The sequence below is a fragment of the Mauremys mutica genome, chromosome 10 (assembly GCF_020497125.1).
Source record: "Mauremys mutica isolate MM-2020 ecotype Southern chromosome 10, ASM2049712v1, whole genome shotgun sequence".
NCBI classification, from domain to species: domain Eukaryota; kingdom Metazoa; phylum Chordata; order Testudines; family Geoemydidae; genus Mauremys; species Mauremys mutica.
In genome coordinates, this window is record NC_059081.1 from 30360485 (window position 1) to 30482380 (window position 121896).

At 42.1% G+C, this 121896-nt stretch overlaps 1 protein-coding gene across 4 annotated transcripts; it reads right to left on the reverse strand.

Moving 5' to 3' along the window:
• Window positions 1-16803: 16803 nt before the first annotated feature.
• ACVR1 (activin A receptor type 1) lies at window positions 16804-121447 on the reverse strand. Of its 4 annotated transcripts, none has more exons than XM_045032436.1 (10): window positions 121256-121447; window positions 78492-78568; window positions 62955-63218; window positions 62224-62441; window positions 54563-54662; window positions 49907-50053; window positions 45779-46054; window positions 40387-40584; window positions 25049-25179; window positions 16804-23911 (listed from the first exon to the last, which is right to left on the reverse strand). In XM_045032436.1, the coding sequence occupies exons 2-10, from the start codon at window positions 78559-78561 to the stop codon at window positions 23777-23779; spliced, it is 1539 nt and encodes a 512-aa protein (XP_044888371.1). In that variant the 5' UTR covers window positions 78562-78568; window positions 121256-121447; the 3' UTR covers window positions 16804-23776. The 4 variants fall into 4 exon arrangements, with proteins under 4 accessions (XP_044888371.1, XP_044888370.1, XP_044888368.1 ...); XM_045032435.1 differs by having other exon boundaries at window positions 121162-121437; XM_045032433.1 differs by lacking the exon at window positions 121256-121447 and adding an exon at window positions 107725-107821.
• Between the last annotated feature and the right edge of the window lie 449 nt (window positions 121448-121896).

Sequence of the window (121896 nt, forward strand, 5' to 3'; positions counted from 1 at the left end):
TGAAAAACTAGTATGCAAGTATTTTAATGTATAAAGCCGGGGGCATCTCCAGGCACCAGCACACCAAGCATGTGCCTGGGGAGGCAGTCAGGCTGCCTTTGGCAGGGTTTCTGCAGGAGCTCCACCCGTCCTGCGGCTTCGGTGGCAGGTATGCCTAAGGCACGGGACCAGCGGACCTCCCACAGGCATGCCGCCGAAAGCCGCCTGACTGCCATGATCGAGGTGGCAAAATACATAGTCACCACTGTATAAAGCAGGGGACTAGCCCAGACCTTTCATACTTCAGGTATGGCTACACTGGCGAGTTGCAGCGCTGGAAAGCCTCCACCAGTGCTGCAATTAGTAAGTGGCCACACTTGCAGGGCACTTCCAGCGCTGCAACTCCCTGGCTGCAGCGCTGGCCGTACACCTCACTCAGCATGGGGAATAAGGATTCCAGCGCTGGTGCTGCAGCGCTGGTCAAGTGTGGCCACACACCAGCGCTGTGATTGGCCTCCAGGGTATAAGGATGTATCCCAGAATGCTTTTATAAATTACTCTCTGTGTTTTGTTATGCAGCCTCTCTTTGTTTTGTTGTGAACTCCGAGCTCCGTCCCGGAGCTGTTTATCTACAAACACAACTCCTGTTTGCTGTGATCAATCTGTGAACAATCAAATGAGATAATGAGGCAGGCAGGGAGTGAGTGTTTGCTTGACAGAAACAGCGGGGGCAGAGGGGAGAAAGGGAGTCGTGTTGGCTGCAGGCTGTTTGCAGTTAAGAGTTAAGGGTAAGGGATCGGGAACATGTTCTGATTTTTCAAGTCAGCTAACACACAGTGTTGGCTCCAAAAATCCACTCTCTCTCTCTCCCCCCGCTCCCTGTCACACTACGCCCCACCCCACCCCCCTCTTTTGAAAAGCACCGTTGCTGCCACTTGAATGCTGGGATAGCTGCCCATAATGCATCACTCCCAACAGCGCTGCAAATACTGCAAATGTGGCCACACACCAGCGCTGGCCCTGCACAGCTGGACGACCAGCGCTGCAACTACCAGCGCTGCAGATTTGTAAGTGTAGCCATACCTTTCAGCTGCCAATGGCTACACTTGCACTTCAAAGCGCTGCCGCAGTGCTTTGAAGCGCTAAGTGTATTCAAAGCGCCAGCGCTGGGAGAGAGCTCTCCCAGCGCTGTCCGTATTCCACCTCCCTTTGGGGAATAACGTACAGCGCTGGGAGCCGCGCTCCCAGCGCTGGGGCTTTGACCACACTGGCGCTTTGCAGCGCCGCAATTTGCAGCGCTGGAGAGGGGGTGTTTTCACACCCTGCTGCAGCGCTGCAAATTTGCAAGTGTAACCAGAAGTGTTTTTCCATCCATCATGATATCCATCCCTAAAATTTCCTGATTATTTTTTGGAACTGGTCATGTCAACCTGAGACTTGTGATGAGATGCAGTGATACTCTTGTGTTATCACCCTATAACTAACGATTTCAAATAAAAAAAATCTTGACATGCACACAGTAGCAAATATAGACATGATAGGCCTGTGCGCGTCAGGGTGGGGCTGGCCAAAACCCAAAGTCGAAATACTTTGATTCAAAATAGCATTGTGGTGTCTCATGGAAATTGTAGTTTGGGTGCCTTATGTTCCCGTTCTCCTCAATGGGCTGCAGTCTCTGGCTGTACTGTATCTCCCTATGATGCACCAAGGCCAGGAAGATCGATAATACACCCTCTTCCTTCCCCAAAAGGGGAGAATATGGTGCATCATGGGAGATTCAGATTGGAGAGCAGACTATGAAGAACTACAGGCAGGATAGAACCAGCTATCAGAAACAATTTATAGAAGAAGCCACTGAGATTTAACATGAGAAACCAGACAAAATATAGCAAGTGCAGAAATAAAAGTCCTCCTCTGTCCTCTCCACCATACTGTGGATTTATTAAAAAAAAAAATCCACAACACGCAATACCAGACTGCGTTAGTTCCTGCCAACTAACCACTTGTTCTTGCTTATTCTACACTCAATCATAAAGGTTTAACATTTCAAAGTCTGTGATAACTGCATCGTCCTGGTGCTATACAGTGAAATGTCACCCCTGTGGATTCAGGACTCAGCCTTCTTTTAGACTGTATTGGATGCTTACAAGAAAATTTCTTATTTTCTTTTGATCACAGGGTGACAATTATAAGAAGCATGAGTTGGTCTTCCTAGTAAAGCATTATGTAAACATTTAATACATCTATGATCATTAGTAGAAATGGTCAAAAACAGAATTCCCATTCCATAGCAAATTCCAAAATTTCACATTTTATTTTTGTTCTTTGAATCAATTAAAAGTTAAAATTTCATAACTTCCCACAAAATGAATATTCTGAAAAACTGATTCAGAACCATTACATTCTTTCATTTGCATAAATGTAAAAACACTGTTTTGATAACAACACAAAATATTACATCATAAAATTAATAAAATAATATATATTTAAATATATAAAAGTCAAAACAAAAAGTGATACAATAAAGTGGAAACAATTTAGTTAGTCTTCCCCCCCACTAAAAGTATCAAAATCAGTATATTCCCATAAAACTTTTCAATTTTGACAAAAGTATATTCTTTGATGGAAAACTAGTCCATTTAAAGAAGAAAAGGCCAGCTCTAATGGTTAGTTTGTTGTTTTGGATTACCTCCTTCCCCTTTGCCTACCTAAATCAAAGCCTGAAACAAAATAATCTGTTCAATTTTACTAGCACCCAAAAGTGTGTAAATCTGTGTTCCAGTAGAGTTAAGAGACCAGGTCTCTGTCCTGAGGAGGTCCCAAACTTATTTCAGACATGGCTCAATGACAGTGGCAATAAGACACAGGATACAGCAGGAAGAACTCTCTTGTACCTTCTCTTCTCCTCTAGCACACCCCCACAGAGGGGAACATAATTTAGCCCTATAAATATAATTCACTGTATCATCATCTCACGGCCACTGGAAGGCCCACAGCAGTGAACTAGCTTCAGCAGGGCATAGTGCCAAATTCATCTCATTCCTCATTGATAGATAGGGTCCTCAGGATTCCAGTAGGAATCTGAGGATGGGGGCTTAAAGGATTTTCCTATATTAAAAAAAATATACATATGCAAAGAGTGTCCAGATACTATGATGGGCACGATTTTATTTTTGAATAGCTGAATTTTCCTTGGCTAATGTATGAAATTGCTGCTAAATGTAACTCCATAATTTAGGAAATTGTCCTAGGGCTATACATTTTATTTGTAGACTGTCAAGCCTATTCCTGTCTCAACTTTTTAAAAAGTTAAACAATGAAATTCTCAGTCAATTTTTTATACATCAATATTCCCTGTAAGGAAGTTGCAAAGAGTCCTGTGGCACCTTATAGACTATCAGACGTATTGGAGCATGAGCTTTCGTGGGTGAATACCCACTTCGTCGGAAGCATCCAACGAAGTAAGGATTCACCCACGAAAGCTCATGCTCCAATACGTCTGTTAGTCTACAAGGTGCCACAGGACTCTTTGCTGCTTTTACAGATCCAGACTAACACGGCTACCCCTCTGATACTTGTAAGGAAGTTGTAATCCAGCTATTGAATTATTTTGCAGCAGTACTTTCTTTCAATTCTTGCTTTGAAAAAATCTTTTAATTTAATACCACTACTCTCCCTACTTCACACCTCTGTGTTCAACCTTTGCATTTCTTCTCAGAACTATATAAACATCTAAGCTGATTGAAATATTGAAATTCTCTCTCCCAAAGTAAGTCTTTCTTCGTATTTAGATAGTGGGGTAACCTTCATCCCATCCATCTTTTTCCCCTGCAGCCTATCACTTATGAACTTTAAATATGTTACCTCTAATTTGTAATACAGTGGAACCTCAGAGTTACCAAACACCTCCAGAATAGAGGTTGTTTGTAACTCTGAACAAAATGTTGTGGTTGTTTTCAAAAGTTTACAACTGAACATTGACTTAATACAGCTTTGAAACTTTTCTATGCAGAAGAAAAATGCTGCTTTTAACTATCTTAATTTAAATGAAACAAGAACAGAAACAGTTTCCTTACCTTGTAAAATCTTTTTTTAAAATGATCCCTTTTTTTAGTAGTTTAGGTTTAACACAGTACTGTACTATATTTGCCTTTTTTTTTAATCTCTGCTGCTGCCTGATTGCATACTTCCGGTTCCAAATGAAGTGTGTAGTTGACTGGTCAGTTTGTAACTCTGGTGTTTGTCACTGAGGTTCTATTGTACATAGGCGCCGACTCTGTGGGTGTTCCAGGGCTGCAGAACCCACAGAGAAAAATTAGCAGGTGCTTAGCACCCACTGGCAGCCAAGCTCCCCCCTCAGCACCTCTCATCTGCTGGCAGCCCCTTCAATCTACTCCTGCCTCTCCCTCCTAGCACCTCCTGCCGGCTGTGAACAGCTGTTTCGGAGCATGTAGGAAGATCTGGGAGGGAGAGGGAGGAGGCGGGATGGGGGCAAAGAGAGGGCAGGAAGAGGCTGGGGCAGAGCGGGGGTGGGGGGTTGAGCACCCCCGGCTAGGAGGGAAAGTCGGCACCTATGCTACTGTATCAACAATAATTAACACTTTACAGACAAGAAGATAAGACTGCATAAAGCTACATTTGAAAAAAACAGAGCACCTTTAAAAGCTCGTTATGAGATGGACAAATCCAGCCTTTTCAATGTATAAATTACTCCTTTAAACTAATTTTCATGGTAACTTATGCATGTACTCAAATACTACAATGATGAGCACCAAAGATATATATATAGCGAGAGGGGCCCATAAACATTTTTTGATCTAATTTGGTCAGCAAATATTTCAAATTCATCTGCTTCTTCCCTGTGTGTATGTACCATTGTGGTTCAATGGATTAAGATTAGAGATTCAATTTGCTTGTTAGCTGCATGGTACTATATTGCTTTTCCTATGAATTGTTGATGGTAACCTGATATCCTCAAAAGTATTTCTTTGTACACCAGCGCTAACTACAAATTGTTTTGGGTGTGCAAGGATTACAAAATTGAGCCCTAAATAATATTGGTAAGAGAATATTGCTTAATTACTGTAGAGGATAAAACTGCATCATTTGTGTGACATGCCATTTCTTTTCCACCAGATCAAAACAGTCTCATTCTACTGTCCAGTCATAAATCTGAAAATTCACAGTCTGATATTCACTGAAAACCTCTGAAAATGTAGAGGGCACAGAGTGTAGATCATCTTCACTGGCTTCCTATCCATCTGAGAAACATTCTAGGCTGAAGTTCTACTGCCAATTAGTTATTAAGAACAATACCTGTTTTCCTTCTTCTAATAAGATTTCTTTTTTAGTGTTGGAGGAAAGAAAGACTTTCCATGATTTTTTACTATTGTCAGGTGACAATCTCTAAATCCAATCCAATATTATGCTGGTTTTCAACAGTCTCCCTGGTATTTGCTCTGCCATAGATCTCTGACCTACCATCCAGAAAGCTTATTCTCCTGTCATACAATAAGATAATTCCAGTCAATTTCAAAGAGGGCTTATTTATATCCTGGGGTGGGACCATATGGTGCTGCAGGTGTTTCTCATCGAATGTATTATGTAAAGTGGTTTTTTGTTTTTATATATTTATGGCTGAAGCCTTGAACCCAAGGTTCCATCTGTTCTATGTGGACAATAGAAATCTCATACATGCAGTCCCTTAATTCTGATATTCCTCCTTAGTTTGTTTTCTATATCATCCAATTTAAGCTGCATCTCCGGGTACGTCTACACTACGGGACTATTCCGAATTTGCATAAACCGGTTTTGTAAAACAGATTTTATAAAATCGATTGCGCGCGGCCACACTAAGCACATTAATTCGGTGGTGTGCGTCCGCGGTCCGAGGCTACAAAGGCGATTCAGCAGCACTACACAGAAGCATGCTTTTGCTTTTGCATGACAGCAGAGATGGTTACTAGCCATATTGCACCATCCAACCCTTCCATAAATTGGAACTAAGATGATCATGGCTACCAGTCCTTTTGTACCATTTGCTGCTGTCATAAGTGCCCCTGGCTGCTCTTAGCCAGGGGCGCAAAAGCCAAAATTGGGAATGACTCCCTGAGTCAAGCCCTCCTTTTTGGTATCTAAAAATAGAATCAGTCCTGCCTAGAATATAGGCAAGTGTACTAGATAACCACTGTATCATAGAACCAGAGAGCACAGCTGCTCTGTGTCAGATCCTGCAGAAATTATGATCTGTATGCTATTCACAGGGGGTGCTCCTGTAACAACCCCACCTGTTGATTCCAGTCTTCCCCCAGCCTTTCTGGGCTACCGTAGCATTGTCCCCCCACTTGTGTGATGAAGTAATAAAGAATGCAGGAATAAGACATGGTGACTTGTTAGTGAGAAATGAGTGGAAGGCAGCCTCCAGCTGCTATGATAGTCCAGACAGGACATTAAGCAGTGTGTAGGAGAGAAGCCCACCATCCCTCTGCTAGTCCAGGGGCAACTGAATCTTTTCTTTACACATGAAGGGTGGGGGCTAATGGAGCTCAGCCCCCTGTTGCTATGATGACGATGGTTACCAGCCATATTGCACCATCCACCAGAAAAAATTAGGGCCAGGCGCCCTTGATCGACCTGACGGATGCTAGTCAGCATGGTTACTGCCCCATGTGCCAATAGGCTGATGACGAGGACGGTTACCAGTCCTTTTGTACCATCAGCCACCCATGGCAGGGGGGGGAGTGAGGATGTTGGTGTTGACGGGTGCAGCATCGTGTCTATCTGCAGCATTCAGTAAAGATAGGGTGACATGTAAAAGAGTCAGAGGATTGTTTTCCCTTTCGCTTCTGGGGGTGGGTGGGGGGGGGTGAGTAGATTGCCAAGCTATGCCCTGACCCACCGCGGACACTGTGTTTGACCCTAGAAGCATTTGGAGCTCAGCCAAGAATGCAAATACTTTTCGGAGGCTGCAGGAACTGTGGGATAGCTTCAGTCCTCCAGTCCATGAGCGTCCATTTGATTCTTTGGCTTTCCGTTACGCTTGTCACGCTGCAGTGCGCTGAGTCCCTGCTATGGCGTCTGTCTGGAGATTTTTAAAAAAGGATTCTGAATTTCATCTTCTGTAACGGAGCGCCGATAGAACGGATTTGCCTGCCCTTACAGCGATCACATCCACATGGTCCGTGCTGGAGCTCTTTTTTTATTTTGATTTCGGACTGCATCGCCACCCGTGCTGATCGGAGCTCCACGCTAGGCAAACAGGAAATATTCAAAAGTTCGCGGGGCTTTTCCTGTCTACCTGACCACTGCATCCGAGTTCAGATTGCGGTCCAGAGCGGTCACTGGTGCACTGTGGGATAGCTCCCGGAGGCCAATACCGTCGATCAGCGTCCACACTAACCCTAATCCGATATGTTAATACCGATACTAGCGTTACTCCTCTCGTTAGGGAGGAGTACAGAAACCGGTTTAAAGAGCCATTAAAATCGATATAAGGTGCCTCCTAGTGTGGACGGTTGTGGCGTTAAATCGGTTTTACGCTCCTAAAACCGGTTTAAACGCCTAGTGTAGACCAGGCTTCCCTCTCTCTCTTCTCCATCAATGCCATGTGGCTCTGTGGCTCTCTCTCTCTCTCTCTCTGTCACTTTCTTCTCTTAGGCCAGTCTCTAGCACAGTGACTCATTCTTCCAAGTTAGTAACTTCTTTTATTGGTAGAAGCCCGGTCATCAGATCATGTCTCATGGCCTTTAATTCAGTGATCAGCACCAAAATGTCTGCTTTGGTAGCTATTTGATTTTCTTCAGTCCTGGCCTTTCTGCCTGATTTGACTGCCACATGTTCACTTGGAGTCTGAGAGGTCTCTATGCTGCGAGCAGGAAACACTCTTCCTGGTATCTTTTTAAATTTCAGATTTTTAGAAGAGAATTCATCCTGTGAAACACTCTGCTCTGATTTTGGGGGGGAGGTTAGGGAAGGAGGTGGGGTCAATGGAGGCAGATTACTTTGCTATCACATCAGCGCTCAGGCTTCAGACAGCCACTTTATTCTACTAGTTCCCCAACATCAGAATTAAAGGAAATGCTGAAGAAGGAAACTCAGTCTGGCATGTAAAAAACTTAATTGTAGAGTTGTTACAGCTGAACTGTATGGAAGAGGTAAAAATTGACAGAATTTTAGCAAGGCCTGCCAATAGACCCAGAGACAAAATTGTGAAGTTTCATGATTATCAGCAGAAAGTTTAGTTATGATAAAAGCCAGAGAGCATTCGGCACTCATAGTGTAAGGCCACAAGCTGCAATTTTTCCATGATCTCTCTGCCCTAATTTTTTTTTTTAAAAAGAGAAGAGAGATGGGGGAAATTACAGCAGCACTCTGGAGGGCAGGTATCAGCTACAAATGGAGATCCTTTTTCAAACTCCTCTTCTGCTTTCAAAAATCAGTATTATCCCATAAGAGACATTAAATATGGCGGGGGTGGGGGAAGGGGAGTACACTCCAGTCAATTGGGATAGAAACCCAAATTTCAACCATACAAAAAGGATGTTCCAAAGGTAGTAACTAAAGCTAAGCTACTGTAAAAGTCTTGACAGACGGTGAAACCCAGGAAAAGGAGAACAGGAAAAAACTCTAGAGACCATACTGGCAATGGCAGAAGTGAAGCTGAATAAGAGAACTCAGATACCTGAGGAGAAACCTAAAAAGATTAACTAGAAGGGACTTCTTGGGGATGAATAGGTGCAGACTGAATCCCTACGGATTGCAAGAGAAGATGTCCAACTGTTCATAGAAAGTGTAGAGAGGATTAGGGTTCAGTAAAGCACAGTTGTTTGGAGACTGATTTACATGCAATATTGGGTATTTTATTTTTGGATTTAAACGAAGGAGAATGGAGAAGAGGGGAGGGAACCTGAAAGGTGGGTGGGGGGAGAAGTTTACATACAGAAAACCATATTCACATAATTCAAAATGAGAGACATTGTGATTCTTGAGCTGTTTGATGGAATGAACCCTTGTATGGACAATCATTTATTTTTTTTCCAATAAGAAATAGTTATTTTCAATGGCTCTTCCTTTGACATTCAAAGATCTTATTTTAAAAGGGTTAAATCATGTCATTAAAAGGAAAAGAGCCCTGACAGAACTTTGCTCAGTGTATGCTCCCAATCAAAAGCAAAAAATGATTTAAATACTGCAACACTTTGACAAAGGGGAAATTGTACTTGGAGACTTCGATTGCACGCCAATTCCTTACTGGGAAAGGTCTGATAAAAAGACAAGGGGGAAAAGGAAGCAGGTGCAGCATTAACTTCCTCTGTGCCAACAATTCAATCTCTCAGATTGCTGGAGAGAATTACACCGAGGGAAAAGATCACACCTTTTATTCACACCCTGATCAGCTCTATACTAGAATACATTTAATATTAATTTCTTAATCATGAATTGGCACCATTACATTGGTCAGAACACACACTATTGGAAGTAATATTTGATAGCTGGGATGGGACCCAAAGATCCCTCTTTTGGAAAATGAGCTGCTTGCTTCTCCAAGGTGACTAAAACAAACAGAAAATATCAAAAGAGGTCTTTTCTACAAGGCAGGTAAAACAGTATTTAGGGGGCAGCTGATAAGCAGAATCTCTCAACTGAAAAACCAAAGAGCTCAAGACAAAATAGAACTAAGAGATAAAAGGGTTACAAGACATTCATAAAAACAGGTTTAAAAAAGTATAATCAACAATTAACTAATGTTAGGGGAAAATTGAATATGTTGATGACAGATGCTGCTGAAAAAGCCCTTATGTATAAAAAGCAGATCTTTTATGAAAAGACATACAAGTGTAAGGTGTTGACTCAAAAGCTTAGAGAGATTCAAGAGCAATGTAATATTCCACCAATTAACAACAAGCAGCAAATGATAGTTACACACCCTAATAAAATGTGCTATGTTTGCATCTTATTTTAAAAATCTCTACAGCTCAGATACTCCAAGCTCAGAAGTTAAAATCTATCTGGAAGTAGCAGGCTTGCCAAAGAAACACAGCTTATAAAGAAACTTTAGAAAAAGAAATAACAGAAGAAGAAATCTTTTAGAGGCAATAGTAAGTATGAAAAGTAGTAAGGGGTTGGGGCACGTGCCTTATGAGGAGAGGCTGAGGGAACTGGGCTTATTTCGTCTGCAGAAAAGAGTGAGGGTGGGGATGGAGCTAGGCTGTTCTCAGTATTGGCAGATGACAGAACAAGGAGCAATGATCTCAAGTTGCAGTGGGGGAGGTCTATGTTGGCTATTAGGAAAAACTATTTCACTAGGAGGGTGGTGAAGCACTGGAATGGGTTACCTAGGGTGGTGGAGGAATCTCCATCCTTAGAGGTTTTTAAGGCCCAGCTTGACAAAGCCCTGGTTGGGATGATTTAGTTGGGGTTGGTCCTGCTTTGAGCAGGGGGTTGGACTAGAACCTCCTGAGGTCTCTTCCAACTCTAATTTTCTATGATTCTAAGAGTCCAGGGCATGATGGCTTTCCAGCTGAATTTTACAAGGTACTTAAGGAGGTATGAGGGGTCTCTTGAGAGCTACTTTCAATGTTTTTCTGTTATGGGAGGAACTTCCACAGCTTGGAAGAAGCTATTGTTGTTCTCTCTAAAGTTGGCAAAGATCTTACCTTATGCAGCTCTGATAGGTCCATATCACTGTTGAATCATGAGAGAGATTTTAGCAGACATACTAGCTAGTCTATTCTAGTGCATACTCTTAGCTTATATAAATGCAGATCAAGCTGTATTCACTGAGGGCAGACAAATGTCTGACAATATTCATAGAGTACGTGGAATCATCCATAATGCCAGGTCAAGAAAGATCCATTTCTTTTGTTGTCATTTGATGGTGAGAAAGCCTTTGATAGAATAGAATGGGACCTTCCTTTTCAAGTCCTGCCCCCCAGGGACATCAGCCTCCAGTTCTTTAAATGAATAACTGCTCTTTACACCACCAGCCCAAAAGCAGATATGCACATTAATGGGATTGAATTACTCAGAGTAGCTAGGCAGGGATGTCTATTGTCTTCTTTACTTCTTGCACTAGCCATGGATCCAGTCACACATAGATTCATTGTTCCTAACACAGGAATAAAATTTGCAGGACCAAATCAGAAAATAGCTTTATATGCAGATGAATATTATTCTTATCTAAACCAACTATTTCCCTAAAATTAGTCTCTAAAGACATCCATGACTTTGGGAAAGTATCCATATTTAAAGTAAGTTATGTCAAGTCTGAAATGCTAGCTATATATAATAAAATAAAATAATAGGAGATATACCTATCTCCTACAACTGGAAGGGACCTTGAAAGGTTGATTTAGATAATGATTTTGATAATAGCATAGAGAGTATGCTTAAAGTTTGCCAATAATACCAGGCGGGAACAGGTTGCAAGTGCTTTGGAGGACAGGATTAAAATTGAAAAAGTGATCAGACCATTTCTTCAGTTTGTCCAGAAGTAAAGATGATGAAATTCAATAAGGACAAATGCAAAGTACTCCACTTAGGAACAATCAGTTGTGCACATATAAAATGGGAAATGACAGCCTAGGAAGGGAATGGGATCTGGGAGTCATAGTGGATCACAAACCAGATATGAGTCAACAGTGTAACACTATTGCAAGAAAGAAAAGAAAGAAAGAAAAAAAAAAACATTCTGGGATTTATTAGCAGGAATGTTATAAGGAAGACAAGTAGTAATTCTTCTGCTCTATTCCTTGCTGATTAGGCCTCAGCTGGAGTATTGTGTCAAGTTCTGAGCGCCACATTTCAGGAAAGATGGACAAATTGGAGAAAGTCCAGAGAAGAGCAACAAAAATTATTAAAAGTCTAGAAAACATGACCTATCAGGGAAAAGTAGAAAAAATTGGGTTTGTTTAGTCTGGAGAAGAGAAGACTGAAGGGGGGGCATGATAACAGTTTTCAAGTACATAAAAGGTTGTTACAAGGAGGAGGGAGAAAAATTATTCTTCTCTTAGGATAGGACAAGAAGCAATTGGCTTAAATTGCAGCATGAGCTGTTTAGGTTAGGACATTAGAAAAAGCTTCCTGTCAGGGTAGAATAAATTGCCTAGGGAAGTTGTGGAATCTCTATCATTGGAGATTTTTAAGAGCAGGTGAGAAACACCCATCAGGGATGGTCTAGATAATCCTTGGCCATGAGTGCAGGGGACCGGACTAGATGACCTCTCTTAGGTCCCCTCCAGTCCTAAGATTCTATGACAGTGATTTACAAGGAATGGCCAACACCTTCAAAGGTGCTGAGACTTTTCTATTCATATCAAGGCGACTAAATAGCGATGGCACCCTTTTCAAGGACCTGGATCAAGACCTGGGTCTGAATGAAATCAATGACTAGCAACTTTGAAAATCCACTTTTGCAGCAAACCACAACTTTTGAAATGTTAGCCCCACTGTAGAAATGGCATTAAAGAATAGAATGCTGGAGAATCTCATACATCCCCATAACACACTGCAGCCTAAACAATACTGTAGTTCAATAATCTATTTGAATCCTGTCCTGTTGATTTGGATAAAAGATTTGTCAGTAAGATTTTAAAATAAATATTGATTAGTGAAATACCAACTTTGGTTTAATAACTATATTTTCAGATAAAAATCCCAGCATATAGATGGGTGAAAAAGCGCTTCCTTAGCATATGGTTTACAGAAGTACGTGTTCAACTTTTTTGCAATGCCATTAAGAGCATTAAGAATTTAAAAATCCAAACTATTATTAGTTTGCTTATAATAAGCACCGTTGTTTATTTAGATCCCAAACCTAAACTATTTTATCTAAGACCTGAAGATCTGAAAGCAGCAATATAAATCAATGTTGATACTGACCAACCCACACCACTTGAAATATATTGATGGGTAGCATACTCAACTATCTGCCAATGCTTTTCTGAATATTTGGACATATCCTGCCTAGAGCTAGATTTTATAACATCTTACTGCTATGATAAATGAAAACTGACATGTCAGCAAGTTATTTGTTAATCATACCTAATAGGGAGGCTCCCATATGCTTTTAACTTATTACAGCACATGCTGCCAAGTGTTATATATTTTTAATAAGGCTCCCATTTTGTGACTTAACATTGATGCTAGCAATCACCTGTCTTCAAGGTGCACCTTTCCATATTATGTTATTGCATTTGTACTGTATTCTAATGTATGATTTTTAACAAAAATTCAGAACTGAACCTATCTGAATTAAGAAATTGTTTGGTCAGGGTCTGTTTCCCCCCCGCCGCCCACTTCAGTGGGTTTCATTTCAGTAAGGCAAACAGGATTTAGGCATTAGAGTATCCATGAGTAATAAAAGGTGCCTGGTTTTAAGCACATTTAGGATGGTTTGATGCTCACCGACAAGGCTCCCACAAAGTATAACTTTTGAATAAATCTCTTCTGCTTTCTCTCACTTATCCCTTTAGTTCTATTTCATTACTGGTGTGTCTCCAGTCTAACCTAAGTAACTATTTAGAATGAGATCTAGGTTTGTTAGCCTGGGTAGTTGAGTCCCTTCCCAAAGCGGTTACAAGTTTCTTTACAAAGTTCATATAATGGACATTGTCCTTTTTCTTTTTTTCCCCAAAGAAGAGATTAGAACATAATTGCTTGCCAAATTGCATTTTAAACTCAAGCTGGTTTTGAGCTCCAACTAAAGCAGAAGCTATATAGAATTGAGAGAGTTTTTGATTGCACTGCTATCATTATGGGAACAGCAGGGCAGTTTCCTAAATTTTGCTTTTATTAAAGCAGAAGTATCAATTACAAATATAGATCACTCTTTTACCCCACATGCCCCAAATCCTGCATCAGGGTCCATTACCATGGACACTAGCAGCCACACAGAGTCCAATTGAAGTCAAGGGGATTCTGGATGGGAACAGAGGTTCACCTTAACAGACCTTATTGCAGGAACAGGGCCATGTGTCACACAGCAGGGCAAGAGAAAAGGATGCAAAATTAAAACAAACAACAAAAAACAAAAAACCCAACCTCCGTCACCAGGAACTACTCTGGCACATGATCATGTGGTGTAATGAGTACCCCTCATATGCCATTATCAGCACCTTGTAGTATTAGGTTCCTGAATGATCCTTAATCTTGCTTCTCCCATCTTCAGCAGGCCTTCAACATACCAAATGCCAGATTTCTTGTGTGTTTAAAAACAAACAAAAAAAAACCCGCCTCACACACACTTGGAGGCCTGTGATAAATGAAGGGGGAAGTGGGGGTAGCCCCCTTTTATGGACACCCAGCCAGCAAGCCAGCTAGCTACAAAATCCATGTTAGTAGCTGTTCTCTACTTGCTTTACCTGTAAAGGGTTAAAAAAAGCCCCTAGGTAAAAGGAAGGGAGCAGGCACCTGACCAGAAGAACCAATGGGAGGGCTAGAACTTTTTTCAATTGGGAAAACACTTTCCCTTTGTCTGTCCTCCAGAGAGAGGGGACAGAGCAGAGACAGGGCTGGAGCTATGCAGTAAAAAGTTGTGGACCAGGTATGAAAAAAATCACTAGATCATACCTAGAAACTACTCATTTGAAGCCCCCAGATAGCTAAGTAGATCAGGAAAGGTCTAGGAAGACATGATTAGGCTTATTTCTTTACAGCTTGTGGATTCCTCTTTGCTAACCCTCAATTGCTTTTGTTTTGCTTGTAACCATTAAACTGGACCTCAAGAAAACCATTCTTGATGCTTAATTATTATATTTCTCTTTTTAAATCTAGCAATAGCCTAAAGTTCCAGATTATTTCCTCTTTTGGTTTTTAATAAAATTTACCTTTTTTTAAGAACAGGGTTGGGTTTTTGTGTCCTAAGAAGTTTGTGCACATGTTGTTTAATTGGCTGGTGGCAAAAGCTGATTTCTTTTGTTTTCTTTCTCCACTTTTCCCTGGAGGGGGGTGTATGTGTGAAAGGGCTTGAGGGTATCCCACAGGGAGGAATTCCCAAATGAGCCTTCCTGGGTTCAAAGGGTTTTTTTGCATTTGGGTGGTGGCAGCATCTACCCATCCAAGGTCAGAGAGAAGCCGTAACCTTGGGAGTTTAATACAAGCCTGGAGTGGCCAGTATTAATTTTTAGAATCCTTGTGGCGCCCCCACCTTCTGCACTTGAACTGCCAGAGTGGGGAAATCAGCCTTGACACGCCATTAAAAGAAATTAGTTTCCAAGCTAAAAGTATGCATGGCATGATTCACATTAGGCCTAAAAACAGCACATCCTAGGGATCTGAGAGATTTTGGAAACAGGAGTAATGAGAGAAAAGCATTTGCCAACCTTCATTTTAGGTGTTTTTAATTGAACTCAGCAAATAAACATGATTAGTGAATAAAACTAAAATAGGAAAAACTATGAAAAACACATCACATCTGTTCCCGAGCAAAGTCAAAGAAGCCAGCAAAAGGCCAACTGCAAACTCAACTGAATCAAATATTCTTATCTTGGCACAATCTGGTTTCAGGCCAAGACATGGGATCGAAACAACTTTAGTTGCACTACAAAAAGTCTCATTCTCCTGGAGATCTCTGCAACACTGGATCCTGTTGATCATAGGATACTGCTGTCCCACCTGAGAAAGGTAGCAGGAGTAGAGGGAAATGTGCTTAAGTGCCCTTCCTGGAAGGACTCCGCTCCTCAGGCACAATGGCACTTTCTATCACAAGGTTAAAAGCTCATTTGTGTAGGAGACAGATTTCTCGGCAACCAATCCCAAATGGTGGCATGAACTCGGATGAACTGAGCAGTGTCACAAACTCACCACCTTCTGCTCCAAGTGTGAGGTACCCCTCTTTGATCTTGCCTTTTCCTACATAAAAACATAGCAGGATGTATACGTTAAAAACCCTACCAAAACGCAACATTATACTGTACACATAACACCTGCCCACGCCATGGGGAGAGGGTAAGTCAAGGAATGGCCCACAAGAGATATTAGCCATGTCGCTTAATGCACTACTGGAAGGTGCTCGGAGAATGGCATGAAAATCTACACAGAACAAAAATAGGTGTAAAATGTTAAGCAGCTGTAGGAAAAAAAAGGCAGTCCACATGGATAAAAAGTTACTGTCTGTGGTGTCTGCTGTAAAACCACTATTCAGGGCTTCTCATTTTTGTCAGAGCCATTTAGAGGCTCCCATCCAGCTTCACCTGAAAGTGCTGCTTTCAACATCTCTGTATCCTTTGCATGAATCCACTTAAAGTGTGCACTAACCTGATAGTCTAAATTGAAATCTCCCCTAACTATGGAGACTATATAGAAAGATTTGAAAATCCTTATTTCAGGGTTTGTCTTCACTACTGGGGAGACTGATGATGCTGAAATCGATGCAGCAGGTGTCGATTTAACAGGTCAAATAAAGACCTGCTAAATTGACAGCAGAGTGCTCTCCGGTCAACTCTGGTACTCCAGCTCCCAGAGAAGAGTAAGGTAAGTCTCCCATTGATGCAGCAAACTGAAGACACCACGGTAAGTCAATCTAAGCTATGTTGACTCCAGTTACGTCATGTAGCTGGAGTAGCGTAATTTAGGTCGACTTACCCCGGTAAGTGTAGACAAGACCTCAGACATAGAAGATATCATTCAAGAAGGGCAATTAATATAATCAGAAAAGGGAAAACTTCCATCTAAGGAGAAATTGTGAAGATATGGATTAAAAGGGGAAACAGAGGTATACAAAACAATAGCTGGCATATGAGTATGCCTGACTGAACTTCTCTAATTCAAGAAGACGACATTCAATGAAACTGAAAAAACAACAAAATTTAAAATGTCTAGAAAATATAAACTCAAACAGGATTAGATATTTATTAGATTTTTAAAAATTGATATAAATTCTTATTTCAAACAAACAAAGCATTTAGTACAGTGATTGGGATTAGAAAGAAGTCTCCCCTAGGCAGTTTCCCATAATTGTCCACGGCAAGGTTTCCTGTACATTCTTTTGAACCATCTAGTACTGGCCACCATCAGATGTAGCATATTGAACTAGACAGACCACTGCTCTGACACAACATGGCAGTTCATGTATAGCATAGAGATGTACTTGGAATGCTGTCTCCTAATCAGTCCTGTATATGCTTCTCTTTCTGTAAACGTATCACGTGATTTGCATCTGTTTAGTTTATGGGAATAACCTCGGATTTTGGAATATATGATAAATTAGTAGCAAAGAGTATAATGAATGTACAGACAAGAGTAATATATTGATTGCTGTTGCTATGAGACACGTTTATCAGTGTATTTATTTTGGAAAGCCCCTAGTGGCTATTTTAAATTTTTGTGAGCACCCTTTTCTGGAAGAAGATAATATTTGCCAGCAACAGTAGAAACAAAACTGAAACTGAAGAGGTAACAGGTAGAAATGTGCAAAGATGCAATGGGGAGGGAGCGAAGGGGAGGGCCTGAGCAACTTTGATTTTATTCCAAAAGCCTTATAAAAACACAGCAGAGTAGCAGAGAAACCCTTCAAAAAAAACTTTCAGAGGGCCTAGTATTTAAACAGTGCTCTATAAGAAAAGGGAATTTATTCAAACAATTCAAGATGATAGCATACCTTAGACCAATAACTTTAAAAGCAGGTCAATCTTCTAATTAATTTGGATAGTAATTACTAATTTAAAATTCATACAGAGTGTGAACACAAGAGACATGATACACCAGCTTCATCATAATTTCAGAGCCAGAAACCTTATTTGCAATAGGAACATCTGATCTTTAGCCAAAGTATTGATGAATTACTACATTGGGGATTAGATTGTTTAAAATTTATATACAGTGGCTACAGCAGTTGGCAAGAAGTATTTAGGGTTGCGCCTCCTGCTTTCCTATTTGAATGATAATCTCTAACAAGAGGACAAATATTAAACCATTTAACAATCTGTTTTGCAATATTAAAGATTGCAAGATCCATGTAGAGCAAATATTATAACAAGAAAAAACAAGCAGTCCCAGTCAAAAGGCAAATGTTTTTTTCCCTCTCCTCATTTTGCAACTTTGAACATTGTACTCTGGCAAGCTTTTGGTTGTTAATCTCTCCATTTCGGAGAGGCTGCCCATTACAGCTTTCGCTTTCTTCTTGTCTGACATTTTCTAATATAAGGGAAAAAAATTACCTAATGTAGGCAAATGAAGCTCTTAGTGAGGACTTTAATCAGAGAATGACTCCAGCTGTCCTGTTCCTGGTTCTGTACAGCATTCTATAAATGGTGTGTCTTGTGTTATCTGAGTGATGTGTCCACCACCAATAATGAGGTCCCATTTGACTAACAGGAGAATGCTCTTACATTAATATTCAGCCTCGCTGTTCTCCACGTGGCTTCTGGGGGCCTCTTGCATACATTTGTACATAAGTGCTCCTGCTCACTCAGATCCAGGAAGGGAAAACAGACTCATTAGATCACGAATGTGCAGGAAACATTGAGCAAACTCGGGGCAGGCCTGAGAGCTGTGTTTTCTCCCCACATTTGAGATAGGGCCAGGCAGGGAATTAAGGCCTGATTATGAACACACTGAAGACCATGCAGCGCTTCCCATGAGCAGTGGATTAACACACGGGCCAAAAGGGACCCATGCCCAGGGGCCCTGTCAATTTGGGGCCCCAGGTGTGGGTGGCCCCAATGTTGTGTCCAAGGTCCCAATAAAAACTTAATCTGTTTCTGCTTCCCATGGAAATCTGCTTCTGCTTCCCATGGAGATCAGTGGGCTTTGGAACAGATCCTTAAAGCTATGGGGATCCCGAACTTCATTCCCAACAGCTGGAGCAACCAGGAAGGGGGTTGACTAAGACACAGGGTGCTGGAGAAGATACATCTTCAGGAAATCAGAGGAAGCAGAAAGAACACGCCTTCCTTCCAAACCACAAGAGAGAAAGGAGAGTCCTTCCTCTCTTCTTCCCCTCCCATGCACCAGCCCACAGTAAGAAAGAACCAAAGAGCCATTTTATCACTGAATGGAGTTAGTGTTGCAATACAATTCTGTATTGGTGCGTCAAGAACACAACATCAGCGTTTAACACCACTAAGGAGTTAGGATCCTACAAAACCACAAATTAATCCACGGGGGAGTCTGCAGTAAGAGCTAGCCAACCTCTCCTCTGCTCCCCTCAAAAGACTTTAAGCTTTCTTAAATGTGCTTATTTGCAGGTCAGAAGTGCACCACTTCAGTTTTGCAAAGTTGAGAGATTCATCAGGCTCTAGTGCCAATGGTCTGAGACCTAGAGAAATAAAATTCCATAATTACAAGAATTTGCATTTTCCGGATCTGCAAGAGGGATAAGAGTTTCTAGCCCTGCATTTTCCGGGCCCCACTTTTGACTCAGACATTTTTTGAATCACTCCCCAAGTGTTTATATCCACACTAAGCAGATTTCATCACCATGTACTGTTCTTTCTACTAAGACTACTTGGTTTTTCCTGGTATTTCTTTGGCCTGTGCACAATGTGTTTTCGGTTGAGGTTTTGAAAGGATTTTTTAGCTGTGGGTGAGACAAATGCATTATTCCAAAACAAGAGTGGATGTCATAGTATTGCACATACACTTTAACCTAAACCAAAATCCTAGATGTAAACTCTTCTACTGTGCATGGATGGGCAGACATCTGACTAAATCTTTTAAAAAAAGTTAAAGTTAAACCTTTTACTCTCTTAGGTTTTCCCTTTCTCAATAAGGACTATGACTAGGCTAAATTTGAATTTTATGTCCTTTCCTATTTTGAGGGGAAAGGATCTGATGTTAAAGTCCTACTTCTTGTCTGAGTCTCAGGAGGCTCTGTCCATGTCCCTCAATCTTCCAGATCAATTCAATTTTGAGCAGAGACTGAGCCTAGAAAGTTTCAGCCCAGACCACAGAAAAAAAAAGTTATGAGCAAGGGAAAAATGTGACTTTAAACAGTAACGCCTTCAGTCCTAACTAGTGTTCGTTGCCATAACTCTAAAGTGATCCTATGAACAGAGCACTAGTCACCTTTAAACAGTCATACTAGGTATTAATCTATATTATGAACTAAAAATAATCAACTATTTAGAACAGAAGAAAGCATGTTATTCTCTTCAATGCTTATCCTTTTTTAATCTTTATCCTATTAACTTAAAAGGGCAGATGGAACAAGTACAATTTGTTTCCATAGATAGCTAATTGAATATTTACAGTATTACTCATGCGTACCTGGTTGTTTTTATTTAAACACAAACGGCATTCTCCTCTTACTGAAGTTTAGTTGCATGTCCTATCTCCATTTGAATGAAGATCCCAGACGTATATCAAAGTGCAGAACACACATTTGGCAGGGACAAAAATAATGCCACTTCAGCTATGGAGCAACTAATGCCATCTCCATAGTAATAAAAATACAATCTGTTGCAGTAAGGTCATAATATATTAATATTCCCGATCTCTCTAAAATATGAGAGATTATGGATGAAGCTGAAGAACACTGAGTCAGTAAACATGCAGGGAACATGATCAGCATTGGTTACCTCCACCTACAGCATCTAGAAACTCTAGAAGTACTTTAAAAAATAATAATCAAGAAACCCCTGAAATCTTGGGGAAAGTTATGGAATTCAGTGGACTGTCTTCCATGATCATGCAAACAGGCACCTGAAAGTGTGGTTAAATAACCCAAAGACACTCAAAATCCTGCACTGAGTAGGCAGATGATGTAGTGACTTAATATGGTAGGTCTGTTCCTTCTTCAAATTTCTATGAAATCTTGCCTCCAGGCCATGTTACTGAATGGTGTGGTTTCCTGGTTCAATTCTGATACTAGATCAGAAAAGTAATGATCTACTGTTAATTATTAGAGTTGGCCAAATTAATTTTGATTCCCCCCCAATGACATTTGCTTGATTTGAGTTTACAACATCCACAAAATTGAAGCAGTTTTGTGAAACTTCAGAAGTGTTCAGTGAAAATCTGGACACTGTTTCACAATCAAGATGTCAACACAAAATGCCATTTTTGTTCAAACATCCACACTGGGAATTTGGATACGTAGAGAAGCAGATAACGGTGGGTACTTCCAAAGAGCCTCCTGGTTAAGGGATTACCACAGGCTGAGAGCCAGGATGCTCAGTATTTTTTTCTCTCTATCGGTACCAGTAGCTGGCTTTAACAGCAGCATTTACTTAGCACTTTATAAATACATTACAACTTCAGTTCATTAGCCGTATTTTATGGATTGGGGAAGAGTGACTCTTAATTTCCAACCTCAGCTAATTCCTGGCCAGATCACAGTCATTTGGTTTTGGGCCAATGCTGTTCTTTAGCATAAATGGCTCTTCTCAGGTGAGTCAATTAAATTTGAGGATTACTAGTCAAAGGAGTGAGGTTACTTCCAATAGGAGTAATGGGAGCAAACAACCCAACTAGTTTTAAAATAGAGCATAAGTTTGAGTGGGATAATATGTTGTGGTTGACTGAAATAGCAAGGGGACTAGACCCGATAAACCTTCCGGTCCTATGTACTTAAAAGTTCCTTGGCAAGTCCGTATCCAAAGCAAGATTAGAACATAAATGTCCTGGACTTCAGACCACTGCCTGGAAAAAAAAAAGCTCCTTGGAAATTAAAACACAAATTCCAATCAGCCCAGTAACTTTGCACTGTGTTGAGGAATCCTATTGAGGATAATAGGAGATTCCTCATGCAACAGTTCAGTGTTTCATAATCCAAACAGCATCAGGAACTTCAGTAAAATAAAGTAAGCAGCCAAACAGAAATAACATTTTTTACATTAACATTTTCTTGAAGACTCCATGGTGCAAAGAAACAGGACTTATTTTTTGCAAACAGCACTTCCCCAGTAGATACCAAGATGCTGAGATTCTAAGGCTCAAGAAAGGAAGAGAAATTATCACGATATTCTGAGCCAACCATTTTCCTACTTTTGGTGCATTAAGACTTGTAAACTTGGGCCATAATGCACAAATCACCCAGCTCAGAAGATGTGGAGGAACCCAGACATAGGAGAACCACAACACCAGGCAAGTGTGGACTTTGCACAGGTTCCCAGCAGTCCTTATTGGGAATCAGCAGCACCTATGCACCACCGAGGGTGGTTTCTGGGGGTTCCTAGCACCATGGTTCTTTGAGGCAGGCCTCAAGGAGCCTCTGGTCGTCTGCCATCTCCCTCCCAAAGATGTGCCTCCTCAGTAAACACACAGAACTGAACTATCTCCCCAAATCATTTGGTCAGTATGAAATGATTGTGCACCAAGCATTTATAACGCTTCAGTTTGAGTGATATAGAATATTCAACAGTTACCACTTACATCTCTTTATCTTGTAGTAACTAATAATCATGGCTTCTTTCTGTATAGCATCTTTGATCCTACAGATTGATATGCAGCGCATATACAGGGTTCTCTTCACCCAGCACTGAAATTCAGCCATCTCTTGGGGATTGGTCCTGCTTTGAGCAGGGGGTTGGACTAGATGACCTCCTGAGGTCTCTTCCAACCCTGATATTCTAGTCTATGATTCTATGAACTAGTTAACTGTATAGGTTCAGTACTGACTCAAAAGGGAAGAATGCCAACATATGGCTCAGCACTTACATGTCCCATCCAAGTACTGACATGGACCTGCTCTCTTAAGCTTGCAAGATCACTGAAAGATACCAGAAACTGGAAACTAGTTACTAATAGGCATTAACTAAAAACACTCGTTTGACTTGAAAACATTCTATTTAATTTATACAAATAACTACTAAATAGAAAAAGTAGATTAAAAACAAAATAGTTTTTCTGGCAGAGTTTAAATGCACATTATGTAGCGCTTAGAAGAAAAAAAATGCATTTTCCCACAGCATTCATGACTTAAAAAAAAAATCTACTGAAGTTCTACATTGCTTTCATGTTCTAGATCAGTAAGACACTAGATGCGGCATTGTGAGAGTAGTGGCTAAATATGTTCTGCAATTGAACTGAAGTTATGTTACAGACCATACCTACAAAAAAGTGAAGCATTTAAAATGTGACTAACACGTTGTAATATGATAATACAGAAAGCAATTTCTGTTTCAGATTATATTGTGTTACAAAAACGTCTGTGTAAGAAATAATGAAAGAGGCCACAAAAATAAGCTTGAACTTTATGCACTTATTCGGTTTTTTAAAACTGGCAAGTGCATTAGTAATAAATAATTTGCAAGTTTTGTATAAATGAGAAATTCCTAATGTTCAGCATTATTGTAAACATCAGTACACATGTAAAATGCAGCTAAAATCTGACAGTTACATTTTCATCAAATCGATTTCCTATTGTTCAGACACAGATCAATGGGGTACATAGCCAATCATTTTTGGCAAGTCACGTCTTTAAAATTAACAGTAACAGTGCAAGTAAGGAATGCAAAGAATTCCTAGTGCAATAAAGAGGAGAAGCACAGGCAATATTGCTGATTAAAATTTACCACTTCCATGTGTTTGTCCTGGGAGTGACTAGGAGACTCTCTATAAAAAGCTATTCAAAGCCATCGTTTAATGCCCTGATCTTGTTTTAGGATTTCTGTGTCTTCCTTCAGGCCACTATCTTTGCAACAGTACATCCAGCATAAGTCTTTATAGTTTGACCCTTTGTGAAATGCCCACGACAGTCACTGAGCAGGGTTCGTATGGTTCCATTGTTTCCCAGATGAATGGCTAGATAAGAAAGTCTGCCTCTAAGAAGCCATTTGGGACCAGTTCTAGAACTCGTCAGGCCAGAATATTTCTGAACTGGACAAAAGCCTTCCATCTTGACAGCATCACAAGAACATCAACAGTCAGCTTTCAGTTTATCTAAGGAATTATCAATTTTGGTCAAAGTCTTTTTGATACGCAGGGCTGTTAGTCTTGCCGATGGATTGTGGTACCAGCATTCTTTCATCAGCTTGGCAAGAGAGGTTAGTGTCTGGGAAGAGAGAAAGAAAAAAAACAAAAACAGACAGTTGTATATAGGCACACAGATCACAAGCTCACTCAAGTTTCATTAGCCTTACTGCTTTGTTAATACTCAAATCTTTACAAAAATCTACAACTTGGTTTACAGCTACCAAAAATGGATTTCATCTCTTCAAATTTCTGCAGATTTTTTTTGTTTGGTTGGTTGGTTGAATAAATGGAAACCATATTTAAAGAGGGTGGGGTCAAGAAGATGCCCTGACCAGTACAATTAAAAAAACATAAGGTCAGATAAAAATTATATTTGAATGTTTAAAAAGCACAGTTTTACTGAATAGTGTAAATAGTATCACTAAATCTGTAAATAATGCAACAAAAAAGTAAGTTTTCTATAAAAAACCCATAGAAAGCACTGGAAAATACACGTATTTTCCACTTGTAATTTTAAAATACCTAGGGCAGTCTGTATATCTGAGAAACAGAGCTGTTTAACATGGTAGGACAGTTTATTTTATTTGTCCATGGCCAACAATGCGACTCAAATATACATAAAACACTGCAGAGATTAAACCATAATTCCATATCTTCAGAAACAGACAAACCAGTTACTCAACTGCCAACAGGATATTTGAGGGCACAATTACATTGATTTTGGTGAAGAAAAATGAAGATTTTTACTCTTACTACTTTAATCTGACCTTTTAAAAATATTTATTGATATAGGCCCTTATTATGGGGGAGAGGAGAAAAGTCAGTTTTGACATAAATCTGCATATTTATGACCCTCATATCCTTACATAGGTTACTTCAACACCAACATGATTTTCTACTGAAGAGCAAGAATAAGATGCGCCACAGTGGATGTGGCCATTTTAAAAATCAGTCTGGATTTATATCAGAGATTAGATTTGTTTCGATTTGCCTGACGAGAACTTGTTTGCTCTGGGTTTCCCCTTAACATACAGTCAGGTATCAGCACATATTTGGCCATCTATCTTTCAAGCAATTATCTTAGCAATAAACAGAGACCATTTCAACTAAAAGAAGATATTAACAGCTGAAAACAGTTTACACCAAAAGATTATTGCAAAAGGAGCAAAAGGTATGAGCTGACATTTCAAGACATGACCTCCAGTTTGCTACTTACTAGATCTGAGAACCATCTATTGGGAATGTTTGGCCTTTGCTGATCCACACAGACCACTTTTCTCATATCTTCAAAACTAGGGTCATTTGGAACCACATCATAGAATGGAGGTTTATAGTCTTCTACAATACCTAAAACAGATGAAGATTACATTATTGTGCTGCAGGCTTTTAGTGACTTCATCAGTAAGACATTTCTGCACCGAGGCCGGGGTTATATGATTTAACAACCTGCAATGTCCATACTATTACTAATTCTTACGTTTACATCTTCAATATGTTAATCCGTATGTATGACACTTATGAGGTAGGCAAACATCAGACCCATTTTGCAAGTGGAGAAACTGGGGCACAGAGAAATTCCTCAAAACCACACAGTGAATCAGTGACAGAACTAGGATTAGAACTCAAAGTTCCTTGCAAAAAAAGGGAACACGCTTAGTCGGCTAAACCATGCTGCTTCCCAAATTAATAAAGGTACAGAGAATCTATGAGATTCACAAATTTATGGCAGGTAGCTGGCTGGTGAAAGACATTAGCTAGCCACCAGGAAGCCTTGCATCTCATATTTTAAAGGCTATGTCAAACAAAAAGCAGTAATTTATTCCAGACAAGCAATCACCCCCCGAAAAAATAAAAATAAAATAAATAAGTAAATTCAATGCTAAACTATATTACTAATAAAGGGTACTAGTTTTGCCTATGCATTTCCTCCCTTGCAACTGTTAATGTAAGTGTAAATTATCAAAAAGGCTTTTAAAACTCCTTTTTTTCCCCTTGGGAATTCTAACTCCTTGACACAAACTAACTGACTCTGAAGAGAAATGGGATTTTTGTTAGCAAAATGCTAACAGAAAACTTCAAGATCTGTATGCTGGCTTTGATTGGTTGACCATAAATAGAACTGTTTTTCATGACTCATGGAGGAAGACAAGAAGCACTTAAGTCTCTATATACTCTCACACTGACACCTCAAAATGAAGACTGTTCTCTTTCTTAAAGACATATTGTAAAGCCGGTGTCGCATGCTACCATAAAGGCTAAGTGAGTGGGGAGCGCCAAAAATGTAAATTTTATTTCAAAATTTTAGAAGCCCCGAGATTTGCTTGACAGTGCTTAAATAAATCTCTGAACTCAGGCACATGCTGCACATGCATACCCGCACATGTGGACTACGCATAGGGTGTCAAAGAAGAATCAGAACTGCCAAAAACCATGAAAGAGAAGGTAGGTGAGTTAACATTTTTGATTGGACCACTTTCTGTTAGTTACAGGGGGTATGGCTACAGAGCAACTAGACACTTGCAATCAGCCCCTGCCAGCCAACTTGTGCTCGCAGAGCCCGAGTCAGCTAGCACAGGCCAGCTGCAGGTTTTTCATTGCACTGTAGACATACCCATAGACAAGATACAGAGCTGTTCTTCAGGTCTGGAGAAGATAATCAAAGTGTCACAGCTATATACAAGATGAAACAGATTATTAAGCATAAGGATTTAATGCATGTTGCAAGAAACTATGCAAAAATGAAGTGGTCAAGCTCTGAAAAGATAAAGAAGCTCACTATCTGATATAGTGGGCTTTAAAACAAATACAGAGAGTGCTCTGACACAACAGCACAAGGAAAATGACCGAGACAGATATAAGGGTTTCAGCTGATGTAGACAGAAGAAGAGTAATAGAAAACTAGCTTTAAAAAAAAAGGACTAAAACAGCTTGGCATAGACTAGAATAGCTGGAGAACCAAAGCAGGAAGCACAGAATACCGCTGAGATCTTTTGTGTGACAAGGTATGGAAGACAAGGAAAAGTTCAAAGGGCTTTGATACAGAAAATCCTGAAACCACTTTATATATCGAAGCAACTGCAAACTTTCAACTCTCCCACTTAGTCACTGCAATCATCTTATTTCTGGATTAGGGATGTAAAACCATTAACTGTTAAAAATTTTAATAGTTTAAATGGCGAACTTTTAAAATGGTATTTACATCCCTATTTTGGATGTGCTAATAAAATATCATCAGGATTCCCACCCTACCCCCCTTCCCATGATCAAAAATGACAGACAGTTCATTATGCCTCAACCTCTCTCGGCTTTTTTCAGATCTCCACCTTCGAGCCCCTCTCCCATGGAGCTGGGATCTAGATATGAGCAATGTCATGGCTAACAATACGGATGAGACAGAATGATTGCAAGTCCAAACACCCATTGTGTTATAACCCCCTGAGAACCGCTGCTTTGGAAGACTAAGGCCTTTCTATAATAAAAAAGTTGTATTGCCTTTAACTATACCAGTACAGTTAACGAGGCAGTGTCCTGTCCAGTATGGACACAGTAATACCTGTATAGAAGTGTTTTTACCCGTATAGCTTAGGCCTGGTCTACACTAGGAATTTACAAGTTGGTATAGCCACATGTCTCAGGGGTATGAAAAATCCACCTCCCTGAGAGCTAGGAAAAATTCTTCCATTTACCATCAGCCTAGTACTATCTATACTGGGCCTTAGCTTGGTATAGCTATCGTCTCTCAGTGAGGTGGATTACGTACACTGATGGGAGAATCCCTCCTGTTGGCATAGTTAGGCCTCTACACTGAAGCGCTACAGTGGCTGCTGTAGCATTTTAAGTGTAGACAACCCTTTATTCTCAATTCAGGAATGGCTTTTACCAGAATAGCTATTTTAGTGTCTCTCTCACACACACACACACACACACAGAGCGCTATACCAGAAATCTTAAGTGTTAATCAGGCCTAAAAAAGACATACAAGCAAGAAGAGTATTTATTTGGAATGGTAAAATTACTCAAAATATACCAGGATGTAATGAAGGATACAGTTACAAGAATAAAGAAGCATTTAAAGTTAAGTTACATAGGGAAAAACCTGATACAGTGGTATCATTCAACCAGGCATGTTAAATTGTCACCACTAGAAGATACAGAAATTTGGGGATCTTGTAGGAGTAAAACACATTCCAGTAGAGTGTTCAAATGTATTTCCTATTTGGGAGAGACGTCTCAACATTTAGTTTTCTGTTTGGTTTACTTAATAAGCCACACTGATAGATTCATTCAATTTTACATGAGTAAAATCTTCTTTATCCCTCTTTAAGTAAGCTACTTTATAACATGATTAATGTAACTGTATTACTCAACTATAGATAAATGTGTAAGATACAACAGATGGCAGAGATGGAAAAGGAAGAAAAAGCCTATTTTAACTAAACTTAATTGCAAAATTAGCTTTGATATGCATACAGAAGTGCAGATTCCATTATATGCAATATAAAGTAATATTAACCTACATTTTCAGAAGTTATTAATGATTTGGGGCACTTCATATAGTCACCCTGAGAAGGATCTGATTTTCAGAAGTGCTGAGCAACATCTTATTGTGGTTTTTTGGGGGGTTTTTTTTGCACAATGTTTATATTCTCCCCCATTCCGCACATCCTCTAGTCTGTTGCTCCAGAACAAGGTTTAGTCTAGTCTAGAGTAGTCAGTGGAGACATCCCTATATTTCTTCTCAAGAGTCCCTCTCTCTATACTTCAAATGTTGACAGGTGTAAAGTGTAAAACTAGCATTTCATTAGAGTTAAAATGTAAAACTTCTCTTTTGTTCAACATCTGAATGCAGAAATACCAATCTAAGGCACACATTAGGGCCTACCTTTGGGGAAAAAAGGGAGGGGATTTGAATCTATATTTGAAGTTTAATCCAAATTTCAGCTTCATTTCCAAACCTCATTAGGATGTTAGAGGAAAGATTCTACTATCACCACAAACACAGCATGGATTTATTTTAAGTTACTATTTTCATTTGGTCTGCTATATATTGTTGAGTATAATAAAGCCTAATTACTTTTAACCATCATAGTTGACTATATTAAATCTAGAAGGAACCAGATCTGGCCTTTATTCTAACAGTTAAGTCAGAAATATTTTAAACAACCATGCCAAACTTCATGGATCCTATGGGATCACTGTTGGCTCCACAACAACTGAGGGACTATGTCAGCAAGCCACCGTAACCTCTAGTCTGCATTATCGTAACAGAGCTGTCCCTGTGAACTATGATATCCCTCTCTTCCTCACTTGCAAGAGAAGAAAACAAAACAACCCTAAACCCATGCCAGTTACCAAACAGTTTAAGGATCCTTTTCATAACTTAGAAAATACTTCAACGCTCCCATAAAGAAGCCAGCTTTTCCATAATTGAATTAATGATAAGCTTGCATCCAAGATGGTTTTTTCACCTGATTACTCATTTCTTCAATGTCAGCTTGTCATGTATATATTTTATATATATAAAATGACTGTATGCAATACAATGCAATTAACTAGTTAACAGGCAGATCTTTGTATAAAAATATCAGGCAAAGTTGCCTGGATTGTGAAAATGGGTATGTAGTCTAAATTCTCTTTCAGTTACAGTATATCATGATTAGCATGGATGGTCAACAAGATGATAGTATTAGAAATCAGTGAGACTGAGAAGTAATAGCAATAAGAGGTGGAGTCTCAAACAAACACCTGTCAGGAATCGGCAACCTTTGGCATGTGGCCCACCAGGGTAAGCCCCCATTGGCCTGGAGCGGTGAACTGCGGCCAGTGGGAGCTGCGATCGGCTGAACCTGTGGACGCGGCAGGTAAACAAACCGGCCCAGCCCACCAGGGGGCTTACCCTGGTGGGCTGCGGGCCAAAGGCTGCAGACCCCTGGTCTAGATAATACTTAGTCCTGCCATGAGTGCAGGGGTCTGGACCTGAAGACCTCTCAAAGTCCCTTCCAGTTGTATGATTCTATGAAATACAAGATAAAGATTGCTGGCATACTGTAAACTAACTAGGGAATTATTCAAAAGCAAGAGAATGATTCTGCAGTGACCTAGTGAGACTATTAGGCATAGAGTACAGTACTGGTCACCAGGCTTAAAAAAGAAATAATCAGTTATTAGAAGATATCTTGCAGTGTACACATGCCTCCAGGCCACACCCACACTCTAAGTTGAGCGAAAAAAATGTTAATGTTGTGTCTTTCCTTAAACTAATCAACAACTGAAAGGGAGAATGTTAGAAGATGCTGTGTCACCAGAACAGTCATTAGCAGATAGAATAACTCAGTATTACAGGAGCTGATAGTCTTTATGAATTAAAAGACTAGACCAGATCAACCGTTACGGAATAGGATACAAAATTTGCCATACTGATCAGAACATTAAGCCCAGCATCCTGCCAATACAAGTTCATAGCATACCCAATTGAAAATTGCTTCCTGCCATCTATGACACATCCTGACACAATAGCAGATTAGCTCTACCTTAACACTTGGCATTACACATGCTATCAGTCATTAAACTAGGAGCATGTCTATGCGCTAAGTAGGAGATGGGATTCCTAGCTCTAAGAGAGACACTCAAAAACGTAGCCATGGCAGTGTGAACTGCAGGATGGACCAGCCACCATGTATATGCCCATCTGAGACCCTAGCCACGTACTCAGGATGGCTCGCTCATCTTGAGGCTCGCACCTCTAGTGTTGTACTATATTTTTTAAGTGCTAGCTCAATGAGAGCTAGTGCAAGTATGTCTCCTTGAACCAGGAATCATACTCCCAGCTTGAAGTGGGATAGCTCAGTGGTTTGAGCATTGGCCTGCTAAACCCAGGGTTGAGAGTTCAATCCTTGAGGAGGCCACTTAGGGATCTGAGGCAAAAAATTGGTCCTGCTAGTGAAGGCAGGGGGCTGGACTTGATTACCTTTCAAGGTCCCTTCCAGTTCTAGGAGATTGGTATATCTCCAATTATTACCTTTAAGCTGTTTTACAGATCCAGCTACACCATTTGACTGATCACCTGACAGCAGTTTCCACGGTTACTATGAAATATGAATACAAATTCTCCCCTTGATGTTTAACATTTAAAACATAAAAATGAGAGGAATTATTTATGGTCCTGGAAATAGGGGCTACTATAATTTAGACAACATTCTACTCAGATGGGATGTAATATTGTATACTAATAGAAAGTAGTAATTTTTCCAAATTTAAACATTTAAAATATTTAATACAACACTAAGGTCTATCAACCTGCAAACTACCAACGTGGCCAATTAAGCCAGGTTAGAATTAAGATGGCAAAGAGGAGTTCAGACAAACTTCTAAGTGGAGGTTGCTTACTAGAACTGGAGGTTCTTTGAGATGTGTGGGCCCTATATGTATTCCATACATGAGTACGCATGTGCCCCACGCATCTGAGTCCAGCGATTTAACAGCAGTGTCCATTGGCCCACACATATGCAGAAGATCTTCTCATGCTCCCAAGCAAGGGTATAAGCAGTGCAGGTCAATACTCTCTCAGTTCCTCTTACAGCAAATCCAATCACATCTACAGCTTTCAGGGGGGACGGAGGGTGGGTAATGGAATACACATAGGGACCACTCATTTTGAAGGAGCTCCATTTACAGTAACTAACCTCCATTTCAAGTGCTGGTCCCTATGTGAATTCCACACACAGGTGATTGATAAGCAAGTATCAGATTGGATGTAGGTGTGAGGAAGCCACCAACAAAGATTCATGCAGCACCACAGATCCCACTGCTACACCTGCAGCAGAGGCTTGGACAGGTGGCTGCAAAGGTCCTCTGCATAGGGACCTCCTCCACCTGGTGGCAGCCTGCACTCTCAGAGAGTGGGTCGTTTTACCACCAGGAGGCAGGATGCAAGCTAGTCCGTAATGCAGCCAGAAACCCACTTAGAAATCCTCTGAGAGGATATAGCCTGACCATGGGATCTCTCTACTATTGTGTCAACGAGTCTTGGAGACTTTCTGATGGTCTTAGTTCTTTGCAAGTAAAAGGCCAGTGCACACTTGACACTGAAGGAGCAAAAGTCTCTTCTCTTCAGAAGCATGGAGGTTTCGGAAAAAGGACAGGTAAGTGAATACATTGGCCAAGGTAGAATTCTGCAACAACCCTGGGTAGAAATGTAGGGTGAAGGTGAAAGGATACTTTGTCCTTGTGTAAAAGGGGGGAAAAGGGGGGAAGAAATCTGCCATGAGTGCTCCAAGTTTGTTGATCCTCCTGGCCGAAGTGATGGCCACTAGAAATGCCACCTTCAAGGAAAAGCGAGACATGGAACATGCTGCTAAGGGTTCAAATGGAGGTCTACTACACTTCAACAGCAAAAGGTTCAGATCACATAGTGGTGTGGGTTTAGTGACTGCTGGAAAAGGCCTTGATGAGGCCTTCAGGAACAGTATCCTAGTTGGGTGGGTAAAACAGAGCACTCATCTACTATTTATGGGGGGGAAGGAGGCACTAACAGCTGCTGGGTGGACTTTTAAGACTGACTGTGCTGTATCCAGGTGGAGACATTTCCATTTAGCCAGATACCCAAAGTAGGAAAGAATTGACCAAAACCCGTTATGTACAGCCTGGACCAGGAATGAACAAGAACAATCTACCTCAGATGCTCATCCAAACACCAGACCATAGGGTGGAGAAAGCCGAGGTTGGGGTGTTTGACCTGCCCCTGTCCTGTATCAGGAGTTCTGGGAAGGTTTGGATCTTGAAGGGAGGGTCGACTAACATGGACGGAGGCTCTGGGAACCAAAACTGCCTTGGCCAGTAGCATGCTAGGAGAATGAAGACATTGGCTCCGTCATGATGCATCTTTCTCAGCACCTGTAGAAGCAGGAAAATGGGAGGAAAGGCATATCTGAAACTGCTCATCCACAATAATAGAAGAGCATCGCCTTGGGAATCACGACCTATGGCTCCCCTGGAACAATACATGGGGAATTTCTTGTTTGTTTGTGATGCAAAGAGGTCCCTCATAGAGGTGTGACCCAGCATGTGAAGATGTCTGTCAGAATGGAGTTGTGCATTTCCTGACTCATGGTCCGCCATGAAATGCCTGCTGAGGTTGTCTGCTAAGGAGTTGTGGATATCCAGGAGGTAGGTCACCTAAATGGTGATGTTGTGACTGATGCACCCATTCCAAATCCTGCCTCCCTGTAGACAAAGCAGGGGAGATCTCATTCCTCCCTGTTTATGTAGACAACAGTGGTGATATTATCTGACATTACGTGGATGTGGAGGGTGCGAGTGAGAGGAAGGAAGGCCTTTGCATGCAAAGGTCAACTACCTGTAGCTCCAGGATGTTGATATGTAGTCTGGTGGTTCATGTGCTCTGTACAATGTGACTGTTCAGTTGGGCACCCACCTCAGAAGGGATGCATCAATTACAATAGTGATGCTGGAAGTGGTGAAGGGAACCTTGTCTCTGTTTGACCACTCAGTGAAGGAGCTGATGAGTTAGGAGTTAATGTGGTCTTTATTAGGCGAGTAGACCAAAGTGAGCCAGGCAGGCAATGCAGATAAAGCCTGGCAAAAGGGGGTCAGACAAGTACACGCAGCCATATGACCTAACAGCGACAGGCACATCCACATTGTAGTCCTTGGTCTGTGAGAAATCAAAGAAACTAGGTTGTGCATCCTCTGAAACCTTTCTGCAGGGAGGAAGGCTCTTGCAGAAAAAAAAGAGTCCAATGTTGCCTCAATAAAGTTTGTTGTCCTTGTGGGGGACAAAATGGTCTTCTGTTCATGCAGACCCCCAGGGCTTTGAATGAGGTATGGACTAGCTGACCTGACCTCCTGGCAAAAGTGAACTACCAGGAGCTAGTCAGTTATTGAGATACAGAAAGACTGTGTGGCCCTGACTTCTCATCTGGTCTGCCACCCCAGAGAAAACTTTTGCAAACATTCTGGGTGCTGTCACTAGTCCAAAAAGAGGGACCCAGAATTGTAAGTGCTCCTGGCCCATGATAAGCCATAGGAACCTCCCATAGGAGGGGTGGACATCTATTTCAAGAGCTGCGAGCGATGAACCACATCCCTGCTTGGAGAGGGGGGATTACTGATACCAACATGACCATCCTGAATTCCAACTTCCAGATGAAGATGTTGAGTTGCCAAATATCCAGAATGGGTGTCCTTTTTGGGGACTACAAAATACAGATGATAGAACCCTCTTCCTTGAGGTGGGCACCTCGGTGTAATGAGGACTTTGTTTCCTGTTGAAGAATTGCCTTGAGAGTGGTCCTGAAGGGTGACCACAAAGGTTGTTTTCAGGGAGGGAAGGAGATATACTCTATGGAGTATCCCTGATGGATGGTTAGGTCTTGGAAATTATCCATACTGATTAGCTCCCGGTTGTGGGCAAAACAGTGAGACGGCCTCCAAAAAGGTGACAGAAGGGGCAGGTGGCACGAGAGATGTTTTAGTTGAGACCCGCTCACTATCAAAAGTGGCTCCTAGCCGCAGGCTGGGAACAGGTTGCAGTAGTAGAGGGGGATGAAGAGCAGGGCCGCTGAGTCTGTCTATTGCAGGAAGGTCCCACAGGATGCTGATAGCAGAATGGACAAGTAGGAAGTGGTAGTGGTCTTGATTTAAAAGGTCTTCCTTCTTGTTGTTTGTCCTTGAGACCCATGTGCAGATCCCCAGGGAGCAGAGAGAAGATCTTGAGTTGAGCCCTTTAACAAGAAGGCTGAGACTCTCCACTTGTTAGAGAGGCTGGACTCAAAAGGGAAAATCTTGAATAGTATTCTCCACCTCCCTGGGGAGAGCTGAGGATTGCAACCATGAATCCCTCCTCATCACAATACCAGTGGCCAAGCTTCTGGATGCTGCAGATGCAGCATCAACTGCAGTCTGAAGAAATGTTTTTGCCACCAACTTGCCCTCCTCTAAGAAGGGAGAAAAACTTGGCTCTGTCCTCACAGGAAAGTTTGTCCTAAAAGGCCACCAGCCTAGAGTAGTTAAAGTCATTCTTGGCTAGCAAGGCCTGGTAATTGGTGATACAGAATCACAAGCCTACAGGGATGATCTTTCTCCCCAGGTGGGCCAGTCTCTTGGAACCCATGTCTGATGGGGTGGTCCTTAGGTATTGAGACCTGTATGTTCCATAGTAGCCCGTACCACCAGGGAGTTGGGAGCAGAGTGGGAGAACAGGAATTCAGCTCCCTTTGACAAAATGAAATAGCACTTTTCAGCCCTTTTAGGTATGTGGGGGTGAGGCGGGGAAAAGAGCGCGCAGGATGCTGGGGGATGTGCCAGACCAATCTCACTGGTTTCAAGATGGCCTTGTTAACTGGGAGAGCCACCTTATTTGGGCCTGAGGCTGCAGAATGTTCAACAGGTGATGGTGAGTCTTGGTCTTCCTCCAGAGATATCTGGAGACCACTAGCCACTCTCTGTGGCAAGTCCTGTTATTGCTTATGGTTGTCGGGGCCTGAGATGAGTCAACCAAAACCACTCAACTTGGTTTATGCTGATCTCCAAACATTTAAGTAAAGAACATTATGTGAAAGACTAAATTATAGTAAATTTGGGGGAGGAGGGGAGGGATAAAATGGGGAAGAAGAGACTGCCTTATCTGGGGAATAGGAGGAGATTCCCATTGGAAACATCGGTACCTGTGGTTCTGGTTCAGCATCTTCCTCCTCCTCCTCACACACCGATGGAATTGGTTGATGGTGCAATGAGGAAGAGTGGAAAGACTCCTAGGTGGGTGCTGGACATCTGGTATAGGGTTCCCAACAGGGCCAGAAAGAGGGGCCAACTGTTTGAAGGGGACCCCATGACATGGGGAACCATTGGTCCCAAGGGAGGCAGTGCTCATAAGGGTAGCAACCATAAGTCCTCGATCACCTGTCCAGGCTTGGGTCTCTGTGACGATGAACGAGGGACCAGCTTATCAGATCTGTCCAAATCCAAAAACTGCTCCTTCTGTAATGTCAGAGCCATCAGCACCGTGGTAATCCTGCCTGATGGTAAAGACAGCTCCTGGGACAACAAAGCAATATAGTCTTCTGGTATAGTAATGTCCCTCAGGAGGGCCGGGCCAGAGAAGTGGATAGACTGCGGGTAGGGGAGGAAGTTATCTTCTGGTGCCATATAGTTCTCTGTGCACCCCATGTGCAGGATGTTCTGATGGTTGGCACCAATGGAACCAGTGCACCTCCAGTCGTGGGGTGTTCAGGCAGCTCTATCACTATCACAGAGTCCAAAGCTACACTTGTGGAAGGGACTGGAGGACAACGGTCCTTGCGCTTCAGAACCGGAATCACCAACGGAACAGGAAGATTCTTCTCCCTATGCACCTTACCCTCCACCCTTATGTATTTTTGGTAGAATCAGTCCTTAGGGTCTGTGTGCAAGGGCTCGCCCAACCTCAATGGGCTCAGGGTAGTGTGTCTCTTACAGACAGTCCTCAACAGTGATCTGTCCTTGTGCCCATGAGAGTGTCCCTTATCTCTTATGAGAAGACCTGGAGAGTGTCTCTTTGGGCTTAGATACTGAGTGCTCCACTCCTAAGCATGTGCACAGACGGGCACTGCTCGTTTGATGAGGCCGATGTACAAGGGGGTCTTCCTGGGAAGGATCAGAAAGGGGCTTCATAGCCTCCTCCATCATCTCTAAGGTGAAACTCACGAGCTTTGTGAGTTCTTGGTGGAAATGAGTGACAAATGCTGCATGTCGCTAAAATGTGTATGTCACCTAAATAGCAGGGACAGAGCTGGTATTAATTCCTTCTCTGTCAATGACTAAGGCAGGAGATACAGTTTTGAAAATGGGGAGTCTGGGCATAGTCCCTGACTGAGGAAGGAGTCCCCAGCCTGGGGAAAACACACTACGCTAACCTAATGAACAACTATTTACAATCTTATTTACAAGTTTTCTGAAAGGATGACACTGGATTCTGACTCAGACCATGCAGATGTAATAAGGAACTGGGAGAGTGTTGACCCACACTGCTTCTTATATCCTCAACTCAGGAGCACAACTCGGGAGATCTAATGTGCATGTGCAGGGGACAAAGGACATTAGAGATTTTAACAAGCAGACTCCGGAGTATGGTGTGCATGCGTACCCCACATGGTGTAATGCATAGAGGGACAAAAAATTGAACTACAAACTTCTCACAGCTAGCTAAAAAAAGTTCCATATCTAGTTGAAACTATGTTTTAATTGAAAACTGGTATGAAAAGTTTCATTGTGCAGATGGCTTCGTTGAGAAAAAATATTGTGCAATGTGAAGATATACAGGCACCCCATTAACTATCACCAATCCCGTTCACCATAGCTATGAATGGCATCAGTCAGTTATATTGAAACACACATTTTGTTCTCATCTCAGTTTCCCTTGTGGTCTTGGGTTGAGTTACCGATTACACAGTTGGTTAAACCACCACCCATCCAAAAGAACTCTCACTAGGACAATCGGTAATTAGGTTTCCATTCCACAGTGCTCAATGTTTAGAAAGAAAAATATGCAATTTCAGATAAAAAATTCAGAATCTAAATCTCAACATAACAAGCTCATTGTTACAAATCAAATCTCAAGGCACTCAAGTGACAAATTGCAACCCCGAGGTTTCCAAGTATTAAGAAATAGTCTCTCAATCTTTTTGACTCTCTTTTTTAAAAGTTCACCAGTAAAATATTAACAAAAACATTGATGCTAATTTTATAGCCACACAGTTTGTGCACAATAATTTCTTTAGTGACTTTTTTCCCACTTCTCTATTTAACCATCCCTTGTAGCTACCTCAACTCATCTTACCAGAGAGGACACACACCTTACTTCTAAGGCAGTGGTTCTCAACCTATTTACCACTGTGGGCTGCATATGCAGCTCTGTTATGTGGGCCACACCCACACACTAGATATACTACCTGTATGGCCCTGAGGATGTCACATGGGCAGTAGCTGTGTGCTGATTGGGCTACAAGCAGCCCACGGGAAGCGAGCTGAGAACCACTGTTCTAAAGCCACAACCACATCACTTCATGGTTCAAAAGCTAGCTGTTGACATACCAAAGCGATCCTTGCTCTATACAGTAGAACATCAGAGTTACAAACACCTCGGGAATGGAGGTTGTTTGCAACTCTGAACAAAACATAGTTCTTTCAAAAGTTTACAACTATTGCGTAAAAGCTGTGAAACTTTATTATGAAGAAAAATGCTGCTTTCCCTTTATTTTAGTAGTTACATTTAACACAGTACTGTACTGTTTTTTGTTTATTTTGTTTTTTTAGTCTTTGCTGCTGCCTGATTGTGTTCTTCTGGTTCCAAATGGGGTGTGTGGTTGACTGATCAGTTCGTAACTCTGGTGTTTGTAACTGAGGTTCTACTGTACAGCACCTCTCCCAGTGTCTCGAGAAGATGTTCCATATTCAGACAGCAGTGGTAGTGTTGCTCCCACTAGAGTGAATCACAAGATTCCAGCGGACTTTCATGAAAGCAGGATCTGTTTGTATTTGGCTCCTAAATGTTATGTGGAATTGTTTGCCACAGAGCCACCCAACTAGCTCATCTTGTTTTCTCATCTCAAAAAAGAACCCATTTTAGAATTCTCTTTTAAAGAAATTACTCAAGTTCCAGAATGCAGATTTTATAGAAGTAACTGCCTACCCGAAGACTGTGTTGAGCATTGTCTTGGACGGGGGAGCAATGCTTTCGGGGAAAAATCATTGTCAACTTTATAGTTAGGATGGCCACTGCTATTCAGGAGTTGCTGTGAAACGCAGCCTAATTATTATAATACACGACCAGCTTTTCTGCTTTAAACACTACTGCACCTGCTGACCTCCTCCCCAGGGTCCAAGTCTACTCCCTCTGGGCAAGTCTTCACTAGGTCAAAAAGTGGGCTCTTATTTTGAATACATATGGTAAAATCCAAGTAGAGGCAAGGTAATTTGTAGTTTTCATACCTGTCTCAGGCTGCTAACAGATTATGGGGGACTTTAGTATATACCTTGACCTGCCAACAGGTATGAAAACTACCTGCTGCCTTGTCTTCACTGGGATTTTACCTCATCTTACCATACATTAGTCACACATGGTAACACCACAACTTTTTTTCTAGTTAAGGTAAGGCCTCAGATCAAGAGACTTTCCTAGGAAAATGATCAGGCCTAAAGCAAATCAATACATACTTATTTCAGTAAACAGACTGCAGACTTTTATCAAAGTTAAACATATTATAGCTAAGAACTTTAATACATAATATACCCGCTATTTTCCCTATGTGGATTTTGAATGCTCTCTTAAAATTCAAAGCTTCTCTCAATCTATAAAGAAGTTTCTTCCACAAGCCACTTGTGCTAATTCAACAGGATACTTAGGGTATGTCTACACTACCCACTGGATCGGCGGGTCGCCATCGATTATCGGGGATCGATTTATCGTGTGTAGTGTAGACACGATGGAAAGCGATCGGGGATCGATTTATCGACTGCTGAACTCCAACAGCGCAAGAGGCAGAAGCAAAGTTGACGGGGGAGCCGCAGCCGTCGATCCAGCGCCATGATGATGCAAAGTAAGTAATTTGAATTCGATCTAAGATACGTCAGCTTCAGCTATGCTATTCTCGTAGGTGAAGTTGCGTATCTTAGATCGATTTCCCCCCTCCCAGTGTAGACCAGGCCTGAGGCACATGCAAAGTTTAAGCCTATTAGTAGTCCTAATCACTTATCTGGCTTGAGGGATACTTCCAAACAAACTCCCACCACCACCCCATACAGTGCTCCAGAGGGCTCCCAGTCCCTTCTGACCAGAGGAACAAGACCAGGTTCGGTATTTGTACTTCAGACTCCTGCAGTATATCCATCCCTTTTGGTCACTGAGAAACTAGGTGTATGGTGTTTTCCACTAAGGAATCCTCGAGACAGCTATCTAGGATAGGATTCCCCCTACCAATGCACTATTGCTCACTGCTGAAGAGAAGAATATCAGAAAATTCCTTGTGAAAAAGCAATACCTGTTCAAAATACAAATTTAAGAATGCAATGTGTTTAGCTTGATATACAGTAAGCATACTCCGAACACACATCACTTCCCTTCTCTATATTGTCCTTTGGGTTCTCTAGAAGCTCTCACTTAAATACCTCAAGGAACTAAACATGTTTGAATGGGCTCAAGCATGGGGAGCAGAGTAGAGTTATCCTCTCAGGACATCAGAGCCCCTCTCAGCATTACCATTTCAGTATAATAATAAAAATCATCTTCAATTTGGAATTCAACAATGGTTGCTTTTCATCATATCTCATCCAAAGTTGGCAAAAGCACTTTGCACATCAGATACGAGACAACACAAGTCCTTCAAAGTGAGTGAGTTCAGCCTCTGGAATACAAACACTTCAGAGATACAGTATTTTCACGTTGCCCACTTAGTTCAACAGCAAAGTGTGCAGTAGAATGGCAGATGCTTTCCACTGTTTCCTTACCTCTCTTGAAAAAGCAGAAGTCTGAGCCCTAAAAAGAAATCCTCAAATACTCACCATTGCTAACCATGCGTCTAGCTACTTCCCAGAGGACTAGTCCAAAAGCCCAGATGTCAACCCTTTTATAAGAGTCAAAGCAGTCCACTTGAATGGTTTCATCTAAGACTTCAGGCGCCATGTAGCGCTTGGTACCCACACGGGGGTTGTTCCCCACATCCAACTGATTAGTGCTTTGGGAATGCATAACTGCAAGACCTGAAACAAAGAAAGCAGAGTTGCTGTTAAATCATTTTTAAAACTCTAATAGCACATGCAGTTAGAGACTTGAACTGCATACAAAAGTTGGTACACATTCCAAGGACACCGCGGTTGCTTGAAAACAAGCAATAGACAGGGTTCAGGTGTCCAAAGAGCAGCTGTGTCAGCTCCACACTAGCTACCAAATATCAGAAACAGCCAGTTTGGCCACAGACTTAGACCAACTATCTCTTACAAGATTACTATTAAACATTGTATTGCACTGTTATAAAATTTTATCATTCCAGGGATTAAGTGTTTGGCAGCCACTGGATGTCACCATTACTCTCTACACGTATAACCAGAAGGCCAGGAATCTTATTTAAAAAGAAAACAATCCTACCCTGAGTACAAATGTATTTATGGAACTTTTGGGTGGGCGGACATGTACAAACTGGTTAGCATGGTTAGCATGTACAAACTGTGGGGGAAAAGAACTCTCTTTGCAGAGAGAGGAAAAGATACAGCATGACCAATATGTAGACTGGAGTAAAAAATAAAGCTGAAAAACAGCAACACAGATGTAGGTCAGAAAGTAAACATCCTCAAAGGGGCCTGAGATGAGTCAACCAAAACCACTCAACTTGGTTTATGCTGATCTCCAAACATTTAAGTAAAGAACATTATGTGAAAGACTAAATTATAGTAAATTTGGAAACACACAAAGAACCTATTTCACCATGGTAAACAGGCAGTCACTCCCAAGTAAACAGCGACAGGTGCAGGACAGTACTAAGCAATAAAACAGAAGACAGACTCTTCCTGATTCCCTTACCGAATTCTGCAAGAGCAACATCTACTACTTAAATTTAACACAAGCTTATTTAAGACAACCTGATAACACTAACTGCAGACCCATGGAAGATTAAGACACAGGATTACTATATTCCCAAATATTCCTTCAAAACACGATCTCTTTTCCACGGTAACAAGGATTTGAAAAAACATTTTTCTGCTTAAGTACACTTCAAATCAATTTGGAGTTGCTACAAGAACTTGCACAGAACTAGAAATATGCTAACCCCTTCATTGCTAAGGAAGATAATATACTAAGTCTGCTCATCAGCTAAAGGCATCTCCAGTCCTTAATTAGTATACATTCCCCCTTTCAGATAGGGAAAGTAAATTTTACAGTGCAATTTTCCTGGCAAACTTTGAACACATCAGTACTTTGGGGGAATTTGCTGATATGATCAGAATACTATTCAAACTGGACAAAAGATTCAGCAGAATGACAGGTCAAGGGCTTCATGAGACTCAAGTTAGTGTTTTTCTACATTACAAAATGAGAAAGTGTTGCAACCAGATCCTCAATATGATGGTCTCTGTACTGTAGGTGGTATTTAGAGACCAGATGTTTCACTGTTTTCAGGGTACTTGCCTTCCACTTCAAGAAACCTAGGTGAAAATTTGAGTTTGGGAACCCAAGCACTGCGCAGGATATCAACTACTGCAGACTACTGATTTTGACAGGAAACATTTAAGGGAGAGAAAGGAAGAGTTGGAACTGATGCAGCTTCTTGGTTTTGGACAAGAAAAGAAAAAAAGTCTTATTTTGCATCACTATTGGGATCATTAATGGCTTCCATACAGATATTCCATTCTAAACATTGAGGAGGTTATAATATTACCACTCAAGCAATTTTCTTAGAATTTTTACATCTTCTCTGGGAAGGTAAGTACTTGTTTCAGAACAGTGACATTTACTGCACTATTTTGGGTCCTGTACTATACGTAAGTCTCTACTCTCTTCTACAAAGCTATTGCAATGATTCATTGCGTATGTGGATTGCTTTTATAGTTCCCCCAAACAACAATTTTCCTAAATCCAGTAACTCAAATACAGACAGACATTCATTAAAGTGAAGCCACCACATATACTTGGGTTTCTTTATTAAAAAGGTATATCTATACAGAAAGCATGAGGCTTTTTGTCACAATTGTAAAAACAAAAAAACAAAACAAAACCCACACCCCTGGAAGCTAGGTATCTCACTGAATGTTTTGGAACTAGGTAAAGTTTTGATTTCAAAGGACTTTCCTCCCTAAACTTCTAGTTCATGTCCAGCCTAGATTAGTAGCAACTGAAACTTGTTACCATCGAATTGCCATTTGGCAATAAATTTATTAGTTCTCCATCCAGATCTTAGAGGACAGGTGTAACCAGCACACTTGAAGATGCTTTCATCAGAGAAGAAAAGGGCTGAACAACAATGAAGAAGTGATCCCGCCAGTGACACCAATGTAGGGAAGACTGCACAGATATTGTCTGTGCTACAACTGTTCTATAAACAGAGCTGCTCAGCTTTTAGAGAGTTTTCAGAGATTTTCATTCACACTGAAAAATGAGAGAGAGAGAGAGTATATACACACAATTTTTACTCTTGAGGAAAACAATCTGCAACTACGGCATGCAGAAAAATGTCCACTCCCCTCTATCCCCCCAAATCCCTTTGCTTCCTTGCAGAAAATGGTTTCTGTGGGGAAGCGAAGAGAAACTGCACCAATACTCACTCACCCCTCCCCAGCAGCTCAGACTGTTGAGGCAGCAGAGGGGAGAGGGAGGAGGAGGACAACGATAATGGAGACCGAGTTCCCCCTCCCCTTCCCCCACACAGAGCAGCTGGGGCTGGGTCAGATCAAGCCCCAGGAAACCTTCCCTGGCTGAAGGAAGCACTGCACCATAGGGGGGCGGGGGGAGGAGAGAAAGGGGTTTCGGATGCATGGGGATTGGGTGGACAGGGGGAGCAGCTCCCTGTACAGTGACACCCCCACCAACCCCTCTGTATCAGGAGCCCCCTGAACTCAGAACCCCCCCCACTGAGCCCCCAAACCACCACCCTGCTGAGCTTCACCCCTGCATCAGAAGCCCCCCATACCCAGAACTCCACCACATAAGCCCCAACCAGCTGCACCTTGACCCCCCCCACCCCACCAAGCCCCACTCCCCCTCACTGAGCCCTAACCACTTTCACCATGCCTCCCCTTGCAGGGTCCCATTCCCCTCTGCACCCAGACCCCCGCACCGATCCCCTGTGCACCCAGACCCCCCCACCAAGCTGCCCACACCCAGATTGCACCACACAGAACCCTGGTACTCTTGAGGGAATTCTGCGCATGCACACACACACACACACACACAAATCTGCAAAGTTCTACATATTTTAATTGTCAAAACAATATAATCACACCATTTTCAATTATTTCGGTAATCAGCAAATAATTGAAAATGGTGTGATTATATTGTGTTGTTTTGACAATTAAAATATGCAGAATTTTGAAGAATTTTAAAATATTAGGAGCAGAATATTTAATTTTTTGGGGCAGAATTCCTTCAGGAGCAATTTTTTCTTTTTAGTTTATACAATTAAGGAATTTCTTAACTGGATGCACTGGCAGATCCAGAGCAGTGACTTGGATGGGAATACAATACATAACCACCTGGTTCTTAACTGCACCTTTCTAGCCATCATAAGCTACACTTTACTACAGGGAGGGGGAAGAGATAGGTCAGTGGTTTGAGCATTGGCCTGCTAAACCTAGGGTTGTGAGTTCAATCCTTGAGGGGGACATTTAGGGATCCTGGGGCAAAACTCTGTCAGGGGATTGGTCCTGCTTTGAACAGAGGGGTGAACTAGATGATCTCCTGAGGTGCCTTCCAACCCTGGTATCCTATGATTCTATAAAAAAAGAAAACACAGACCAGAAGAGAATGAAGACAGGCCAACCATGCACAGAAGGACTCAATACATCCTGAAGAGGAACAACAGTTTTGGTTAATCCTCATTAGAGATAATGAAGTAAGAAGAGTGCTCCATAAATAGGTGGCCAAGATTTCCATATACAAAAAGGCTATTTATTTTCCCCACTGTCAAAAGTCAGAACAGCAGCAAATACTTCTGCTCCTATCTGTTTAATATACACCCCTCCACTATACTAATGAAGTCTCTAAATACCATTGCAAAAAAGGTTTCATTTCACATCTGTGGGGCTGACTCAATAGTAAAATAAATGCTGCCCCCTTCTGGTGATGATTATTAGCTTAAAAATGAACTTTACAAAGCAGAATTTAAAGATGTGTATTACTTATTTCACTAAATAAAATATCCACTTCCTGTTTAATATTCCCTCTGTGGATTCCAAGGAGCTGTCCCCTCAGCAGAGATACACCTGCTTATTATGGGAGCACCTGCATTTATGCTGAACACCATTTGTGTGTGATAAAGTCAGATCTCAATGTGTGTCAGTCAGAAGACCCAGTGAAGTTAAATAGGAATTATGCACAAAGAAAATCTCAGAATCAAGTCACACAATGTTTTTAAATCCAGCCAATTATTCCCTTACATTCAACATGCCTTAAGACGACTAGTCTGTCCCTTTTTTCTTCCCTTTGCACAGATAACAGAAGCATCGCGCTATAATACCTTGTACATTAACCAGTCGTGTTGCTTTAATCATCCCTCTGCATCCCCCTGGCCTAGAAATTGCTATTTAATTTTAAAAAATTCTCTCTCTCTCTCTCTCTCTCAAAGCTTGGTTCTGTGCTCGCTATCTGTGGCAAAAGTCCCACTGACTTCAGGGAATGCTGGATCAGGCCTATAGGTGTCAGGGAGTTAAATGTTATATTTACAATATGTACAATAAGTTTTACAGCAAAAAATTTAGTAGGATTTTAAGATTTAAGTAAAAGCATTTGGAACAATAATTACATTATTAGTATATCATTTTTAGTAAGAGCCCAGTTCAACCCAACTCCCATTGACTCCAAATCAGAGTCAGATCAAGCCCTAAATTGCCCACCTTCCCTTTTGAAATGGAAGAACGGGAAGAAAAAAAAATTAGAGGGGAAAAAACGTTAATTGGATCCTAAATACTATCCATAAAGCCTCTGAAATGCTATAGACTAGACATTATTAATGATGTTATTTATTGATGAAGCCCAATCTGAGAATGATCCAAAATGTAACATCTGTTTCTGAAATCAGAAGTGGTACTAAGTTTATTCAGCTGGATAGTACTTTATAAGTGCCCCCTAGTGGCTGCCCTAACTTCCAAGAAAGTTAAAAATAACTCAAAGCACCTTAAAATGTATCTACTATATTTGGTTAGTTATGGAACATGCAGTTTGTGTTGATTGTAAACTGAAACTCACCTAAATCTGCTATACAGCACTGCCCATTTTTTTTAACAAGGATATTTTTGCTCTTCAAGTCCCGATGGGAAATGGCAGGCTTCCCCTGGGTCCCAAATATCTCTATGTGCAAGTGTGCAAGGCCGCTGGCTATGGACAAGACTATTCGTAGGCAGCTGACAGTGTCTAGCGTAGTGAGTTGTAGATAGTCATACAGAGATCCCATTTCATGATAGTGTGTAATTAACCACAACTGGGTGCTGGAGTTTCTAGAAGTCATATCTGATGCAATAAAACCTGAGATGAGAAAAGCAAAAAAAGACAACAAAATTAGATTACACAGATTTCAAGTTTCCATCAAGAGGTAAAATGTCACCAACAACATATAATTTAAAACTGAACTGAAATGCAGTCGTACTTGTGAAAGGCCACTGTGGAGATGATAAATACTACGATGAGAGAGCAATCTTAAAAAGATATTTATAAAATGCAACTCAAATTTATTCACAAAAATGCATGAGACCTTCATTTGAATGACTACAACAAGATAAAATTGCAAGTTATAAGTCAAAATCAAACAAGCTTTTTAACAACTAATATCCACAGGTCAAATTTCATTTTAAACAATTTCCTTTATTTGGATGTTGGCTAATTAAGCAAATCAGTTTAATAATTCCTATTTAAAACTAAGTGTTTTCAGCTTTTATTCCCAATAATTAAAGTAACTCAATATTTGCCTTCTACTGTAAATCAAAGCCAAGTCATTATACAGTATTTAGATTGCCAATACTAATTAAGTGAATACCCATAGCTCTAGCCACCTCGAACTCAATTAAAATATAAATATACAATACATATTCACCCCCACCAATCAGCCTGACCAGAAATGCAGTCACAAATTGAACAAACCAACTGATACCACATTTCACTTCAAAACCCCATCATTCACTCTAGACCCTAAACCTTCCCCAAATGCCTGCGAGAACAAGCAAACCCTGCAAAGTGCATTTGAGGTCAAATGATTTGAGCTATTTTGGGTCACAGAGTGAGAAATGAAACCAAAATTGAGTGGCCTGCGAGCAACTTCCCCCACTTAAAGGGAGCTCCAGTTTGAGCATGATTGCAACTCTAACAGCGTGGCATTGGGAGAGAAGCAATCCCTCAAATAAGCAGGTCTGAGGCCATCTAAATCTTTATTGGTCAAAAACACCACCTTTTACTTGAGGCCAACAAGCAGCCAGAGCAGATCACAGAAAATGGGTGTTCCAGTGAGCTACTGTGCTCAGTAAGCAAGCAGCCTTATTCCGACCAGTGTAACTGTCAGATTTAAGACAGAGCCCCATGTAGAGTGCCGCAATAGCCTAACTGGAATGGCAAAGGCATTGACAGGAGTGAAGTCCATATCCAAAAAGAAGAGACCTCACCTTTCTGTCCAAGAGTATATGGGGAAAAAAAAAAAAGGTCAGGGGGGAAGGGGAGGGAGGCAGAGAGTAACAATAGCTACTGGATAATCTGTGCACAACTGTTGGTCTAACCAGATCCCCAGATTATGAGCACATAGTAGCCAGGGAGTACACCCTCAAATCAAGATATTTCCTTCAAGCTACCATCACCATCTTGGCGTCGGTTTCTTCTGGGCTGAGCAACAAACAGCTTGCTCTACAGCTGCTGGAAATGCCTCTTGGGAATTGCTGAAGCAAAACAAATTAGAAGATGCACCCTGAGGCTGCATCAAACTGCTCTAGGCACCAAACCCAAGATGCTCCATCCACAAGATTGGTGGACAAAAGTTGGCCAATTGCCAAGAGGAATTTAGCAAGACCTAGTCAAGCATCTTTAGTCAGATGATCACTTTTCCCCCCACCGAACGCTGGACAACTCAGTTATTATGCAAGGTACCTCAGAGGTAGAGCAAGATGAAAAGACAGCTATTAATTATGGCTGGATTTCTTGATCCTTTCTAGAAAGTCAATTGAGAACAATTTTTTTTTGTAAACAGAGAACCAAGACACCCCCCACCGAACCCCAAGGTGTCCTAGATCAAAATCAAATCCAAGATCCAGAGGTGAAAGAGACAGCTGCTCTTGTATTTACAATAGAAGTTTATTCCCAAGTAAATAGAAAGCCCACAGGGATAAACCACAGGGCCCACCCAAACACAAATGCACTTTCAGCCCCTCCCACACGTTTTCCTTTAAAATTCTGATTTCTTGTAAATATGACTTTTTTTTTAGGCATAATGTCAAATCCAAAGAATAACCAGCGAAATTTCACAGTAATCTAGAAAGACTAACATGATTTTACTGAGTCAAACAGCGGAACAATGGGAAAGGGTAATATTTCAGCCAACTCAGTATACTCTCAGGAAGAGAAGTTCAAGAATTCACATTTCTGGAGGCCACAATATTATTTTTCTAACAGCAGAGGAAACTGATTCAGGAAACATTTGACAAACATCTTGGAGGCAGATCCATGGAGCCAGGAGGGCATTCTCTAACAGGAAAGAAACAAGAAAGAGCCTTCATAAAATAATTTAAAAGTGAGACAGGTTATGGGTAAGGTAAAGTCACTAAGCAGTAAACAGACTGCTGCTTTTCATTTTTCAGAATGATACACCAGTGAAAAGGCAAAGACTGGGAAAGAAAAAGTACTATCTAAACTTACAAACTGCAACTGTGGTTCAATACATGCAAGTGTGACAAAATTAGAGAAGAAAAAACCATTTTCTTAGGCTTTTGGCTCCAAACAGAGAGTGTTGCAACAGGTACAGTTGACAGAGAGAAAGTGATACAGGGTCTCAGTATTCAATATGTTTATATGCAGGAAAAATGGGCTACTTCATAAAGGACAACTCTAATTAAAGTCGGACTTTAAAGCAGATTTATTAAGTTGATACAACACAAGATCTCTACAAAAAAGTTAAAAGCATGAAAGGAAAATTAATAACCCAGAGGTCAGAAGCTGTTTCACAGCAATGAACATAAGGATATAGAACATCTGATTGTGCACCAGAGCTTGAACCAAAAAGACAGGAGTTTCTCAAATACACATAAGGAGAGAAGATAGTAGCAATAGCAGGAAAATCAGCAAGGAAATGAAAGTGAAGCTGATTGTCAGGCCATGGCAAGTAGCCTGTTTGCATCCATAATCCTAAAACCAGTGAAGTTTTAGCATGTTTTAAGGTGCAAATGTAGGAATATTTTATTTAAGTGAGCAAGGAGAGGTAGAACCAACCTGTCCTGTTCACAATCATCTTCATTAGTCTGGTACATTGATCTCACAGTACTAGGATATAACCAGACCAGCTCATGATCTCCTCCTCCCTACATTAGTGCAAGCTCTTGAAATATCTTGTGTTGCTGACACCAGAGTTTGTAGTCTTAGTAAATGTTAATTTCAAATTCCATTTACACCAAGAATATAAGTTATTTAAGAATTGGTAAATCCCGATTACCTCACCCCTACACACAAACATACTTTACCCAGACACCACGAAAATATTTTCTAATGTTTGGTTGTACATCTTCATAACATCATCCTTTTTGCCTTATACAGGCAACTCATTTCGGTGTCCTCCATGAAGTCTAAAGGAATATTTATACTCAAATCTAACAAGCACATGTAAGTATGCAACAGTAAGAACAAACTTTGAGAGTTTTTCCCCCCCCTTTCTTCCTACTCCATTACACCTATGTAGATTAAAACGACATTGGGCCTGGATCCAATGCAAGTGACTGGAACAGCTGTCACACAACTCTCAAAATTGTCTGGTTCTCCCCTTTGGTCACACTGCAGTGTGACCTGACAGGCTACTATAGACCCAGGCTGCACACCTCCTTTCTTTTTCCTGCTAGCAATCAGCTGATAGCCACATTGCCTGCTTCTCACTAGCTTGTTTCTTCATTAAGGCAATGACTCTTGCTTTGAGGACCTCTCTGATCAGGGGCCTTTGATTCCAAGGATTGGCCTCTAAATCCCTCCCTTATTCCCATAAGTGTCTCCCCCGTCCCTTTTCCCAAAAACATGTACCAAAGCCAGGATACTGAGGTGCACTTAGAAAACTGAAGAGCATGCAACATTACAGTTCAAAGTTAACTCAGTTTCCTGGTGTCCCTGCTTCAGTATAATGAGTGCAATTGTTCTACTTACCTAAAATATTTTCATGCCGCAGTAACACAGTGTTGTACAATTCAGTTTCCCTGAACCAGGATTTTTCATCTCGTGAAGAAAAGATCTTCACTGCAACGTTTTCTCCTTGCCACTGACCCCTCCAGACCTCTCCATATCGGCCTTTTCCTGACAAAAAGCAAACAGGGAATTTTGACCAACATTCTTCATTAGTGTCAATGAATTATAAGTTGCATAAATAGATCAAGACAATCCAGTCTAAATAAAACAATTTTGAAAGGTGACAAGCTGCACTGCCTGCAGCTCCTTGCCCTCTCTGAAATGCTAAAGATAAACACAAACACCCCAATCTACAACTAGGATGCCTACGCACTTCAGCAATACAAATAAATAAAATCACTGCTGAGGGCTGGGCCCACTTCTACCCTGGAGGATGTGCAGTAACTGCAACAAGCATATATCTATTATGATGCACAAAACAAAAAGCCAATTGAGAGTCACACATTGTATTGGCTACATCATGGCAATACCACCTTGACCACTTTACTTGCACGTACGCCCTTCCCCATATCCTTCGTCAATCAGTCTGGTCTTTAGATTGTGATCTCTTGGGGGTGAGGACCATGTCTTCTTTCGTGTTTGTACAGTATCTAGATTACTGTGGATGCTACCAGGAATAATTCTGATCACCACCACCAGTAATGAAAGTGTCATTACAGCTTAAGCTAGAACATTGGCTACAGTGCAGCAAAATTATGGCTAGCTCTAGGTCTTGTGGTGAGCAGGGTACACAATCCAGACAATCTGCAAACTCTGAAAATAGAGCATGCAGTGCACACATGCTGGGGAGACTGGGTTCTTCAGACTTTACTTTGCTTACAGCATTAGCCCTGCAAAAACAAATGATATGCCATGGATATAAATATAAATCTTCAACTGGTCAGTTAAATGGACAAAACAGAACTTCAAAAAAAAAAAACCCCAAAAACAAACCCTAACTATTCAACGATATGAAAACCTATCCTATTTTAGGATTTGAGTGTGCTGTAAACACTAGGTGGTTGCACACTTTTTTCCTTTTGGATACCAAGTGCATGCACATACCAGGAGCTCCTACCATTTCTCTATTCCCCCACATGCTCCCTGTGTGCCACCCTCCCTTCCCCTCTATTTCAGGGACTCCCAGCAACTCCCACCCATTTGCTCATGCCTTGGTCTCTGTGTCCCCCATCTATTGTTCCCATTCTCCGCCCTCCAACAGGACATGGGATGTGCCCCCCATATTCCTCTCCCAATCCCTCCCCTGGGCCCCCACTTTGCCCTCCCATCTCCATCATTTCTACCTCTGTGTCCCAGCCCCCACCAAATCTCCATTCCCCCAACTCTAGGTCCCTGTTTCCACTCAGCTCCTCACCCCTCTGGGTCCCTGCTTCCCCAGTCACCACCACTCTCTGGTGTTGAGTGTAGAGATTTGCTCACGTTGTCTGCCCATGACAGTGTATTAGCAGTAGAGTGCCATACAGCAGAGCCCAAGTGGTAAAGAGTTCTGATCATTATAGTTTTCACTATTGTATAGTGACTCATCTGATCTAAATAAGTTAGCCTCAATTTCAGTGCAATACAACTTCTTGTCTCTCTAATATGTATAGCTGCCAACGTTCAAGGGTGGGGGGGATGGGGTTTGGCACATCGATTCAACAACAGGTGTAATCAAGTGTAAAGAGATATGAGACACTGATGTGGTAGCGCTTGTCACACAGAAGGGATTTCCTGCCCAAGAGCTTTCCCTAGCAGGGCTATGTAGCCTTCCTATTTAAACACTGCCAACTTGAGCTAACTTAAGAGCAGGCTCAGTGCCAAACACACACACACACACACACACGAGACGTGACCATCTGCAGACCAGAGACCATGTAAGATCATCATGTGTAGCCTAACACTCCTGGTTAATACAAACTGAAGAAACACTCACATGTGGTTTCGACACAAGTGTGAATGTTTGTCACTATTTAATACATTCCATAACAAGAACAAAAACAGACAGCAGCACTAATACCATTAAGGCTAGTCAGCACACACATACTAATTTAAGTGTTTTGGCTGGGGTATGATTTTTCCTTTATTTTTCTTGAAAGAAAAGGAAAAAAAAATAGTACAACTACCAGTGTGGATGGTGTTCTAAAAGAATACGCTATACTGACATAAGCACATTTTATATTGGTGCATCTGCATCCACACTAGGGGATTTGTATCTGGTTTCAAGCAAACAGATAAAGAGCTGTACAAAATCCTGTGTTTAGACCAGCAGACCTATGGTAGCAGAAGAGATAATGGATTGATGCTGGAGGCCTGTAGCTTGCCTATCTTGAATTCCATGAGATCACACCTAGGCCATCATCAATGGATCGCCACTGGACAGTTATAGAACATGAAGGTCCAATGTGGCTGTAGTTAACTGAATTTACTCTCCCCAGCCTGAGCCAAATGAGCACAGAAATAGAAGAAAGGACCCAGCAACTATTACCAGCGTAGGGAAATGACTGTATATGCTTGCTCCAATGACGTAAAAATCTAAAAACAAAAAAGGTGGAGGAAACATTCAGAGATTCATGGAATTTAAGGTCAAAAGGGGACATCATGAACATCTCATCTGACCTACTGCATAGACAGGGCAACGAATTTCCTGTTTTCTTTCTTTGCAACAAAGAAAAGAGGCACATGGATTTATTTCCTTTTCCTAGTGTTTAAAAATAAAAACGAAAAACATTAAGTCACTTTCTGGAAGGAGACAATTTTTTCCTTCTCCAACTTGTTATTTAAAAAGGATATAGTTGCTTATGTCTTGAGTTAAAATGCAAAAACATTGTAGAGGTAACGTTTTCCAACAATGAAGAAGAAAAAAAAAACAAAACTTGTTACCTTCCTTCAAAAAGAAGAGTGCTAGATGGCAAGAAGGAGGTCTCTGAGTTTCTACAGAGAATTCTTTCCCAGGTGTGTGTCTGTTGCCAAAATGTTCCAGGTCCAACTGACTGCCATATTTGGGGTTGGGAAGGAATTTTCCACAGAGAGTCAGATTGGCAGAGGCGGGGGGGGGGGGGGAGAGGGGGAGAGTTTTCCTCTGCAGCATGGGTCATTTGCAGGTTTAACCTAGTGTAAATGGTGGATTCTCTGTAACTTCAAGTCTTTAAAATCATGATTTGAGGACTTCAGTAACTCAGCCAGAGGTTAGGGGTCTGTTACAGGAGTGGGTGGGTGAGGTTCTGTGGCCTGCAATATGCAGGAGATCAGACTAGATCAGTAGTGGGCAAACTTTTTGGCCTGAGGGCCACATCAGGGTTCGGAAACTGTATGGAGGGCGGGTATAGTGTATTAAATTGCTCCCTGTAGGCATGTGCTACTTATGGTGTACTACTTATGGCTGCCAGTCCTGGTGCTCTGAGCAGCATGGTAAGAGGGCAGGGAGCGGGGGGTCTGGATAAGGGGCTGCGGGTCACGGGGGGGTAGTCAGGGGACAGGGGTGGTTGGATAGGCATGGGAGTCCCAGGGGGCCTATCAGGGGTGGGGCAGTCGGGAACAGGGAGGGTTGGATGGGCCAGGAGTTATGAGGGGGGCAGTCAGGGGGCGGGACATGGGAGGGGGTGGGGGTCAGGCTGTTGGGGAGGCACAGCCTTCCCTATCTGGGTGTAATGTATTAAATTGCTCCCCCTAGGAATGTGCTACTTAGGGCATACTACTTACGGCTGCCAGTCCTGGTGCTCCATAAGTAGCACATTCCTACGGGGAGCAATTTAATACACTATATCCGGTGGCTCTCGCAGCCCAGAGCGCTGCCCAGAGCGCTGGCAGCATGGCGAGCTGAGGCTGCAGGGGAGGGACCAGGGGCTAGCCTCCCCGGCCGGGAGCTCAAGGGCTGGGCAGGATGGTCCCGCAGGCTGTAGTTTGCCCACCTCTGGACTAGATGGTCCCTTCTCGCCATACAGTCTATGAGTCTAAAGAAAATCTACACTATACCTGTAATAGTGCACCTGAGTACACTATAATTAGCTACATTCTCATGCAATGTATTTTTACCCCTTAACTATAATTCAAATAACTGTAAAAAAAAGTTTACAACTAAACACCGCTAGAGTTAGCAGTATTCTACTTCACATCTAGACACTTTCAAACCCCATATATTCATATTTTTTAAATGGATTGAAACGTCATCTTCAAATCTAGCTTATGTGGCTTGTTTTGCTGATCACTTTGAAAGCTATGTTTGACCTCTCTCCTTTCTAGCTTTAGCTGACAGAGCTATGCAAATGTTCGACCACAGAAGACACACACTATGCAAAAGGTGAACGCATTTTTCATCAAACTTTCCCCAAAAAATTCCATCCACAGGCAGACGCATGGAGAACTCCACTTAATAGAAGTTATCTGAAAACATGTTGAGTACTGAGAAGAGAAAGAGACTGTTCAAATGGAAGTTAGAGCTTAACCTCAAGTAGGGTGACCAGGGTGACCAGATGTCCCGATTTTATAGGGATAGTCCCAAATATTAGGTGCCTATTGTAAGAAAAAGCTCCAATTACCCCCCCACTCCCATCCTGATTTTTCACACTTGCTATCTGGTCTCCCTAACCTCAACTGATACCAGGACTTGATATTAAATATACAAACAAGAGTTTTACTAACCTACACACTCTAAGAGTGTAATCTGACGAGCCACTGTTCTTTGTACCAGGAAAGGAAGACCAGAGCCACTTCCGGATGTACAGGAATGGTCCAATAAGTCCTATTTAAAAAGGGGAGAAAGGGAGAGGAAACATTTGAGAAACGTAGAGTACGTGGACTTTTTATCCAAATACATAAATATACATGTTCCCACTCGTTCACACAATGTTGATCATCTTAAGGATTATTAGGGTAGCTCCCTAAAACCTGATTAGCATCAGGACCACATTGTGCTAGACATGGTGCAGACAGGCAGACACCCTGCCCTGAGGAGTTTACAGTCTTAGACCTCAAGCTATAAATAGAGGGTGGGGAAAAGGGAGATACAAGTTTTACATACAGAGTCATTTTCTATTGCAACCCACTGCCAGACGTTTTCTTCAGACAATGCAAGAGAAAAGAGGCCTCAAGTCTGTTCCTACTTTTTAGTTAGCAATTGTACCTGCCACAACACTATTTTCCTCCAAACATGTTTTGCAATGAAAAAGTGATTGACATTTACTACTCCTAGTACTGCCCTTGGGAGTTTGTTTGCTGAATGCTGGCTACTCTGTAATGAAATTCTACCTAAATTTTAACACTCTGCCCTTCTTTTGCTTAGCTTGTGCCCCCTCACTATCTCAAATGACCTTATCTCTGCTTTACTCCCTGTGTTAAAACTTTCTGTGCCTCACAGGAGGATATCCTTCCAAAGCATAGAGGCTTCATTTCTTTGAGCTTTCCAAAGACCCTTCAACTCCCTATATGATTATGAGAAAGTAAAAATGCAGTGTTTACCTTTTAAAATCTATATAATCTTTTGCTTTACCTTTTCAAATTGCAGTACTAGCATATTCTTTTCATAAAAGGTTACCAGAATTGCACATTGCTGTAAATGTGGCCTTGCTAATCACAGACACAGGAGTTTACCCATAACTAATAGTTGATACATCACCATATAAAAGAAAAATATTTTTTGCTTTAAGAATCCCTAAAGGGAATCTTACATTTTAAAAAGATCTTTAGAACTTAAATTTTTTACATTTACCAGTCAAAACTAAAGAGATGAAATTTCAATAAAAAATTAAAAACCTGAAAGAGGAAAATATACGCCTGCTGTAGAAGTTTCTTTTCTTCCACTCGTCCAAGACCTGGTCCACATTCAGATTTTGTGCTCGTTTAACTTCCAGTTCAAGAGTTGATTTTTTTGTTGAAATAGTTACACACCAGTACAACCCCTCTTAGTGTAGATGCAGTTATACCAGTACAATCCTGCCCATATGGGAATAAGCTATTCCAGGATAAGTACCTTTCTTCTAGTATAAATGAGGGGGGCTGCACCACTTTAACTATGGGGTATAGTTAGAACTGTACAACTTGTGAGAGTAGGTAAGTCAAACTCAAGCACAAAGGTGCCATTTCAACAAAACCATTCCTATTCAACAAAGCACTTAAAAACATGTTGAAGGCCTAATAATTTTAAATTGAATTTAAGCATGTGCTTAACTACTTTGCTCCACAGGGGTCAAAGAAAGCACCAAAGTTGTTCTTGCATATTAAAACCCAAGATCTGTTATTGAAAACCTGTGAGTATTCCACAGGGTGGCAGCACTTGAACATTCCAAAATGAGACTTTCTGAATGTCAGCTTTAAAAAAAAAAAAAAAAAAGCACCAGGGATGGGATTCAGGGGAGTGGCTGCACTTTTTGTTGTCAACATAAGCTCACATGCTCAAAACCTATTACTAGCCCATCTTCCACACCACTATTTATGTATGTAAAACACACACAATGGACAGAATAAGTCTTCTAGAAAACAGCATGTGATCCACAGGTGCTGACTTTCCAAAGTGCTAGGGGTGTACAACCCCCAACTCTGCTCCAGGCTCTGCCTCCTCTATCCTCTTCCCCAAAGGCCCCGCCCCATCTCTTCCCACCCAATTCCGCTCCCTCCCCCGAGCACTCCACATCAACGCTTCTCCTCCCTTCCCCCTAGATCCTCCTGAATGCCGTGATCACGGAGGGTGGGAGACAGGGAGGGAGGAGAAGATGCTGATCTGCGCGGCCCCCAGAGGGAGCTGATGGAGGGCTGTCAGTGGATGCTCAGCACCTAAGTTCCCTCTACGCTGCGTGGCCGTGGAGCTGCCTGTAAGTCCCATGCAGGAGCTCAAGGCTGTGGTGGAGAGAGATGCCTCTCCTCAAGCACCAGTCTGCCCCGGCTGGGGGAAGAGGCTCCCCGCCGGCCCCAGCACAGACCTACCTCCAACCTGCTGTGGCCAGGGGAGAGGAGCCCCTGCCGCAGCCCAGTTGCACCAGAGCTGCTGCAGCTGGGGAGAGGTGACTCTCCCACAGCCCTAAGCTGGTGTGGCGAGAGAGGGCTGGTGGGGGGGTTCCTCTCCCGACCACAGCCCAGGGGCAGCCCGTACCCCAAACCCCTCATCCCCAGCCCCACCCCAGAGCCCACACCCCAACCCTGAGCCACTTCCCACACCCTGAACCCCTCATCCCCAGCCCCACCCTAGAGCCCGCACCACCACCACCCCGCAAGCCCAACCCTCTGCCCTAGCCCTGAGCCCCCTCCCACAGTCTGAACCTCTTGGCCCCACCCCCACACATCACATTCATATTGGTGCACTTAACAAAATTCATTCCACACTGGATGTAAAAATGTAGAGGGAACCCTGATCAGCACCCACCATTTTTTCCCATGTAGGTGCTCCAGCCCCAGAGCACCCATGGAGTCTGTGCCTATGATGTGATCAGGTTATTAAAAGACAATAATAATTAGGGTTAGAAGGATTAGATGAGCAGTTCTCAAAACTGCGGGTCAGGACCCCAAAGTGGGTCGCAAACTCATTTTAATGGGGTGGCCGGGGCTGGTGTTAGACTTGCTGGAGCCTGGGGGCGCTTGGGCTTTGCCCTCCCTCCTACTCCCCCCGCCGGGGGCAGTGGGGCTCGGGCAGACTCAATCTTCGGTCCCCCCGCCTGGGGCTGTGTAATAATTGGTTGTCAGGAGGGGATCATGGTGCAATGACGTTTGAGAACCGCTAGCTTAGATTAATCAGTGTCGGTAAATGTTTACTTTAAAACGCACATCATAAAAAAAAAAAATCAATAGGAGAAGAAATTTACAAATAGGCAAAGAAAGAAAAAAGCATTGGAGTCAAAATCCAGAAATTTAGACTTTTGAATTAGGCTCTGTAAATGGACTAGCAAGTGAATAGTAAAGATAGGTATGATTTTTGATTCAAGGATTATTTACTTCGTATATTTTGACATGTGATATTGACAATCTGTGCTTTAGCATTTTATAAAGCTTTAACTTTTTGAATCTCAACATCTACTATCAAATAATTGTCTGACCCCCCCCCAATAACTTCCTACAACGGCGACAATTTTAATGCTTTAAAATGAACACCAATATTATCAGTTTAAATTATTAAAAACTGAATTCTGCCAAACCTAATACACACAAGAAGGCTGAATAAAAGCTGCACAGGGCAACCTTCAGTCTGGCATTTCCTAACTTTTGAAGTGCTTGACTTCTCAACCTTAACATTCTTTTAATGTAGGAAATTACATCCATAAAAAACATCTAAATGTAAAAAACATTAATTTGATCATGTGGAGTCATACTGACTCCCAAATGGGACAAGTACAAGGTTGGGCTCGGTTGATCCACAGTTCTACCACTTGAGCTAACTGATAACTGGTAGCAGTAGGAGACTATTACCTTCTATGTGGACCTGCCATTAGAGGGGGATGGAAATACTCTGCCAGTGGATTTCACATCTATTTGTGGACGAACAAACGAATACGGAGACTCGGGAACAACAGATTTCACTCTAGGTTCTGTTGGGGAAGGTTCTCTAATATAGAGAGCTTTCTGGCCCTTATCCCCTCCCCCTCCAACACCTCTCTGCTCACATTCCTCCCTCTTCTCCACAGGTCCTATCCTTTTCCCCACCCCGGTTCCTATCTCCCACCTCACTGCCTTCTACCTCCATTTGCTCCTATCTGTCTCCCATACCAGCTCCTGACCCTGTCTCTACACCTCGCATCTCTTCCCCCTCTCTGCTTCCTTCTCCATGCTGCCTGTGCAATGAGAGGTGTGGGCTGCTGGCTGCTGAGAGCATGGGAGAGTGTCTCTGCTCTCAGTTCCTGATTTCAGCAGCACATCGATCCCCCAAAGCCAGGTGAAATAAGAGTCCTGGCTCAGCTCTGGGCTGGAGAACACAGTCACACTGTGGGGATGACATGCAGTCTGACTGGCACAAGGGATTACACATGAGCAGCCCAGATGAAGTCTTCAGTGAGTTCAGCTGCCCAGGTCTAAACAAATCTCTGCTGGGCATGCCCAACCAGATTTTTTAGCATCTTAAAATTTGGCCAAATTTCCATGAAGATCGCAAAAGACATGTTCCTGACATCAGGGTCATTCATCCCTTGGCCAAATTGTAAGTCCTTGCTCCAAGCTAGACCTTTTCAACAAAACAGTTTTGGTTTTAAAAGCACGGGCAAAACTCTTTTCTCATTCGCAAAAATGGCTGAACCCTTTTATCTCGAACTTCAACCCAAAAATTCAGCCTCAAGCAGAAAGCCACCACAGAAATTCAGCCCAAACCATTTAATTTTGACAACTGAAGATGGGTGTCGGATAATGGAAAGCTGTTGGCAACCTTAACTATAGGGAATGCTACCTGAACTAATTTTTTTTTGGGGGGGGGGGGAAGAGAAGGAAACAATACTGTCAACTGTTTAAGTGACGAATCTTTATCTTACAGATTAATTTTTCAGTAAAAAAAGTGGGACGTGACTAAAAAGTTTAAACTGTAAACTTAAAAATAACGAACAAGGAAGATTCCAGTACATTGTTAAAATCCTACTACTCTGTTAAAATACAAAAATAGATAGTAGTATATTCCAAATCCAGTTAAAAAAAATATATGATCAAGTGGATAGGTTGACATTATCGAACTTCTATTTTTCTTGGAGGAGAAAGCAGAGGAGGAAGAATTATAATTCTTGTTCTAATATTTCATAAAAACACAAATTGTGCTTTCAGGTTTCAACTAGAAATCTCTGAAGCCTCATTTCGCCCAACAAGATTTTAAGTAGTATGCTCAGAAGATAATCTGAGAATGACAAGATTGTTTTACAGACAAACAGGGCCCTTTATCCAAAATGTGAACTAACTTCGCTCTTCTTCCCCTCTTTCCCCTCCCCGCTCATTCTGGAAAGAAGCAAAATGCTATCTGCGGCAACGACTGTAAAAACAACATTTTAAGGAGGACAGCTTTCTTCATTCAGGAAGCTTAGTGCAATAAATATTTGCTACACTGTGGGAACTAATCCTAAATATAAACAAATCTGATGTATTACAAAACCCAAGATTTTTCTCCTCTGAGTGCTTAAATCTGGAACATGAAAAGTGAAAGAATTATAGCTGGGATGAACACTCAGCTGTGACAAGGAACTATCAATTTTGTACATACTCAAAACTCAGTGGAGTCACATTGGATGCATTGCATACATAAAGTTTCATTCTCAGGGTACCATGTAATGTTTAAATTGGAAGTTGCTTTTAAAGTGAGTAACGTCACCTTATTCCTTTTAAAAAGAAAGCTTTGATGTATTCTTGTTTGCTGGCTGATTTGACCTTCCCTTACTTGAACATTTTCAAGGGGCACTAGATGACTCAGGTGGGGGCAGGGGGGAGAAGACAGAACAAGTAGAAGAATGGCCACTAGATGTGGTTCTTACAGGGCAGAGCTGAAGCAGAGCATTATGAGGAAGCTTCCACTGCTTATGCCACACCTGTTCTACAGCCAGGCAAACTTTAATAACTTTGTCTTGAGTATTTCAAGCTATAGGACAGAGGCAAGTTTAGCTCCTCCTCTCAACAAGCTCTAGATGAGCTGCACCCCCTCAGCTGGAAATCTCACATCTTCCACCAGTCTCCAGCTCAACACTGAGCCATTCTGAGATATAGCCTGATTCTCTCCTGTACTAGGATGCACTCCAGATTTTTGCTACCTACTCCTAACTTGGTTTCTGTGCTGCAGGGTAGAGACAAGGTAGGGATGCCGGACAGTAAAAAGAGGCAGGACTGGCTCTTCGGGTTCTAACCTGCTCCTCCTCCTAATCAAGGTATCCTCTTGACAATGGTGCCACTTGGTGGTCACTTCATAAACCTAGGAAAATGATAAACAACTTTCCCGAGGGTCAGGTTTCCGAGTCCATCAACTCAGCACCAATCCACAAAAACAAGTTTTAGAAGCATCTCACTTTATAATCTCCCATTTATTTAAATGCAGGCATCACTTCACGGCTCCCTGAGTAGGGATTTTACCACTTGACTGTTCCCAAGCATCTTTGCTTTAACAAGTCCTCACAACTTGCATGGCATCCACCAACTTTCAGGCAAAGACGTGGGCAGAAATTCTTGAAGCAGTCAGCAATGCTCTGTTACTTGGTGATGGGGACACCTTAAAAAAAAAAAAAAAAGCATACAACCACCAACCTATTTCTCTCCACCTGCAAAAGCCAAGTGCCCATCTTCTGCCAGTCCAAGGGAGAAAAGACAAACAGACAGAGTAGGTCTCCCAAAACACAGAAAGGTCGAAGTACATGTTAATCTTAATATCCTAGTGGTTTTCAGTCGACATTTCCTCTCTCAAGTCACTCTTTAAACCTTTCTATATCTCTTAACAGTCAGGTTGTAATGACAACACAGAGGAAAAGTTACAGTTTGCTTGCTTCCCTGTGACACACACAAAAAGGCTAAGATTTAATAATCAGAAAAAGTGATGATTCTTCTTCTTTGTATTTATCTTTAGAAGTTTCAGGTATATCAAATTTTGTCTTCCCAGTTGCGGGCACTCTCTCAGGCTTCACGGTGTTGGTGTCATTTGATATTTAAACGGCAAGAACTTTCGAAGTGAGGTGTTTTTTGTTTTTTGTTTAAGAGGAGACTGAGTAAACGTTGACAAAAAATAAATACAAAAGTAAAGTAGGATTACGGTTAACCTGCTTACCAAAAAGTCCCCCCTCTCTTGCATTTACTCATATTTCAGCCTCTTCGAGTCAAAAATCTCACTCATTCTCCAGTTATCCAGAAATTCTTCAGCAAACATAGGGAAAACAAGATGTGAAATTCCTAAACAAATATGATTGTAGAGCCATTAAAAATATCCCCACCCAACTACCTTTCAAGACAGTTATACATCATGGACACACAGGCATATTTGCCCTTTTCATGGTGAAGCTTAAACATACAACACTCTTGTAAGGTAACCTGAGCAACTCTCCTGTCTACATCTACCACATCTACACTACAAAGGCTTTTTGGTATTGCTACACCAGCGAACCCTCCTGGCATAGATGCAAATACCACCAGCAAAAAAGTGCTTGTACCAGTTCACTGAGCAAAATATGCTATACCAGCCAAAGCTCTTTTATCCAACTATAACTGTATACATACACACGGGAATTTTGCAGATATAGAAATGTCACCCCGTCTAGCCCCCCCAAAAAATAACCCAACATTACTATACCAGCACGAGTTTCTAGTGTAGACCTGACCAGAGAAAAATTGAGACACAGAGGTTAAGCAATTCCTACCATATACAAAAGGTTACTTACTGCCAATGTACTGTCGCCAACATTTGATGCAATGAGTCCCTCAATTGTGCCGTACTCTGCATCCCTAGCATTGAGCCTTTCCATGTGGTTTTGCTGTATTTTTCGAATAATCAGCACAGCTAACGCTGAAAATATCATCAGCACTATCACCGGAGCCAGTATAACAATGACTAGCATTTCCATGCTGTAACCCACAGCTTCTCCCTGGAGGGTTTGCCCTTGGTAAGAAAACAGGAAAGAGAAAGGAGATTAAGAACTCCCACAGATAGTAGTTTAAAGACAAAATTATGCTGACATTTTCATTTGTAGTCAACTGAACTAAATACCAGTCACAGACAGTCAAAGCTACTTCATATAAATTTACATTCACAGCCCACCGCCACCAGTACCACCACCAAATCTTTTATGGCAATCCCATCCGTGGTAAAATCCATTCAAGTTTTTGAAATTCAGAATCACAGGGGGCTTCAGAGAGTTTTATCAAAGTCAGTAACCCAGAGTCAAAACTTACTGTTTTGTGCACTTTAGTCCCCAATATTCAGCAGCAATCAGTGACACTCTGATCATGCAGCTTGCAGGCCCCAACTACACCCATTCTTAGTCTCCTCTGGTTCAAGTGGCAAAAGCCTTATGCCCAAACCTTAGTTTGCACTAGGAGAGAAGAACATTAACAGGCAAACGCCCGACTAGAGACTTCTTATAAAATAGCTATTTTAAAATTAACCTTTCACCTTTAGTAGGCAACTGTGCTGTGATATTCATGTTGCACAAATATCCCTGACAGCACTCGACAGCTTGGTCAGGAGACGGGGGTGTTTTGCATGTCATTTTCCCCTGTTCATAGACTTGGAAGCAGCCTTTCTGGTAAACTTTAGTGCCATCATTTATGCTCAGGGAGGCAAAGCACTGCTGGCCCTGGCAGCGATCTCCATTCCCACAGGACATGCCTTCACACACACACTCGTAGTGGACCATATTTAGCTTCAGCTCTTCATCTGCAGAGGGGAAGAATTGAGGGGACATCAGCATATGCTCTTATTTCATTTCAGGTACATGCAGAGGATATAGCTATTGTTTAATTCAGTAGACGCTAACTCACTGACTTTCTGTTTAAGAAGGCAGTCGTTTGAATAGAAATTAGTGCCACTCACACTAACTGAGACCTGAAGATGTTAACAGACCCAATTTATTAAGATACCCATTTATGAGCAACTAGTTTGTACCTGCTCAAGTGTCTGGTGAGGATTCTACTCAGCCAGAACATGTCACACTTGCCATCTTCTTAGTTGTGATCTGTCTAACTGCAGAGAGTAGAAACTGTATACCTGTGCTCCTGGGGAGAATACCCATCACCAGCAGGCACTTGAATCAGCAGTGATTTAATCGGGCACCCTGGTCAGTAGTGTTTCAGTCCTCATGAGCATTTCTTTAATTGCAGTCTCCTTCTGCCCAGAGCAGACACATAAAACACCAGACTTCTGATGTCACTATTTTACAAACAGTGGCCTGCCAGGACAAAGCTGAGTAGAGAGTCCATCGGTTGTAGTAACAGTCATTTCAATTAACGAGCAATAAAAGAAATAGCTGCTCTGTAGACTTAAGGGAATTCCCTCTTTATACTTTATAACACTGTCTGGTCACATTTATGTAAGTGATTCAGATCTTCTTGATATCTTGATTTATTCAGTGCTGACAAGACCAGACTAGTCTGAGTTTTCTGCAGACTTTCATAGTTGAGAAATAAATTTTGCATGAAAGAACCACCTCTTGTCTCATGGAAAAGCTACAGCACACTTAGGCCTACCGGAAACAAAATTCTCTCTTATGAGGAGGTCTCACCGTTGCTTACTTTGTAGGTCCCCCAATTCGCTGGTGAGCTAGTGAGATATACCAGGTGATTGTATAGCAACCTGCCAACACTCCTCCACCGCTGCTTCTGTAGCCTCAAACTTAATTTTATTCAGACCAAAAAACACATACACAAAAAACTATTGATACTATAACACCAGCAGCTTACTGCAAAGTGAAGAGCAGTGCACCACATTATTCCAACTTGAGCAGACCACCAGCTGAGAAGGTACCACAGACACCCCAACAAGCCCACTGATTGAGAAGACCTACACAAACCAAACAGGTTCCAGGAGCTGAGGAATGTGAACTCCCAAATTCTTATTTTTAAGTTTTTTGGTAAATCCAAAAGTCTGGCAGTTTCTTATGCTGTTGTGTGGAGGAGGGCGGGTATTGTCAGCACTAAATTTCACTGGTAACATTGTATACTGAGGGCGCAGGAGGCAGACAAGAAAAGATATTTAAAAAAAAAAAAAAACACACACACAAAAAAACCCCACAAATAGTCATGGAAAGAAATTTCCCAGATTCAGACAAGATCAAATACCAATAAATTCTCCAGTAACCCAGAACTTTTTCTGTAAACTTATATAATTTATCTCTCATCAGAATGTTAGTCTGAGTTCCAAAACCTTGCCCCTCTCTCTAGATAAGCCAAGTACAAGACAAGCGGCAAGAAGTTGCTTAGTACTTCAGGATCTGTCCCCTCTGGAAGCTTAAGGGTTACAGCCTAGTGCTCAATGGACATTCATCCCCAGCACTGCTCAGCTACAGAAAAGACCAGGGCCTGAATAGTGTAAAGTGCGGTAAGCCACTCAGAACTCAGAGATGCATTGTTTAAAACAGGGGTCGGCAACCTTTCAGAAGTGCTGTGCCGAGTCTTCACTTATTCACTCTAATTTAAGGGTTTGCGTGCCAGTAATACATTTTAATGTTTTTAGAAGGTCTCTTTCTATAAGTCTATAATATATAACTAAATAATTGTTGTACGTAAAGTAAATAAGGTTTTTAAAATGTTTAAGAAGCTTCATTTAAAATTAAATTAAAATATAGAGCCCCCCGGACCAGTGGCCAGGACCTGGGCAATGCGAGTGCCACTGAAAACCAGCTCGTGTGCTGCCTTCGGCGCCCGTGCCATAGGTTGCCTACCCCTAGTTTAAAATATGCAAAAAGTATAAACAGCACTTCCACACAGCCAGAAACAACTTGAGGCACGGAATGTAGTCAGAACAAGCTACATGCAGCACTTAAGGCAAGTTATGAGGCAAGAAGCCAATGTTAAAGTATTTCCATCACCTAACCATTCTTATCCCAATACACTTGCATACTATGTGAAAGAAAACATACAAAATAACCACACAGCAATACTTACAGTCCATGCACTTTATGATGTGCCCCAAAATTTCTGACTTGCCACATTTAGAAGATATTCTAGCAGAGACTTGCAGTGAGTTCTCAGACTTGTGTGCAAGTTATAATTTTTATACACGCAGTATATTAGTTCATTACATAGTATTAAAAATTAGAGCTAGATTACAATTAATCAAACTAATTAATATTAGTTTGATCACTTACATGCTAAACTTACAAAATTCAATGATTCACAAGGGACATCCTGTTATTAGTGTAAATTAACAACCTATTCATATGGAACAAGAATTAGGATATTCAAGTCTTTATACCAATAGAAAGATATTTCTATTTCTTTTAATCTATTATTTCATGGAACATTCTTGGTGAGCCGTTTCCCAAGGCCACTAAGCCTCTGAATTCACATTCATCCCAAAGAAACCTTTTTTGTATGGAGATGCCTACAGGACGCCAGCTGGCTGGTTACAGCTAGATTAAATATTTAGGATAAACTAAGAATAGCCACCCCAAAATATTCATTATGTTCGTTCACATGAAATAATGTGCAAACTGAACACTTTACTTTGTAGGTTGTACCCAATTTCTATTTTTGAGAGATAGTATGTGCCTCAAAGAGCTCACAATGCCCTCTTTCATATTTATTTTGGAAAGCACTTAACACATACATACCCCACCACTGCAAATACATAATATGCATGTTTCTGGTTCTGTGGGAGATCTCTCTTTAAAAATCTCTAGAGATAGGCTGGATTCACCTCTGCATCCAGGTAGTGCTATGATAGCCACTGGGCAAACTTCTTTTACTGATGAATTACTATAATTTCAAAGTTTACAAAAACTCTTAAGTTTGGCTTGGACAAACAGGATAAACTAGAGATGATTGTCATCCGGTGGCCTTTCAGAGCCAACCAACAGAGGGCACAGTGGTGCACAATGGTTAAAAGGATCCCCCACCTCTGAGGCATATTATTTCACCAGAGAGTAATGCAAGGTCTCTACAGAAAGCCTGTGTCACGTCAGTCATGATAATCACCACAAGACGTATGTATACACTCACACAAGATCATGTTTTCAGGTCTGAATTGGGGCCAGCCACCAGAAAATGATAAACATCTTCGCCTGAAAGAAACCAGTTTATTGGTCTGTCTACAGAATATCTGCCTGAGCACAGTGCTAATCAAGTGATTGCAAATTCTCCAGGGGAGACTCTAGACAGGAAAACAGGGTAGGGGTTATCCCGTTTCCAGTAGATGAAAATGGATTTTTGGACTACAGCTGTAGGTACACTCTGGCTCCTTCACCTAGGAAGGTAAGCGAATAGTGGATTTGCTTCATGAAAAAGAAAAACATAGCCAGCCAGGCTCGTAAATGTGAAGAGAAGAACTTTGGGTAAGATGAACTTCCTTAGATAACAGGCTATCTTGTTAGTTAAGTCTAGGCTCTAGTATGTGTGTTATAGTTTTATTGTCTATGTAACCCTTCGTTTCCAATATTTCTGGCTGCTATCATTTGAATCTCTGTTCTTTGGTCAATAAACTTATATTGGTCTTGCTTTGTCTAGAAAAGAACCTAAGCCCTGGTCTACACTACAGGGTTAGGTCGAATTTAGCCGTGTTAGGTCGATTTTATAATGAATGCGTCTACACAAGCAACCCCGTTCCGTCGACTTAAAGGGCTCTTAAAATCGATTTCTGTAATCCTCCCCGGTGAGGGGAGTAGCACTAAAATCAAACTTGCTGGGTCAAATTTGGGGTAGTGCAGACGCAAATCAATGTTATTGGCCTCTGGGAACTATCCCAGAGTGCTCCAATGTGACCGCTTTGGACAGCGCTTTCAACTCCGATGCACTAGCCAGGTACACAGGAAAAGCCCCGGGAACTTTTGAATTTCATTTCCTGTTTGGTCAGCGTGGCGAGCTCAGCAGCACAGGTGACCACGCAGTTCCCCTCGAATCGCAAACTAGCTCCAGCATGGAGCGAACGGGAGACACTGGATCCAATTGTTATATGGAGAGAAGAATCTGTGCAGGCAGAACTCCAATCAAAAAGAAGAAGAAATGCTAATATATATGCCAAAAATCGCACAGGGGATGATGGACAGAGGCTACAACAGGGACACACAGCAGTGCCACGTAAAAGCCAAGGAGCTCAGGCAAGCCTACCAATGACAAAGGAGGCAAATGGTCGCTCTGGGTCAGATCCCCATACATGTCGCTTCTATGATCAGCCGCATGGCATTCTAGAGGGGGGACCCTATCACTACTCCACCACTGTCCGTGGACACCTGCAAGAGGGGAGGCTCACGCAACACGGAGAAGGAGGAGGAGGGGAATGCACAGCAGGCCTAACAATTTTTACTGTAGCATCTTCATCCTCTGCCTCAGACAATGTTTTTAGTCCCAAAAAAGAGTAACCCCCACCCCAAGATGCCAGAACCACTGGAAATGGGCCACAAACCACCTCTCATTCTAGTCCAGCTGCTGGAGTGGGAGATCAAGTGAAGAGTGGCCTCACCCTCCAGGCATGCTGCTCTGTTCAGGAGCCTCAAAGCATGGGCCCCAACCTCTCCCTAGTGGAGATTTCACTTAAGGCTGGCTGTGGTAGATGGGTCTTTCACGGGACTCTCCTAGAGCTACACATCTGTGATATGCCTCAGAGAAGTCCAACTTGCCAGGGAAGCCAGGTCAGGGAGAGCAAAGATGTGACTGGAGGAAAAACACAAAAACACAAACAACAAAACGCAGATGCTCCATGTTTTCTCCTAGTGCACTTAACTCAAAGAGACAGAAGAGTGGCTCGTGGATCAGGTTGCTAGCCTTTTCTTCCACATCTAAGAGCCTTGTATTATATATAAATAATGACTATGTTCAATACCTAATTGTAAAAATCACCAGTGACATTCTGGCCACAGTTGGTCTGTATTAACTCAGTTCTTCTTCTAAGCAACATCATCTCCATGCATTACCAGAGACCCTACGGTTAGATCTATGCTGCAACATAAGCCAGGCCTAGGCTCAAGCCTAAGCCCCTCTTCCCTCTCTACACAAATCACGCTAACCCAAGGCTCAGATCCAGGGTTCCAGGGTCCAAGCCAGAGTCAAGCCATGACCCAGGGTTCAAGCCCTGTTACTTTGCAGGGTACAGGCAGCCCTGCTTGACTTTGGTCCTGAGAATCCCTCCGAAGTGTCTCTCAATCCCATGGGCCAACTTCCTTTGTCCTCTCTATCACAAGAATCTCCAACTGACCCAGTGAAAATGGAAGCAACTCTTCCTTGGCATACAACTGCAGCTCAGACTAGCAAAGTGCATCCACAGATTGTATGTCAGCAGCTTGTCTCCCCCTCCCCCAATCAAAATGGTAGCCAGGAAATGCAAACAGTAAAGAATATAGAATATCTTTAAAGTATATTTTTACTGGAAAGACAGGTTTTGCTAGGGCATTCCTCTTTCTTAAAAATAACCTTGCATTCTCAAGCTTGTAAAGGAGGAAAAAAATTCCATTTTCAAATCTATTTCATTTCAGTTAGAGGTAAATCCATAGGCAACAAAATCATTTGTCCAAAATAAGCCTGAGGATTGAATTTTTGTCCAGAAATGTGCCGGGGGCAGGGAGGAAGAAAGATGTAGAGTTCTGCATGTTTGCATGCAGCCATAACTGGGATAAACCATTTGGAAGCAAACACCAGCACCCTGTTGACTCCTTTGTGAATTGTGACCCAATCCTGGGTGCTGACAGCTGCACACTTTTCCTGAAGCAGGAACTCTAAATAGGTAGTAATACTGCAGGGGAAGGGCATATCTTCCAGGGCCACCTCAATAGCTGGCCAGTCCACTCCACTCAGACATGCTGTTCAGTCCCCAGACATTTGAATACTTCTCTTGTATTAACTGCAGGTTTCCCCACCAACAGCTTGAAACAACATCTCCCTTTGCCAATCAGGCACCACAAAAACTTATGTCCTCCAAAACGTGAGAGGCATACATGGTTAAAAAATAAAATAAAATAAAAAAAAAATCTTTTGTAGCACAGCCATGGACCGCCTCCCCATCCCAAGTAGTTTTGCAATTTTTAGAAAACAAACCAAAAATACAACACCACACAGCTTTGAATTTTTAAACTTACCATTGTCTCTGCATTTCTTTCACTGTGATTAAAAACAGGCTGTGTCCAGGGAGCTTCTGTGGACTGAAGCATACCTTTCACAATATACTGAATTTCAGTTTCAAAAAAGTAACATTTTAGGTCCTTGAAATGCCACATGAATTTTTTCTGTGCTCCTGCACTGGGCTAGTTGAGATGATAACCCTCTGTCGTGTCCTGTTCCAGGCCTCTCGACCTCGACGGGCCACAGGACCACCACAGCTCACCCACACTTCAGTACAAGCCTGGCCCAGTGTGCCTTCACAGACCATTCCAAGAGGAAGCATTTCTGTCATGAACTTACAGTTGAATCCCTGGAGTGGGTCAACAAGCAAGTGCAGTACCAGAAACAGAGAGAGACTGAAGGCTAGAGAAAAAGGCTTGCCAAGAACCAAGAGGACAGCTGGCTACGCAGTGAGGACAGGGTTTCACAGTTCCTGCCTTAGTCACCATTCCTTTTCCAGGAGGACAAAGTTCAGCAGAGAACTGTCAGAGCCGCTGATGCGAATCATGGCCGCATGAGTACGGGCTCCTGCTGCCTCTCCCACAGAACAGCCTGAGTCCCCTGCACTGTACCATTGGATGCGGTCTAGAAATAGCTTGGAACACTCCATGGCTAGGTGACCCATGAAATCGGGCCCCACGAGCAGCTGGGCCGGGCAACTTAGCCCCACGCAGTCCATTGTCTTGACCCCCTTCCCTGCGTATGCCTCTCCCCTGGCACCAAGGCCATGGCTACACTTGCAAATTTGCAGCGCTGCAGCAGGGTGTGAAAACACACCCTCTCCAGCGCTGCAAATTGCGGCGCTGCAAAGCGCCAGTGTGGTCAAAGCCCCAGCGCTGGGAGCGCGGCTTCCAGCACTGTACGTTATTCCCCACAGGGAGGTGGAGTACGGACAGCGCTGGGAGAGGGCTCTCCCAGCGCTGGCGCTTTGACTACACTTAGCGCTTCAAAGCGCGGCAGCGCTTTGAAGTGCAAGTGTAGCCATAGCCCAAGTGAGCTGGAAACAACGAAACAAGGGGTGGGAGCAGGGGACATGCAATGGTAGAGGTTTCTGTCATGTACATGGTTTCCACTGTTTGCATTTGTTCATGCACTTATTTTGTTTTAGTTTTAGAAAGGTTCTGTTGTAACTAGAGTTTTGATGTGGTAATGGCAGCTGGCCTGCTGGCAAAGGGTGACTGTTTTACTATTTTAATGTCTATCAATAAAGCAGTTTGTCATCAAAAGTTTATTACTATCATTGATTCTTAACATTCAAATACAGATTGTAACAACAACAGGTAAACACATGATCAGGAACAATTAGGAATTAGTAAGCAAACACTATTCTGCTGTACAATTAGGTACAGAAGTCTACTCTTCAATAACTTCCTTATATGAATCTCTACTGTAAATCATCCCCATTTCATAATTCATTTCATTCATAAGTACACTGCATAGCAATCAACCCCCTCCCCCAAAAACCAATTAGCTCCCCCCCCCCCAAAAAGCACCATTCATGGAGGTACTATTTCCCCCTCTTCCATTGAGCCATGCAAGTCCATAATGTGAGAGCACAACGCATCCCTGACTTCTGTTGCCTTGGTGAACCAGCTCCAGCTGTGGTAGGTGCACTTTCTGGTTGAGTGTACTGATTCAGTAGCCCCTCGCTAGCATAGGGCTATTCAAGGGAAACTGGACCACCTCCAAACTTCACAAAGATTGTGAAGAGCACAGCAAGCCACAGTAAGGCAGACAACACTTGATGACACTGACATCCAAACATGTCTGTAAAAATCTCCAACAGAATTTCAACCACCATTCTACACTTGCTGAGAATGTAATTAAACCATCTTTTGCCAGGGCCTCTGAAATCAGGTCACTGTTTCATAAGCCAAGGCAAAATGGGGTATGTGGGTCCCCCAGAACAGGAACTCAGTCTATGATGTCACTTGGTGAGATAATGTCCCAGCCCATCAAGGAATCTTGTAGACCCATTTGCCCAAAGTACTGGCATCGTGAACTTCCCTCTTGCAGGCTACATTGACATTCATAAGTCAACTTCGGTGGTGCATGAGGGCCTGTATAACAATGAAGTAGCACCCTTCGCAGTTTATGTACACATGCCCCTTGAGGAGGGTAAACCATGGGCACCAGTCCCACCAATGGTCCCAGCACAGTTTGAAACCCCCATTCTCTCAAAGCCAGAAATTACCCCAGGAATATCCTTATGACTGCCACTTTGGGTAAAGTGGAGGCAGAGGTTTGAGGCAGTCAGGTATGTGGTTTACCCTCAGTCAACTCTCCAACAACAAACTGGTTTGCAACAGACCTAGAGCAGCCTGGCATAGCCAACTTCCAGAGTTGCTATAGCAACACACTTCTGGAGCAGCATGGTGCCCTCCTTTGTGCATCTCTATTACTGGCGGGGGGGGTTCAGGCAAGCTGCTCACAAAGCTCTACAATATAGCTTCCTTAATGCAAAAGTTCTGGACTCATTGCTGGTCATGCCAGGTCTACATGATTATGTGAGATCACCAGTCTATGCTGTGGCCCTGCTCCAGAAGCACAGTGTATGAAAGGGGCATCAGCGGCTGTACCAAGTGTAATGCACAGCATCAACCCATTCAAGTCGGTCTTGCCTGTGTATGCCTCATTCTCTCCTCCTCCATAAGCTGTGTCAGGTACCTTTGGTGGTTCAGAAAATGCCATCGAAACATCTACCAGCATCACACAGAAGCTCTGCCTGTTTCCTGACACAGGAGTGACAGAGCAAACCAAGAGAACTTCTTGAAAAGGCGCCTCCATGTTACTAGCAAGCTGTGTGGGCCAGCTGTTCAAACTTCCTGAAACGTGCAGGGTGGGCAGTCAAGTTTCCCCTCACAGTGCACCATAGACATAGGGCCTGAGCAGCCAAATTCCAGGTGGCCACTAGGGAGTCTGGGATATGGGTTGGTTTGACTCAGGTCTTCAAGCTGAACTATGGACACCACAGCCCCATGTTCAAGCCCGGGTTAGAAAAATCTTAACCTAGGGTTAAAAATCAGTGTAGGCGCTCAAGCCCTGGGTTTTCTAACCCAGGGCCAGCTAACTCAAGTCCCACTAACCCTGGGTTTACATTGCAGTGTAGCAAAACTCTTAATTTCTTGGTCAACTCAACAGGACCATCATTTACAGAAAGGGTAAGACATACCATTAAACATTTTAAAGCAGCCACAATTTTCTGAGATAATCACGTAGGCAAAAAAGTAGATTTGTTTTTCTGAGGTAAAATGGAAATTTCCCCCCACCCCTTTGAAAACACAGAATGCATGTTATCAAGAGGTCACAGAACTCCTATAATCCAACAGTGATACTTAGCCTCAGGTGGGCTCTACCTGTTCCAATTTAGATACATCTAGCCACTCTTCACCAACATCAAAATAAAGTGATAAACAGGTGATTAATTTAGCTCCCATAAAAGTCTAGTTTAGTGCTCATGAAGAAAAGCTGAGTGAGAGGAAGAACACACACAGGGAAGAAAAAGTCAAGAAATTCATATATTCATACCTTCACTATGTTTTGTGGGCATCTTTCAGGAAAGATGAGACCCCTCCCATACCACTTTTTCCTTTCCCCAAAAAAGGAAAGTATAGCTAAGCCCCCTTGCCCTTCGTTTAAACCAATTTTTACTGAAAAAATCCTGAGTTTTACAAGTATTATTCAGTTCCCCCCTCCCCTGATTTTCACCCTACTTTGATATCAAACATAAAAATAAACTTGTTTTATTAGGAAAATACAATACATTAGTCTGTATGTATATGCAAAGCTGACTGTTGAAGTAATGCTACGTATTAGCCTAGAAGTTGCACACAAACAGGGACGCATGCAAGCTCTTAAGTACATTTGAATGTACACATTTTAAGGTGTTAGCAGATAATAATTTAAAGATCTGACCCTACAATGGGAAGAAAATGAAAATCTATCAGAAAACGTTTCAAAACAAGGAAGTTTTTTGTTTTTTTTTTTAAATTAAAGCAGGAGAAAAAGGATGGCGTTGAGTGTATGCACAGCAAATTGTGTGGTCCAATTATTAAATAGAACTATTAGCCTATAAATATTTACAAGTCTACAACTGTAAACTGTTTATTCAAATGAAAAGTTTTGTTTGGGGATTAGAGATGTATTGTTTTCTTAAACTTAGAGGTGGCATTGTGTTTTGAGTTCTGTTTTAGTTCTGCAGCAAACTACATTGAATTCCATTCATCAAAGCATTAATCTACCAAACACTGAAAACAAAGGACCCCAACTATAGAAAAATACAATACATGATATAGGTAAATTCAGTACCACATACCATCAACCCTGACAAAATAGTCTATCACAATACCAACAGCAAGCCTAACAATTTTTAACTTTAATATCTTCATGCTCTGCCTCAGACATAATGTTCTAACTTTAAAATTCATGGTTAAGGGTATAGAAAAGCATACGAGAAATTTCCTAACTTGCTCTATTAACTTGCAAATGCACTCTTGCCTCCTGAAGCACTGCTACAGCATCAGATGGGCTATTCAAAAGGTACGCCCAAAAGTTAGCAAACTGGTGGTAGACTTTTTAATCGAGAAAGATGTGAGTGAAAGTGATGGTTAAGAGGATATGAAGCTACTCCAGGTCATCGAGCATTTCTTTTAACAAGAAACTCATGTTGAGAGACCTTGTTTTGTTCCTACCCATAAAATATAGATCTTGAACATTAAATATGGACCTTGTATGAAGCATACACATGACCCTGCCCTGCTTTTCTGTAACAGCAGGGCTTAATGGGACCTTCAGAATCAGGCTACAGCTGCAGTGGAGTGATGAACAAGGGTATTGCCACTAGAAAGCTAGCCAGGTCTGCTGCAAAACCTGAGGATGTTCTCATGCCAAATATGAAGTATTGCAGTTTTGTAGATTTGAATTAAGGGACAGAACTAAGCTAGCCCACTCCAGCAAACCCCAATAAATAATAATAATTTTAAAAAAAAAGTGTGCTATGGCCTAGTAGCAGACTTAATATCCATCCAATAGAAGGCAGACAGGAGTAAAGGGAATTTTTGCCCTAGAACTCATGGCCATTCAGTTCTATCAGTTCTGCATCAAATTATGGTGCAAGTACATGTGTGGAAAGTGGACTCAGGAAATTACAAGGAGTTCAAATCCACTCTGGCTGGAACTGGACAACAGGGGTTGGATCATTCCCTTTGACGCATCTGGTATTGGCCACTGCTGGAAGACAAGATACGGGCTAGATGCATCAATGATCTCAACCACTGTGGCCATTCTTATGTACCTTTGACTTACTCTGTAGGCCTTACTTTATGTTACTAACATGAAAGGAAGTGATGACAAAGTGTTCAGAAACAAAGTGGTTAATTCTCATGAGATCATTGAATACCTGCCCTCCGCAAGATCAGATATCTACATGAGCAAACAGATACAAACTAAGATGCATCATGGGTTCCACTAAGCTTTCTTGTTGAACATCCTTCCATATTTGTTTACATCAGAACTTAAGAAAAAAGCAAGACCACTTTTACTATTAGTTTAAGTCAGGAAAAAAATAAAGGAGTATATCATCCCAGCAGTCATACAGTATACAGAGAAAAAAAAAATCAGCCATAAAGAGAAAAAGAAAAAAAAGGTGGTGGGGAGAAGAAAAATGCAGGGCTAATTTTCTGCACATGCTACACCACCTGTCTCTCTTGTAGTGGAGTTACACAGTTACTGCAGACACTCTTTTTGAAAATTTATGGGACAAGTTTACCTCAACATTTCAGTTGAACGTAAAACAAAGTGGTTCACATGTGTAATTGCTCAGTTCATATAGAGTGATGAACAATCAGGATATACAGTCCACTCTTCTTACAAATGCATAACTCTAAATTCACCCCAGCAGCCTCTCACACCATGCATATGGTCCCATGACTCTCAGGATCAGCCCAGCAGCAATTTCCAGAAAAAAGGAGAGCTCCTCTACAGACTTAACTCTTCCCTTGCAGAACACTTCATTATACTTTTGTTGAAGTGACACCATCAAGACGTTTTAGGTTTGAAATGTAGGTTTTTATTAGAAAAGGAGAGTCATATTAAAACAATGACAAAGTACTTGTATTACTGATAGGCTTAGAGTTTACAACCACTTTCCCACTTCCCCCCCTCCACTTCTCCTCTTTGCTTTGGATTGGACACTACATTCACCTTGCCCTACATTATCTGCACAACACCCACCTCTACCTGTCAGTAGGTGTGCAGAGAAAGTTACAGCTGTAGATTCTCAGATGTTTTTAAGTTTTCAAAATAAAAAAAATTTAATTAAAAAAAGAGAAGAGTGGAGTACATGCATCTCCATATGCACGGTTCTAAATTACTTTGGACAACGAGTACAGTTAAAACTGAAGAATTCGCACACAGTATGGCTCAAGACATTAGTAATCAAACATACACAGGAGCAACAGTGACTGACTCAGGTTAGAGGGAGCAGAGTTGCATCTGTCCAGAGATTATTAGACCTTCATCTGAACTACTGATGCTCTTCCGCCCTCATTGGAGTGAGCACTGATCAGTTATTTTCTGCGTACTTCCAGCTGAGAAGCCCTCAAACATCTCCTTATCTATGAATGCCCAACTGAAACATTAATCAAACATCACTCCCAAGAAGAATTTGTCAACTGTCAATGTATAAAGGTAGAACACTGAACTAGAGTAGACTAGGACCAGATTCATAATTAAAACTGTATTTGAGTCTGGTTCTTCAGGAGTTAACAGCTGCTGCACTAACCCACTGTGAGGGTACGTCTACACTACAGGATTATTCCGAATTTACATAAACCGGTTTAGCAAAACAGATTGTATAAAATCGAGTGCACGCGGCCACACTAAACACATTAAATCGGTGGTGTGCGTCCATGGTCCGAGGCTAGCGTCGATTTCTGGAGCGTTGCACTGTGGGTAGCTATTCCGTAGCTATCCCATAGTTCCCGCAGCCTCCCCCGCCCCTTGGAATTTCCGGGTTGAGATCCCAGTGCCTGATGGGGCAAAAATCATTGTCGCGGGTGGTTCTGGGTAAATGTCGTCAGTCACTCCTTTCTCTGGGAAAGCAACGGCAGACAAGCATTTCGCGCCTTTTTTTCCTTGGATTGCCCTGGCAGATGCCATAGCATGGCAATCATGGAGCCTGTTTTGCCTTTTGTGACCGTCACCGTATGTGTACTAGATGCCGCTGACAGAGGCGATTCAGCAGCGCTACACAGCAGCATGCTTTTGCATGACAGCAGAGATGGTTACCAGCCATATTGCACCATCTACCATACCATAAATTGGTAATAAGATGATCATGGCTACCAGTCCTTTTGCACTGCACTATTTGCTGCTATCATAAGTGCCCCTGGCTGAGATCAGCCAGGGGCGCAAAAGCCAAAATTGGGAATGACTCCCTGAGTCAATCCCTCCTTTTTGGTATCTAAAAATAGAATCAGTCCTGCCTAGAATATGGGCAAGTGTACTAGAGAACCACTGTATCATAGAACAGGTGGAAGTGGGCTGCTCTGTGTCAGATCCTGCAGAAATTATGAGCTGTATGCTATTCACAGGGGGTTGCTCCTGCAACAACCCCACCTGTTGATTCCGTTCTTCCCCCAACCTTCCTGGGCTACCGTAGCATTGTCCCCCCACTTGTGTGATGACACAGTGACTTGTTAGTTAGAAATGAGTGGAAGGCAGCCTCCAGCTGCTATGATAGTCCAGACAGGACATTAAGCAGTGTGTAGGAGAGGAGCCCAGCATCCCGCTGCTAGTCCAGGGGCAATTGAATCTTTTCTTTACACATGAAGGGTGGGGGCTGATGGAGCTCAGCCCCCTGTTGCTATGATGAAGACGGTTACCAGCCATACTGCACCATCTACCAGGAAAAATTAGGGCCAGGCGCCCTTGATCGACCTCACTGATGCTAGTCGGCATGGTTACCAGTCCTTTTGCACTGCACCATAAGGCTGATGATGAGGACGGTTACCAGCCATATTGCACCATCAGCCACCCATGGTGGGGGGGGAGTGAGGATGTTGGTGTTGAGTGCTGCAGCATCGCGTCTATCTGCAGCATTCAGTAAAGATAGGGTGACATGTAAAAGTCAAGAGAGGATTGTTTTCCCTTTCACTTTAGGGGGTGGGGGAGGGGGGTGCGTAAATTGCCGAGCTATGCCCTGACCCACCGCGGACACTGTGTTTGACCCTAGAAGCATTTGGAGCTCAGCCAAGAATGCAAATGCTTTTCGGAGACTGCAGGAACTGTGGGATAGCTTGAGTCCTCCAGTCCATGAGCGTCCATTTGATTCTTTGGCTTTCCGTTACGCTTGTCACGCAGCAGTGCGCTGAGTCCCTGCTATGGCGTCTGTCTGGAGATTTTTTAAAAATGATTTTGAATTTCGTCTTCTGTAACGGAGCGCTGATAGAACAGATTTGCCTGCCCTTACAGCAATCACATCCGCATGGTCCATGCTGGAGCTCTTTCTTTATTTTGATTTTTAACTGCATTGCCACACGTGCTGATCGGAGCTCCACGCTGGGCAAATAGGAAATATTCAAAAGTTCGCGGGGCTTTTCCTGTCTACCTGGCTACTGCAGCCGAGTTCAGATTGCTGTCCAAAGCGGTCAGTGGTGCACTGTGGAATACCACCCGGCGGCCAATACTGTCGATCTGCGGCCACACTAACCCTAATCCGATATGGTAATTCCGATACTAGCTGTACTCCTCCCTAACGAGAGGAGTACAGAAACCGGTTTAAAGAGCCCTTTATATCGATATAAAGGGCCTCTCAGTGTGGACGGGTGTGGCGATAAATCGGTTTTACGCTCCTAAAACCGGTTTAAACGCTTAGTGTAGACCAGGCCTAATTCACATTACTTACCTTCCAGACTGGGTGATGGAAAAGCCAGCAGCAGCAGCAGCACAGGAAGAATCATAACTCCATCTATCATTGTAGATCTGCAGAAAGAGCAAAAGGGAAAATAAGTGTACTTTAACGACTAAGCAGCTGGATTTTCTTCTAGTAGGCTTTTATTAAAAACAAACAAAAACAAAAAAACCACACACACACATACACACTTTCCTACAAATTGCACAGCAATTCTTACAGGGGGAGGGAGAAAGGGAGTCACAGAAATAGCATTTGGTATCATACTGCAGGTACACAACAATACTGTTTTTGCTAAGCAGATTCAAACTCTTGAAAGCAAACCTTGTCTGGCACATACTTGAATTTCTGGGCTTTCAAACCAAACCAGTAAGATTTAAAAGAAAAAAAGTTACTGTGAACTTAATACACACAATACAAATCTTTTTAAGTTGAAGATGTGTCAGAAGAGGGGCACTGCCTGCCAATGCAGACAGCCATAGAACACTGGTGGACAAATCCCACTATTAGATTTTCTTTAAAACAGAGAAAGTTGCTAGAAGGGAAGAGGGCACTCCATAGTTCAGCGACTATTTTTAGTAATTAAATTTCTAGTTGTATTCTGCATTATTTGTGAAGGGTTCCATTCCAGTGACCCCAACACTATTCCTCTGCTACTAAACATTAGAACAATTGCATCTAGTGAGAGAACTAAGGGATATTTCCAGCATGTGCGTAGTTTCTAGATACAAGTGAATTCATTAGATTTCCTATATTTCACTAGTTTTTCCCACAAATTGGTGGTTTCCCTCCTCACACACATGAAAATAAGAAGAAGATCGGACTGTCACTGCAAAGAAATATATTAAACAGGTTTCTGAGAAAACCACCTATTCCATAGCAATCACTTATGTTTTCCATCAAAATGGTCTCCTTTCTTTCCAATGCTAAATCTCTGGAATTAAACTTCATACACTTCTAAATCAAAAATGGAGGCAATAGCTTGTTTAAGACAAGTTATTCTCTTCAAGGGAGAGAATGATTAGGACTATCCTAATGGAAGTGTTTTATAGTCCCTATTTAGTTTCTTGGAAGTGGTTTCTGTTTGAGTGGATCAAATTTGGAAGACTCGGTACCTTCATTTCTCACTCTCACGAAAAACTTGCTTTTTAACCAGGCTGCTAGTGACTTAATGCAGAAATAAAGCAGGGAATGATATGGAGAAGCTTTACCTGGCAGAAAGCTGAATCAGAAGACAGGCAACCAATCTTAAAAATTTCAGTATTTTTAAATGTCTGGAAGGGATTTGACATAAAAAAAGTTTGTGCAGATTGATGGATATGACTAGAACACTCTTCCCCCCCACCATTCCATCACTGGGTCTCATTTGAACTGACATCTTAAGCAAGTCTTCTCTTGATGACCACACCTAGATAAATTTCTGCACGCCTGGACAAAGGTGGTACAGTACACATGCCTCTTTCAGGAGACCACAGGTTCAAATGCACAGACAGAAAAGAATTGATTCTAGTGATGCTGCTCCACCACATGGAGTTGGTTAAGCCTGCAACCCTGAAGCAAACTATTAGTACAGGGTTGGGAGTTGCCCTGTATCTGAAGGGAGTGAATTTGAGAGTTCACAACACTCAGCCTCCTTTAGAAGTGGAGCAGGACATGCACTGACCCACATCCTGAAAAGGCTGTCAGACAGTCATGGGAATAGAGGAAGACAGTAAAGCAAACAAACTCTGAAGGAGAAAATTTAAATGGGAAATCAACAAAATGAGGAAAAAGGGAACATTCTTGAGGAAAGAGTGGGTTAAGACATTAGAAATAACAGCATGAAAGGCATTTTGCAGACCAGCAAGAGAGTTACTGAAGAAACATTAAGATACAAAAAGAAAAGGGGACAATCAGAAGACAGCAAGTTATTTTATGCCTTCTCCAACCCCCATACAACCCTTCAAAAACACTTATGACTTAATGGTTTGCCAGTTTCTTGAGAAACAGAACTTTTCCAGTTTTTGTTCCTCTCTTTGGTAAGAGTTGGCCTGGATGATGTTAAGAACTTAGTAGTATGTCAATATGGGTCCACATTCATTACTTATGCTTCAGAACTAAGTGTTTGGCTGCACACAACACAGAAGGACAATAAAATGTTCAGGAAACATGAATGACAGTTTCTTCCCTAATGGCGAATGAAAAGTTGATCCATTCAATTTATTTTTCATCCCCAGACTATCATGCTGTTTAGTGAGTCATTTTCAGATGCGCCCAAAAAAAGGCCAGAAGAACCAGTTGATCTAATAAGTAATAGAGCAACTTTCAATATAAAGTTATCTCAAAGCACTTTAAAAAAGGAGGTATCAATCTTGCCATTTTACACATGGAAACAAACAAACACTGAGAAGTGAAGTGACTTGCTCAAGTTCACCCAGTAGGCCAGTGTCAGAACCAGGAACAGAACCCAGATCACCATCCACCAGATCTCACTGCTTTCCAATAGCACTCAGATTCAAAGTATTCTAGACACAACTTAAGCATTTCTTAACATTAAAAAAAGCCTGCTGACTAACCAACATTCAGAGATCTGTTTGAGGGCACCTATTTATATAAACCTCTTTGGACAACAGGCCTTTTCTATTATAAATCTGAACAAAAAGGTCAGTCACACAGCATTCTAATCTGCATTTTATAACGTGCTATCTCATTGGGAAAGCAGATACCAAGAACCCTAGGCTCTGCTTCTTTGCAACAATTCCCTTGGCATTCCTTCTCCTGAAAGCCTCAAAAGCATATTTTGCCTATATGTCCCATGAAATGCTGTGTACACTAATGGCATTCTAAAAAAAAAACCTGTGTATATTTGACATTTATGCTGTATTTATGCAAATTAGGTACAGCCCCTGAGCTTCTGGCAAAATTACCACTGTGGCTTCACAACTGAGTTACTCAACAACTGACTGGATTTCCTGCTGTGGTTGTAAGGCATAGGGCAGAGAGCTGGAGCGTGAGCCTCAAACCTTAATTAAATCCTGATTTTCCTTTGAAAGATGGGGGGTGGAGGAGAGAGAGAGAGAAAAAAAAGAAAAGGACTTTGAGAAGCAACCCATCAACACGGCTACAAAAAATATATATCTCATCAAAAGCCTTGGCAAAAAAGTTTGTTCTCTATAAAGATTTGTCTCTGCTCCAATAAGAACAAAAAACAAATTCCAAATAATAAAATTAGACTCCAGTAAGCAAGAGAACCAGAGATCTGTTCTCTCATTGTATGCGGTTATCCAGCTCCAGCCAACATACTGTGTTTATACAGTTGAAAGCCTGCCAAAAACTTTGGAATAGATGTCAAGATCCCTTGCTGGTTGCCATTTTGCTCAGAGAATGAAGTATCTGCTGTTGGCCTGTTAATTCAGCTAGTTAAAAATAAACTAAGAAAGAAACTCATTTATAAATCTGCTGCACAATCAGATGCCAGCAATCAAAACAATGAAGGAGGTTCCACAGATTACCTCTTACCTCGACAGAAATGTATCCATCAAAAACAGACCGTTCACAGTGATTAGGATATAAATGTTTATAAAAGAAATACAACCCTCAGCGCTTTGGTATCTGCTGGCTGAGCAGTCTTCTGAGGTGTCGGCTAGAAAAGTAGGGAGTAAGGGAGAGGGGGAAACGAAGTGGCAGCAGTTCAAGATGTGTAGCCTCAGAGCAGCTCAGTGCTGTTTTCTGTTCAAATGATCTGTCACTTGAGACTTATCCTCTGATAAGCACCTCAGCCACACAATCCCATCTCCAGCTAGCTGACTGGCTTCTCAGCTTTGATTTTCCCAGGACCTCCTTGCCACTCTTGAAGTTTTAGATTAAACATTTCCTGCTGCAGAGATAAACCTGACAAAGGAACTACTGTTCCTGAGTCTGAAAGTGTAGAGAACTGAAGGAAGACAGCCGCGACTGCACACCTGCAGGAATCAGACATATTTGTGGTTCTGTTTTTGTTTTGTTTTTTAAATGCAGTTAAAAGGTGCAGTTTATTGGTTGTATCAATAAACATCAAAGATGACTCCCATGACTGTGCTCCAACAGGATTACAGTGCTCTATTGTCTTGGTATTTGCTAGGTTATCAACCTACCACAAACCAAAGCAGACAAACCAATTCCAGCACGTCTAAGTTATGGTCACTGAAAATGCTTACCATATTCTACCTAATACATGCTCTCTTTTGCTGAAGAGGACGACACACTGCACTAAGTACACACAAATTTCCAAGCCCACCTTTTTAACATGATCTATTTGATTTATTTTTGTCAAGTAGATTGGATATGAACCTTGACATTTATTTATTCAGTAATAAGTCACCAGGACCTGATAACATTCACTTGAGTTCTGAAAGAAAATCAATTATGAAATTTCAGATCATGGGTATGAAACCTATAGCTTAAATTAGCCTCTGTACCAGATGACTGGAGGATGGGCAATGAAACACTGATTTTTAGAAAAGGCTCTAGAGGTGATTCTGGCAACTACAGGCCAGTAAGCCTAACTTCTGTACGAGGCAAATTGGTTGCAGCTATAGTAAAGAACAAAATCATCAGACACAGATAAATCTGATATGTTGTGGAAGAGTCAACAGGACTTTTACTAAGAGAAGTCATGCCTCACCAATCTATTAGAATTCTTCAAAGAAGTCAACAAGCATGTGGAGAAGAGTGATCCAGTCGATACAGTGTGCTTGGTCTTTCAGAAAGCCTTTGACAAGGTCCCTCAAAGGCTCTTAAGCAAACTAAACAGTCATGGGTAAGGTTAAGATTGTGTCACAGTCATTTTTAGTAGAAGTCATGGACAGGTTGCAAGCAAGAGAGAAAAACTCACAGAACCCCATGACCTGTCTGTGACTTTTACTAAAAATAAGCAGAAGGGAGGGCTGAAGCAGGGAGAGGAATGACAGTTGGCGCCCCATTGCAGGGGAGACTGACAAGCCGGGGGGAGGGAAGGAAATCGTGCACACGGCCCTGATTGCAGCAGGGGTGGTGCACATGACTATATTGTATCCTTAATCATGGGATTAGAAGGAAGGTCCCCTCATGGATTAGTAGCTGGTTAAAAAAAGATAGGAAATAAAGGGTAGGAATAAATAACCAGTTTTCACAAGGGAGAGAGAGTGGTGAATATCAGGATCCTGCAAAGATCAGTAGTAGTTCAATATATTCATCAATGATTTGGGGGGAGGGGGGGGAACGAACAATGAGTAAGGCTGCAAGCCTATCACAGAGGTCACGGATTCCATGATTTCTGTGACTTCCATGACTTTTGCAGCGACTGGTGCCAGCAGTAGCAACAGTTTCGGTGTGTGGTAGGGCCTCAGGGCTAGGAGCAAGGGACTCCCTGGCTCCCACTGGCATGGCCCCCCTGCAGTTCATAAGCAGCAGAGGGGGTCTCTGCGCCGCACACTGCCTGTAGGCCCCGCCCCTGCAGCTCCCATTGGCTGCAGTTCCCACCCAATAGGAGCTACGGCAGCCAGCACTTGTGGCAGGAGCAGCGGAGTCCCTGCCCTGGCCCTGCCTCCACCGCCTAGGAGCTGCAGGGATAGGGAGCTGAGTAGGAAACCCCTGCCAGCCCTGCCAACGCCCCCACCCCACCCCAGCACCAGCAGGGGTCCCGGGCCACATCCCCCAGCACCCACAGTGCCTTCTGACCACCCCCCGCCTCCCCAAGTTTTAGTCCAGGCGAGTATTTTTAGTAAAAGTCATGGATAGGTCACGGGCCCATGAATTTTTGTTTACAGCCCGTGACCTGTCCATGACTTCTACTAAGAATACCAGTGACTAAAACGTAACCTTAACAATGAGGTGGTAGAGTTTGCAGAGGATACAAAATTACTCAAGATAGTTAAGTCCAAAGCTGACTGTGAAGACCACACTAAACTGGGTCACTGGGAAACAAAATAGATGAAATTCAGTGTTGGTAAATGCAAAGTAACACACATTGGAAAGCATAATCCCAACTTTACATGCAAAATGATGGGGATCGAAATTATCTATTAGCACTCAGGAAAGATCTTGGAGTCATTGCAGATAGTTCTCTTAAAACCATCTGCTCAACGTGCAGTGGCAGTCAAAAAAAGCTAACATTAGAAACAATTAGAAAAGGGATACATAAGAAGCCAGTAAATATCAATCCATGGGATGCCCACACACTGAATCCTGTGTACCACTCTGGTTGCCTCATTTCAAGAAAAAAGATATTAGAATTGGAAAAGATGCCAAAAATGGCAACAAAAATAAGGGGTATGGAACTGCTCCCATGTGAGGAGAGATTACAAAGGCCGGGGCTATACAGCTTAGAAAAGAGATGACTAAAGGGGGATACGATAGAGGTCTATAAAATCATGAATGGTATCAAGAAAGGGAATAAGGAAGTGTTATTTACCCCTTCATATAACACAAGACCTAGAGGACACCCAAAGAAATTAACAGGCAGCAAATTTAAAACAAACATAAGGAAGTACTTCTTCACAAAACCCACAGCAAACCTGTGGAACTCATTCCCAGAGCATATTGTGAAGGCCAAAAGTACCAAAAAAAGAATTACGTAAGTTCATGGATGTTAGGTTAATCAATGGCTATTAGCCAAGATGATCAGGGATGCAACCCCATGTTCCTGGTGTCCCTAAACCTCTGACTGCCAGAGGGTGGGTCTGGAGGATAGGGAATGGATCACTCAAAATTGCCCTGTTTTGTTCATTCACTCTGAAGCATCTAAGGGGAGGGGGAAAGATAGCTCAGTGGTTTGAGCACTGGCCTGCTAAACCCAGGCTTGTGAGTTCAATCCTTGAGGAGGCCATTTAGGGAACTGGGGTAAAAATCTGTCTGGGGACTGGTCCTGCTTTGAGCAGGGGGGTTGGACTAGATGACCTCCTGAGGTCCCTTCCAACCCTATGATTCTATGAACTGAGAGACACAGGGTACAGAGCTAGACAGACAAGTGGTCTGACCCAGTATGGCCATTATGTTGTTTAAAAATAAATAAAAAACCCACACCATAAAACTAGAACTCTTAATACATAGTGAAAACTATGTCTTATATATTGTGATTTTTAAAATGACTAACAAATATTCTAAAGGAACCACTACAATACTCAGGTATAAATCACAGAAGATTGCAATAGTACAATGAAATCCTTGTAGTGAAACTGATAATACTAATTAAGACTTACATAGTGCTTTATTATAACTTCAAAGTGCTATATAAACATGGGGCACATTCCTAAAATTATACTGTGAGAAGGTCAAAGGGGAATGTTCTTGCCTACATAAACACCCAAGATTATTAAAACGTCACATTTTAAATTTGATATACTTTTCTCCATTTAATGCTTTTTGCTTGGGGAGGGAGGTGGTTCCTTCTCTCTAAGCTCAGGTAATGAAGGCACTTATTTTACACAGTGCCAGAAGCATGCTAGATACTTTAGAAGCTACATAGGAAAAAAAAAGATCCCATCTGTAAAAGGTTACAATCCAAGCCCAAAATCAGAACTATGAACTCTACCCATGGATTCAGTCATACTGAAGTTAATGGAACTGCCAAAAATGCAAGGGCCTACAACCGTAGATCTATTTTGCAGGACCAGGGCCTAAATAGACAGGAGATGGGATGTAACAAAAAGTGGCCCACATCTTGTTAGTTCACACATTTTGGTTTGAATATTTGTATGGAACAGAGGGAGAGTAATCTTGTTTGTAAACAATTTGTTTGAAAGGATGTCTGGAGTTTCTAAGCCTCATGGTGAAGTCCTTCTTTTTAAAAACACACAAGGACAGTGGAGAGGCTTGGTAGACAGGTCTCTAGTCAATTTCACTTTCAGGCTGGTTTTTTTTTTTTATTAACACAATACTTCAAAGTTTTAGTTGGCAACACAGCACAGTAATGTTTGTTTTTTAAAACCTATTTAGAATTAAAAATAAATAAGAACAAGTTCAATTAATATCAGGTTTTTAAAAAATAAAATGCATGTCAAACCTACATTTGGAGACACCCATGTGAAATTTGTATTAAAGGATCATTCTGACATGGAATTTGGCATCAAATTCCATTTTTGTTAAAGTTTCAGGAAGAGAAAGATTTACTTTTGTAAAATGCAAAGGAAAGTTTTTGGGTGTAAAAACATTCTTTTGGAAGGCTTACAATTCAGATGTAAAGCATTGCACTATAATCACATAGGATTGTGTATTGTCTACACAAGACACTGAAACTAAAGAAAAACAAAAGTAAAACCAACTAGCAAAGTCTTTCATTGCCAAGGGAAAAAACAAAAAGCAAACAAGAGTCTGTGAAAGATGCCTTAGATTAAAAATAAAGGATGTATTAGCAACACTGGTACACGTGGCATATTGTACACCTGTATTTGGTGGAGTTTCACATTAATTTTTGACAGAGACTTTGGTGTGCAGCTAATAATGCATCAAGCTTTATTTCCAGTTCCATTCCCAGACACGTACTCCCGCTCCCCAATTTTCTGTTAATGAATCTGGGTACTGCCTTTCAACAGGCATTTCCAGTACTAAGAACTACTACAGCGACTATCACCACTAGAGGGTAGTAAAAACACAGTGTGACAGTATTACTTCTGGAAATGTACATCCAAGTCAAATACAAAGAAGCAGATTATTCATGGAACAAACTAAATTTAAAGCTGCTCTGAGCCATAGGGAAAGTTAAAAAAAAATCTTCTGTTTGTACTTAAAAGGTCAAACTTACAAATTCAGATATTTACTAAACATGCAAACTTTATTTATATTAAAAAGCTAACTGGGATCCCAAGCCAGTATGTAAGAGTCACATTGCAAAAAGGAACCCAATTCCAGCCCAGGCCAGGGGCTAAATAGAAAGTAAGCTTTCAGTTCAAAACTTGGGGCAGAGAACAGATTCAGAAAGGGCAAGTGTACAGCAAGTTCAGAAAATTAAGACTGGTGTTCATAAAGCACTGTAAAAGGGGCAGCATTCTGAACCATCTAAATGCCTGGGTACTAATCCAATACGGCAAACAGATTTTAGGATTTTCACCGCACACAAGTATACATATCCATTATCCTATTCTTCGTAGGAAACTCCACTGGTCTCCTCTCAACATATCACTAAGGCCTGATTATGCAAGCACAAATTGGACCCAGAATTCATCGTACTGCAGCTCCACTGGTGATTACAGTTAGGAAGCCGTAAAGAGAGAACCAAGTATTCTTAAAATCTAAAAGGTGGGACTGACAGCAACACAACCTGCTGGAAGCTGTGTGCCATACTGTTTCTGTACAGGGCCATGAACATCACTTACACACATTCTGAACCTCCATGGAATGGTCCAAATGAAAGCAAGGCAGGTTCAATTAATTAAGATGAAACAGTTTCTAATTTCTTCATGTGGCACAGACGTGGACACACATCATTAAACAAGTTCAAATCATTCTGAAGAGATCAGGAGCACCCAAATTCCATAGTACTGACAGCACTGGTGGCAGCTGACAGAGACCCCAAGGGCTGCACATATTTTGCATGTACCTCAGATTTAAAATAAATAAATAAATAAAAAATAGACCATATTTATTTGTAATTCTACCTTCCATGATAGCTGCACATCAGCTGAGTTCATCAGCAATTAAAGCCTGTATTTACATAAGTTTTGTCCTCACCTTGCAGTAATAGGGAATGATCCTATAAACCCATCTGTAATTATGTGATCTTACACACACATTCCCCCAAACAATACACAAAAGCAGGGCCTTCAAAGGGCTTGTCTAGTCTACAGTGGAAAGGCTACAGCTGAGCTGCTATAGTGCCTGACTGAGGCTGTGGCTACACTTAGCGCTAAGTGTAGTCAAAGCACCAGCGCTGGGAGAGAGCTCTCCCAGCGCTGTCCGTACTCCACCTCCCTGTGGGGAATAACGGACAGCGCTGGGAGACGCGCTCCCAGCGCTGGGGCTTTGACCACACTGGCGCTTTGCAGCGCTGCAATTTGCAGCGCTGGAGAGGGTGTGTTTTCACACCCTGCTGCAGCGCTGCAAATTTGTAAGTGTAGCCAAGCCCTCAGTGCAGACACTACACCAGTGGCCCTCAAATTTTTTTTTTTAAACTGGTGACCCCTTTCACATAGCAAATCTCTGAATGAAACCCCCCTTATAAATTAAAAACACTTTTTAGATATATATATATATATATATTTAACACTATTATAAATGCTGGAGGCAAAGCAGGGTTTGAGGTGGAGGTGGACAGTTCACAACCCCCACCATGTAATAAAATCCTGACTCCCAGTTTGAGAACCTCTGACCTAAACCGAGGGAAGGGGTTCTCCCATCAGTGTAGGGCAATTCACCTCCCCAAGCGGCGGCAATGCCTCTTTCATTTCTCTAGTGCTGTCTACACTAAGCCACTGAACTACATGGCTCAGGGTGTGGATTTTTCACACCCCTGAGCAACACAGCTGGCTTGACCTAACTTTTTAGCACAGGCCAGGCCAGAGTCAGAAGAATTGCACATGTGGGTACTGACCTGGGGGAAAAATACCCATCCCCTTACCTACATCACTAAGATATGACACAGAAGTCAGTCAAACTCCATTTGGTATCTGCATGTGTATAAAGCACCCATCAGTAGAGTACCAACATCTAAGCCCAGCAGAAACAGTCTGAAAGACAGGAAGTCTCAGTCGGAGATGCACCAAGAATGTAGGCACTGCAAGGTTTTGATGTGTTGGGTTCCTATCCGGCCTGTCAATAGTGGAGACACCAAAGAGAACAGCTAACTCCTGGACCAAGGTGTCATGCCCTAAACAAATCCAACAAGTATAATGAAAGTTAGTCTCACTTATGAAAAAGTTTTGATTTCCATAGCTGTTATAGCTTAAACAAAACACACACACACACACACACACACACACGTCGTCAATTACAGGAATAAAATCTCATTTGGTCTCCCTGTTGGCATCAAGCTAGCATACATTTAGTGTCTATGCTGTCACCCACAGCTCATACACTGATTAGAGAAATTACAGTGTGAGGGAACAAGTATCAAATACAGGGCTTGGAACAACCCACTCATGGAAGAGAAATTTTGCCTGGGCAAGTGGACTGAATGGAGGCAGAGAACCCCTGGCTCTTTCCTCTCCCACCCCTCCTTTTTTGAGGTGAGGGGGCTCCAAAGGAACAAAGCTGAACAAGCAGCACTAATTGCTTTCCATATTGGGGGGGCAGGGAAGAGGTGGGCAGGGATCACATCAGTGAAGCTCCTTTAAGAGGAGTCTCAAGTGTGTCCAGGAGAAGAGCAGACCCAGGAGGAGTCTTGTAAGAGGCTAGGGCCCAATTCCCCCTCATCCCCAGGGAAAAGCCCCAACCTCATTTATTCAGGGAGTCTACCATTCATTTACTGGTATGTGTGGATTCACGATGTTATATTGGGCTTAGGATGGGTTACAGAGTTTTATAGAACAGTGAAGGTGTGGCAATTTAAGTTAAATAGGGACAGCTTGTGGAGAAAGTGGAGGGGGGAGGGTTTGGCAGTGCAGGTAGTTTTCACCCAGGACAGTAGGTGAGGAATTGTCAAAGAATTTTCTTCAAGCCCTTTCAAAAACTCAAGACACATTACACCCTACTTGTGTCTTTTAAGACTCTGTACCTCACTGTATTTAGGGCTGGTCTACATTGGCAACACTAAAGCACTGCTGCAGCCGCGCTTTAACGTGTCTTGTGTGGTCCCAGCACTCTTTAAAAACCACCTCAGCATGGGGCGCGGCTCCCAGCGCTGGGGCACTGTTTACACTGGTGCTTTACAGCGCTGCAGCTTGCTGCGCTCAGGGGGGTGTTTTTTCACACCCCTGAGTAAGAAAGTTGCAGCGCTGTTAATTGCCAGTGTAGACAAACCCACAGTTTACAGTCTTCCACAGAAGCCAAAGCCATTCTCCCCCCAAAGAGAAGCCAAGGGCACTGCATTTTTACTGATGTCAAGGCCTAACATAGCACTATGATGAAAGAGGAAGAGGCTATAGAGCCTTCTTCCTTATGCACAAAATAATGTTTCTTAAAAATGCTCATTCAATAACTAAGCTGTGTGTACACTGCCACTTTCAGTGCTAAAATTTTAGTCATTCAGGGGTGTGAACACACACACACAAAAGTTTTAGTGCTGAAAAGCACCAGTATAGACAGTGCTTTTGTAACCAGAATCCCTCATTTGAGGTGGGGGGTTTTTAATCACTGGAAGAGCTCTTTCCTGGCGATAAAGCGTGTCTACACTGCCCACGTCACAGCGCTGCCGTGGCCACACTGTAACATGGGCAGTGTAGACATACATCTCTTTAGCGGCTCTGGTTCACTGGTGACCTCACCTCTGAATATTTAAGAACCATGTGCACAATTTTATGTATGCAAACAGCCAAGTAGAAACTAAACTATCATTCGTATTGACAAATAACTGATACATTCACAAGTAATTGCATGAGAAAGTTAGGCTCAACAACTTGAGTATGCACTGGCTTTATGCATCTTATCAAATTAACCACAGGGACACAAACTAAGCAAGACATTTAACAGCAAGTATACCCGTTATTGCTGCTTCCCACATATTTCAGCAGCTTATTAACGTAAATATCCTTAGTAACATTTTTAATATTAAATGAGTTATACACTTTATGTCACATTGGCACACAATGTGATGCTCGGACATGCTCCTATGGGAAGGGGAGCATTGCGGCCTGCTTGCTGAAGCCAACAGGCACATTGGAGATTGTCTTACAGTAGCAGCATGAGCTCTTTCTTGAATACTTTCCCCCTTTTTAAAAATATCAGCAATATATTTTAAACTGGTTTGGGTAATCCTGAATTCTGCTGCAGCCATGCCAACCACTGTACATATCATGCATAATCAGAGGCATTTTAATTATAAACACCAGAAAACCAGTTTAGAATGAAGATTCTGTTACAGAAGAGGCAAGCATAGGGCCTGATCCTGCAAACACTGCCAGATATTGAGCTCACTTACTATGATGCTTCTCATCCAATCACAAGTGTCTGCAGTATCCTGGCCATGCTGCTTAAAATCTCAGCACAGAGCTTCAGGGAAAGGAGGGCTTATTTATTTTAAAAGAAAACTTAGCTTGACCATTGTTAGTTGCACAACTGTAAACAAAAGCCAAATCACAAGTCAGATTGTTATGATGATCAAGGAGTTGTGTTTTTTTTTAAAAAACTGACAAAAGCACAAAGAATTTTAAGAGGTAAATAATACAGATTTTAAACTTTGGGAAGTGACCTGTGTGTGTCTACCAAATACTTTTAATGAGAGTTATATTGGTGTAATATTTGCTCTAAATACTTATAGTATTTGCTCAACCAGATTCAGGGATAAACAAGTATCAGATGGGTAGCCATGTTAGTTTGTATCCACAAAAACAACGAGAGAGTCCGGTGGCAACCTTAAATACTAACAGATTTATTTGGGCATAAGCTTTCGCAGGTAAAAACCCACTTCTTCAGATGAATGGAGTGACTTTAGGGACAAACAGAAGCTCTATGATAGTCTCTAGGCTTTTCAAAATTAGTTATTAAGAAGTGTTTAAGTCACATTAAAGGTGTGTGTTACAAACTTGACAAATGGAGAGAAGAGAAACCTTAACTTGCTTCCCTACAGAAAAGAACACAGGGCTTGTCAGAATATCAGAGTGGTGGAATATTTATTAGTCTAGTCTTTACATGAAAGTGTGTCTGTTTTGGTGACAGAACAACATTCTTTAGCTTGTAGAACTTTGTGGTTGTTTTTTTTTAAATGTAAGCCTGCTAAGTAGTAGCATTAAGGACGAATATGCAGATGCTGATATTCTGACTACTTGAATGCTTAAAAAAGTAGGTGGTGTTTATACTTCACAGCCATAAATAAAGACAGAAGGATTTTTTCTAGCTGATGAGGTACTTCTGCATTCCCCTCTCCAAGAATTGTTAGCTGCCCTCCCTGAAACTGATTTGCTTCAGAAAAGACATTACAAGTATTTTCCTGACAAACTAGTTCTTGTAACTTGACAAGACCATTTAAGATCAAAACAGTATTTTGTTCTTGCAAATCAAAACATACCATTAAGAGTTTGGGGCCAGTTTTAGAGGATGTTTAGAAGAATGGTTGCAAGCAAGTCTGACAAAAGGTCCTGTCTCTACACTGTAATTTCACCATACTGGGGGAACATGATACAACGCAGTATGGGCCCACGTTTTAAGAAGTGTATTTGTGTTGTGTTTCCAGCCCTACAAAAGTAAAAAAAAGTCTATATGATGATTTTTGTATACTGTAAAAGCAGAGGATAGCCCCAGAGGAGAGGAGGAGAAAGATGGATCTGTGTTTTAGCCCTCTTAGGACTACAATATATTCTACTGCATTCAGGACCTGATTAGAAGTTACAATGTCGATAAAGACCAATGTCAACATATGACGACACTAGGAAAAGATGTATTTTTAAAACATTAGTTCAACATTTTAACTAAAACATTGAAAATTTTGCATGGACAGGGAAAGTTGGATTTTAACATTGTGTGAAGAGGTGGTGAATCAATCACCTTTTGAAATGTGTTAGTTAAACATGTCATGGCTAATACATTTTAAAGATACACCTTTTATCCTAGTCTAAACAAAAGCAGGGGGAGTTGCTCATCTACAAAAATGCAGAAGAGTGGTTCAACATCACAGGGCAAGACAGAGGAAATGTGTGTTTCATCAATTATTCTATGCCCCCAATATCTGACTAATAATTAAATACTGTTTAGAGACCCATAATTCAAAATGAACCTCCTTCACCAGGTACGTGGGGGAGGGGGGTGAGAGAGCACTAGTCTAGATTCTGCAGATTGCCATGTGTACTAATTAAATACTGTCTCACTAGTGGTTAGTTCTGTGTTTTCACACATGCATGGAATTTAGAAGGTGCAAATGTTTCTTATTTTCAGCCTGTGATATTATCAGGTTGGAGCATTTCAAACTGAATACCTAGTAAATGAATTCATGGAATGCTATTGCAAGCACTGTCATTACAGACAGAACTTTTTCCGTGGCCTCTTATCTATTTAAATACTCTACCACAAGTAACTAACTTCATTTGCACATCAATAATCCCAGCAGGATTTTGCCTGCCAGGGTAAAGCTGAACCTCTAATTATTTTCCCAGGGTCTATAATGTTAACAGCAAATCACATAACCCACTAAATCAAGAGTGTGTGGGGGAGGGGGGGTAGGGTAGGAAGAACTATAATAAATACTTAATATACAAAAATACTTTGCTTTGTTCCCCTCATCCCAAGCCTCCTAACTAGAATGCGATTAATGGAATTTTCCAGCAACTCAGCTTGAAACATGTTTTTGCCCATCTCACTGCTATGGCAGAATCAGATAATTGCAGTGTGACTCAACAAATGCACAGCTGTTCATTAAAATATATTCACCAAACAAATATGAACAGGGCAGGAGAGTAAGATGTCCAAAGGGACTCCACACAAGTTAGTTAGGAAGAAAGCAGAAAAAGGAAGATCACAGCTTGAAGTCATCAACAATATCCCTGGACAGTTGGCCCTCTACAAAATGTGAGGGAACAAGCCACATATTTCTGTTTTTCAAGAAGGCAACTTGAAGGGAGTTTTTAAATTGGGCTGATTGCTCTTTTTAACTTCTTTATGATGGTTAGGAAAGGTTGCGGGGGGGGGGGAGGGAGTGTTCTGAGTTAGGAAGAGTTGGGGTGGGGACAACAGGTTAACTCCCCCCCCCCCAAAAAAGAGCAGCCAGTCAGAAGTTTAAAAACAAAACAAAAAAATCCTAAACAAACAAGTCTTTAAAGACAATCTGATTAAAAGTCCTCTCTCTATAACGATGTCCCCACACACCCCTCATTTAAGAGGTTTTCATTAAATTCTTTCCTTAACTACCCTCTTGAAAGGCAAATAGCTGAATGCAATTACTTATCCAGGCAAAGGAGGAGGATCCAGCTACACAAGCAAGTTTAGCTCTCAAAAGACTATTACAATACCACAGACCGAGAGCCTTGACTACATTATACTATATAATTTGGCTTTGCCTGTTTGGACAGGAACAAACCATGTTACCAAACTTGTAGGATCTTAGGTAAGTGAAGGTCAAAACTATGGTACAATAGGACATAGGACCGCCATCTTGTAACACAACAAATGCCTTGGTAGACTTGCTGAACTACAGCATACCCAAAAATAGTTCAAGGGAACTCATCCCCCGACTCCGCCATGCCACACACTTCCTTCCCCTGATGAGATTTTTGCAAGTTTGCTTGGCCCTGGATTCAGCTACACAACAACAACAAAAAGAAAAAAAAAACCCACACACACCCCACACAGCTTAATCTTATCTACTTTTATGTTTAGAACCTAAAAGACTACCTATCATTTCCAGAATATTTGACGATCACTCAGTTTTAAGATGACAAATAATTCATAGATCAAGGACACTCTAAAGTTGTAGCTTAGCTACTGATCTTTATGGTAAGGAATCATTTTCAAACCCATCAGAATCTTCTTTAAATCCTGTAGGTAGTTTGTTTAGAAACAGCCTTATTAGACTGATTGAAAACCATAAAATTCTACAGAAAAGTAAAGAAGAAGTGGATGAAGCAACAGAAAGCTATTGTAATTTACGAGCGAGGATGCTTCCAAAATAGGAGAATATATCATTTCTCATCCGTGAAAGTTATCTTTCAAACACCAGGCTAACATGATACATTTATGTGACCCACCTTACCAGAATACAAGCTTTCACTTTAAATATTAAATTTCTTGCAGTGATGGTTGTGAACAAACCTTCCAAACCAGATGTAAACCAATGCAATGTTTGTCTATCTGCAGACTCAGGAAGACAGCAATAGTTTGAGGGGTTCTGAACTAAACTTCTCCTTCTATCAAACTCCTCAGTAAAATAACTAAAGCCTGATTATGCTTTTAGCATCATCTCTATGCCGATCATTTTAGTGGATGAATTAAGGAACTGGGAGAAGCCTACACTGATACAGAAAGGACAAAGAAAAGAAACAGAGCTTGTGAAAGATAAGAGAAACAAGGAGAAAAAGCTGAAAGGTGAGCTTACTTTCCCAATGAGTGACACTGAATGCCATTATAAAGATACTAACAAATAATGCATATAAACATTATAAATTACATAAAAGGCGATTCTCTAGCATTGATCTTTGTGCAAGTCGAATGAGATCAGAGAAAGTTTCACTAAGGATATGTATGTAGCCCTAAATGTACACTTCACCTCACTAAACTTAAAAGATTAACCCAGTCCTCCGGCAGAATGGAGTTTGGTACTCCAGTTCCTTCTTGCACTTAGGGTATGTCTACACTGGAAACTTCAAAGCACTGCCGCGGGAATGCTCCCACAGCAGCACTGGGAAGTGCGAGTGTGGTAACGCATGAGCACTAGGAGAGCGCTCTCCCGGCGCTCCTGGTAATCCACCTCCACGAGGGGATTAGCTCCCAGTACTGGCAGCACGGCTCCCAATGCTCGGAGCCTGTCTACACTAGCACTTTAAAGCGCTCAGATTTGCTGCACTCAGGGGGGGTGATTTTTCACCCCCCTGAGCCAGCTGTTGGAGAGCTATAAAATGTACATGTAGACAAGCCCTTAGTGTGTGTTGGCTGGGGGAACGGACGTGACCTAGATCTCTCAGTCATTGGCAAGACAGGTAACCCATCTCCACAAAAGCCTAAGTCTTATTCTAACTCAGTAGCAGACAAGCAACCACATCTGTCTATGGAGGTGCAAGCAAGGCAGGAAAAACTTCAGCTGGAGGAGAACCAAGTCAGCTGCAACATAGAAAACGAACTGAGGCACCTAAGATAATTCTCAGAAATGAACTGCAGCTAAACAAGCTAGAAGGGGCACAAAAATACCTGGGGGGAATTGAAACATCAGCAACAGGGGCATCATAGTCCCACTGTCACCTCCAGTCAACAGAGGGAAAGAATGTAATCCAGCGCCCATGATAAACAGGTGATAAAAATAAGGGAACTCTTTGCCCAGCTCCTTCTATACCCTCCACTTTGCTCCAGCTCTGTCAGGAGTTTGTCAGCCTTTTAGTCTGTAATTCTCTCAAATGAGTACCCTACTCCCTAAAAATGGGGCTAGACCAGCATATGCAGGGCTAGAGATTAATTCCTCCATAAAGATCACTGGACCTCAACCACAGCCAATGGGGCAGGGAAAGCCTCTCACAAAAAAGTCCCCCCTCTGGCTCCCAAGCTCAAAAGGCAGAGACATAAGCTTAACAAAACTCATCCTAGGGCTTGGCTACACTTGCAGGTGTGCAGCGCTGGGAGTTACAGCTGTCTTCGTACAGCTGTGTAGGGAAAGCGCTGGAGTGTGGCCACACTGACGGCTACCAGCGCTGCAGTGTGGCCACATTTGCAGTGGTGTTGGGAGTGGTGCATTATGGGCAGCTATCCCAGCGTTCAAGTGGCTGCAACATGCTTTTCAAAAGAGGGGGGTGGGGTGGAGTGTGACAGGGAGAGGAGGAGAGAAAGAGGATTTTTGGAGCCGACACTGTGTGTCAGCTCCCTGCCTTGCAAATTCTGTGTCAGCTCCCTGCCTTGCAAAATCTGACCATTTCCCCGACCCCTCATTCACTCTTAAATGCAAACAGCCTGCAGACCAGATAAGCAGCTGCTCCCACTGACTCCCTTTCCCCCCCTCCCTCCCGCCGGGCCGTTTCTCTCCTCAAGCAAACACTAGCTGTAGACATTCATCCCCCTGCCTGCCTCATTCACAGCAAACAGGAGCTGTGTTTGTTTTTTAGATAAGCAGCTCTGGGAGCCCCGAGTTCACAACAAAACAAAGAGAGGCATCATAACAAAACAGAGTTCTTTAGTTAAAAGCATTATGTGAAAATTCTGCTGGAGGCCAATTACAGCGCTTTTGGTGGCCACACTGGAGGAGCAGCGCTGCATCACCAGCGCTGCAATAGTTATACCCGAGGCAGAGCAGGAGTACAGCCAGCGCTGCAGCCAGGGAGATGCAGTGCTGTATGTGCCTTGCAAGTGTGGACGGTGAGTAAGTTGCAGCGCTGTAAACCCACCACCAGCGCTGCAACTCTCCAGTGTAGCCAAGCCCCTAGAAGGGGCATGAAGTAAACCAATACTCAACTTAAAGGGTGCAAGAAATTGAAAGTCAGATTCCAAACCAGATCAATGTTAGGAGGAAGATCCAGAGAAAAATGGCAAAAGCCTTGATAAGCCACATTTGCGCGCGGGGGGGGGGGAGGTGGCGAAGAGCAGGGCGGGAGGACACTACAAATTCCCTAGTGTAGACAGGGAATAAGGCCTTATACGCTGTAGAAATTTGCAGCCAGAAATGCAGGCTAGCATAGCTACACCAGTGTAAGCCATTAGCATAGAAAGAGAAAGCCTTTACTTGCCCTGAGGAAGTTTACCCCCATTTCTAGCAATAGCTGTCAGTCAGTCATATAGACAAGGCTTTAGATCCTGAGTGCTCAACAAGGACCCTAGAAATCCATTTGCTACAGAAAAATGCAGAATTTGTGTTTCTACAGAGAATCAATGTTTTGTTTTTACATTTTGTGAAAAAATAAAAGTTTTACTAATATTACCAGTGTCACTTATTCAATGCGCGCACCCTCCCCCTCTTGTGACTGGTTTTTGAATGCACTTTAAGTTTACAGCTGAACCCCATTTATCCAATATAATTGGGACCGGGGCCAGATTGGGGGGGGGGGGGGTGACAAAAATCCAGATAACTAGGAGAATTGGCAAAGAGCTTTCTCCTCCTTATTATAAGATGGGGTGAGGGTTTTGGGCAGTCAGCTCCAGCCAATATTTCAGTTAATACAGAGAGCCAGATGATGAGGATTGGATAAACCGGGTTCTACAGTATATCAATAAAACATTGCGTTCAACTGATTCCATAGCCACAGTATATATAGGTAACTAAAGTTCAGCATTTATTTAAATCAGTTTTTTGGGGTTTTGTTTTTAAAAACTGGAGAATTCAGGGGGGCTTTAAAAAAAAAATCACTGAATACTAGGATCCCTGGTGATCAGCAATGGCTTAGTTCCACACTACATGAGGGTGGCTGATACTGCCTCCAGTAACTATTAGTACTATGCCATGAATCAGCATAGTTGAAGTAACTACCTTACAACAGCTGCACTGCAAGGTCAGAGAAACTGGAAAATGAGGGTTTTGCTAGAGGCCTGAAGCAGTTAAATACCACAGTAAGTTATCAGATACTGGATGGGGAGGGCATTCCACTGAAGGGAAAAACCTGCATTCACTGTTAGTAAGATTTGCCAGGACTCAAGAGAAGGATGCAACTGAGATCAAGGGGAGAAAATAAGCAGAACAGTTATTTTAAAAAAACCTTCCTTGTGGATTGTAGGATTTTTTTTTTTTAAAGCTAAAAGTCACTCTACAGAAATGATTTTTTCTGGGTGGTAAGCCACCAAGAGGCCACCTGACCCCTACGAATACACTCTTTCAGAGAGAGATTATTGACTTCTCTCCATCCTCTGTCCCCTGCTCCTTCCCACCACAAACTCTATACATGGCTAAAGCATTTTAAGATCCTGTTCTTTTTCCCCCATGCAGTATGGATCATTAAAGATTAACCTTTAATTATAAGAGAAGGGAGAAAAAAAAATACAGTCCCACCCAAATCATGTAAGTGTTTTTATTTTAATACTTTTGTTAGTCTGCAGCTGCCTCCTCTTGCAGTTGGCAATGATCACTGCCAATGTGAAGTTTTTTTTCCAGTGAAGACAGCATTGTTTTATTGGCTTCTTCGGCAGTGCATGCACCATTAATGGAGTTTTTATCTCTCCATATTCCTGTCAGTACAGAACCAGCCAGTCTGACTCTGTTATTATCATTAAGAAAGCTTATTTTTCCATTCACTATCTTTAATCCAAAACAACATCTGGAACTTCAGCTTCTGTTGTATAAAGGCGAACAGATTAAAAACCAACCAAAAAACAACATATCAGCTTCCAGAGCATTATAAGTTTCTGCTTTTATCTAAAATTCTCCATATGTACATTTTCAACAGTTCTGCTAGCTAGCCAATCAGCTTTTAAAAATATAAATATTTTTTCCTTCTTCCCTCTGCACATTTTTGATAAGGACTCAAACCCACAAAAAAAAAATCTTTCCAACTAAAATGATTAGCGATAGATCACCACAGAAATACAGTGGTTAGGTCTTCAGGAACAGAAGTCATACTAAAGTTTGTGGTACACATGAGTTCTTTGAAACATAGTATATTTTAAGGTAAGACACCAGAGGCTTAAGAGGAAATGAAAAAGCCTTTAGTGAAATATTACTACTGTGTACCTTACTGGAGAAAGTAATGGAAGAAAAATCTGGCGCCATTACACCATGAGTACATCTCCTACTTGAACAGACAGCTGTCTCCATCATCATTTAAGTATGCTTTTTGCTTAGCTCATGTTCAATGAATCATGAAAATCAATACAGAGGAAACACAAAGCCATGCTGGAGACACAGAAATCAAGCATGTAACAAACAGCACCATGCTATTTTTTGGGAGAAAAGACATACTAGAGAAATGCATGCCACATAAAACACTTGCATGATGCCAAGTATCAGAGGGGTAGCCCTGTTAGTCTGTAAACACAAAAACAATGAGGAGTCCGGTGACACCTCAAAGGCTAACAGATTTATTTGGGCATAAGCTTTTGCGGGTAAAACACACCACTTCTTCAGATGCACCAGACTCCTCGTTTTTATATTAAAAAAAAATCTCACATTGTCACCTCTTTAACTTGGTATTTAATTAGTAGATCGTCATGATTACTGTACATTTCTTAACCAGCAACCAGATTAAAGAGAACTGTGGGCTGGAAACAAGCCCTCTGAGCAATACTTTCACAACTGTTTGACCCATCTCCCACCCCACCTATAAGAAAGAGGGGGTGGGGGACAGCAAGACTTTACCTAATCTAGGGAAGAAAAAAATTACTTTAATGTATAGCTCCATCTAACAGAGGACACACTTAACATTGAAGAAAGCCAGCATTGGGCAATCACTGCAGAGTAAAGATTTTTCTTCAATTGTTTAGTAAAACACCTACTGTCTGAGCCACAGACTCCTGCTCAGACATGAAGCTATATCTTAGAGCATGGTGTCGTCTGCTAATGACAGACTGTGTAACTTGATCGTCTCGGTTGGTGCTCTGAGTAAGCACTTCCTTCTCTCCCCCTTCCTATTGTCCCATCCTACTGTGCCAGCTGTTTCTGACAGCCAAATTGCTGTGTACTAAGCAATGAATGCTGTCAGAGAAAGAAATTTTCATTTCTGTAATGCATAGGCCTCCATGGACAAATTATACAGTTTATAGTCCTAGGCTGCAGGAAGCTGCCTTGCTGTTGAAAGGCTGCCAAATGCAGGGTTTTGGAAGTTTTTTTAAGCTGACAATCACATAAAATGAATTTAATGACCAAAGCAGTACTGAGTGCATGTTTTCAAGAACAAACTTATGTCAAGAATTTCTTTGTCTAGAAATAGAGTTTTAACAGAATGACAGTGGAAACCAATTAAAAGAATTCCTGTTAAAACACAATCCAATGGAAGGATGGGATGCCAACCTTTACTTAGCACAACTATCTTACCAAAGCCTCTCTGCAGTGACTATGTGCTTGAAGAAGTGCTTTATGCCAGCTTCAGTCTGGGAACCAACAACTGCATACACCCAAGTGATAATTTGATGATGGATACATACATAGTTCTTCTGTTTGTGATGCTTAAGGAATGACTCTGCTTTATGTTGTACAAGGCAAAGAAACCCAACAGTCTATCAAATATTCCATCTGTAGCCTACTCCCTATGCAACAGTTACTGAGGAAGCGCCTAGCATTTTAAGTAGCCATTTTTATTTTTAATATCCCTCTTAAATGTGTACACATGAAGTTACAGGACTTAGAGCACTAGTTAAATCCATTACAGCATGAGGAAAACTCACTGATAGCTGCATGTTTGGGGGAAACTCTGTCAGTGCAGAGTGCAATGTGTCATGCAACACCCCCTGCTATTCCAAACTTGGGATCCCACAGCCAACTCTGCCAGCGCATCTCAGGCCAGTCATGAAAAACTCTGGTATTCTAAAGATGGGGGCCTCTCAAGCGAGGCTGAAGATTACAGCTGACTAAAGGAGTTATTCCCTTTTAACATTATTGATTGCACCCCTGCATCAAATAAGTTACTTAAGTAACTTTTAATCCAGTCTTGGGAGCTCGCTGAATAATGAGACATTATCTGCTGAATAATGTGAGCTGAATAATGTGAGCTACCTAAAAAAGTTGTCAAAATTTCAAACCAGCTCTACTGCTGATCTTGCCAAACTGTGCAGTGCTTATTTGTGTTGTCAAATATGCCCTAAGGACAAGGATTACACCACACTTGCGATTTCATGTAGTATTTGGGTCTGCCCCTTTTGCCACCCCCACCCCCCCCAAAAAAGATAAAAGGGCACTGTTGCTTGATTTTCCCCAGAGTTTAAAGAAAAGGTGCAGGGAAAGTCATCAGGTGGTTGTGAGCATGCCCCAAAAGTTTGGGAAGGCAAAAGCATACTACAGGGTTCCAAGCACTGTGCTAGCAAGCTTTGAAACCCAGTGACAAGTTACCACTCACTACCGCAAGTAGTGAAGTCTGACCCAGTTTGGCTCAAGTATCAGACAAGCTTCCACCAGAAGCTTTCATCCCTTTTCAAATTAACTGTGCTATGCAGTATTTTCCTAAGCAATGCTTCCTTTATTATAATATGCACCAATGAAGTTTCGCTACCCAAAATGCTGTGTGAAAAAGCATTTTAAAAAAATGAATTTCTTTCCTCCTGTTCTACTCCTATTTAATCTGTTCCATTTCCTCACTATTACCTGCTTATTTTCACCCCCCCTCCCCCAAGACACGTTCAATGGAGAAAGACAGTGAAGTGCATCTATCATTTCCCTTATTGCCTCTCACCTACAGGCTCCTCCCTTACCACTCTATGCCACTGTCTTGTGATGAAGGAGAATCAGAGCATTATGTGCCCACTCAGCTGGTAGTTTAGATCCATCTCACATTAAAGTCAATGGAAAGACTCCATTGGTCTTCAGTGGGAGCTGGATCAAGCTCCAAGTATCAACTTTGGGCTTTCTAGCTAATGGGAATCTTCAGCCATGGTGCTGGTCCCATTCTCAATACTTGGGGCAGGAGAAGAGACCCCTCCCATCCCTTCCCCACACATGCTCTTTTTTAAATAATATTTTTGATATGAATGATTTCTCTAACTCCAAGCTGGATCACAGTTTAATTCTAAACAGCAGCTCTCTAGACTCAGCAAGGCCAAAACAGTTGGAAACTTGAATTTGCTTACAAAATAGCCTTTCCAAAACACAGTGCAGGATTACTGGAGTGACTGCAAGGAAGAGACTGGGACGGGTAGAAAAGGAGAAATCTCTTGCACCAGTACAGATTTCTTTAACACTATTAGAGATAAAGCTTCACCTGATTTTAGTTTTAATGGTTTGACAATTTTGGGAAGCGTTGCAGCCATCTCATCCTTCATTTCAACTTGTTTTATCTGTAAGTACCAGAGAAAACACACAAGCAGTGGTATGGCCTTCTTAATGCCCCATCCCACTTCCACGGGAGTTGGGTGCAAAATTCCCCATCAGTCCCAATGCGAGCAAGATCAGGCCTGACTTATTAATTTATAGTTCTACTTCCCCCAATGTTTCAGAGTCAGATTCAGGCTACTTGCCAACCAGTTTGGGGATACACAGAGGTAAGCTCTTCAGGGTAGGAACTGTCCTTTGTGATATGTTCGTAAGTGCCCAGCACAACAGGACCCAGCCTGGCTGTGTCCTATAAGTAGTATCCCTAAATCTATGTTAAATAATTATTAATACAGCTGCATTTTTAAGGGAAGAGTCTTTTAGTGTTAGCTTCCAATGCCTACTATTTCAGGAGCTTAAAAACTTACATTGCTAGTGTGGTTCTAAATAATAAAATCTTACACTGGTAACAGACCTTTGCAGGGCAGGCCATAGTCTGGTGTGAAGCATGTCACTTAAAGGGTCCCACACTTCTGGGGTTATGATTGTCAGCTTCCTTCCAAATCCCTCTGCAAGGGGCACTAGTCCAACCAGCTAGCTGCCTCACCCTCACTTCTCCTGATATTGCTGTCTGAATTTTTAATTTGCACCTGGCATCACAAAGCCTACACTCATCCCAGCTGTGGATGAAAGGGTGGAGTGCAGAATATAACTGCTGTCCTCTCCTCCTTCCCATAAGATTGCCAATGCCCTTACCACAAGTGCACCTGCATTAATGAGAGTGCTCGTTCAGGCTGGTCTCCAGCATTTTAACCACATTGTGCAATCTTGCTCAGAGCAAGTCTAGACTGTATTTACTTAAATGCTAGCAGCTGTGTCTGTATTAGCATTCCCACCAGTGGAACTACTAAGGAATTAACAAGCACGAGCTCGGAGGAGATTCTGTGCTGAGCCTCATAGGGTTGTATACACTGCAATCAGAAGTTGACTGCAGCCTGGGTAGACATACCCAAGTAACAGCAGCAGTGAAGCCACAGCAGAGGAGCTGTGCAAGCCCACCCAGGACCCTGGTTATGTACTCAAGTGGCTAGCTTGTGCTGCCACAGCTTCATGCAATTGTTATTGAGGTAGCTAGGTATGTCTGTATGAGTTGTTGCACCTGTCAGAGACAGAACCTGTATTTTCTTTTGATGCTTGTAAGAGCAGGTGGACTATCTAGACTCATATGTTCTATTTGCTTATTTATCTAAATAATATTTATTTTGGTCAGGGTAGTGCAGGAATGATCAAAATAAAAGTGAACAGGAGCAGTACCCGTCTAGAATAGAATGTCACCCACTGCACATATTCCTAATACATCTCTTACCATTGCACTGGGGGGCACTTTGCATAAATTAGCGCTACATCAATTTGCCATGGAGGGAGCAACATTCTTTTTAACTCCCTCTGCTGTAGCCACTTTACTTGAATAGGGTACAGAGCCAGCTGTTGGTCAACCAGCAGAGCACTGAAGGGGCACTTCTCTATAAATGGTTCTCAACCAGGGGTACATGTACCCCAGAGGTATGCAGAGGTCTTCTGGGGCACACTAACTCCTCTAGTTACCTAGTTTTAGAACAGGCTACATAAAAAGCATTAGTGAAGTCAGTACAAACTAAAATTTCAGACAATGACTTGTTGATACTGCTCTATATACACACACACTGAAAAGTACAATATTTATATTCCAATTGATCTATTTTATTATGGTAAAAGTGAGAAAGTAAGTAAGTAATTTTTCAGTAACTGTGTTGTGATACAAAATCAGACATAAAAATACAAAAGTAAGCAAGTAGTTTTTAAGTGAGGTGAAACATGGGGGTCCGCAAGACAAATTGGACTGCCAATAGGAGTACAGTAGTCTGGAAAGGTTGAGAACCACTGCTCTACAGTACAGCTGAAGTGAACTAAGCAAAGAAAAGGAAACACAGAGTAGCCCTTATTTGAAGTACTAAAGCAGCTAACTTAGAGAATCTCTTATTAGTAATGTCAAAATTAAGTTGATTCAGAAAAAGATTAAATTAAATTTAAAAAAAGTTTAGCAAACACTGTTCTAAACGCTACCTGGCCTTCTTAAAAATAGTGTTTCTGGAATAGGTTTGACATTTATACTTAATGAACAGTTTGGTTCTCTTGGTAATAGTTAAACAATTCCCCATATTTCCTTCCAATCGAAGGAGTGTAGCACTATGGTAGCATGTGAGAACCAGAAAGTAAACAGAATATATAGTGAGACGAGCATGTAAACTTAGTATATTCAACATTAAAATGATTTCAACATTTCAAAATTTAAGTAACACCAGGAAAGAGATACTTTTAAAAGTAACTTAACCTGACTGTCTTGTTGGATCAGTCAATCAAGGGGTTAAAATCCCATGTCTCAAAATTGATCAGAATAATCATTTGTTTCCCTAGAACCTTGTGGGATGAATAAATGATTAATTTTAACCTTAAACTACAAAGCAAATACAGTCAGTTAAAATCAACCTTTTAATGTTTCTTTAAACACTGGTTTTGCATGATTTATACAGAGAATGTTTATACAGCACATGGACTATTGTTTATGCTTAATCCAAAGTATAGGAGACTATACATTTTTGAGGAGGATTGTTTGAGAGCAGCAGAAGCAGTAGTCTCTCTTTCACACAAGGTTTGCCACGTTATGTATTTAAAGCTGTGTGAAGAAATATTTCAGAATACTGTACAAGAACATCTATTTTTACTTCATTACTGATATTATTAAAGTAACCTACAATTCCTTGTTAATGAAGAAAAACCACCAAAAGAAAGCAGGGGGAGGGGGGGGTCTATCTATCTACTATACCAAATCAAGTAGTTTACTTGATCATTACTGTACAGCAAAGGACTCTAAATTAACATTAAACATTCTTCTGTATGCACCAATGTGCCACTATAGCATGTCTGGTGAAGATACACTATGCCAGTGGGAGAGTGCTCTCTTATCAGCATAATTACTCCACCTCAACAAGAGGCAGAAGCTATGTTGGTGGGAGACCGTCTCCCACCAACATAAGGCCGTGTCCACAGTTCTTTTTAAGTCTATTAACTTACATCACTCAGGGCAGTGAAAAAGCCCCCCCAGAGAAATGGAAGTTACATTGACATAAGCAGTAGTGCAAACAAACCCTAAGGTGTAATCCCAAGGACATTTCAGGTAAAGTTTATAAAAAACTGTACCAACTTGTTATCAACACTATTTTTAATATTAACTGGGATTTGTGGATTTTAATAGGCCAGTGTAATTGAAAGTGTAAGCTTTAAACAACCTCTCTGAAAAATAAGCTTCTAACCAACACAATATTGTGAATCCTATCTGGGATTCCCTTCACCCTTTCAGAATGTAAACCACAAACAAAAACAAAGTAAGAACTCCAGTGTCACACTGCAGCTCTGAGGTCTCTAGAACACAGCACACAGAATTCGTGTGGGCCCTGCAAAAGAACAATTAAACTCAAATATGCAAATAAAAAGAACCAAGTGGTTCTTCATTTGTAAACTTGTTCCAATGAAGCAAATACTGCTGCCAATGAGCTACAATAAAGTCAATGGGACACATTTCAAAGCAAGTATCTTACGAAAATTGAGGGTGAATATACATGTGTCATATTGTGCGTGTGCCAGCAATTAAAGCTTCTACAGCTATAGCTAGTTCAAGCTATATCAGGACTTTCATTAGAACCCACCACTGAATGTAATGTCTGACACTAACCTTTGGGGTTGAAACATCTCAAGTTTGGTCTGAGTCCAGAGCCCAAACTTTTTTTGGAAGAATTTTTGCAGTCATTTGTTTAGGGGTGAAATACTCTTTCAGCATTTTAAGAGAGTCACAGGAGAATTCAAATAACTGAGGAAAGTGACCTCAAGTTTACAGGTACCCCATCAACCTTTTTTTGTTTAATATTGATTTTTAGGGGTGGGAAAAAAGGATCGACATATAGACAATCAAGGGAAAAAATCATTTCTGTGCACACTCAACTGTCACGTAAGAATTTTGGCAGATCCCAGAGTCCTACATCCTCTGTGATACCAACCTACTGCAGTTCCCTAACCTGCATAGGGTGGTTGTTAGGACAGTCTATAAAAGGAGACTGAGGCCACTGCTACACTACAACTGTAACTGAGTTAGGCCTGCCCTGGTCTGCACTTAAAAACTTATGTCGACATAACTATAGTGCTCAAGGGTATGAAGAATCCACACCCTTAGCACTACAGCTATGCCAACCTAGATGCAGCTATGTTGACAGAAGAATGCCTCCATTGACCTAGCTAGCTTTGCTCAGGAAGGTGGAGTTACTACAGCAATGGAAAAAACTGTCTGTCACTGTGGCGTGCACCTATACTATGGTGCTGCAGCTGAGCTGCTGTAGTGCTCGTAATGCAGAAGGGACAGTTAAGAGCTGACCCCTAACCAGGCTGCAACAGAGCCATTTATCCTGTGTCTTTAATGAGACCTTACGCTAGACACTGAGCCCATCTACTTTATTAGTTTTGGCAACGTTTATGCTAATACCCAATCAGGGTCCCCAAACTCAATTATAATTGTATCGTAAACAAAGCTTAAGAGCCCATGCTCACCCAATGGTTAACCATGTGCAAGTACGGTTACGAGAGGGACCCTCTTCCCCCTTCCCAGGTTTCTGTCGGCAGGACATCACAGCTTTCACATTAGCCTTCAGTCAGTTAACATTGTTCTGCAGTAACTTTCTGCCCCTCCACACTAGCAAGAATAAAAAAGAATCCAGTTAAAACACAAATGCCTCTAACCATGCCTGTGTGCAGTTATAGTTGTAGTGTGCTACATGCTAACAGGCCTGGGCAGTCCCTCAAGTTTCTTTATGAGAAATGGCAATGAATGCAAAGACACCAAAACTTTTACCTTAAATACGTAACTTATCTACATAAAGCCACAAAAAAGTCAAGTAATGAAAAAGGGAGAGCTCACAGAACAACATTAGTTTCTTACACGTTTAATAGCCTAACCAATAATCAAATAAATAAATACTATGTGTGAAAGGCAAGCAAGTTACTCTAAACCTCAACATTGCATTTCCTTTCTTATCCTTTAAGCTACATGCCTATTTTATTGTATTAACTTGACATAAGGTGCACAATAAGCCACTGAAGTAGCGCAGTTGATGCCCGAACTTGAGATTTAAGAAAAAAAATAGAGGTTTGAGTACTGCAGGAGTGATTAAAGGTAACAGAGCATGATGCAAGAACCTAGACTAGACAAAGCTACTCTACCAAACTGAGCGTTTGTTTACACTGGAGAAATTGAACAGGCTTCAACCAATACTATAGCACAAGAATTATTTAAAGTGGGCCTAGTATCATTATGGACCATCAGCCTGCAAAAAGAGAAAAAGTTATCTATTACACTTCAAAAGCAAATTATGTTTCATCCCATAGTCACTCTTTTCTAGCCAATGATTAGGTCTCCTATTGCACTACTGTAGAAAAGACTGATACAATATTCTTTTCCACAAGCAATAGCAAAGGGTTTTAGCATGAACCAAAAAGCTTTCAATTTTAAATAAAATACAGAAGGGCTTAATTGCTGAACTGCCTCCATTAAGTGGAACACTCACCTCAAGTGCCTCTTGCTGCATGCCTTTCCCTGCTCCTTGCACTCCCTATAGGTTGTCAACCTTGTTTGGTGGGTCTTCGGTGGCTCAGCCCTCCAACCAAGTGTCACAGTTAAAATGAACCCCTTCTGAGGTAGCAAAAGAGTCCAAAGTTCTCTGCCCCCATTGGTCTTCAGCCAGGGCTCTGGGCCCTTTAAATTCAGTCCTTTGCTCAGGCTTCTAAGCAACCCTTGACCTCTTATCCAGGGGGAACCCAGGAACTCCAGGTTCCAGCCCCCAGGGCACTATAAACAGCAGCCATGTACTGCTTCCTTCAGTTAGTTGCTGCAACTTCTCTGGGTCACTTCCTACTTGGCCCCTTTACCTTAACCCCTTACCTTGAGGATAAGGCTCTCAAGTCCTCACTCCCACAGCTTTTGCAAATGCAGCCAATCCCCTTCTGCGGCCAGAGAAGAGGTCCCAGCCAGGAACTGAACTGATAAAGGCCCTGCAGTTCCTTTTATCTGAGCCTGTTGGGCTCTGATTGGCTGCTCCCATGCAGCTTCTCTGGGTAGGCATGGGGGACCCACCTTCAGTGCTTCTTTCCTGAGGAAGGATAAAATAGAGGACCACAAAGGTCTGGTACACCCCATCACACACTCCTACAGATATTGGGGAAGTGCCTCCTGATTTCTAGTGTTTGTAGAGCAAGGGTCATCTACAAGTAAATGTAATCTCACTGATTTAAAAAAAAAAAAGTCACCCGTGGGTACTATGGTCACCCACTGCAAGACCACTTGTTATCGGAGTCAGTACAGCCCTATGGTGTGAAAGTACTGTTCAATACATGGTCCTGTTGATTAGCTGCACTCAGCCTGCCTAATTTTAGAAGTTCCCACAACCCTGCAGGAGAGAAGGGGAAGTGAGTAGGAAACATTCAAACAAGCTATTACTCACCAACAGAGTGTGAAGAAGAGTTTTGTAAGAAAGGATAATACTCTGCACATCCAAACAGCACTTTGAGAGCTACAGATGCAGAGTACATTATAAATATCACTAGCCCTTTGCAAGTAGACAGGTCCTTATTGTGTCTGTCTACATGGGGAAAGTGACTATCATAGCCATATGAGAATAAACTATTCTGGAATGGCTCCCTGTGTTGACACACTTATTCAAGAATTATGGTATAGACTGAGTACGAGTGATTTTTATTCCAGAATAGAGTGTCAACATGGAGAGCTCTTCCAGACTAGCCTATCCTACCATATCTATGCTGGACAATTTCCCCATGTAGGACTGGCCCTTAGTGACTTGTGCAAAGTGACACACAGACCAATGTCAGGGCTCATCTACGGGGAAACTTATACTGGCATAAACTAAAGATGTGACTGTAAATCAAAAAAATTCTACTGATTAAACTTCCACACAGGAAGTTTTCTTTCTCCAGTATAAGAGGGCCTTTGTTTAGCTCATGGCACTTTTTACGCAAAGTAAGCTAAACATAAGAATGGTCATACTGGGTCAGACCACAGTCCCATCTAGCCCAGTATCCTGTCTTCCAACAGTGGCCATTGCCAGGTGCCCCAGAGGGAATGAACAGAACAGGTAATCATCAAGTGATCCATCCCCTGCCACCCATTTCCAGCTTCTGGCAAACAGAGGCTAGGGACACCATCCCTTCCCACCCTGGCTAATAACCATTGATGGACCCATCCTCCATGATTTATCTAGTTCTTTTTTGAACCTTGTTATAGTCTTGGCTTTCACAACATCCTCTGGCAAAGAGTCCCACAGGCTGACTGCGTTGTGTGAAGAAATACTTCATTTTGTTAGTTTTAAACCTGCTACCTATTAATTTCATTTAGTTCTTGGGTTAAGGAAGTATTATTTACTCCTTCTCATGTTTACTTTTTCCACACCAGTCATGATTTTATAGACCTCTATATATCCCTCCTCCCATACCTCCAGACAGGGTTCTCAAATTGGGGGTCACAAGGTTATTAAGGGGGGGGGAGTTCCAAGCTGTCAGCCTCCACTCCAAACCCACTTTGCCTCCAGCATTTATAATGGTGTTAAATATATATTTAAAAAGTCTTAATTTATTGGGAGAGGGGGTCACATCAGAGGCTTGCTATGTGAAAGATGTTACCAGTACAAAAGTGTGAGAACCAATGATCTAGCACAGGATTTGAGGGTTTGCTCAGGCAAGTGAAACCTCCCACCTCTCCCCCTATTGCTGATCAGCAGCTTTCATGACTTCAAAGAGAGCCATTAGTAATCTCCTGTTCATTTGTACAACCAGCAGCAGCTGCCCACCTGCTTCACTGGCTGCAGGATACTTGCCAGCCAAATGAGCTCAGAACGGGTGCCTGATCTGCCTGCCTCTTGGACCCTCCTCTGCAGTTTGTCTTTTACCAAGCTGCTACGGTTCATAGTCAAAGCAAGAAATGTCTAACCCCAGAGGGGTATGGCAGCTGGCTCCAACTCCATTGAAATACTTGGGGGAGGGCCTTAGTACCTTTACCCACCCCCTTTCCATACCTTCAGAGTGCTGAAGGAGATGCCCTTCCTCACTTATTCGGTCCTGCTTAGATCACGTGGAGAATGCTTGTATTGTTAGGAGTCACAGCACCCTCTCTTCCTCTCAAGCAGTCTTTGCAAAAAGCAGGTCCACTTCCCTTCCTCCCACACCCGAAGAGGGCAAGAGGAGGGCCGGCTTTAGGGCAATTCAACTGATTCCCCCGAATCAGGCCCCACGCCCCTAAGAGGGCCCCACAACATCCCTAAGGATCCCCCGCTGGCTTCCGCCAAAGTCCTGCCGCTGTCTTCGGCTGCGACTCGATCACTGCCACAGAAGGAGGACGTGCCACCAAAGGTACCAGCGGCCAATTGAGCTGCCGCCGAAGTCCCACCGCTGTCTTCGGCGGCAGCTTTTCTGAATCGGGCCCCACAATGCCTAAAGCCGGCCCTGGGCAAGAGGCAGGGTAGAAGGAAAGGGGTTGGGTTGGGTTGGGGGCGGGGGGGACCATCCTAGAATAGAGAGGTATGTTATTAACAAGCTCTATCAAGAAAGTTGTGATTGCATGCTCCTCCGACCACCATCTCCCCATACCTAAACCAGACTCCCCTTCCTCCTTCTTAACCAAGTTTGGTTTCAGTCTGGAGGGGGTGAAAAAAAAAAAAAAAAAAGAGAGAAACATTCCCCCACTAGAAGGAACTCAAAAACACACAAGTAAAAAGCCACAGATCCACAGATCTCAAATTTGCTACCAGACTCATGCCGTATTCAGTAGCTACGCTCTGTGCAAACTAGCGCTTCAGAAACATGGGCACATCTACACTAAAAGCGCTGCTGTCACGCTTGACTGAAGATGCTACCTATGCCAACCTTCTCCCATTGGCATAGTACCCAACCTACAAGAGGCGGTAGCTATGTCAACAGACTTCTATCAACTTGGCCCGGTTTATACCAAGGATTAGGTCAATTGACCTGTGTTGATTTTTCACACCTGACAGATATACTGACCTAATTTCCTACAGTAGACTTGGCCTGAGTCTCGCCCTCTTAGCCATCGTCTCAAATCCTCTCTTATATGCCAGGATAGGAATGATAGTATTGTAGTAGTGTCCAGAGTCTGATGCCGCAGGATTTGACTATTGGTTTGCCTAGACTGGGAAAATACATCATTTAAAGACGTGCCACCTATCACCACTTTGCACTAGCACAGACAAGGCAAGTTGTGTTTAGCTGTTTGCAGTCACCCCTTGCAGAAGTACAAGATTAAGTTGTGCTTTGACAATGTGGGGTTGCTAAATTTTCCTCAGTCTAGACCAGTGGTTCCCAAACTTTAACAACCTGTAAACCCCTTTCACTAAAATGTCAAGTCTCATGAACCCCCTCCTAAAAATGAATACTTCCAAGGATTTTCTCCTTTAACTGAGTATAAGTTATAAAAGCAGTGATCTTGGAAATATAAAATTTGTTTTTATGACATGACTACACATTATAATTTATTACAGTATTTTTATTACATTATGAAAACAGCAATACTCTTCCAAGATCTCACTTTGTAGCTTCTATCACTTTGAATAAGTCTGTTATAAGACAAGGCTCCTATGTTTCATCAAGGAGTATCAGATGTGAAACAGCATGAAGGTATTTAAGAAGCCAACTCAAAGAGTTCCTCCTACACAAGCATTCAGGTCTTGAGCAGTCCAGGCAAACAACACACGTTACAACAAAGCTTAAACTTGTTCTTCATAATTTTAAAAACAATACTAGCTACCTATTTAATTTTTAAGAAACAGCCAAAAAAAAAAAAAGTATCCACCTCCATTTCCACTTCTTATAAGGAGCCTTGATGTGTAAATCTCCTCAGTGTGATAGACATTCTTGCTTTGATCTGCTTAGCTCTTGGCAGTCCAGGGGCTCCAGGCTGCTGGCCCCGTGCTGCCCGGGGTTCCCTAGGGACCGCTTTGTCTGCCATTAGGGATTCCCCTCTCTTCCAAGAACACCCTGTAACATTTTGTGAATCCCAGTTTGGGAACCATTGGTCTAGACAAACCCCCAAGGGAAGTTTACATTACAGGAGTCACTGCAGCTATGCCACTGTAGTACCACAGCCTAGACACTTCCTACATTGATGTAAGGGGTTTTTTCCCCCATCCATTTTATGTAAACCCAAGCACTGGTAGCTAGTCGATGGAAGAATTCCATCTAGTCACATCTACACATTGCCTTAATTACAGTATTCAGGAGTGTGAATTTTTTCATATCCCTGAGCAACGCAGCTAGGTAAACCTAAATTTTAAATGCAGAAAAGGACAGTAGGGAGGCTAAGCCCTATGGAAAACCACAAGTTTGTCAACTAATGTGTGTACTTGGTAGATGGATACTGCACAATGTTAACTCTCGTTAACAGTCCTTGGGCAAACATATCCCAGGAGACATTGTGGAAAACAGGGCAGCAACATAGTTTTATGAAAGACCTAGCACTTGCCCCCAAGGAAAATAAATATTCATCCAGCCTGATGTCCACTTCATGAGGACACTGGGCCAGCACATCCTTCAGGTGACCAGTCAGCTAAAGCATGCTAGACTGAACACTGGTGTAAGACTAGCAAGGGGAGGTCCTGAATACAGACATTTCTAATTTCAGGGACCCATGGATACCCTAAATTATTTATGAAGATGGGCATTGTGTTGTTCATTTGCACTAATGCAGAATAGGATGTGATTAGAGTGGACGAGTCAGGATTTTTTGGAGTTGGTAACTGGTGGTTTTGCAGAGCCAGCAAAGATTATTTAAGGCTGGTTCTGACCAATGGTAGATACAATGCCTAGTTCCAATGCACTGCTCAGCTGCCATGCATATCCCAATGCTCCATTGACTTTAGTGAAATGTTAACAGGAAACAGTAGCAAGCAGTTGAAGTGGAGAACCAGCACAAGCATTCAGGTCTTGAGCAGTTCAGGTAAACAACGCACATTACAACAAAGCTTAAACTTGTTCTTCATAATTTTAAAAACAATACCAGCAAAGAGTTAAACTGAATCCAATCTGAAATGAAACACCAGATCAGAAATTGAAGAGGCTCCCCCTACAAGCTCCGATAATGAGATGCAGCACTTGATATCCTTTATACACTAGCTGATGGATCGTTATTAGTCTGTTTCTGATTTGGGCTTTCTATCCGAGTCAGCATATTTAAATGCACTACTAAATGGGTAACATTAATAACGTGTAATATGTTTTTTTTTATAAGTCATATCTGAGGTTATCTGACAATCATCTCACTCAGCTTATCCAATAAAAACAAAATCAATGTCATCTTTGTGATTCTACTCAGTTCATGTTGGTTCTTATGTGATATAGGGTAGCACTTTCAAAAGCACACACTGAAAGTCAATGGGCCTTAGTAGCCTAAAGGTATGTCTATGCTGCAAAGAAAACCCCACAGCTCTGAGTCTCAGAGCCAGAATCAACTGACTTGGGCTCAGGCTGCAGGGCCAAAAATAGCAGCGTAGTTGTTCCTGCTCGGGCTGGAACCCAGGCTCCAGATCGTTTCCCCTTACTGGGCACCAGAGCCTACAGTGCTATTTTTAGCCCTGCAGCTCAAACCCCGCAAACCCAAGTAAATTGACCTGGGTTCTGAGACTTGGTTTTTCCTCTACAGTGTAGACGTACCCTTAGTCACTTCTGAAAATGAGTCTTGGGCTCCTAAATTACCTTAGAGTAATATTTTCAAAAGTACATAAGACTGCGTTGCCATGTAATGGTTGCAAACATTGCTGGGGAATAGTTTAAAAGTCACTTGGTTATTTCTTTAAAGCATTTCTATTAATTTTAACAACAAAACTTTGTTCTTATATAGCTCCTTCCATCTGAGGATCTCAAAGCACTTTACAAGTGTTTGGAAATTAAGCCTTCCAACACGCCTCAAAGTATCATCACTATTTTACAGATGTGGTAGACTGAAACACAGAAAGATTAAGATCTCAGCTACACACAAAGGGCTTTTCTAGAGTAGGATTTAAAATTATGGTTTTAGGAGATATAAGATAACTTGTTCTAACGTTCTTAAACTGTGTTAAAATCTACACTGCCTTGCCTACAGTAGTGTTTTAGAACACCACGCCTTTAACTCCCAGTCAACACACACAAAAAGCCTAGCAGAATCCCCATGCTTAATAGTTGGCAGGACAGAACCCAGATTAAGCATTGCCTGGGGACCCAGTCCCACCACAAAGTTAAAACACAGCTCTTTCTTGCTGTGTAGATGGAAGTGAACTGTGTTTTTACCCGATACTTATTAAACAGAGGTAGATCTACAAGCACAGGTTACAGGAACCCCACTTGTAATGTCAAGCTGCTAGGAAAGGGAACGGATCCAGGGATTTCTACAAGGATCCTGTCCTTCCTACCCCCAAGAGTTTCTCAACTGCTAAGAAAGAGCAGGTCACTTCCTCAATTTCCTAAAAGCACCTGGCTATCTTACTTGGATGGACAGACAGCCTGGAAAAAACATAATCTTAACCAACTTGACATATCAGGCTAGATAGCAGCATAAACAGTCATCAGAACATCAAGAATTATAGTTAATGCACAAATAGGAGGAATGTGTTTTGTATTAAGTGGAAGTTAGTTAATAACTAGCTTCAGGAAATAATATAGCTGAAAATGCTCTAGAAAGGTCTGCAGAGACACAGACTGAACTTCTGTGGTCACCATTAAAACCATTACAAATCCCTTTGTAAGTAATTAATATGACTACACTATTCCATATACTAAGTAACAAAGACTAGGTAACATGATTCATTTGCAGAGGCAAAGCAACCAATATGCTGCTATATTCCTTACCAAAATAAATAAATAAATGAATGAAAATTAAGGAAATACAATGGTTACATTCTCACAAAAGCAAAATTAGAAAGATGTTGACGACTGTTGTAATGTAGATTATAAATAGGCTTGGAAGAATTAAACTTATAAGTATGTCAGTAAGTGTCGAGTTCACCACACATAATGAAAAAAAGTATTCCCACAATTATAATTGAAATTTACAGATAGGCCAAGTTTAAAAAAAAAAAGTGTTGCTTGAGAACTTGAGTATGATTGAAGGCTATTTATTTCATATATTTTGGCATGTGATGTTGACAATTTGTGTTTTAACCATTAAAACTTTGAGTCTCAATGTATTAAATAATTGTCTGACCACCACTCCCATCCATAACTTCCCACAACTGCCAAAATTTAAAGGCAATAAAAACCTAAAAAAGGCAGAAGAACCACCAAAACTGTGGGCAACTGAAGATTTATATTGATAAAAACTGCAAGAGTGCTTAAAAACATCAATATTACCCATTAAAATTATAAAAATCAAGTTCTGCCATGCCTATTTACAAAGAACTGGGTGAAAATACAAGGAAACTGCCATTGGAGCTCCCTGTAAAATAGAGCAGCTGATACAACTGAAAGCGACTGGTACTGCCAACACCAATAATATCCAAACAGGATTTCCATTTCTCTGCTTCTAACTTTGAAATGTGTTATATTTACATGAATTATAATTAAACACAGATAAATGGTTACTTCTCCCAGGCATTTTTTTTTTTAAATAAACAGCCCCACCTTCTATATTTTTGGACAGACTACAGTTCATCACATAAAGGCTGATGATGTATACAGTGAAATGGCTGTAAAAATTATCTCAGTCACTGTATTAGGTCTTGAAGTATGTCCTGAAATGGAGACAGAGGGCAAAAGACCGCTTTGTCATTAGGTTACAAAAGGGCATATGACTAGTGGGAAGAAGTACAAGCAAGGACTACCCATAAATCTTGGGCCATCTGAGTCAATGGGCAATTCCCAAAGTATATGGCATGCCAAGGCCCTTTATGAAGTTAAAATTAACACAAGACAGAAAAGTGTTTTTCATACTAACAAGGTACACTGAGGAGGGGGCCCAGTGACTCAGAACAACAGTATGGAATACATCACTGTTTGTTCAAATGTAGGGGATGAGGGGGTTACTTTCATTTTGGAGAATCTGTCCTCCTAAAAAACAGACTAATTCATAATGTCCAAATATATGTTAGAACCATCCAGGGAAGCATCAATGCATTTGCAAGCAGCTTCATTTGGGTGCTTGGCTTTTTTACTGCCTTCAATTTCATACCCTTCTTGGGAAGAGCATTATTCTCAAACATTAGACTTTTACAGATGGTATTTGGAGGGCATTTATAAAATATTTGCTATGGTCACTATAGCCTCCATGGATGAGAAGCATAGGGCCTAGTTCAAGGCTACAGGACACAGAAATGAAAACTGAAAAGAGAGACATCTAAATGTGTTATTGACCATAAGCAAATTGCTTCATCCTTTGCAATAACGGGATTTTTCCTAATTGGAAGATTGGGGGCCACAGAAGAATCTCAATGCATGTCACAAAAATGGACACTCTCTAATGATTTGAAAGTATGGTTCCACTTGGAAATCTTAGTGACTTTGTATCACTTTATGGTCATTTGGGGGAGGGGGGAAGGGGGGGGGGATGGAAATGTTTCCCTAATAACTGCCAGGCCATCAAACTTAGCCCGGAATTTGAACATTTCTATCTCCTGCATCATCACAAACAACAAAAAGTTCTCTAGGACAGATTATGCCCTCAGTGATAGCTGTACCGCCCACAGATTTCAGTAGGTTTAAGCAGGGTATGTCCCTGTAGGCATGAAGCGTTGTTCTTCCAGTTTACTATAAAAAGGTACTGCTGTAAATAGATCAGTGGTTCTCAAACTGACGGACCACTTGAAAATTGCTGAGGGTCTTGGCGGACCACTTAATGATCTTTCCAAATGTTGTTTGTACTGTAAAGCGCTATGAATAAAAGCGCTATATAAAAAAAATTAATAAAAGCACACAACTTATTTTAATATCAGTAATCTTACCTTTCTAATGCGATGGATGTGCCCTCTCTCCTCCACTGTGGCAGCCCCCGAGCTGGGACTGGGAAGGAGAGGGGTATCTCCCTTGCCAGAACAGCCACAGAGATAAGGCTGGGAAAGAGGGCTGTCTCTCCCCAGCAGCCACAGCCCTGGAGCTGGGGAAAGTCGCCTCTTTCTCTGGCTGCTGCAGCCCTGCATGTTCCAAATTACCCCCACCCCCACTTCTCACCCCACTGCCCCCTCCCACCTACCCTCTTATTCCCTCCAAGGCCACCACCTCACCTTACATGTGCATCTTCTCCAGGGTCCAGGCACCTAATTAGTGGAGCTAAGCCTGCGTGGCTCCACTAATTAGGTAGGTGGCCCTTCATTCTTGTGTGCGGACACCCAGGCGCATACCTTAGAGGGGACTATCCATAGACCACCGGTGGTCCGTGGACCACAATTTGAGAACCTCTGAAATAGACCATTTTGTACCTCTACAGGGTATTGCTACAAATTATGTTATTGTAAAGACTAACACCATGCTTATGCCCCAAATTTCACAAAGCAATGAGTGTTAATAAAACCTTTAGGACCGTTAATACATAGATATGAGCCCATTCATACTACATAAAATAGGTGGTTTGATTTAGTCTCCCAGAAATGCATTGACTAACCACCACCAAATCAGCAATGAATGAAATGGCCTCGAGAGATCTAAATGCACACAGGATTTCTGGCCTCTGTGACTTCATCAGTTTCCTGTCAAAACTTCATCCTTCTCTACCCTGGCTTTTGCTACACTGGCTTTCAGCGTTGCCTTCTTTCTCATATACCAGGGAATGAGAAAAATATTAACCATTATAAACATCTCCCATGATGACTGCATTGTATATAGTCCAGAAAATTTCTTCTAGAGTCAGTGATTCAGACATATGGTTGTTTGTATATAAATACTAAACAACAAGAGCTGTAAGAGAAATAGGGTGGAATTTGATATCTAGTATTCTTCTCTTCAGAAGGCAGAGTCATTGGGACTGGGTTATTAGCAAGAGCTTCTTCTCCTCCTCCCTCCGTCCCCTGCAATCTCCAAATTGAGACAATTATCAATATAAGAGGCTGTTTGCTATTATTATGCTTATCCTAAATGGATACAGCTAGAGAAGTTGCTTTTACAAAACAAAACAAAAATAGTTTGTTATTTCATTTAACTTTTTCCTTCCCCTGAGCAGTAGAACTATTCACATTCCCAACAATTGAGACATTTTCCTTCTTCACTTTTAAAATACCCATTTCTCCACAATTTTCAGAGTTGAGGGCTTGGGGGAGGAGAAAGATGACTGGAAGATAATTTTCTCAAGGCTGAGGACTAGACCAGACAAGACTCCTTAGACTGTGGGTATGTCTATACTACCCACTGGATCAGCAGGCAGCGATCAATCGCGTCTAGTCTAGATGCCATAAATCGACCCCCGAGCACTCTCCCGTCAACTCCTGTATTCCACTGCCGCGAGAGGCACAGGCAGAGTTGACAGGAGAGCAGCAGCAGTCGACTCACCACATTGAAGACAGTGCAGTGAGTAGGTGTACGTATGTCGACTTCAGCTGTATTATTCATGTAGCTGAAGTTGCATACTTAGATCGATCCCACCCCCCAGTGTAGACCAGGCTTGTGTTAATACCACTCTCCATCAGGCTAATGGGATTGTGGTTGAGCTTTACAAGACATCATTGTCTCACAGAGCAGAGCAGACTAAATCTAAAGCACTTGCTAGTTTGAGAGAGACCAGGAATCAAGGCTGTAGCTGTCTTCCACACAGGTGTGTAGAACACTCAACAGGCCATGTTCTACATTTCTGAACTATGGTATTTTCAGTTTGTTTTGATTTAAGTTAACACACATCCCAAAAGTCCTGATAATATCTATTTATCTTACAGGATTTTTCCACCATGAAATCATGTACCTCAACCATTTTCAAGTTGGTCCTATGACTTCAATGCATTTAGAAAGGGAGTCTTGATTATTCATAGTGAGCACATGACAGGAACAGCTTTGTAACATTTGGACTATATTTTGGAAAAATAGTTGTGTACTTTAAAGCATGTTTGATAAATACTTTTTAAATATTTATAAAAAACATATAGAAAAGCAATTTTTAAACAAGTTCTATTTTTGGCTCATATGATGTTTTAAAACTCTGCTAGCAGAGTTTTAATATTGCTAACAGGAAAAACACTTAAGAAACTAGACCCCAAAAGATAGTTGCATTCTTCAAAGGACTAAATTAACAGCTTTTTATGTGCGATACTCATTGTAATGTTTATCAATCAGCATGAGGCAACTGAAACCAACAGGAAAGTGTCAGTCTTGTTCACCAATCATTTCTACATTACAAAAGAAGCTTGAAAGCTAGTGGGAACTCCAGCCTTTCTACAAAGTGTTTTTGTGCTTAAAGCAATGACAGAACCCAAAGATGAACTGAAAATAGCAATCCGGCCATTTAAAAGCAGCATTCCTCTACCCAGATCACCCCTCTCCTTCATCCATGTGAAGGTTCCCAAGCTTCTCTTTTGCTGTTACGTTACAGCGCAGAGGGAAGGGTTTAAACTTGGCACAGTAACGTGTAACATCTGTAACCACATTTGCCTTGTGGGCATCGGAAGACGAATCCCACATTCCTGCCTTTGAAGCTATTCAAACGGCAGCTAGCACAGGCGGGAGCTCGGAGAGGAGTTTCCTGGCTCGCTCTCACCGAGCAGGGGCCAAGCACTCCCGGCGGAGGGAGGGAGGGAGGGAGGCAGGCGCTCAGGGCCGCGGCAAGCAGAGGGCAGGGGTCATGTTTTGGCTGCCAGCGCCCCTGAAGGCGCCTCCCAGCCGGAGGTAGGTAGCGAGGTGCCCGCACCGACTCCCCCACACGCACTGCGGGGAGCTGGGGCTTCCCGCCTGGGCCCCACAGCGGGCAGGACCGAGCCCCCGGCCCAGGCGGCGCGGGGGGCTCCGCAGGGCCGCCCGGCCACTCACCGTCTCATGGCAGCGCGGAGGGAGGAGGCGCGGGGCTGTGGCGGTGCCGGGGCGCTAGCGGCGGGAGCTCCCCGCGCCGCTGCGCTCTACTCACGGCGCTTCCTCTGGGCCAAGCCCGGCCGCATCCCCCAGCCCGGCCCGCGGGCGCTCGGCGGCGGACGAGGGGAGCTCGCGGAGGGACGAGACGCCGCAGAGCCGAAGTTCCCAGCGGCGGCAGGCGGGGCCGGGATGCTGCTCCTGCGGCGCCAGCGGGAGGAGGAAGTGGCTGCTCCCCGCTCTGCCAATGGGCGCCCGGCGCTGTAATTAATAACCAGGCACCAGGCACATCATTTCCTCCCGGCACAAGCCCAGCGCGCCGCCCCGCCGCGCCCCCTGCCGGCCGGCCGGCGCAGCGCCCCCTGCCCGGCCGCGTTCGCAGCCAGGCGCCCCTCCGGCAGCGGCCCTGAGCGCGCCCTGGGAGGGTAAAGTCACCGGTGCCGGCCCCAGGGCAGACACGCAGTGCGGTGTAAGCCCGGCTGATGTGGATTGAGTGTAATTCAGTCCGCCTGCAGCCATAGGCGCCGCCGCCGCCTGGGTTAAGAGTGTCCCTGCCAGCCCCAAGCAGTCAGAAGTGTTTCTTGAGTCAGACCCCCCAGAACTCATGACAGTGACTTGAAAGGTAAGAATTTGTTACGGGAGACAAGGAGGAGTCCGACCCAGGAACGCTTATGCCCAAACGACGACTCCTTGTTTTTG

Excerpts from the sequence above, each read along its gene's own strand:
- ACVR1 (XM_045032433.1), bottom strand. The coding sequence starts at position 107,801 with ATGTCCTGCCGACAGAAACCTGGGAAGGGGGAAGAGGGTCCCTCTCGT. Across the intron at positions 78,569-107,724 it reads TGCACATGGTTAACCATTGG|ATCTACAATGATAGATGGAG; the intron begins GTGAGCATGGGC and ends CTCTTTCTGCAG. Across the intron at positions 50,054-54,562 it reads TACACTCTTAGAGTGTGTAG|GAAAAGGCCGATATGGAGAG; the intron begins GTTAGTAAAACT and ends GCTTTTTGTCAG.